General features: G+C 40.8%; 5 protein-coding genes and 1 pseudogene across 6 annotated transcripts in view; 2 read left to right on the plus strand and 4 right to left on the minus strand.

Annotated features, from left to right (window-relative positions):
- The window catches only part of LOC146635135 (sialoadhesin-like), a 21,585-nt gene extending 11,267 nt beyond the window's left edge, over positions 1-10,318 (minus strand). Inside the window, exons 1-5 of the mRNA XM_085350034.1 lie at positions 10,288-10,318; positions 9,470-9,505; positions 8,976-9,239; positions 8,651-8,896; positions 8,403-8,564 (exon numbers count right to left, since the gene is read on the minus strand). Coding sequence (XP_085206160.1) covers positions 8,403-8,564; positions 8,651-8,896; positions 8,976-9,239; positions 9,470-9,505; positions 10,288-10,318 — 739 coding nt within the window. The remainder of the gene's footprint in view (positions 1-8,402; positions 8,565-8,650; positions 8,897-8,975; positions 9,240-9,469; positions 9,506-10,287) is intronic.
- Positions 10,319-39,429: 29,111 nt separating this feature from the next.
- On the minus strand, positions 39,430-41,712 carry LOC146635136 (cell surface A33 antigen-like). 2 transcript variants are annotated; one of them, XM_085346239.1, is made up of 3 exons: positions 41,635-41,712; positions 40,087-40,444; positions 39,430-39,848 (listed from the first exon to the last, which is right to left on the minus strand). In XM_085346239.1, the coding sequence occupies exons 1-3, from the start codon at positions 41,707-41,709 to the stop codon at positions 39,667-39,669; spliced, it is 615 nt and encodes a 204-aa protein (XP_085202365.1). In that variant the 5' UTR covers positions 41,710-41,712; the 3' UTR covers positions 39,430-39,666. The 2 variants fall into 2 exon arrangements, with proteins under 2 accessions (XP_085202365.1, XP_085202356.1); XM_085346230.1 differs by having other exon boundaries at positions 40,087-40,449; positions 41,640-41,709.
- Positions 41,713-52,569: 10,857 nt separating this feature from the next.
- Positions 52,570-54,133, minus strand: LOC146635137 (Fc receptor-like protein 5). The gene is made up of 5 exons (XM_085345845.1): positions 54,103-54,133; positions 53,664-53,699; positions 53,241-53,504; positions 52,916-53,161; positions 52,570-52,829 (listed from the first exon to the last, which is right to left on the minus strand). The coding sequence occupies exons 1-5, from the start codon at positions 54,131-54,133 to the stop codon at positions 52,570-52,572; spliced, it is 837 nt and encodes a 278-aa protein (XP_085201971.1).
- Positions 54,134-57,453: 3,320 nt separating this feature from the next.
- On the minus strand, positions 57,454-103,573 carry LOC146635138 (coxsackievirus and adenovirus receptor homolog). The gene is made up of 4 exons (XM_085350035.1): positions 103,516-103,573; positions 99,939-100,277; positions 57,807-58,142; positions 57,454-57,578 (listed from the first exon to the last, which is right to left on the minus strand). The coding sequence occupies exons 1-4, from the start codon at positions 103,571-103,573 to the stop codon at positions 57,454-57,456; spliced, it is 858 nt and encodes a 285-aa protein (XP_085206161.1).
- Positions 79,591-80,897, plus strand: LOC146635139 (uncharacterized; annotated as a pseudogene).
- Positions 103,574-117,248: 13,675 nt separating the features above from the next.
- LOC146635140 (butyrophilin subfamily 2 member A1-like) lies at positions 117,249-121,173 on the plus strand. The gene is made up of 3 exons (XM_085346414.1): positions 117,249-117,321; positions 120,224-120,562; positions 120,801-121,173. The coding sequence occupies exons 1-3, from the start codon at positions 117,249-117,251 to the stop codon at positions 120,965-120,967; spliced, it is 579 nt and encodes a 192-aa protein (XP_085202540.1). The 3' UTR covers positions 120,968-121,173.
- The last annotated feature ends 13,095 nt before the right edge of the window (positions 121,174-134,268 follow it).

The following is a 134,268-nucleotide window of genomic DNA, read 5'->3' on the forward strand; positions in this document are numbered from 1 at the left end:
CTATTCTTTTTTCTTCACTCAGTAAATATTTCCTTGATCCTCTACAGCATAGGTGTCAAACTCTGGCCCGCGTGCCAAATTTGGCCCGCAGCCTAATTACATTTGGCCCGCGAAGCCATACCAAAATACTATTAGAGATGGCCTACTGGTATTATACAGCTAATATATATATTGTTTAGTATTAAGCTTTGCTTGTTCCATATTCAGTTTTCCAGCAAAACTTATTTGAGTCCATAAGAAAAGATTCATTCTTATATCTGGAGGAAGATTTTTTTTTTCAATAAGTATTAATGTTAGCCCGCGACTTTGTTCCAGTTTTGAATTTTGGCCCACTGTGTATTTGAGTTTGACACCCCTGCCCTACAGGTTATTTAAAATGCTGCTGCTAGGTTGTTTACTGGGTTAAACTGACAGTAGATGTGATGGCCAAACCCGTGGCCACACTCTAAAGTCGGTAACTTTTGTATTTTCATTCTTCATTTTAGTTGCCAATAACTTTATTGATTGGTTTGGATACATTTGTTCTATTTGTAAGCGCGCACATTTAGGTTACTTATGTATTCATACTACTTCATTTCTTTGCTTTCTGACTAACCTTTGTCTTATTTCTTACCTGCCATCATCCCTGGGAGTTGCTGGACAAAAGATGGTAGCCAGGGTTTGAAACCATTAAATGAAAAGGAAGATTATTGGACCACACCACCACTTCCTGCTGAAGGGGAGAATGTGTGTTTTCTTTACTTTAAAAACAAAGTATTTGTATTTAATTAAATATTTGAGTTTAGGGTTTAATGGGGTTTTGATTTTCTTCTTTGGTGTTTAGTTTATTAACAAACTAGATTGTACTGCATCGTTTGTGATTTATGATTGTGTTTTGTTTGTTACCCCTCATGTGTCACAATGATCTGATCAGCCATTATATATACCCTTGTATGTCATTTCATGTTTAGGTCAGTTATGTTTGTTTGTAGCAGTCATTTGGTTTGTTAAGTTTGCAGTCTTTGCATGAGTTCAGTTTTGTTTCTTTGACCTCTTTTATGAGCTCAACATTTATTACGTTTGTAAATATAATTTTGGGGGGTTAAATAAATGGAAACTATATTTTTTCTAATAATTCCTGAGACTCCTCCTGTTTTTCAACTCGGTCCATCACAGTAGACATGATGCAAAGAAGAGCAACTTTACCTCTCATCTTTGATCTGGTTTTCTTGTCTTTGATGATGATTTCTCCATAATAGACGTCTTCTGTTCTCACTGATGAGCAAACTGCAGCTGGAAAATCAAAGAACGTCACTGACATGAATGGAATTTTAAATGTTTTAAATTCCATGTTTTTTAATAATAAATGGGAAATAGTACAACTGCAGAGGTGTTAGCTTTTGTTAACCAGAGACAACAAACACAAAGGCCTTTGAACCAATAGAAAACAGTGTTGGGAAGGTTACTTTTAAAAGGTATTCCATTACAGATTACAGATTACATGCCCCAAAATTTATTCTGTAACATATTCCATTACGGTACTGAAAACGCCTCATCGTAGTTAGGTGTGGCCAGGTCTGTGGCTCTTGACAAATCTTGTTTTAGTGAAATGAACGTCGGCTCTGTGTCCGGCGTCCAGGGCAATTCAGCCTTAAGATTTCGAACGCCCGCCTGCTTTATCAGGTCCCTTAAAGGGGCCGTTTTGCCGGCATAGTTCAGGATGAACTGCCTGCTGTAACCTGTCAAGCCAAGAAAAGAAAGCAACTCCTTTACAGTTCTTGGTTTTGGATGTGTCAGAATTTGGTCTCTGTGTGTGTTCATTAATCCCACTGATTTGTGTGCGATCACTCGGCCCAGAAATGTTACCTCTGGTCGGACCAACTGCAGGCCCCTGCTGACGGGGCTGCAATGAGAAGATCATCAACATACTGTATCAGTGTACAACCATCAGGCAGTTGACATGGTGACAGTGCCTCTTTCAGCACCTGACTGAAAATGCCTGGTGAGAGTGCAAAGCCTTGTGGCAAGCGTGTGTACCTGAATTTCCGGCCTCTGTATGTGAATGAGAAAATGTCTCTGAGTGACTCATGCAGTGGGAGACAAAAGAATGCATTTGCTTGGTCAATACAGGTGAACCACTTTTGGTCCCATGTAATGACAGCAACATATCCTGAGTACTTTGGATTACTTAATATTGTAGCATGCAGAGGAATCTTAACAAAGAAGCTCACAGAGAGAGATTGAGCTTGTTATTCAACCCCAAGCTAGTAGGGGGAGTTCTTTATTAAAACACTTGCCGGGGCTACAATGTGCCTCAAGGTTCAACAACAGCACAACAGAAGTCACTCATGGTACAGCACTCTCTCTACAAAACAACAACTGTCAGTGAATCTGCATCACACAGCGTAAACAATGTGAATTTACTATTGCTGTGTGATTTGTTACTATTATTGAAGGTCCGCGGCTCCGAACCGTAGTAAAGGGACCTCTGACTAACATGTTGGGTTCGTGTTGGGCTCAGATCCGAAAACTAGCTCTACTTTGTTGTGTGGGTCACCTTTGCTTGCGAGAGACAGAGAGAGGCGTTGAAAGGCTTCTCCAACGGAACTTATTGTTTCGGAGGAAAATACGAACACGGTGTACAGTCGAGTCTTAATAGCTTACTTACAACTGGGCTCGTCAGGCACGCTTCTTGGCTGCAGTGGTTATTATTATATTTACATGCTTCCAGCTCCCGTTTCTGCTCGATGACAGATCGTACTTTTCCACTCCACTTTTTCTCCCTCTTCACGCTCACAGACCCATAACGGGTATGGTAGTCCATTCTCCCTGCAACACGGACTACACTGCCCATGAGGCTACATTCTTTAGAGCTATACCTGTAGCATTCTGCCTTTTAGCTTAGCACAAGAACAACAACAAAAAGGCGCTCGCCCAGGAAACACAGTTGCAGAGACCTGTAACCATGGCAACTGTAACGCTGCTGCCTGGAACAACAGAACGCAGCTGTCAAACAAAACCGAAACAGGCCTTATCTGCCACAATATGAAACAGGAAAGTACCGCAGTGTAATCCATTTATTTCAAAAAAGTAACAGTATTCTAAATACCACATTTTTAAACGGTAACTGGAACAGAATAAAGTTACTCATATTTTGTATTTTAACCCTTTAACCTAACCATTTAAAGCCGGTCGGAGCGGGCACGCTCTGTTTTGCATAACTATTTTTAAATCCTGGTAGCACTGCAACCACATAAGTTAGCGCAATTTTTTTTTTTTGCATATGAAACCGGAGGAGTTGTACTTACATCTTATGCCATCAGCTTGTCCTAGGTCACAGTTTCCTTCCACATATAACTTTGCAAAAACTGCATAAAAAGCACTTGCAGCAACAAAAACATAATATTTCGGAAACACGCTTTTCTGATCTGATCAGCTGTTCATAACACTTCCTACATCCATCAGCGTGAACTATCGCATGTCTGCCATGACTCGCCCGAAACCGGAAGTGACGTCATTTTGCGGAAATGTCGTTTTTTTTTTTTTTTTTACCATCAGGGCCTTAAGAGCCTATACTGGTGTTTTTAAAAGTGATGTTTAACTTTATGACTCTCTGTATCGTTTCTGGGATGCTTAGGACTCAAATTGCACTGCTGGAAATAGTTTATTTTGATGCATATGCCGTTTTTTTTGCAAATTTGCATTACAATATTTATTTTAGTTTTTCCTGCATTATATAAAAATTGGTGTATCTCAAAAATAAAACTCTGAAGACACTCAAAATGAATTTCCTGTGGTGGGAAACTATTTTGTGCAACTTTTTTGTTTTTACGGTTTTGAGGGATAAGCCTCATAAAAAATTTTCTAAGTAGAAATATATGTTGAAAAAACAAAAACGATTTTCAATTTTTATGTAGTTTATTGCACATTTTTGCAATTTATGTACCGTAATTGTCGGGCTATAAGCCGCTACTTTTTGCACAAGCTTTGAACCCTGCGGCTTTTAGTCAGGTGCGGCTTTTCTATGGATTGTCCATGATTTTTGTCATATCGTAAGACGATTTGTTTTATTTGTTCCGCTATTGTACGGCACTACGTTGCCTGGCGGAAGGGCATGTGATCGGACACACATCGGGGTTCAAGAGTAGTATGTTGGTCACATGTCCATCCACCAGGCAACATAGTGCCGTACAAGTAGCGCGAAAAACAAACTTCAAAGTAGCGCTACACGTTCAGCGGGAGGCGTGGATGACAAGCGGCCATAAACTTGCGAAAAGCAAGTTATGCTCAACTCCACCGGTGGATTCTGACAGCGTGGAAAAGTGTGAAAACATCCATGATCACCAACGGATTTCAAAGGGCTGGACTGCTGCATGATGGAGAGGAGGACACCGCCACGGCCCTTCTGAGGGTGTTCGACTCTGACACTGACAACGAGGATTTCTTTGGTTTTGAAAGTGACAACGAAGGAAAGGAGCTGAGAGTGGATGACGAAGCCATCCTGAGCCTGTTCATATCCGACACTGGGGAAGATGGTGGTGAATGACTGACTTTTCTTCTTGTTAAAGCCGTGTCACTGCACCTGAGCCTAAAAGGTAGTCCGAATCTATTTTTCTGGTGTGCTGTAGGTTATTGTTATGTACTACATTTGTTACTCATTTATGAAGCACAGTACATGTTTCGTACTTGTAATTACCGCTACTTGTACATATACCTAAAAAGTTATGCAAATATGTACCCATAACTTGTTTTTCAAAATATTAATAAAAGTGATGTCTCCAAACAGCCATCTCTTTCCTGACAATTCGCTTTGTGCATATTCTCTTACATATGATAAGTCAACATTGAAACACCTGCGGCTTTTGGTCAGGTGCGGCTAATGTATGTACAAAACAGGATTTTCCCCTGATTTTAGCTTGTGCGGCTAATATACAGGTGCGCTTTGTAGTCCGGGAAATACGGTAATTTCTATGCACTTAATGCATACATATTATTAAAATTTGGGCTATAATGGTTGTATTGATGTATAGTATGTATATGTATGTATTAAAGTTTTAAGACCTACCATAGAACCAAGAATGCCAGAGCTTACTTTATATTTTTACATGCTGTGGAGCCATTTTTGGGAGCATTTCAAGTTGCTATACATCAATACAACTGTTGTAGCCCAACTGTTAATAATTGTTTTATTTTTTATTTTTTTAATAAAACAATTTAAAAAATTTAAATTATTTATTTTTTTATCTTTAGCTAGATTTGTGCATATAGATTGCCAAGAAAAGGTGTAAACCACAACAATATAAAGCCACTTGCCTATTTGAATTGTATTAGGACTTCAGTTTAAAGTATTAAGGGTGTGGCCTTTTTGACTTACCATATTTTCCGCACAATAAGAGGCAGTTAAAATCTTTTAATTTTCAGAAAAATCTTATTTATGTGTGAATTCTGGTTGTGTTCTGGTAGTCAGGCGCCTTGCCGTATAATCAGGGTCCAAAACTCCTTACGCTTCAGGTCCCAAAGTCAAATGAACACTGCTGAATCACTGAGATTAAAAACTGTCTAGATTCTTTCATCTTTAATAAAATGATCAGCATTGGTGCTTTACCAGGTTTAACAACTAAGTTTAACATCCAGGCACCCATGAAAACAAAATTTATTAAATTTAATGGAATTAGAAGTTAGTAGGAAGTTAGCTCACTAGTTTCCACCTAAACATGATATACCATGTTGATATATATATATATGATATATATATGTTGTGACTGAGAGATTTGTGAAAAAATTCAAACGTACAGCTCTGCTACCACCTCCACCATAAATGAACACAGAAAACTAAACAGCAGTGACTTTTGTAGGGTTACTGAAGTTGGACTAGCTGGTATATAATGATGTGCTATGTGATTGCTAACGACACAGCTATGTTAGCATAACATAACCATGGTGAAGCTGGAGGATAAACGCTAACTTTTTTCCACTTGATAAAATCTAACATGAAGGTTCCCGATTGTTAGGGACAAATGCAATCGCATGGCAGGATGCTGTAAACGGATCAAACTTCAGTCAGGTGAACAACTGGGATAATCCATCCACAATACAAGGTTAGTCATTAATATACTGCAACAACATGGGAATAGAGCAGCTGCCAGAGAAATCAACACTAATGAATCAATGGTACAGAAGTGGAGGAAGCAAGAATGAGTTGAATAAAGTTTGATTTATCTGACTGCTTCGTTTCGCTTAATGTGCCTTATAATCCCGTGCACCTTATGGTCCGAAAAATACGTACTGCACACTGCAGTTTAATGTTGCAAAGCACCTCTTTTTAACTTCAGTGGATATTATACATGGTTATGCTCAGTATATGTCAGCCCATTTCTACTGGAAATGCCTTTTGGTTAAACTTTCAGCAAGGAATTTGCATTTGCACTGTTACATTTTTATAAAGCTTTAATGTACATAAAAACCAGCTTCTTGTTTAAGTGAAAATAAATGGAAGGTTGTCTTTTTGCGCTAGTAATGTTGTGGAGTTGTATTTTGTCTTGCATCAATTATATCGTCAGTTATATCGTTATCGCAAATTTTCAAATATATATCGTGATAAATATTTTTGGCCATATCGCCCTGCTCTAATCAGTGTGTGTTTTGGTTCTACTGGTGTTACTGGTTCTGCTGGTGAGACGATGTGTGTGACGATGTGAGACACTAACACTTTTCCACTTGTAAAAGTTAACGTTAAGGTTCCTGATAGTTGGAGACAAATTCAGTCGCATGGCAGGATGCTGTAAACGGACCAAACTTCAGTCAGGAGAACAACTGGGATAATCCATCCACAATACGAGGTTAGTCATTAATATACTGCAATAATATGGGAATAGAGCAGAGAGAATTCAGCATTAATGAATCAATGTTAAGGAAGTGGAGGAAGCAAGAAGAATGAGGAGGAAGCAAGAAGAATGAGCTGAGTTAAGTTTGACTTATCTGACTGTTTTGTTTCTCTTAATTTGCTTTATAATCTGTACGCCTTATGTATGAAAACAGACCCTTTCATCGACAATGTACCTTATGGTCCAGAAAATACGGTACAGAGTCATAGGTAGGGATGGGTATTGATAGGATTTTCACGATTCCGAGTCCATTTTCAATTCTGTTTAACGATTCGATTCTTTATCGATTCTTTTTTTTTTTTTTTTTAAAAAAGGAGAACACTAAGGTCGATTAGCTTAGAACTTTGTTTTATATCTTCTATTTGAACAAGATAGAAATTTAGGAGTAGCCTGGCCTTACAAACCCAACAGTGAGATCTTAAGAGATCCTTAAGAGATCCACAGCCTACGGCTCTTCAATGGGGTGTCACAGGGTCCCCGGGAAAAAAAATTGTAAATGTAAAATAATGATATGCACTGTTAGTTGATCTACTACGATGACCTGGATGACTGAGAACCTTCATAGACACTGTTAGTTGATTATTTACCTGCCACATTAACGGGAGAGGACGTGCAAACCTTACCGCTGCTGCTGGGTTGAGATTCACGAGTCTGGAGCAGAATTAAAACATGACATTCATTTAAGGTTATCGCGTGTTTTGTGAGCAAATGCTTTTGCAAATTTGTAGTGTTTCCTCCCTTAAATGAAGTATCTACTTTGCAAGTAGTGTAAGTTGCCCTATTGTCATCCGTTCTCGTAAAGTATAACCAAACTTTTTAGCGTTTGAGCCACCATGTTTCCTGTCAGGTAAATGACGCTCCGCAACGTGGTGACATCATTTGGGGCGACTGGATTCGATAAGGGAATCGTTTGCAAAAATGGCAAACAATTCCAAGGAATTGAAACAGTGGGAACTGGTTCTCAACAAGAACCGGTTTTCGATACCCATCCCTAGTCATAGGCAGCTGTAGCTGCTAGCTGTCTGCTAGGCTTTACCTCAGCTAATTGGAGTCCCTGAACTGGACCTCTCTGCTGTGTTGTGTACTGTTTGACTGTTTTGGAGCTCCACCAGTTTTAATTAATTATACTTACATGGCAAAATTACATTCAGGCATCTTCTCATTCTTTTTTTTTCTAAATAATTTTTCTGCAAACACTCAAGAATCTTGTGAAACCCAATATTACCTCTGTTCATCTGCTGTTGATGATGTGATATTTTCACATCTCTCTGCATGTTGTCATCTTCTGCAGGTTCATCGTGAGCTGTTGAATTGATTGCAAATTTAACAGTGAAATATTTTACTGTCAAGAGTCTAAATGGAACTTCAATCTAACAAAAATGAAAAAAGTGATGTAATGTGTAAAATGTGAGCTAGTTGTGTAACAATATAACTGCACAAACATCTCATGTAAAATTATGCACAGAAAATAAAATACATAGAAAAAATCTGCAGCTTATCAAAACCCAAACATCTCAAATGCAGTCATTTGAGTTTCACCTTCAAGTTTCCTGTGGACACATCGTCTCACCAGCAGAACCAGTAACACCAGTAGAACCAAAACACAGACTGATCCAACAGACGACAACACAGAGAGAATAGGAGCAGAGGTGGATGTAGGTGGAGGTGTGGATGTAGGTGGAGATGTGGTGGTGTGTTTGTCTAAAACAAAGCAAACACAGTCATTAAGTTGTCGTCACATTGTGAATGTTGAAAGCTGCAGAAACACAGACAGGTGAGTGTGTCACCTGTGACAGTGATCCAGCTGGATGGAGACTCTCCATGACCGCTGATGTCACACTTGTAGAGGCCTTCATCAGACCTGGAAACATGCTGGATGGTCATGTGACCTGTAGGCTGCTTCCTGATGAGGGAGCCATCTTTATAGAAAGCAGCTGGGAGGTTGGAGGGAGTGGTCTTTGTTTTACAGAGCAGAGTGACGTCATCTCCCTCCATCACAGGGAGGACAGGACTCTGCAGGATCACTGATCCACCTCAACACAGAGACAAACTACAGCATTTCATCCATTTACACACAGCTTCATCAACACTAACTCCACACACTCAGCTTACCAGTGACTGTCAGGTTAACCATGTTACTGATGGGACCCTCTCTGGACTCACACCAGTAAACTCCACTGTCATGAAGCATCATCATGCCGATGTTACAGGAAGAACCAGCACCTTCTCCCCAGATATCTCCACACTGAGTCCTCTGTCCTTTGCTTGTGTTTCTCCTCAGAGTCCATCCAGCAGAGCTGTCGTCCTCCTCACAGCTCAGAGACACAAAGTCTCCTTTAAAGAACTGAGAGCTGCTGGGACTCACAGTCAGACGAGCTGTGAGGGTTACAATGAAAAACTGATGATCACGTCTTTGAGATCTTTACTGAAAGTAAAAGTTTTAATCCAAATGTGTAAAACATGTCAGAGTTTATCAGGTTGAAAATGAGAATTTTGGTGAAAAGGTGAAGTTTTCCATGTGAGCTCCATTGTGAAAAATGAACCCAATCAGGTCATATCAGTGAGCATTTCTCAGGTTTAAACTGTGACAGAAGAAGGTTACTGACCTTGGTTTGTTGTGCAGCTCAGCAGTGAGATCAGAACTAAAGAGAAATGACACTCAGGTTGATTTGAGGTGAACATAAAGAACAACTCCACACAAACAGCTGACAAACACACAAAGTCATCTCTCTCTGATGTATCTGCTCAGTGTGTAATCATAAATATAGCTTGTGGAAGATATGTTAACCATTTATCATCACTCTTTCATACTTCTGCATATTTTCAGTTAGATGCCAGCAACATGTTTCAATAAAGTTTGTATAAAAGCTTGAAAAATGTGTAAACCTAAAAAGCTGACATTGATCGATTCCAGCTGTCACAGGGTGTACAGGTCATCAGTCCAGTGAAGAATATCATTCAAACCCATTTTAGCCATTTTAGAATCACCAGTTAAACAAACATGTCTTTTTAATGTTGAGGAAATCTACACAGTATTGTGGTTCCTGTGTCGTTGACAAGGTATTTTGAGTTTTGTGTTTGTCATAGCTCACACTCTAGTGTTATATTTTTTTTATTTAAATTTGCACTGACTACACTGTGATTATATGGAAAATATCTACTGCATTCAAATACCACAGTAAATTCATTTGTTCAGCTGTGTTGATATAATGAGTGAATGATTTGATCTTTTCACTGCCTGCTGTGTTTCCTCGACTCCTGAGCAAAGATAAAGAGTCAGTTCAGACCTGCAGTTGGTCCTCGTGGTGTTTTGAACTTGAATTCAGCCTGATTTGTTTTTCATGTCTTCTCCTCCATCATCATTTATCAGGAGAGCAGACAGTCAAAGTACAAGAATTCAAACAAACACAGAGATTCTACTTACAGAGCAGACACAGCACAGATGTTTCCTTCATCGTCCTTCTCACTCATTTGAGCTTTTTTTCATTTCTGTCACTGACACCAAGTAAAGCCCGCCCTCTTCCTCTGAGCACCAGCTTTTCTATTGGTTCAAACACAGAGGTTGGGGGCTGGCTTTTTTTTTCTTTTTTTAAAGATTAGAAAGACACACGCCAAAAAACATAAAAAACCTCTAACTCTGTCATTTAAAACTGTGACACACATGTGCAAGTACTTAAGGATGAACACATTCAAAAGAAGTGTACATAAGCACTGCTTTAACTTTATCTGAGTTTGACCAAAGTGATTACATTTCATGTCAATGCCCACAGACATTCTCGACATTAGTTCAATGCAAAATTGAGTCTCCTCTGTTCTCAGTAAGCTGTAGTTTTGTTCATGAACAAATTCTATTTCAACGTAGTTGATGTGTAGTGGACATGGTTTATATGTGGCCACTAGAGGGAGATGTTGGAATTTAGTGGTTGAACGGCTACTCTGAGGCACCCCTGAGCAAGGCACCGTCCCCACACACTGCTCCCCGGGTGCTGCACTGGTGGCTGCCCACTGCTTCACTGGGTGAATGGGTTAAATAAAGAAGAGTAATTTCCCTACGGGGCCTAACACATACACATTCAAAAAATTATTACATGGATGAGCCCATTCTCACTCTCAAGGTGTAACATCTTGACGATTTGTCACGTCCCGCGGCGTGAGGAACGCGAAAGGGGACCGTTCACATTCTTATGGTACGTGCAGGGTTATGGGTGAAATCTAGTAGAATTACGGTCCCACGGTAAAATCATAACCTTATCCCTAACCTTGACCAGCACTTTAATGATGTTGAATAGTGTTTTCCAAAGCTATTTAAGGAAAATGAACGATGTGTAGATTGAGCCCAAACGGTTCTCATTTTTTCTAATTTTTCCGATCTCATCATTTAGGAACGTGTTGGGTTCCCCGAAGCAAAATATGTTGATGATTTGGCAGCTAGCCTCAAATATTACGCCTCAGGAGTGAAAATGTGTTGCATGAATACAAGCAGATCATCAGTGATGATAGTGCAGGAACATCACACTGAGCATTAGGATCTCCTAATAAATTTATGTTCACTTAAATCTGTTTTTAGGATGATAATGATAAAAGTACTAAAGAAATATAACTATCAAATGGACCAGAATAATGAATGACATGATGGTTCAATTGTGAATTTAAATCTGTTCTGGCATTATTTTTTTTGGCATTTCTGCTCTGCCAGACAGGACTAGGGAAAAAAGAACATAACAAAAAAAAAAAAAACATCCTGCCACATGGTTTATATATGGCCAGTAGGGAAAAAAAGATGTCTGATGCTAATGTAGACACAAACAGGCGCATGTGCATTCCCTAATAAACTTCTAAATCTTAATTATGTGTTCCGGATGGTGGCCCAGCACAGTCCAGCCACAACCTCCTCACAGTGCTGGAAAAGACAACCTTTGGAGCTTGACAAATGGTGATTGTCTTGGATGGCAGACAGAGCAACACATCGGTTAAAGTATTTCTTCATCCCATCTTATGGACCTCCCAGCCAGAAACTTCTACTGACAAACTAGGCTAATCTGAAAGGCCACAAGGGATTAGACAGGGACGGCTACCTGCAATGCCATGGGGGCAAGTCGACGACGATAGACAGCGTATCCTTTTCTGCATGGAGACGCACGACCTGGCCGTGACCAACACATTCTTTAAGAAGCAGCCATCGCACCAGCAGCGGCCATGTGACTCCATTTGATTATTGGATATTCTGGCGGTGAGACCTATATGGGGTGACGGACACCAAAGTAATTCTCTATGAATCCGTGGCTCCCCAGCACCGCCAAATCATCATGGACATGAACATTGCCAAGCCAAAGTTGCCCAGGCCAAAACAATTCAAATGGTGGAAGGTGAAGCAGCACACGGAGGATCTGACAGTTGCACTCATTTCACTTGCAGCAAACACAGACCAACCCCCCGAGAAGATGTGGACTGAAGCAGCGGTCGAGTGAATCCATGAAATTGGGCGGACACACTTGGCTCGACAAAATCGGGAAGAAAATACATGGACTGGTAAATAGACTGATTCTTTTATAGCGCTTTTCTACTCTCTTGGAGTACTCAAAGCGCTCTATACCACATGCCACATTCACCCAATAACACCCATTCTCACAAGCACTTTATCTATACTTAGTGCTATCTAACTACATTCACACGCATTCATACTCCAACGGACGTGTGGGACTCATGTAATGGGTGGGCACAGATGGAAGTATTGTAATTGCCCCCCCTCCATAATTTCATGCATTCTTATCATTGTTATGTTATGCGTTCAGTTCTGTATTACTATTTCTGACACATACTTTGATAACTGGCAATACAGCTAGGATACTCTGATCAATGATGATTCCCACGGGTGGGGCTCACGCAGGCACTGAATCGGGCAGCTTTGGGGTCCTGTGTGTTCTACTGCACAGATAGCCTGCAGAGCGCAGCTACGCTGAACTGAAGTGCTTGTGTTTTGTATTTGCAGGTGAGCACAAGTTATGTGTTGATAAACGGAATGATGTTGACGTATGAGAAATGTATTAGAGTAAGGTACTGTCATTAATGGAACACAACGCTAATGTCGAAGTTTGTGATTTGAACATTGGTAGGAAAAGACTGAGTAAAGGAGTACTTTGTTAACACGTGTTCAGTAGTTATGTGTAAAATGGTCCTGTGTGTTCTACTGCACAGATAACCTGCAGAGCGCAGCTACGCTGAACTGAAGTGCTTGTGTTTTGTATTTGCTGATGTAGAGCTTGAACGAGTAAGGAGTTGTAAAGGAGGGTATGAGTACATCCTAGTCGTGATGGATCATTTCACCCGGTTTGCACAGGCATATGCATGCACCAACAAGTCAGCAAGAACAGCGGCAGAAAAGATCTTTGGAGATTTTGTGCTCAAATTTGGATTCCCTGCCCAGTTACACCATGATCAGGGAAGGGAGTTCGAGAACCAGCTGTTTGCCACCCTGGAAAAGTACTGTGGAATCCAGGGGTCACGCACAACACCTTACCATGCAGCGGGGAACGGCCAGGTGGAGAGATTTAATCGGACACTCCTTTCCATGTTGAGGAGCCTGACAGAGGAAGCCAAGGCGGACTGGAAAAACTCCTTGAGCAAAGTGGTGCATGCGTATAACTGCACACGCAGTGAAGCAACAGGATATGCCCCATATTATCTTCTCTATGGCAGAAAAACTCGCCTACCAGTGGACATCATGTTTGGCCTGGCTCCAGGCGACCAGAGTACTTCTCACAGTGATTACGTCCGTAAGTGGAGAAATAGGATGCAAGAGGCCAACAGATTGGCATCAGAAACAGCCCAGAAAGAGAGGAACAGAGTGAAAAGGCAGTACGATCGGAAGGCTCATGGAGTGGAACTGCATCCGGGATGTCGGGTGCTAGTACGGAACTTCAGAGACCGGGGTGGGCCCGGAAAGCTAAGGTCGTACTGGGAGGAGCGAGTACATGTTGTGTTAGAAAGAAAGCACAAAGATAGCCCTGTCTATGCTGTACAGCCAGAGAGAGGACCAGGGAAAGTGAGAGTTCTACACAGGAACCTCCTACTGCCCTGTGACTTTCTCCCCGTCCAGGAGGAGAAGCTGGAGAAGAACAAGAAGGGGAAGGAGGATGCCAAACAACAAAGAAAAGGAAAGACCCAAGAAAAGCAGCAGGAGAGTGACCACGACAGCGGTTCAGAGGATGAGAGTGATTGGGGAATTATCACCACACAAGCTGCGGAACCACCCACCCAGATCAGGAGTCAGCTGAGGGCAGAGGAGTTCCAGCTAACGGAGAACTGTCAAGTGGTGGTGTCAGCAGCGAGTGCCTAGACGAGGGTGGAAAAGGTGGACTGGAGTCAAGTGCAGAGGAGGAGGAGGCAGGGCGAAGTGAGCTGTCTGGGGAGGAGAACAGGAGAAGTCAAGAACAGGTGTCGTCATCTGATGAAGAAGACGAGGGAGAGCCCAACTCACAGCCAGTTCCCACAAGAAAGTATCCTTTCCGATGCAGAAATCCACCCAAGACACTCACGTATGACACCTTAGGTCAGCCATCAGTCATAAAAAGACACAAGTGATGTCCACAGCTAAGAGGAAAAGCTAAGTTCACTGTCACATGTTGAGTTTACTGTGGTGACAGGTTAAACAGAAGGGGAAATGTTCACAGTAGCAAATGTTAAAAAGAACAAATTTGACAGAACAACAACTGCATGTATTAGTCAATAGTTCACATGAGTTAAACAAGGGATACCAGAACCAGACTAGCTACACATAGAGAGATACTGGCTTGTATGTGAGATATACAGCAGTAAATGTGTGTCTGTGGAAAGGGTTACAGGGTAGAGTGATAGGTCTGCACCTTTAGCCTGATACAGAGCACGCCTGAGTGGCGGAGAGACTTTACAGACATTGCCTGGCCACTAGTGTCTGTTGCTGGTACATGACATGAAGGGGGAGATGTATGTCATGCCAAAGACTGCGACGGGACAGAACGTATCTTGAGAGGACTGAAGTGAAGTGCTTGTGTTTTGTATTTGCAGGTGAGCACAAGTTATGTGTTGATAAACGGAATGATGTTGACGTACAGGGCTCTAGACTAACTTTTTGACATGGGCGCACCGGTACGCCTAACTTTAAAAATTTAGGCGTACCGGCACAAAAGTTAGGCGCACTCAAATTTTTCAACCGCATCGCTTAACACCGCAGTTTTACATGTGCACTTTCTTTGGGGGGGGAAGTCCATACAGACAATATTAATTTCTAAATTATTAACTAACAAACTTGTGCTTAAAGTTCTTTGTCAATATTGTAGAAAATGTTAAAAACTTAATCATCATCTTGGCCTCCTCTGACGACCTGTTTGCTGCTGTCTGCTGCTGAAAGGCCGTGGGGAGAGGGGACACTTGGGCAGTGCATTTACTGCAGCATATAATGTGTTTTCTGGATACACTGTGCTTTTTCAGCATTCAAATATTGATGGCACCGTGTCAGAGCACTGGCTATGAATTTCAGACAGATCAGGCCTTAACTTAACAAAAAAGTTATCAATAGTTCTTTTCATCTTTTCTTATTACCCACAGCTACAGTACATCCACTTCTCTCAGGCCTAGGCTGCTCACTAGGGCTGAGTATCATCACTGATTTCTATAATCCATTCAATTCCAGTTCTCAAAGTCCTGATTTGATTCAATTTAGCCTCAGACAGTCAGAAATATTATAATTCTGATCATTTATCAGTACTGACACATGTGAGACTTCATCAGAATTGTGAAAATCACAGCAGATGCCTTTGTGTGAAAGTAACACAGTAAACACAGCGCGGACCCGAAGAATCGCTAAGCTCCGACAGCGTGTCCGTGTTCAGGCCGTCGGGTGAGAAAGCCGAGAAAGACGAAGCTGATTCTGATGTGTTGGGTCCGCTCCGTGTTTAGGTCTTTGTGTGGAATCCGTTAATGAATTGATATCGCTTTATTCAAGCTACTCACCTCTCTCTTCCACCTGCACTTTCAACTGGACCACGGCCAATCAGAGAGGTCCCGCCCCTGACTATCTCTGATTGGTTTAGTCCACGATAGGGGCATAATGTGTGTCTGTTGTTGACCACACGGAGAGTTACAGAGATTTTTTTTTTGTTACCGGAACAGTTGGTCGCACCTGTGCGACCAAATATTTATTTTTAGTCGCACCACTGAAAAATTTGGTTGCATTTGCGACCAAATTGGTCGCACTCTAGAGCCCTGACGTATGAGAAATGTATTAGAGTAAGGTACTGTCATTAATGGAACACAACGCTAATGTCGAAGTTTGTGATTTACATGATGTACCTGAACTGGTGTTAAACGGAATGTCACATCGCAAATGATGTAATGAGGGGATCAAGAGGGTAGTCTCCATGCGCAACAATACTAGTTGGAGGAGCATGCGAGTGTGCAGAATATTGTAATATGAACATTGGTAGGAAAAGACTGAGTAAAGGAGTACTTTGTTAACACGTGTTCAGTAGTTATGTGTAAAATGGTCCTGTGTGTTCTACTGCACAGATAGCCTGCAGAGCGCAGCTACGCTGAACTGAAGTGCTTGTGTTTTGTATTTGCAGTTGCAAATGAGCAAGTAAAGAGAACGATTCTGAACTCATGCACGCCTGGAAGTGTCATTTGTCCAAGTGTGCAACAGACGCATTAGAGAGCAACTTGGGGTTAGTATCTTCCCCAAGGATACTTGACATGCAGACTGGAGGAGCAAAGGATCGAACAACCAACCTTCCAATCAGTAGGTGACCTGCTCTACCTCCTGAGCTACAGCCACCCTGTACATTGACAAGCAATAAAAGTGAAAATAAAAGTGAAGAAGCCTTTAAGACTTGGTGGCAGTTGTGAACTCACAAAGACTTTGCTCGATACCACTCGCTGAAATCGGCAGCAAAGAGAGTGCTGGCCTCTGCAAAAATCAGAATAAAATCAGGGTTGCACATGATGTGAGCCTATAAAAAAAACTTGCAAACCCAAATACAAGCGTGGAAAGATCCTCTCTCCAAAAATGGTGAACAAGAAGATTTAGTACCGCCAATGACCTGGTGATGCCACTGACCAAAGTCACTCAATTCAAATACCTCAAGTCCCTCGTCACCTTGTACTGCGAAACCCTACCAGACGCCAGAGCCCATGTCAACGTAGAGTGGATGAAGTGGCTTGAGGTCACTGGAGTCCTGTGCAACAAGAGAATTCAAATCTACCCTCTAAAAGTCGATCATGTGTCTAGTGGCATTCTATGGGTCAGAGTGCTGGCCAGTGATGACCAAGCACGAGCAAGTTCTTCACACCATGGAGATGAAAACGCTGAGGTCCCACATGACTCGACCGAGTAATGAATGAAGATGTCAGGAAACAATTGGGAGTGGTGCAGGTCATGGACAAGATGCAAGAGTCTAGTCTCTGATGGTACATTGAACAGCTCAACAATTAGACCTGGGTGGCAATGCACCACAAGGAAGACCAAAAAAAAGCACTGGATGGACCAAATCAAAGGCAATATGAAGGCTGTGAAAGTCATACCGGAAGGCGCTCTGGATTGGAAAAAGAGGAGAAAAGCGTGCAAAACAGCGGACCCTGCATCGAACAGGACATGAACCACTAAGACAGAGGGATGTGTTCAGGATGGTAATGATCAGACTTGTAAGACTGTGAGTGTTTGAGAGAAGAATAATAAAATATAAACTGAAGAAGAACACATTTATACAGATTACAGAGAACATAGTCAGGAGGAAAAACTACTCTCTGTTTAAAGTATCTACTCTGCTGATCAACACATAATATGCAATGTTAATGTTAAGTCATTGTCACGGCTGGGGCAGCAGTGAACTATTTACAGTGAACAATAACCAAGGTTAGGGCAGAACTGAACATAAACCTAAACTGGGAAAAACTAAGAAACAAACCTGGAAACATAAGGACGGCAGGAGATACACAGAAATGACAGATGAAGAAGGGAGAGACAAAGAGAGACCTTGAGTAACAGTAATGCAGGTGTAATGCAGACGATGTGACAAGGAGCACAGACTGATACCCACTATATACACACACACACACACACACACACACACACACACACACACACACACACAAGGTAATCAGGAAATGGCACATAGGAGGGGACACAGCTGGAACTAATGGGCATAACGAGACACAGACCTACAAAGTAAAACAGGAAACTCACAGACTGTTTTACAACACAAAACTCGGGGACACGAACAGAGCACAGTGGGAAGGCACAGCTAAGGATAAAAAGACTTAAGAACCAAACCAAAAGAATTAGCACAAAATAAAAGCTGACACCAAAATGAAACACAAAATGCTAGGTCAATGGCCCAGGACCATGACAGTCATATTAACTAAACATTGAACCATTGAACTGAAATTCTTTAAATATGTGATCTATTCAAATGTTAGGCAGGTGCTTATACAGGGAGTGCAGAATTATAAGGCAAGTTGTATTTTTGAGGAATAATTTTATTATTGAACAACAACCATGTTCTCAATGAACCCAAAAAACTCATTAATATCAAAGCTGAATGTTTTTGGAAGTAGTTTTTAGTTTGTTTTTAGTTTTAGCTATTTTAGGGGGATATCTGTGTGTGCAGGTGACTATTACTGTGCATAATTATTAGGCAACTTAACAAAAAACAAATATATATATACATATATATATATATATTAGGGGTGCAACGATACACAAAATTCACGGTTCGGTTCGGTTCGATACTTTGGTGTCACGGTTCGATATTTTTTCGATACAAAAAAAAATGTTCATGCCTTTTTAATTTGTCATTTATTAAAATTATAAATATATATTTTAACACAAAAGTACAGTTTTTAAATTTAACCCTAACCCTTGTGCGTGTTGTTATTTAGCTCGTCATATTGCAGCCACAGAAATTCTTTTGTCCATGAAACCATAAAGCTGCACTTTCTTTTTGCCTTATAGTCTGATTTGTCATAACTTCTCCGTTTTGTGGTAAGCTTTTCTTTGGCTGTCACTTCTTCACCCTGACCTGTCTTATTTGGCTCAGCAGAACTGAAATATATATCTGTCTGTGAAGGTTCTCAGTCATCCAGGTCATCGTAGTGAAATATATATCCTGCCGCACTCACATAAGCTCAGCGATTCTCTGCGCGATCAACCTCTCACATGTTTAAGCTGCGGGAGATTTCACTTGTCATGTTTGCATAGTAAGCTAACAATTAATAAGACGATGTCAGAGGAATTGGTGCACAAATTATCATCACTCACAGATCAGTACTGTCGCTCTCTATACACAGTTCGCGCGATTGCAAAGTGAAAGCAAAAAAACAAGCGCAAATTCAAACACGATTTCAATATGTCACATATTGACAGTGGCTCACCCAATGACATAATTACCCAGCTACATTTCTGAAAGAATGCAAAAGCATTGACATATATTTTTCCTTCCTACAATAGCCCGACAGGCAGGGCAGAGATAGCCCCGGGACGTCGGGCTAGCGATATTGTGAGCCCTGTATCTGATTGAGGAATCACTCATCTTTGGAAAAGAGAGTTTATTACAGAGAAATGTCTCTTTCCAAAATAAAAGCTATACTATCCGCTTCTTCTGGGCTATATTCTCAGCAGCATATTAAACATATCAGGTCTCCATAAGGAGAATCCTGTGCTAACAGCTGTCTAAATGACTCGGGTAAAGTTTGTAGCATGCATGCTTGTTGTTTTTGTCTTTGCACTAGGATGATGTCGGAGTAAATGTGCAGTCATATTCGTTGTGTTCCCACTAGTGCTTTCAGGTTAATCTCGTTGAAATAACCTTAACGCCACAACACGGCAAATCTCCGTTAACGAGCTACCCTATACAGAGGGGCTAGACGGCCAACACGTTAACGAGCTAACGGCGCTAACACACTAGCTCCCACCCATGTAATTGAGCATTGCATGGCACATCCAACATACTGTTTTACTTTAGTCCATGACTCGCTTACCTTCAGGGTCATATGTCACATGAAAACCAAAATAATTCCAAACGCCAGATCTGAATGAGGGTGGGGGAGGTCCACTTCTGTCTCGCTAGCTTGCCCTGCGCTCTTCCTTCTGACGATGCTGTCTGTGTTGAGCGCTCAGTGAATCTGCGTTCGACTACTCCGCCTAGGCTGCACTCTCGAGCCTAGGCGGAGTAGTCAAATGCAGATTCACTGAGCGCTCAACACAGACAGCATCGTCAGAAAGAAAGTTGATAAAATAAATTACAAATTTTGTATTGTTCTTTTTTTTTTCTCCCCTTTGGTTTTCTTTCTTTCTCTCCCCCTCTTTCTTTCATTCTTTCCCCCTGTCCTATCCCACAGTCATGTCTGTCCCGTTTGCAACTGAAAATAAAATAAATTCATAATTATAATAAAGGTCAATCAAATGGACCAATATGATGATCCACTTAAAATAAATCCTCTTGGCATCTTTCTTGGCCTCAAGACAACAATTCTGATGGCTATAGATCCAAACGGGACACAAAAAAAAAAAAAAAAAAAAAAAAATTGAATTGTTCGATACATATGCGTACCGAACCGAAAGCACTGTATCGAACGGTTCAATATCGATACGAATATCGTTGCACCCCCAATATATATATATATATATATATATATATATATATATATATATATATATATGTATTAGGGGTGCAACGATACACAAAATTCACGGTTCGGTTCGATACTTTGGTGTCACGGTTCGATATTTTTTCGATACAAAAAAAATGTTCATGCCTTTTTAATTTGTCATTTATTAAAATTATAAATATATATTTTAACTCAAAAGTACAGTTTTTAAATTTAACCCTAACCCTTGTGCGTGTTTTTTATTTTGACAGCGAATGCGCACCTGCGGACCACTTATGTGCAGCCCTGGTTATTTAGCTCGTCATATTGCAGCTGATAGGTTTGTAGCTTGTACCTATCCGCTGGAACGTTGAAGACAATATAGTTACACTGCAAAGCAAGACACAAGCAGGCTGGTTTTACTCATGCATGAGGGAAAGCTGGCTGGAGCCGAGTGTCGTTCCACCACTTGACCTCCGTCAGACTCTCAGCCAGGCTCCCCATAGCACTCCTTTTATTGTGGTTACATGAATATGCATAGGGTCATTAACATATGACATCTTACATAGGTATACATGTGAACAAAGAATACTGTGTGTGTGTGGTGTCCAGATGTGACCCTGTGAAGACTCTCCAAAGCTGGTGCCAGGAGTCTAGCGGTCCATCTGAACAAAAGGCTCTTATACTTAAACAGATATACGTGTGTTTGCTATACCATAAATCAATAAGAAAAGATACGACCTCTCCTAGGAGGTGTGATCTACGCCGGAACACTCTGTAGAGGGAGTGAACGCACTCCCCCTTCATGCTACACAGAGCTGTTACAGACCTCCTAGGATGAGACATTCTTTCAATCTACAAATGGTTATACACTTCTAAGCATATGTGGGTAAATGTTTCTAAGCATAAATGACAATCAACAATACAAATCTAACAGCAGCCACAGAAATTATTTTGTCCATGAAACCATAAAGCTGCACTTTCTTTTTGCCTTATAGTCTGATTTGTCATAACTTTTCCGTTTTGCGGTAAGCTTTTCTTTGGCTGTCACTTCCTCACCCTGACCTGTCTTATTTGGCTCAGCAGAACTGAAATATATGTCCTGCTGCTTTTAAACACACACACATAACTGTTAGGTGTGGCTGTGTGCAGGCAGGAATAGGACCCAAGGTGCAGACTCCGGAGACAGACGTGAACTCAAAAAAAGGCTTTAATTTAATACTCCAAATATAACATAACTGAAAAAACTCAAAACAAACTTAAACTAGAGAAATGGCAGAACACACAGCTAAGAAAACGGTAGATCGCGACACAGACACCAAGAAACACAGGGCTTAAATACACAGAGGGAGCAATCAGGGAATGGGTAACAGGAGGGAAACACAGCTGGGGCAAATCAGGCCTAACGAGACAAGGGGAAGCAAAACCAGACACATTAACATCAGACATGGACTTTCAAAGTAAAACAGGAAACATAACACAGACTCACGGGCAGGCACTATAACAAAGGGAACAGAGACGTGGGAACAGGGCAGACACAAACACTGACTGAACACGGGGATATAGGAACTTAAGATACACATAGACGCGAACTAGACAAGGGGATGCAGGTGATAGGGGAGACAGAGCAACTAAAGAAGACAGAGACATAAGCCATAAGACAGAACTCAAAGAAACCAAAAACTAGGAAGTATAAATAATATAATAAACTCAAAAACCCTGGGTCGACGACCCAGGCATCCTAACAGTACCCCCCCCCCCTTAAGGGCTGGCTTCCAGACAGCCCAACCCAAAACATCAAAACCAAAAAAAACAAAAACAACCCAACCAGGGTGGGCGGCGGGGGAAACAGGATGGAGGGCTCGAAACAAAACAAGGAGCCAGAAACAATAAAACAAAAAAAAAAAAGTGCAAACACTGGAGCCCGGAAAGCAACAGAACAAAACACAGAAACAAAGTCCAAAACAACAGCACCAAGGCCCAGGCAAAGTCCAAAAGCAAACAAACAAAAGAGCTCACGAAAGGCGCAGAGGCCCAGGCAATAGTCTCAAAAAAATTCAGGGGGGCCGGCCCGGAGGCTGACGGCACAACAGTCCAAACCCGGGTAGGTCAGGGGGGCGGCCCAGAGGCTGATGGTCCAAGAGCCCAAAAAACAGTTCAGGAGGCCGGCCAGGCAGAAGGCACCGGTGGCGACGGAGCAGATCAGGAGGCCGGCCGGGCGGGAGGCAGCGACGGCGACCGAGCAGGTCAGGAGGCCGGCCGGGCGGGAGGCACTGGTGGCGGAGTAGTTCAGGGGGCCGTCCATGACGGCAACGACGTCCAGTCATCGGCCGGACAGAACGTGCAGGACGAGCAGGCCGGACAGGACGTGCAGGACGAGCAGGGTGAGCAGGCCGGACAGGACGTGCAGGCCGTGCAGGACGAGCAGGCCGGACAGGACGTGCAGGCCGTGCAGGCCGTGCAGGACGAGCAGGCCGGACAGGACGTGCAGGACGAGCAGGGTGAGCAGGACATGCAGGACAAGCAGGGTGAGCAGGCCGGACAGGACGTGCAGGCCGTGCAGGACGTGCAGACTCGGAGGCCGGACCAGGCGGAGCTGCAGACTCGGAGGCCGGACCAGGCGGAGCTGCAGACTCGGAGGCCGGACCAGGCGGAGCTGCAGAGGCTGGGGCTGGACCAGGTGGAGCTGCAGAGTCAGGACCAGGCGGAACTGCAGAGTCAGGACCAGGCGGAACTGCAGAGGCTGAGGCCGAAGCCGGACCAGGCGGAACACAGGCTGAGGCCAAAGCTGGACCAGGCGGAGGCGAAGCAGGAACAGAGGCCGAGGCTGAAGCCGGACCAGGCGAAGCAGAAGCCGAAGCTGGACCAGACGGAGCACAGGCTGAGGCCAAAGCTGGACCAGGCGGAGGCGAAGCAGGAACAGAGGCCGAGGCTGAAGCCGGACCAGGCGAAGCAGAAGCCGAAGCTGGACCAGGCGGAGGCGAAGCAGGAACAGAGGCTGAGGCTGAAGCCGGACCAGGCGAAGCAGAAGCCGAAGCTGGACCAGGCGTAGCAGAAGCCGAGGCAGAAGCTGGACCAGGCGTAGCCGAGGCAGAGGCTAATGGCGGCTGGATGGGCTCCTCGGGCCCTCCAGCTGACGTGGCAGAAGGCTGAACTGGCTCCTCGGGCCCTCCAGCGGAGACAGGTGGCTGAAGCGGATCCTCGGACCCCCCAGCGGAGACAGGTGGCTGAAGCGGATCCTCGGACCCCCCAGCGGAGACAGGTGGCTGAAGCGGTTCCACGGACCCCCCAGCGGAGACAGGTGGCTGAAGCGGTTCCTCGGACCCTCCAGCGGAGACAGGTGGCTGAAGCGGTTCCTCGGACCCTCCAGCGGAGACAGGTGGCTGAAGCGGTTCCTCGGGCCCTCCAGCAGGAAGAGATGGCTGAAGCGGTTCCTCGGACCCTCCAGCGGAGACAGGTGGCTGAAGCGGTTCCACGGACCCTCCAGCGGAGACAGGTGGCTGAAGCGGTTCCTCGGGCCCTCCAGCAGGAAGAGATGGCTGAAGCGGTTCCTCGGACCCTCCAGTGGAGACAGGTGGCTGAAGCGGTTCCTCGGATCCTCCAGCGGAGACAGGTGACTGAAGCGGTTCCTCGGACCCTCCAGCGGAGACAGGTGACTGAAGCGGTTCCTCGGACCCTCCAGCGGAGACAGGTGACTGAAGCGGTTCCACGGACCCTCCAGCGGAGACAGGTGACTGAAGCGGTTCCTCGGACCCTCCAGCGGAGACAGGTGGCTGAAGCGGTTCCTCGGGCCCTCCAGCAGGAAGAGATGGCTGAAGCGGTTCCTCGGACCCTCCAGCGGAGACAGGTGGCTGAAGCGGTTCCACGGGCCCTCCAGCAGGAAGAGATGGCTGAAGCGGTTCCTCGGACCCTCCAGCGGAGACAGGTGGCTGAAGCGGTTCCACGGACCCTCCAGCGGAGACAGGTGGCTGAAGCGGTTCCTCGGACCCTCCAGCGGAGACAGGTGGCTGAAGCGGTTCCTCGGGCCCTCCAGCAGGAAGAGATGGCTGAAGCGGTTCCTCGGACCCTCCAGCGGAGACAGGTGGCTGAAGCGGTTCCACGGACCCTCCAGCAGAGACAGGAAGCTGAACGGATGACCGAGGAGAGGAGCGATGGTGGCGTTGCTTCCTTTTAGACGAGGGACCAGGAACCTGTGGAGAAACGGAGACCTCCTCCTCATCCTCCGACCACATCGCTGCCAGAAAAAACGCAGGCGACCGAGACCCCGGCTGGTGCAGGGAGGGAGAGGAAGTCCGCGGCAATGTTGAGACAGGTGGAAAGAGTGTGTCGTCCTGGGGCAGCGGTGGGGAAGATGTAGTGAGTGAGAGAGCAAGCTCACCAGCCTTGACTTGCTCTCTCCAGGCAGTAATGGTGCTGTCCAGCTTAGTGTCCTTAGCGAACTGAGAAAGCTGAGGGTTATGGCGAATGATGGCATCTACTGCACTCAACCCGACTGCCATAGTCCGTAAATCCTGTGACTGGGCAATGCGGTCAAGCAGACTCACCATCCGCATCATCTCGCCATTGAACTCCAAGGAAAAAGAGTCTGCAGGGTCCATGTTCTGGTCGCGATCTTCTGTTAGGTGTGGCTGTGTGCAGACAGGAATAGGACCCAAGGTGCAGACTCCGGAGACAGAACTTAAACAAAAACAGCTTTAATGCTGAACGCAAACATGACATAACTGGAAAAACTCAAAATAAACTTACACCGGTGGACAGGCAAAACACACAGCAAAATAAACGGTAGATCGCGACACAGACACCAAAAAACACAGGGCTTAAATACACAGAGGGAGCAATCAGGGAATGGGTAACAGGAGGGAAACACAGCTGGGGCAAATCAGGCCTAACGAGACAAGGGGAAGCAAAACCAGACACATTAACATCAGACATGGACTTTCAAAGTAAAACAGGAAACATAACACAGACTCACGGGCAGGCACTATAACAAAGGGAACAGAGACGTGGGAACAGGGCAGACACAAACACTGACTGAACACGGGGATATAGGAACTTAAGATACACATAGACGCAAACTAAACAAGGGGATGCAGGTGATAGGGGAGACAGAGCAACTAAAGAAGACAGAGACATAAGCCATAAGACAGAACTCAAAGAAACCAAAAACTAGGAAGTATAAATAATATAATAAACTCAAAAACCCTGGGTCGACGACCCAGGCATCCTAACACATAACAGTCAGCGATTCTCTGCGCGATCAACCTCTCACATGTTTAAGCTTGCTGCGGGAGATTTCACTTGTCATGTTTGCGTAGTAAGCTAACGATTAATAAGACAATGTCAGAGGAATTGGTGCACAAATTATCATCACTCACCAATCAGTACTGTCGCTCTCTATACACAGTTCACGCGATTGCAAAGTGAAAGCAAAAAAACAAGCGCAAATTCAAACGCGATTTCAATATGTCACATATTGACAGTGGCTCACCGAGGCCAATGACATAATTACCCAGCTACATTTCCGAAAGAATGCAAAAGCATTGACATATATTTTTCCTTCCTTCCGGACAGGCAGGGCAGAGATAGATTTTGGTAGCCCGACTGGAAAAATCTCTAGCCCCAGGACGTCGGGTTAGCGATTTTGCAAGCCCTGTATCTGATTGAGGAATCACTCATCTTTGGAAATGAGTTTATTACAGAGAAATGGCTCTTTCCAAAATAAAAGCTATACTATCCGCTTCTTCTGGGCTATATTCTCAGCAGCATATTAAACATACTCCATAAGGAGAATCATGTGCTAACGGCTGTCTAAATGACTGGGTAAAGTTTGTAGCATGACTGCTTGTTGTTTTTGTCTTTGCACTAGGCTGATGTCGGCGTAAATGTGCAGTCATATTCGTTGTGTTCCCACTAGTGCTTTCAGGTTAACCTCGTTAAAATGACCTTAACGCCACAACACGGCAAATCTCCGTTAACGAGCTACCCCTGATAGCCCCGTGCATGGGGCTAGACGGCCAACACGTTAACGAGCTAACTGCGCTAACACACTAGCTCCCACCCATGTAATTGAGCATTCTGTGGCACATCCAACATACTGTTTTACTTTAGTCCATGACGCGCTTACCTTCAGGGTCATACGTCACATGAAAACCAAGATAATTCCAAACGCCTGATCTGAATGAGGGTGGGGGAGGTTCAATTTGCCATGTTGCAAGGAGAGCTTAACTTCTGTCTCGCTAGCTTGCCCTGCGCTCTTCCTTCTGACTATGCTGTCTGTGTGGAGCGCTCAGTGGATCTGCGCTCAACAGTGCAGCCTAGGCGGAGTAGTCGAACGCAGATTCACTGAGCACACAGACAGCATCGTCAGAAGGAAAGTTGATAAAATAAATTACAAATGTTTTATTGTTCGATACATATGCGTACCGAACCGAAAGCACTGTATCGAACGGTTCAATATTGATACGAATATCGTTGCACCCCTAATATATATATATATAAAAACACCCAGCACGCCCCTACGGGCAGTTTATCCTTTAAGCTCGGGTCCTCTACCAGAGGCCTGGGAGCTTGAGGGTCCTGCGCAGTATCTTAGCTGTTCCCAGGACTGCGCTCTTCGGGACAGAGATCTCCGATGTTATTCCTGGGATCTGCTGGAGCCACTCGCCTAGCTTGGGAGTCACTGCACCTAGTGCTCCGATTACCACGGGGACCACCATCACCTTCACCCTCCACATCCTCTCGAGCTCTTCTCTGAGCCCTTGGTATTTCTCCAGCTTCTCGTGTTCCTTCTTCCTGATATTGCTGTCATTCGGAACCGCTACGTCGATCACTACGGCCGTCTTCTTCTGTTTGTCTACCACCACTATGTCCGGTTGGTTAGCCACCACCATTTTGTCCGTCTGTATCTGGAAGTCCCACAGGATCTTAGCTCGGTCATTCTCCACCACCCTTGGGGGCATCTCCCATTTTGACCTCGGGACTTCCAGGTTATACTCGGCACAGATGTTCCTGTACACTATGCCGGCCACTTGGTTATGGCGTTCCATGTATGCCTTGCCTGCTAGCATCTTGCACCCTGCTGTTATGTGCTGGATTGTCTCTGGGGCATCTTTACAAAGCCTGCACCTGGGGTCATGCCTGGTGTGATAGACCCCAGCCTCTATGGATCTATGGATCTTGTACTCAGAGCTTGTTCTTGTGCTACCATGATTAGTGCCTCTGTGCTGTCTTTCAGTCCAGCTTTGTCCAGCCACTATATATATATATATATATATATATATATATATATATATATATATATATATATATATATATATATATATATATATATATATTCTAAGGATATATTCTAAATATATATTCTAAAACATTGGATATGTATCGGATTCAGTACCACATACGAAAGTGACCCAGATTGGATTTGAAAATATCGTATTTGTGCCATTCACACTGTCATACCATGATCGGATATGGGTCGCATAGGGTCAAAAAAATCGGATTTGATGCGCTTTCGCCTGCAGTGTGAACGTAGCCTTATGCTTATTTTGACAGCAATCCCCCCGGTGTTGTATTCGGTCTCATCATTGTTGTTGATGAGACCCACCACTGTTGTGTCATCTGCAAACTTGATGATATTATTTGAGCTGTACTGTGCAGTACAGTCATGTTTTAACAGGGTGAACAGCAGCGGACTAAGCACACAGTCCTGCGGCAATCCTGTACTCAGTCTGAGGACTTTGGAAGTGATATTTCCTATGATGACAAACTGGGGCCTGTCAGTTAGGAAGTCCAAGATCCAATTGCAGAGAGTGGTGTTTATTACTAGTAGGCAGTGTTGGTCAAGTTACTTGAAAAAAGTAATCAGTAACTAATTACTGTTGATAATTAACCCAGCCCCAGATACGCGGAAGAAGATGGATGGATATTTATATCTGACCTGACATGGGCTGCCCACATTCAGGTCCAGACCAAAAAGGCTAGGCAGCGCCTGTATCACCTACGACAACTGAGGAAGTTCAGGGTCTCTCCAAAGATCCTCAGGATTTTCTATACAGGCGCTGTGGAGAGCATCCTCACACAGAACATGACATCGTGGTTCGGGAACAGCTGTGTGAAGGACCAAAAAGCTCTCCAGAGAGTGAACCGTACAGCAGAACGCTGCTGCAGGATTGCTCTCCCTCCGCTTCAGGACACCTACACCAGGAGATGCCGGACTAGAGCAGCACAGATACTGAAGGACCCGTCCCATCCTGGCAACAAACTGTTACAACTTCTGCAATCTGGTAGAAGGTTCCGCATCATCCGGGCAAGGACAGAGAGACTCAAGAGGAGCTTCTATCCCCAAGCCATCCGTGCCCTAAACACACACACACGCCCTCTCACATCATCTATAATTGACTGAGACAGGACTCTCTTCCAGACACTCTAAACCAAGGCACAATGTACATTTCAAATTCCTTTAATTTTAAATTTTAATTTAAATTTAAATTTTAAATATGTTCATATTGTCTATCCTGTAAAATAGTCAGATGTCTATTCATATTAATGTACAGAATTCACCTGCTTGCTGCTACTACTGCACATTCACCCAGTGTATATACTATATATGTATATATATATATATATAATGTTCTTCCTCTACACCCCCCCCCCCAGATTTTTGCACATGTTGAGGAGCGTGTCAGGCTACATTTCACTGTGTGTTATACTTGTATAACTATGCATGTGACAAATAAAGAACCTTGAACCTTGAACCTTATGTGTACTTCTTTAAGTTCAACATGGCAGTGTTGAACTTAAAGAAGTAGAGAGAGAGAGAGAGAAAGCTGTGCATGAAGTGTGATTTTATCCTGGTGAAAGCAAAACAGCAAAAGTCAGAGGAAATTCATGACGATGTTTATGTGAAGCGTAGTTTGGATCTCCTTTTGCTGCTGGTTCGGTCAATATTGTTTGAAGAGAAATAAAACCTGCAGCTTCAGAATCAGCGCAAAAAAGGCGTAAACACGAAGCACGGACCCGCCGACGGATCAGAATCAGTGAACTGTCGGCTTTCAGCCCCGACCGTGTCCGTGCTGTCTGGTGAGAAAGGTGACATCTCACTGATTACGTCTTTGTGCAGAATCGGTGTACCTCCTCTCATTTACTGTTTTAGATGTTTGGTGGTGGTTGAAATGTAGTAATATTTATATTAAAAATCGATTCAGGATTTTAATGAATCGATATCACGTTATCCAAGCTAGAATCGATTTTAATCGATAATCAAAACCCGCTCCTAGTACCTGTGTAATCATGCTTATGTACATCTGGATAATGACACAAACTAGTGTTTGGTGCTTCACTTTTTAATAAACTAAAAGACAGAAATCAGATTATAGGATCTGTAGTGTTGTTTATTTATACTATGGTGTTTATCATTTGTGATATTTATTACTGTGTGTATACTTTATTAGGAGAGACAAAATTAAAAAAAAAACATCTCTTCCTTGCTGGTTCCATCGAAGAAGAAATGCTCAAGTAACTATGTAGCACGTACGTAATCCAATTCCACAACACAGTGTGATGGGGAATCAGCTGTTTTTCTGCCCATTTTATTTCGAATCTGGCGCAAACCGGTGAACCAGTCCCTGAATCAGTCACGTGGTACGGACTGCCCGCGAGGCAGGTGACACAGTATCTTCGTACATTCCTCCAGACACACAAAACTGTTTACTGACCTTTTAACCTCTCTTAGCTGAGCGGTGAGGCAGCCAGGGGGAAGTTTCTCTCTACCCCAGGTCACGTGACACGTTTCAGCCCAGTACAATATGGCCACTTCTAGTTTTAAAAGAGAATATGACATAAAACTTTTAAATGCCAATTTCCATCCCAGTGTAAAAATTGTTCCATCATCTGTGCTGGAGGCCACGGAAGCCCAAGGAGCACATCATCACTAAAAATCAGGGATTTGTTTTTTTCAACAAGTCCACTCATTGGTTAAATCGTATGGAACATTGGCATTCCATAAAATAAAACAGCCACTGGTAAATAATCTGAACAGGCAAAAACCATTATGTGTACCTGGAGTGCTTCTTGGTCCCTGTGAACCACCATCCCTGTTCTCTGTTGAAATCACAAGTTCAGAAGAGTAATATCACTTACATTTTTCAGAGCAGATTCAAAACATCTTTCCACTAAAAATCATCTTGTTTCTTGTTACAGCAACAGTCACAAAGTTTTATCTCTCAGTCTGATGCAGTTAAAGCAGGGGTCGAACTCAATTGCACACTTTAGGTCATGGGCCAAACAGGATAAACATTTATTGTACACACTAAATTTTAACTTTTAATATTTTGCTTTTCATAAAACTGCTTTCCCCCCCAGTGGAAATACATAAAAATTTTGCTTTTAAGGAAACACTAAAATGACATGAAATCAAAATAATGATATTTTGTTGCTATTGTGCCATTTTATGAAAAACAAACTAAAAATATTTTGCTCTTCATAAAAATATAAAAAATTGGTGTTTTTCAGCAAGGGTTAAAATAACAACAAATCATAAAATTCAGGGTTTGTTTTTTGTTTTGTTTTTTTTGCTCTTATGCAATTTTGTCAGAGGTAGATGCTTGGCACCATTTTTTGGCAACAAGTTTGTTTAAGTTTGGTGTGAGGTCTTGTGTTGTGGAGATTATCAGGATGGACCACAGGTGTTCATCAGTGCGACAACTTCTGTGTGCTGTTTTGTTAACCTTCATCACTGAAAACAGCTTCTCACACAGATATGTGCTTCAGGAATAGAACAAATAAACTGTGCAGGCCCGTCAGTGTCGTACTTTGCCTTGAGTGTCCCAATACACTGCAGCTCAATCAGCTCCATCTGAATCTGCACAGGTGCAGTTTCCAAATCAACTGTAAATGGGTTGCAAAGCAGCTTGAAATGTACTTTTTGTGTTTGAAAGTCACCAAAACTTTGTGCAAACTCAGTGCGCAATGCACTCAGTTTATCAGCAAAGTGGGCATTTGGGAACACAGTTGCGCTGGCTTGGTTCAACATTACTTGGCAACAGGGAAAGCGAGTTGCAAGTTGCACGGGTGCATTTGTGACTCCAATAAGAGCAGCTTCACTTGAAATGCCTTCACCACATCATACATTTCAGTGATCATACGGTCACGAGCTGAAGGTTTAAGACGTTGAGATGAGTTATGTCAGCCAGAAACGGCAACTGACATTTTCACTTTTCATCCGCAAAACTGTTGAGTCATTTCCTTTTTTTTTTTTTTTTTTTTTTTTTTTTGGTGCCGTTTGGATCTATAGCCATCAGAATTGTTGTCTTGAGGCCAAGAAAGATGCCAAATGGATTTATTTTACCAAGTGGATCATCATGGCCTTGCCATATTGGTCCATTTGATTGACCTTTATTATAATTATGAATTTATTTTATTTTCAGTTGCAAACGGGACAGACATAACTGTGGGATAGAACAGGGGGAAAGAATGAAAGAAAGAGGGGGAGAGAAAGAAAGAAAACCAAAGGGGGGAAGAGACGGTGAGAAGGGGGGGAAGAGAGAAAAAAAAACAAACAACAAAAAAAACTCCTGGGTCACCTGTATGGAGAAAAAAAAACAGAGGAGACAGCAAACAACAAAGAGCAACATAATAATAGAAAAAAAAAAGCACCATCACAATAAACTAGCTAGTCATAGATATCAATAGTTACTAAATAATAAACGATATTGTGCAGCACGCAGGATAGACAACGCACAGTGTGCTTTGAGGCAGCAGCCAAGAAAGCTGTAGTCCGCGTCTGTGAATACCCGTGTGAACACCTGTGTGCATACCTGTGTGGATCAGCATGCTTGCATTCCAAAGGTTTCTCCATGTAATGATCTGCTAGGGAGTGTGGGGAGCCACAGCCCTGTCCTTTATGGTATCAAGCAGGTATGGAGGAGATCAAAACTCCAGACATCCAGAGGCCCCCAGAACACAAGAGACCAAGGAAGACCCACAGAGGGGCAGCTGCGCCACTGTCCCAGTAAGAGCTAAGGAGAGTCCCAGATGAGGGCTCATTCAGCAGCCGCGGAGCAGAAGCCAGGGGAGTTGCAGTGACGCGCCCGTGAGCTCCGCCGGCAGCCAGCTGTGCCTGAGTGACCGAGCCCCAGGCCGAGAGGCCGGGGGCACCCCACCTCCGAAATGGCCCGAGCGAGCCCCAATAAGCGGCCGCCAAGGAGTGAGCCGGTGTGTACCCGGTGTGTAAATTTTAATCAATTTAAAAGTTTTTAAGCATACCTGAGACCAGACGTTTTGGTCTAAACTGACTGATAAATCTGCTTCCCACTTTGCAATAGGAAGGGATATTGATTCATCTAATTTAGAAAGTGTTCTGTATATTTTAGATAATAATTTGGGGGATTTAAGAGTAAGGAAATGTGCCGCACTTGGTGGTGTTTGTAATTCAACTTGACTGAGGTTAAATTTCTTTTTTATTATGGATTTAATTTGTTGATATTCTAAAAAAATTTTCTTGTTGATCCCATATTGTGCAACTAGTCTGTCAAATGGGATAAATTCTGTTCCCTCTAATATATGTTCTAAGTATTCAATTCCTTTACAACTCCATTCTGGGAAGTTAATCATATTATTGTTTTGTAATATGTCAGGGTTATTCCAGATAGGAGTACGTTTGCATGGGATTAATGAAGACTCCGTTATTTTTAGAAACTCCCACCATGCTGTCAGAGAGAAGCTGATGTTGATACTTTTAAAGCATTCATGTCTTTTGATGTTTGAGCTAATAAATGGTAGGTCTGAAATCTCTAGATCCTTGCATAGTGCCTGTTCAACATCTAGCCACGGCTCATCTAGGAAGGTATGTTTTGACCATTCTGAGATGAACTGAAGCCTGTTGGCTAAGAAGTATTGGTGAAAATTAGGCAGATCTAATCCTCCTCTATCCTTGGTTCTTTGTAGCGTTTTTAAGCTGATACGCGGGCGTTTATCTTTCCAAAGGAATTTGGAAATATATGAATCCAGAGATCTGAACCAATCTTGTGATGGTTTGTTAGGGATCATCAAAAATAAGTAATTTATTTTTGGCAAGATCATCATTTTTATAGTGGCGACCCTTCCCATGAGTGATATGGGTAAAGAAGTGGGATGTGATTTAATTTAGTTAAGTCTGAAAGCTTAGGAGAAACATTAATACCTAAATATTTAATATTTCCGGATTGCAGTGGGGCAGAGGAAGAATTATGGAAGGAGCAGTTAATGGGGAGAACTGTAGATTTTGGCCAGTTAATTGAATAATCTGAAACTCTTGAAAACCAGTTTATTAGAGTAATTACCTCAGAGAGGTTGGTTTGTGTGTTTTGCAGAAAAAGCAACACATCATCCGCATAGAGACTGATTTTATGTTCTATGTTCTTACATTTTATGCCCTTAATTGTTGTAGCCTGTCTAAATGCTGCTGCTAGAGGTTCGATAAAAATTGCAAAAAGTGAAGGGGAGAGTGGGCATCCCTGCCTGGTGCCCCTCTGGAGACAGAAGCTGGAGGATGTCTGGTCATTTGTTCTGATACGAGCTGTTGGGGAATTGTATAATATTCTTATCCAGTTTATAAAAGAGTTTCCGAAACCAAATTTGTGTAAAGTTGCGAATAAAAATTTCCAGTTAACTCTGTCAAATGCTTTTTCTGCATCTAGAGATAATATTATGGTTTCAACGTTTTATTGTATGAGTAGTCTATTAAATTAAGTAATCTACGAGTGTTTGTTGAGGAGTGCCGACCTTTTATGAAACCAGTTTGGTCAGGATGAATTAAGAGGGGGGTTATTTTCTCTAATCTCTTTGAGAGAGCTTTGCAGATTATTTTAAGGTCTACATTTAAAAGAGAAATTGGACGATAGCTTGAGGGAAATAAAGGGTCTTTGCCTGGTTGTTGGCAGAGTTGGCAGAGTTCATATTTGGTGGTAGTCTGCCATTTTCCTCGATTTCCTGCAACATGCCGTGGAATACTGGTGCCAGAATTGTCCAGAATTCTTTGTAGAATTCTGCAGGGAAGCCGTCTGGACCTGGAGCATTATTATTGGGCATACTTATCAGGGCTTCCTGGAATTCACTTGGCGTCAGTGGCGAATCCAGTTCCATTGCTTGACTGTCTAGTAATTTTGGGAGAGTTACGTTGTCAAGAAACCGATCAATTTCATTTTTAGATGGGTTTATTTGTGGTGAGTATAAAGTTTCATAGAAATCCCTAAAAATGTTGTTTATTCTTCCAGGGTCATATATTGTGTTCCCCGATAAATCTTTAGCAGCACATATAGTTGTTTTTTCTTTATTTATTTTTAGCTGGTTAGCTAGAAATCGACCGGATTTGTTACTGTGTTCAAAATTCTGCAAGCGAAGTCTTTGTATAAGGAATTGTGTTTTTTTTATTAATAGTTTCATTTAATTCTAGTTTTGTCTTGCATATTTTGTTCAATGTTTCCTGATCTTGGTTGCACGCGTAGGCTTCTTCTAGTGGTTTTTTCTAATTCCTGAATATTTTTGTTTTCTTCTTTCTTTTTGTGTGATGAGAAAGAAATTATTTTACCTCTCATCACAGCTTTCCCTGCTTCCCATAGAACAGAAGCAGATATTCCGGGAGTGTCATTAAAGTCTAAGTATGAAGTCCATTCCTTTTTAAAATATTTAATAAAAACTGTTGAGTCATTTCCTTTACTGTCCGTGAACTGACAGATTTCCTTGCTCTGCTCAAAAACTCTATTGAGAACTTTTCCCTGACTCAGCCAATGGACCTCTGTATGATAAGGAATGTCTATAAACTCTGAATCTATTTCCCAAACCAAGAGAGTATGCAATAAAGTTTTTGCTTCGTTCATTCAACTGTGTTCTTAAATCAGTGGCCATCGCACCAAACCGATCAGCAATCGTATTTCTCCTCAGGCTCACATTTGCCAAAATCTGCGTTTTGTCTGGACACAAGACGTCGCACAGCTTCATCATGCAGCTCTTCAGAGTGCCAGGCTGATTTGGCTCCTCTGCTACAGTAAAACTTGCTTTAACAAGAGCTTCACTTTGTGGTTTTACTCTGGTGAAAAACGTCTGCTGAAATGTCAGATTCTTCTTTAGCCCTTCTACTTTCTGTAGTTTCTGCATTTATGTTTTTCAGCTAATCCTGACGTTTTGTCTCGTACTCTTAAATTAAATTCCTTCATTACAGCCACATTATCTCCACTAATAAGACACACGGGTTTACCAGCCATGTCCGTAAACATATATTCAGCCTCTCACTGGCGCTGAAAGGCTCTGTTTTCAGAATCAACTTTTCTCTCCACCATTGTGAGCGGCTAGCTTCATAATAGGGCTTTGGAGTTAACGTCACACCGCAATGCATTGTGGGAGCGCGGCACCATTTTCGGGGTCTACGAATTAAATCAAACACACTGTGTTGGAACGACGATTACAAGATGCTTAAAAGCTGCTCAATAGAGAATGGACTGTATAGAGACCGATTGCGTCCAGAGACGAAGCGGCGGTACTTGCAGAAAATAGCGTGCATTGGAAATGTGGACCCGTATGAAATACGGCCATGGAGTAGAAACCCTGAAGACCAACCGCTACTGATGTAGCCTGATATATTTCATACCTTGTCTGTGGAATCAGCGCGTACAAGTCGTCATTCAAACAAAGGTAAGTCAGCTTGAGTACTGCGTGTGAAATGCGTTTGATTTCCCTGCAAACATTCACATTAGTGCAGCATAAATTCATTCATGAGTGGAAATTACAGTGAGAACGTGTGGAGGCTGTTAGAGGGATAACAGTGAGTTCAGTGCATTGATGAGACATTGTCCTGAAGGATTTAGTTATTCTCTATGGTTAAAGAAATTGCAATGATTTATTAATGTTTATTATAAATAATTCTAATTATACATCTTGCTTCCATGTTTGTATCCTGTGTCACTAAAAATACATTTTATTTTAGTTTTATACTTTGATCAATGACCTGCAGAATCTCCTTATCATATTAAGTGATTCATAATTGTCACTTTATGCTTTCTCCATCTCTAAAGTGATGACATCCTTGCATTACATACTTTAGGTTCATTTTCTGCTGGCAGGTTTCTGACAGAACAGGCAGATTTACACTATAACATGCAGCGCTCTATAGATGGACACATAAAGAAATGAAAAATTACATGTATGTGCTAACTTTCTAAACACTTTGTTACATTTATGATAAAGTAGATAAAACACATTTGTGTCGGCCTTGGCTCATAGTTCTTGTCTTTAAATGAACTTTGTCTGTGTGTGTTTCAGGTGCTGCACTCTAAGACTGAATGAACCAGCATTGCAGCCATGGGTCACTGTGAGCATCGCAGGGAAGGTTGAAGCCGCCCACTGCAGCTGCATGGCCGGAGTCGCAGAGACCTGCAGCCACGTCGCTGCTCTTCTGTCTAAAGTAGACGCAGCAGTGTTGATCCGTGGCACAAGGACTGTTACAGATGAACCTGCATACTGGGTTTTGCTGGGTAATATGACCAAGATACACCCAGAGGTTGGCCATAAGATAGACTTCTCCTCTTCAGCTGCCCAAAAAAGGCTCTTGATCAAAACATAAACAGACCATCTGTAGTGACAGGGAAAAGGAGCCGTCCTCAAAAAAGGAAAATCACACCTGCTACTTTGGAGGAGTTGACACTGCTATAATGCCATGATGTTTTATCTAGGGGTCTAGATTTATGCCTGTAGTGCACTGCTGTGTAAATAATTTGCATTTACTGAATATGTACTGACTGAGTCCCACTGTTCAAATGTTGAATAAAGAAACAAACTAATTTTTGCCTCTTTTTTTTTTATTAAAACCACTTTATAGAACATCACATCAGTTACAGTGTATAATCCATGTCATTTATAGTTTACAAATGACAAAATGTTTACATAAAATCATGTGTTTACATGATATCACCCACTACTAACATTACTTTATTTACTGTATCTTTTGAAAAAATACCGCTATTTATACAGCAAAAGACTTAAGAACATTTAACAGGAGCAGGTTTCATTCTTCCCTGGTTTTATTATCACACTGTTCACCAAACGCAGCAAACCTTCACCATCTTATCCAGAAGGGTCACCTCTTCACCCTCACATGGAAGAAGTAATCTGATTGGTATGGTGGTATGTTTGAAGCAGGTCCCTTGTGTAGTGCTGGAACTCAGTCATGATGTTTCATCCATTTCATAGGCTGGTTTGCTGCAATAATGCCAAATAATTAGCATCTCTATAAATAGAAGGTAGTTCTGCAAAATCACTCAGTAGGATGTTTGTTCTAATTTGCTATGACCTCAGAGAGCATCAAAAATAAAACTAATAGGCTATAAAGAGTGATATGAACATATTTAGAACTTACCGGAATGAAAATGTCTGGAGCACCAACAGATATTTGGAGATGGAAGAGAACTGCACGTCAGCTCGTCTCACAGCTGCTCTCCAGACTAGACGCCTTCGTTTGGTAACATCGATACACGAGCTGCCTCATGTCGCTTCCAGGTTGGGAAAGAATGAAAAGATAAACCATTTTCAAGCTTATTCCCGTGCCGGTCGTGCGATCGAATATTGCAGCCGACCACACAGCAAGAACGAACCATGGCTATGCTTTCGCTCCTTTTTCACTTAGACCCCCAAAATGGCGGATCGGGCCAAAATCCTTTCCACGCCCACCCCCGTGACATCACGCTCCAAAGCCCTATAACAGCCTAGCATTGGGCAAAGAAGCTGCAGCGCTGCATTATGGGATCTGTAGTTTGTGTGTCATTAGCGTGTCATATCACCATGCATAACAACCATAATAAATCTATATAAATTGATCTTGTGGGCCGAATATAAATGTACGTTGGGCCAGATGTGGCCCGCGGGCCTTGAGTTAGACACATATGAGTTAAAGAGTGTGTAGATTATTTTACTATGTATCAGAATCTAGCTGAGACAGAAATCTGCATCAGCTGCTCCAGAAATAAAAAAGAACGGTTACAGCCACAAAAAACACATGAACAGACTGAATCAACACAACAATAGAGTCCTAGTTTTTTTTTTATTAGCAAAAACGGATTCAAAAAGAGTAAAATAAAACATTACAAATGTAACAAGTTCTTGAAATATTTAAACTGAAATAACACCCAGAAAACAAACAACCAAAAGAGTCGTTCATGGAATGAAAAGTTCAATAAAGCTTCACAGATCAGAGGAAACATCTGCCTAATATATAAACATTCATAGATTTGGTTTCATGACACTGTCAAAATTACTGTTACTGTCTGTGATCTCCACATGAGGATGAGTCTGTGTGGGTCAAACCTCTCAGAATGAGTTTGATCTCACAGATAACTGAACCTGAAGATGAAACAAACACACTCACTCGTTCTGTTTCTGCAACATTCTGAGCTCATGAATACTGATGAGAACCAAACTATGAAAAAGTAATTTGCGTTTCCACAGAAATGTAAATATGCACAGCTAAGCTCACAAACATAAATCTGACAGTCACTTTTCTCTACAAACTAATTTAGCTGCCTCAGACCAAACGTACAATCAAATGATGAAAACCTGTGTGTGTTTGAAACATTTAACATTATCAAAACTGAACATGACTACTAATTATACTAATTTACAATTGTCCAATACATCAGAAGCCAAACATCCTCAGTGCTGGAAATATATACATAACAATGTGTGTTGTTAACAATGCTAACAGTAACAGTCTCGGCTTTAGTAATTCTTTCAACAGTATGCAGCATCTACGGTAAACGTGTAAACGTGTTTACTACTGCAGCCTTCAGCCTGTTGATTAAAATGTCTTTGATCCTTCTTGGATCCTTTTGGGTTTAATTTCTCCAGATGCTTGAGAATATTTTTTTTTTCTTAAATTGGATTTTCAAATTACAGTTAAAATAACCTGCAATTTAAATAATTGCAGTTTCTCATTTTCAGTTGATAAATGTGCTGCACCTTGTTCTCCACCTTTTTTCCTTCTTTTTGATTATCTGTTATTTTTTCTTACTTGAGGAAAAATTAGCTTTTTCTTTAACATTGTCTCTGCTGTGAAATCTCTTTGGAATGAAGCAGCTCTTCTGGTTTTCTACATGATGTGATTGTTTTAGTTTCTGAAAGCAGGCCTCTGCTTTTTGCCTTAGTGATACAGGCGACTCTTACATCTTCAAACCTGCTGCAGTTCAACAGGAGGCTGGTATGAATCCTGACTCTGTTGTTGTTTATGTTTTCTGTAGATCAAAAAGCCAACAACAGCAGCAACAACAACAACAACAACTAGCAGACCAACTATCAGTCCAACAGATTGTTCCTCCTTCCCTCCATCCTCTGTGTCTCCTCCTGTCTGACCTGCAGGTGAGAAACAGGTGTGAGGTGTCAGCTGTCAGGTAGGTGATGAGTGAAGAACAGAACAGAATCCATTTCCTCTTCAAACTGCTGTCAGACATTATCTACTGCACTCTGATCACATCACTCAGACCAGCTGCTTTCTACAAAGTCTCATCAACAACATCTTTAGAAACAAACATCAACAACCAGGAAGCAGCTTCACTTCTGATCACACACACACTCAACTCTACTCACTCACCTGGAGGAACAACTCTCAGGTTGATGATGCTGATGGGGTCACCATCCAGATTTGCTCTTTTCCTCACGTTTCCTCTCGTGAAGACACGACACTCGTATGTTCCAGTGTCATTAATCGTCACATTGTTCAGAATCAAAGACACGTCTCCATCCTTCATCTGTCTGTCCTGCAGATCCACCCGGTTCTTAAAAGATGGATGCTGGTTTTCTAGGTCGAACCGCTGATCCCGGTACAAAAGCACATAATCTGTCTCCATGCCAGATCTGCTCCACTCTACACTGATGATGCTGTTATTATTGTTTGGAGCTCGACATGGTAGAGTGATGTTCTTCTGTCCAGGCTGAGCTGTGATAATTTTCTGGTCTGACAGAAGAAACAAGACAGAGCAGAGAGGTGAAAGGTCGAAGTACAATCGTCGCTTAGCTATGCTGTAATAGAGGCTGCTGATGCTCCATGATGCATTAAGTATTCCTTCTTCAGTCACCTTTCTCACTCACTTTGTTTTACTACACCTCTCTGCATTTAATCTTTAATGATTAATTAATCTCTTAAGATCTCTTCCACAGCATGTCTTTGTACTATCTTCCTCCACTCACCTCCTACCGGTCGTAGCAGATGGCCGCACCTCCCTGAGCCTTTTCTCTGTATGTATTATTGTAGTAGGTCTACCTTACAATATAAAGCACCTTGAGGTGACAGTTGTTTTGATTTTTATATAAATAAAATGGAATTGAACTAAATTGGATACAGCAGCCATTCAGAGTGAGACACACTCACTGCTTGTAGTGTTATATAAAATAATTCAGATGAATGTAAGAAGCAGTGTAATATAAACATTTATACATGTGCTGATAATAAGTGAACATAATGTGTGAGAGAAAGCAGCCTCTCATTATGAGACACTGAGTCTCTGCATGCTGCCTTTCTGTAGCTACAGCTGTTTGTATACACTGAACACAAAGCTTTGTATCTGTATACAGGGCTGGATGTAATGAAGTGTTCTTAGGGTGGTGTGGAAATCACAGGTAAAATCAAAGCCATTTCTTTACACATATCGCAAGTGTAACATTGTGTAATGTGCCTTACAATGTAAACAATGATTCTGACATTTCTTTGTACAACCATTTAAAACTCTGGGGCAGATCTGCAGAGGTGGCATAGAGAGGCATGTGCCAGCCTAATATAATCTGTTGCCACACCTTAACAAACAACAATGTCCTATATAAAACTACTGTGGCACTAGAGGTGGCAAGAGATCATTTTAGGGTGGAGCATGCCACTCCATGCCACCTCTGTAGATCGGCCTCTGGCAGTATACCGACTCCTGAAACTACAACACATCACACTGACACACACACTACACTTCTTTGTCTCTGTGCTGGAAACTGCATCGCTGACCAAGCGGGTAAATCCACAGACACCAACAGACCTCGTGATGCCGTCACACACGCAGACGCTCAGAAACTAAATGTTTGGGAAGTAACATGTAAACCAGACTGATGTTTATTCCTCTTTATCTCAGAGGGAAACACCGTTTGGTTTATAAACCTCACCTGCAGAGACAAACACGAAGACACCGACAATCAGCAAAGTGGAGCAGAGCGACGCAGTTACAGGAAACATTTCCGTGTTTTTGTTTCTGCTGATCTGACTCTTAGTTTGTTCTAAAAGTCTGAGTCTGTTGGTATTTTCAGTTAATAACAAAACTAGAGTTTTAAAACTGACTACATGAGGTTAACTTTGAGGTTTAAATAAAGCTGAAACATTTGTTTTTCAGACACTCGTTCAAACGCCACACTTTTGATATCTTAAGGAAGTCGCATTAAAGTGACGTTTGGTACGCTGCGCTGTATGATGACCATGAATAAGTGCGTCATGACTAAGGCGGTGAAATGTAATGTAATGATTTCTTTGAGAGATATCAACGTGAAAATCAGGTTAATTCTCTTTTTCACAGACAAACACTGTTTGTTTTCTAACAGTTAAATTTCGCCTACATTCACAAACACAAAGACACCAACAAACAAACAAGCTTTACTGATACAGGCTTCTCTTACCCAGCATCACCACCTAAGAAGCTCTGAGACATTTCTAACCTGCTGCATTTCACTGGGAGGCTGGAATAAATCCTGACTCTGTCTCTTATGTTTACTGTAGATCAAAACACCAACAAGAAGCTTTCAGACCAACGTTCAGTCCAACAGATGATGCAGGTGAGAAACAGGTGTGAGGTGTCAGCTGTCAGGTAGGTGATGAGTGAAGAACAGAACAGAATCCATTTCCTGCAGCTGTTTGTACACACTGAACTAAAAGCTTTGTAGCTGTATACAGGGCCGGATGTAATGAAATGTTCTTAGGCTGGCAAAATCAAAGGTATTTCTTTAAAAATATGCAGCTGTTGCATTGTGTAATATGCCTTAAAATGTAAACAGTGTTTCTGACTTTTTTGCACAACCATTTAAAACTCAGGGACAGATCTACAGAGGTGGCATGGAGTGGCATGTTTATAAACCTCACCTGCAGAGACAAACACGAAGACCTGTGACATCAGCGCCCACAGCGTCACCTTAGCAACCACATTCCTCCACCTATCAGCTGTGAGTTCACATATTTGACAAACAAAAACAAAGTCACAGCTGACTCTGAGCCCTCACAGTCAGCTGATCCTTCTGTCAAATAACTTAATGAAACCCTGAAATACAACAAACATTTTCAGGTCCTTGAAGTACACACGGGTGGGGGCTGGAAACCCACTCCACCTGTCACAGTCTGAAGACAGAACGTGATTTCTGTTCAGTGTGTGAGGATCAGTATGATGTATAATAATGTGAGTAAACTTCAGCAGGTTCATGTCTGTGATGTAGAGAACAGGAACAAGCAGAGGTGCTCTGGATGTTTGATCTGTGCTCTGATAATTCAGCGTATCACCATGTGGGACAGGAGACTGTCCAGCACAAGTTACAGCCTGTCAGAGTGTCGCTCACGACAAACAACAGATGCATCTGTTACTGTTTCTGTCTGCTTTTATTCTAAGCCCACCTTTTATTTCCTGTCCTGTTCTTGTTTTGTGCTCATGTCTGACTGTGAAATGATTTCACTTCAGTGCAGCTAAAGCTCCTGTTAGAGTGAACATAGCTGTGGTTAGCTCCACCTGCCCGTCTGTTAGAATACAATAGAATCAAATACAATAAAAACATCCTGAATATTAACATCATTAGTTCAAACTAACAAAGTCTATGTATTATTATTATAATTGTTTTAATATAACACTGAGATGCAGCATAAACTGTTCATTTAAAAGAAAAATTGAAACTGATTATTGCAGTAACTAAATACATTTACTAAAGTGAAACTCATGATACAACCTGTTTAAAAACATATTTTACAAACCTTAAATATTCTTTTTAAATGCAACATATGTAAAACCAATAAATCAAGGTGATTAAATGATTAAATTATTGATCAGCTCCTCAGCACCACTGTGTTGATGGTAAATAGCTGTGTGTCAGTATCCTGGTCAGACTGGTTCAGCAGTAGCATCATGTGTCTGTGTGTGAATCATATCAGATTTCCTCTTTGGTGTTCAGCACATTCATCAGCTCTATTTGAACTTGGAGCTCCATTATTTTTCTTTCTGTTGTTTTGTACTCGTCTGGATGTAAAATCATTTTAGAGGTCAAAGCTGACACACCTGTGGTTATTTCTGCCTGTCCAACAGATCTAAACATTTCAAAGAGAAATGATTAAATATTAACTTCCTTTCTCTGTGCTGACAGTGAGTGAAGATCAGATAGGAAACATTTTATGGTCTTCCTCTTGTCAGTAAATTATTTTGGGTCATTTCTTTTTATTCAATCTGTGGAAATAAAATAGGGACACATTTTAGCTCAAGACTGTGGGGAGCAGGTGCTGCAGCACCTCCTGGTGGATGTTTAAATTCATGACCAGGGAGACGTATTAAAATAAATAAATAAATAAATGAATAAATAAATACCAAAGATATCTCAAAATGTAAGTTCTTTTGTAAACAGCAGAGTAATAATGTGTAATTCCACCTGTACTTTGCACCAGAGCACAAAGACTATATGCAGGTGAAGTCTATATTTTATGTCTATGTTTTATATGATTACTCTTTTATAAAGAAGTTAAAATGTGTGTTAATGTCTAGAAAGATTCTAAAAAATGGATTTTATTTCTCTGTGGACCTGGCATAAATAAAACCTTCCTACTCCTAACAGTTAAATCTTGCCTGCAGACACAAACACAAAAACACCCACAAACAGAGAAACTGATCAGAGTAAAGCAGACATTCCTCTGTTATCTAGTTGTGATAATCTGCTGTCTTCTAAATGTCTGAGACTGTTTGTATTTTCAGTGAAAACAGAAACAGAGTTTCAATCTAACTAAGATTAAATTCAGATTTAAATAAGTCACCGATTAAGATGAGAGATCTGTGTTTGAGCTACTTGGTTCACTTTCCCATAAATGTTGATGAAAAAAGAACTTTGTGTAACTACATATAAGTGCGTCATAATAAAATATTAGCTGTCGCAACCATAAAACCACAGCTGTTCTGGAGAGCTTTGTCCACCTTTAGTATCCAATCTGTTATTCCACTGAAGACCATAGTTTTTTTTTAGTTTTTTAGTTCTCTCCATTTTTTTAGCTGTCTCCATGATGACAGCAGGGCTAACTATGTATTTAACTAGCTTTGCTATGCAAAACAGCTGAAGTCTGTCTAGATAGATGCAATATTTGTTGCTAGAAGGCAGCGCTATTTAGAAGCTTCTGATGAGGCTGTGTTCTCAGTTCTCCTTTCCTGCCGTGTTTCTCACCACAGCGTCGTAGGTGGGGTAGCAACAGCTCATTTGATACAGACTCTGAAATTGACTGAAACCGCAGGTATACAGGCACGGTACAATGAGCAATCTGAATGGTGTTTTAACATGAAACTTGAAAGGCACATTCTCAATCATGCAATAGCCTCTATTGGTAAAGCCTCAATTTTGCAGCAAGACAATGATCCCAAACTCACTGTCAATGCAGTAAAAGCACACGTGGATACAAAAAATAAAAAATAAACAAAACACACACGCACAAAATGAAACTCTATCAATCATGGATTGGCTTCCTCAGAGCTGTGTTAGATCCTTTTGCCAGAGAAAAGAACAAAAGGCAGCCAAGATCCAAAGAAACTTGGGTCATATTAAATAAAAAATCATTTTTATGCAACCAGGACAGCGTAGATGGAAACACTCATGCAGAGGTTTCACCGAATTCAGAAATCAGTGGACGACATCACGGTAGCTATGTCCATCTTTTGTACTGTCTGTATTTACATAGACGTTTGCACTTGTTTCAGTAAATCCCTGGAGCTGGAAAAAAGCTCATCTTACTATAATATGACTCCCTTTTAATAGAGGGTCTAACATGGAACATTAAATATGTGCAACACTTTGGTCACCGTCTGTTACATTTAAATGTGTTTTATGAATAAAGACTTGACTATCATGCACAGTGACATCAGAAAAATACATACACTGTGAGGTGCATCACTATGATGCAATAAAAGCACTGGAATTAAGACTATATTACTAAAAACCCTTAGTTCTGTTGACACTAACTGATTTGTGTGTTATACACTGGGGTTGAACAATGTCTGGCTGCCATATTAAAATATTCTAATATTTTTGTTTTATTCATCTTTATATAAACACATACTATTATATAATACGAACCAATCAAAGTCTACAACACTGCAAACCTCAAGCTCAAAAACTTATAGTCTGTGTCAAAACCAATTATATTCACTCTCCACAGTAACACAAACTTAGTGCAAATGCTGATAAGGTCATCAAAGTACACTAAGGAAACATGCACCTTAAAGCTTTAATAATTTTGAATATGAAAAGGTGAACTATAGCAACATTTTAGAAACCACAGTCCTGTCTTCTCCAGCTTTACATACACATATTTGACAAACAAGTACATTTACAAAGTAACAGGAAGTGAACTTGTCTCAGTAAAACAGGTAGATGTGTAGAAACATCCTGTCTGTGTAGTGTATGTGAATTGAAATCAACTTATTCTAATGAGTAAAATTCAAATGTCACATGTACCTAAACATCATGTACAATGTCCTGTACAACACGGTTATTTACAAAAACAACAGGCTCTTTTCTTAATTCTTCACATGCAACAAACCCCAAGAGAGTGAGTGTTCAAAATATATCCACTGTCTTGAGTGAATGCATTTTTTCATTTGGAAACAAAAACAAACAAACAAACAAAAAAACCATTGATCATAAATCCAGCAGGTCTGATCACATACTCAGACAACATGAATGGAAAATGTAAATAAAACACTTACTCTGTTTAAAACCACCGCACTTGTTTCTGGTGTCGTCTGTGTCATGGACGTCATTCATTACTCTGCTCTGAGTACAAAGTGCTACATAAGAACCATTTACCGTTTACGATTTGTTCCCTCAGAACTTCACAAGTTTCAATGGCTAAAAAAAACTAAACAACAAAAAAAATGAAGTTCTATGAAAAGCTCAAACTACTACAACTGTCACAATCTAGAGACAAAATTTTTATCAAAGTTTTAATAAACTGAACCATTTGTGAGGAACAGAAACAAGTCCAGGGTAAACCAGTGCATTCTGGGAAACTTTAAAGGTTCATATGACCGTGTGGGAAATGTGGGAAATGTGGCTCAGAACAAGTTTCAGAATAAAGTAAAACAAAAAGGCCGATGGGATTTTCCAATTATTTATTATTACTATTTATTATTTAAATAATATCCTGATTATTTATCAAATCCTCAGCAGCTGTGTGTTGGTGGAAAACATGTGTGTGTGTCAGTGTGTCTGTATCCTGGTCAAACTGGTTCAGCAGTGAGTGTTTGTTTATTGTACAGATGTGTGTTTTGATTCACATGAGCTGTTGGTTTGTACAGCAGAATGAAAACACACAAAGCTTCTTTCCTTCTACGATTTTATTCTGTGTTCATGAAACATCTGACAGTGACGTGACCTCATGTGTCAGTAGAGCAAACAGAGCTGGTTAGCTGTTAACAAGATGCTTAGCTCAGCTGCCTGAAAGCGATAAAACCACACAGTTCAAAGCGTTTTGAAACAGAACGGTTGTTGTTGTGTAGATTAGTGCTGCATTCATTTGATTTCTAGTCAAGGAAATGATGAGCTGCTCCCCCTGGTGGATCACTGGGGAAATTGTTGAACTAAATAGCAATAAAAATCAAAATACAGAAAAAATCAAGACAGCACCAGTGTGTGCGGCTTGCTGTTCTTCTGTCAATTGTGTTATTGTTTGTTTTGTTTCTGACAGTTCTTGCCACCCAATCAACTCACAACTGGTGTATGAATGCCCCAAAACTTTTGCATCTTCAGTTTTTTGCCATAAGTTTTGAAAGCTCTAATCAGAAAGAGTTAAGAACAGAGTATCCACCGCCCCTGGCTGATGTTCTTACTTGCTACGTGGAGCGCTTCACCTGCCCCGACACACCGTCATTAACGCCGTAAACGTACTGGTCAGCTGGTGAAGTTTAAACCTTGCCTTAGTGTTTCTTCAGCGGCTGCTCCAGTTGGTTATTGTCTGTTCCATTGCATCCCAGGGCATCTCTTGGATCCTGTTGCCTCTTGTTTCCACCCAACCCCATCACAAGAACCTGACAAGAGGCAACAGGATCCAGGAGAAGCCCTGGGATGCAATGGAACAGACAATAACCAACTGGAGCAGCTGCCAAACTCATATTTGAGAAAGTTGAAATTTGGCCCTCACAGTCGTTTCCAGCCGAACAACTGCCACAACACTTATACCCTCTACAAAATGCTTGTGTAGATGAGTCAGTGAAACACATTGGTCTTATTGTGTCTTGTGATACAACACACATATATTCTTTATTGCACAAGACTGTAAATATCCATATTTCCACTCCCAGCTATTTCATTTAGCACAAATCTGACAAACTCTTTCATGTTTGTGTGTTTTTTCCTTTTAACCAGATGCAGATGTGTGCGCCATCTCTTCTAACTTTGTTATACTTATCACCACATTGTGTTTGTTTCTGAAGACATTCTGAATTATGATTTCACTAACTAATATACACGGGATATAGGCCCTTTGCACATTACTCATTTAGCCTGAAAAAATATTAAATATTCCAACAAAAAATACACAAAAAATGACATAAAACATATAAAAATGTGTTTTATCTATTTTTTTTTTACTCTGGTCTGAGGTGCTGGGGGCCCAGTTAGAGACCAGCAGCTGGACGTCAGTGGTTGGACTGGTGGACTACTTCAGTGACGAGTAGACGACGTCTGGCTCTGGTTTAAAGTCTGAACACAAACACACACAGTTCAAACAACAGGAAACATGATTACAAGCTTTGTAGTTCAGTCAAGACCTCCAACCTCCACCTCTCTGCATCACACACAGTCCCAGTTCAACTGGGTCAGAGCTCTGAGTTTGATCCAGGATGAGGTTTGATCAGCTTATCTTAGCATGATGGATGCAAACAGGATGAGCAGCGAGCTTGTCTCTATGCAAAGTCAAAGATAAAGAGCAGCTGTACCTGGGCCTGCTTGTTCTGATGGTTGTTTGTCCAGAACTGACGTCTTCACTTCTCACTGCTGAGTAGATCACAACTACAAAATAAATATCTGCAAAATGAAAACAAAAATCATTGAAGCTACAACAATACACCAGAGCAGCTACACACAGTAAAACATTTTTACTGTTTCTAATGTTTCATCACGAGAGTCCATGACAGTGCCGGCCATTGCAAGGGTCACATTTGTAACCAGATGAATTTGTCCACCCCAAACACTGTTTGTGTGACTTCCCAGAGTTTATCGTCCAATATAGTGAAGAAATTACAAGAACTTTCTTTCTGTTCTTCACACGGTTCACTAACCTGAGAAATGTGATGGGTCATGAACAGGAGGAGCTACATGGCACTGATGTTCTGGTTTATAAACCGCAGCATCTTCTTACAGTTTTTTTTTTCTCTCATCTTAACACCTCTGCTGTGAAACACTGAGTGACCACAAAGAACTGGAGGCTGTTTCTGAGAAAGATGCAGGTGGACGACCACAAAGCTGCCATCTTTTTCCACTGCAGACTGACACTCTTCACCACAGAGCAAAAAGCAAAGATGTTCTCACAACATGAACACTATTATTAGACAAACCAGTAAAAACTGTGGTGAGAACGTTTATGTGTGATGGATGAACTGTAATCAACAACAGGAAGTTGGTTTTACAGTTTGCCGAACTTTGAAACGGTAAAAAGTGTTTATTATATTAAACAACATCTTGTCAATTCAGTCGTTTTCTTTATATCGACCGACAACGAACAACTGACAGTCTCGGTCGTTGTGTCCTTGGGCAAGACACTTCACCCGTTGCCTACTGGTGGTGGTCAGAGGGCCCGGTGGCGCCAGTGTCCGGCAGCCTCGCCTTTCTCAATGCGCCCCAGAGCAGCTGTGGCTACAATGTAGCTTGCCATCACAAGTGTGTGAACGTGTGTGTGAATGGGTGGATGACTGAATGTAGTGTAAAGCGCTTTGGGGCCCATAGGGACAAAGTAAAACACAAAGTAAAGCGCTATACAAATACAGGCCATTTACCATATGCAAATATGGCAATAAATTGACGTGGGCCAAAAACCAGACAGCAGATACATGTCAGACTAATCAGAGCTGCTCTAAGGTCCTACTGCTCAATTACAACACTGATAATGTTCTGAGTGTCACAACATACCTGCCATCTGGACCTGAGGCTGAGTCATTAGTTAAAATCAAAGACTCGCTAAAGAAATTTGCTGATCTGTTACATTTATTTCTGCTTATCTGCAGGGGAAGCACCCTAAGAAGAGAAGCCCAGAACTCCACCTCCTTGGCCACCTCCTCCAGTTTGTCCAGGGAAACACCATCATTCCCAAAGACTGCTGAGGAATATTATCTCTAAAGCATGTCCTGGGTCTGCCCCTGGGCGTACTCCCAGTGGGACACCTCATCCAAGAGGCATCCTTGTCAGATATCCGAACCACCGCAACTGGATCCTTTTAATGTGGAGGAGCTCTCTCTCTGAGCCTCTCCGGGATGGCTGAACTTCTCACGCTATCTCTAAGGGAGAGGCGAGGCACTCCTCGGAGAAAACTCACCTGATTAAGCAAACAGAACCACATCATCTGCAAAAACCAGGGATTAGATTCTAAGGCTACGTTCACACTAAATGCGAAAGTGCATCAAATCTAACTTTTTTGACCCTATGCGACCCATATCCAGTCATGTTATGACAGTTTGAACAGCACAAATCCGATATTTTCAAATCCGACCTAGGTCACTTTTGTACCTACCAATTATCAGTGCCAGAAAAGACAAACTAGAAAGCATGGGGCAGAAACTGGAGACGGAGCGAGTCAATGGACAAAAACGGAGTTTTCTCTCTAGTTAATTTGTCAAAATTCTGTCAGTTATGACTCTGCAGAAATTGATATATTGCTGCAACAACACCTACTAACTCTGTAGCTGCCATTTTTACTTCCGTAAACAGAGCACGTTGTGTGTGATTAGTAGGATCTGCTAAATTGGTCCTGGGATCAGATAAAGAGCAATTCAAAAACTCCTTTGAGCAGAGGTCCATCGGGCCTGGCTGGGCATAGCCCAAAAAAGGGACATTAGTCAACCCTTTTGTATGCCCACCACCACCACCCGCACAAGGCACTTTAGAGGTCAGGAAACATTGTGTGCTTGGCAGTGGCCAGGAGCGGACAGATCCCTGGCTATGAACATTAGGGAGTTCATATTTGACACAATAAAATAAATGCAATATATCTCACATCTTTCTATTAAATATGTGTTCCTGTTTCAGCTGCCAATTAGCTCTTTTTGGGGCAGCGATAGCTCAGTAGGTAGAGTGGTCGCCCCATTATTGGAAAGTTGGTGGTTCGAGTCCACTGAACGGTTACCCTGAGGTACCCTTGAGCTAGGTGCCGTCCCTACACAGTGCTCCCCAGTGTGGCTGCCCACTGCTTCACTGAGTGAGTGGGTCAAACGCAGAGAGAGAGGGGATCAATAAAGTATACACTACTATTAGCAAATATATTTGTTGAAGATTTTCATTTAGATAAAATTGTAATGTCTCTCTGTTTACATGTTTTTTTTAATCATTTTTATTATTGGTTTGCAATACTTCTTTAGGAAAAGATTATTTATATACTTACTAAGAATATTAAAAACAGACCTTTGACCCACAGCCCACCATAAAGAAAAAAAATAAAAATACTACCTCGTCTTTCTTTGTCAGATTGTTCTTGATGAACTGATATCTCAATGATGACATAAGTGATGAGGTCGTCTTCTTCACTTTCTTCTTGATCTGCTGAAATGATCCAAATAATGTGAATTACATCTCTAAACAGAGATTCGAAACAGAATAAATCTCAGACATGTGGTATCTAACCAGATACGTACTGATATCATTACCTTGGCCTTACTCTTTATTACTCTTTATTTTATTTAGGACAGTGCATGTTAATGAACATACATGTAAAAAAAAAACTTACATGAATGTAAACATACCAGATTATAGCCAAGGGCTAATTTCCATCTGTTGTCCATAAAACATAAAAAGTAGACATAATAATTCATAAAAAATTCATAATTCATCCATATTAAAAACTCCATCACCAAACTCACACATACACACCATTCTATTCCCAAATAAAACATTAAAACTGTACAACTTCAGGAACACTTAGAAACCCTGTAGTTATTTTTGACCAGATTACATCAGTGCGCATATTAAAATTAATATGTGAGCTTTTTTCCCTGTTTGTCTCAAAGTGGTGCCGAAAAGCAAGATTCCAACGATGCACGAGTGTTTCTTTGTCAGTCACCTTTTTCACTCACTATGTGCTTTTATTCCTCTCTGCATTTAAATATTAGCCCTTATACATCTCTACCTCTCTTCCACAGCGTGCCTCTGTCTGTCTGCCTCCCCTCACCCCAACCAATCAGGGCAGATGGCTGCCCCTCCCTGAGCCTGTTTCTGCTGGAGGTTCCTTCCTGATAAAAGGCAGATTTTCCTTCCCACTTTCAACAAAGCAATTGCTCATAGGAGGTCATATGATTCTTGGGTTTTACTGTTTGGTTTGTTTGGTTTTTTAAATTAATAAATTAATAAATCCATTTGCCTCTGCTTATTCTTTTCAGGGTCGCGGGGGGCGCTGGAGCCTATCCCAGCTGTTTTAGGGTGAGAGGCAGGGTACACCCTGGATAGGTCGCCAGTCAGGCGCAGGGCCAACACACAGAGACAGAAAACCATTCTCACTCACGCATTCACAACTATTTAGATTCTTTAATTAACCTATCCTGACCTTTCTTATTTGTTTTGTTTAATGATCATAATGAATGTGAACTTTATTCTACTAAACAAACTCAGACATGAAAGATCAGGAAGTCTGAGTCTCACCTTCAGGTTTCCTGTGAACACATCGTCTCACCAGCAGAACCAGTAACACCAGTAGAACCACAACACAGACTGATCCAACAAATGAAAGCACAGAGAGAACAAGAGGAGAGAGTGATGGAGGAAGAGTGATGGAGGTGGAACCAGAAGGAGGTGTGGATGTAGGTGGAGGTGTGGATGTAGGTGGAGGTGTGGATGTAGGTGGAGGTGTGGATGTAGGTGGAGGTGTGGTGGTGTGTTCCCCTAAAATAAAGCAAACACAGTCATTAAGTTGTCGTCACATTGTGAATGTTGAAAGCTGCAGAAACACAGACAGGTGAGTGTGTCACCTGTGACAGTGATCCAGCTGGATGGAGACTCTCCATGACCGCTGATGTCACACTTGTAGAGGCCTTCATCAGACCTGGAAACATGCTGGATGGTCATGTGACCTGTAGGCTGCTTCCTGATGAGGGAGCCATCTTTATAGAAAGCAGCTGGGAGGTTGGAGGGAGTGGTCTTTGTTTTACAGAGCAGAGTGACGTCATCTCCCTCCATCACAGGGAGGACAGGACTCTGCAGGATCACTGATCCACCTCAACACAGAGACAAACTACAGCATTTCATCCATTTACACACAGCTTCATCAACACTAACTCCACACACTCAGCTTACCAGTGACTGTCAGGTTAACCATGTTACTGATGGGACCCTCTCTGGACTCACACCAGTAAACTCCACTGTCCTGAGTGAATAGTGTACTAATATTACATGAAGAACCAGTCCCTCTTCCCCACACATCTCCACACTGAGTCCTCTGTTGTTTGCTTGTGTTTCTCCTCAGAGTCCATCCAGCAGAGCTGTCGTCCTCCTCACAGCTCAGAGACACAAAGACTTCCTTAAAGAACTGAGAGCTGCTGGGACTCACAGTCAGACGAGCTGTGAGGGTTAAAATGAAAAACTGATGATCTGTTAAACTTTTGACCAAACAATTGGTGAATCATCATCAGGTTTACATCAAATTAAAACATGAACCCAATCAGGTCATATCAGTGAGCATTTCTCAGGTTTAAACTGTGACAGAAGAAGGTTACTGACCTTGGTTTGTTGTGCAGCTCAGCAGTGAGATCAGAACTAAAGAGAAATGACACTCAGGTTTGTTTGAGGTGAACATAAAGAACAACTCCACACAAACAGAACTACCAGTGTACCTCTGTGAGCTAAATAGCTTGTGTTGTTTTTAAACTATTATTCAATAGACTACAGCCCTGTTAAGTATATATACTAAATTCATGTGTCCACTGTGCAGCTGTGTTGATATAATGAGTGAATGATTTGATCTTTTCACTGCCTGCTGTGTTTCCTCGACTCCTGAGCAAAGATAAAGAGTCAGTTCAGACCTGCAGTTGGTCCTCGTGGTGTTTTGAACTTGAATTCAGCCTGATTTGTTTTTCATGTCTTCTCCTCCATCATCAGTTATCAGGAGAGCAGACAGTCAAAGTACAAGAATTCAAACAAACACAGAGATTCTACTTACAGAGCAGACACAGCACAGATGTTTCCTTCATCGTCCTTCTCACTCATTTGAGCTTTTTTTCATTTCTGTCACTGACACCAAGTAAAGCCCGCCCTCTTCCTCTGAGCACTTTTTCCCCTTTTTTACGTTGTTATGACCCAGGGTCATTATTTGCGGTACGGTGTTGTTATTGTTTGTATTTGTATTTAGTGTTGCTTGTTTCCAGGTGGAGGCCACCCATTGGTGGAGGAAGGAAAGAGGCCAGCTACAAAAGGGGTTGGACTGGGTCGGCGGGGAGACTTCCTGGTTCCCCGTGAGCTGTGTGACTGGGGACCGTCGTGGTGTGTGACTGCACGGGGCTGCAATATTAATGTTGAAAAAGGGTTGTACCTGGGCTTGGTAGCTGTAGGGGTGGGAAGCCGTTTTCTTTTATTCCCCTCTTTTCTCCTGTTTCGGGTAGGGAGACAGGTTAGAGAATTGTATTTTGTTTTGGGATCGTGGGAGGTAAGTTAGCTCTGTTTTTCTTTCTAGTGGGTTTTGTTTGTTGTTTTGGCATCGCCCACCCTGAAGCTCGCTACCTGTTCAGTAAATAAATTAACCAACTCTCGTCATTCTGCCGTGGTGTGTTTTTTTTTTTTGTCGTTATTATGTATCGGGTTTATCTTTTTGTTGTGTTGCACCCCGGCTTCGGGCCGGTGTGTAACAACGTGACTTATCTTTTACCCTTAAAAAGACACAACATGCAAGTGAGAAAGTTTTTTGTTGATAAAACACTTTGAATTAAAACATTAAACATCAAAAACTTTCTATACAAACAAAAAACAGTAAAAGAAGAGCGTACATAAAGGGCTAAATTTATGATGCTCTCAAAACATGTCTCTCTTCTCTGAAAAGCTGTCTGACAAACCCCTTTGAATCAAAGCAAAAAAAAAGACCTCTTAAACATGAACATACATCACCTTCAGTGAGAGAGGGGGATATGAGCTAAAACAGTAAACTCCAACCACACGCTACTAAAGTCAGTGTTATAAAGCAGAGGAGAATAAGAATAAATAAAGGGAAGAGAGAGAGCATCTTTGGGTTCCGTTATACACAAACATACTGAGATTAACTGAAGTGAATTATTTTTCTACTTATTATTATGTAACAGGCCCCTGAAAAGAGAGCTGCCAACAGTTATATTTGATCACAACAACAAAAAAACAAATGAGGTGGAATCACTGACAGGTAGTGTGAGATCAATAGGTAGGAGGTGCCCCCTTGTGGCACAATTTAGGATGGCACAAAAATAACAAGAAATGATTAAAAAAAAATGTGCCCACACATGTAATCAAGAAAAAGAAGAATTTATTTTTAAGACTAATCAGGAAACGGCCTACAGGTCACATGACTATCCTTACTCCTGTCCTGACTTTTATTATGTAATCAAAGCTTCATTTAGTGTTTTATTTTTTGGGTTTATATTTATTGTTGATTTAGTTTCTTAAAATGTTCTATAGAAGAAACCTTTAACTGGACTTGAGATATTGTAATGATACAACGGTTGTTTTGTTATAAAGTAATTTAAATGCATTTTACACTTGCACTTTTAAAAAGGATCAAACTAGGTTTTCTGCTTTAAGTACTTTCTGCCTTCTTTGTCTGTGACATAAAAATGGATGAGCGAGGAGGCTGCAGGAGGAGCTATAATCACTGAGGTGGACCCTTTATAAGTGTTTTACCTGCAGTGGTTGAAAACCATCGGGTATAGCCGGAGTGGTTCTTTGTCTGACGCCCGCCCACCCAATTTACAAACTCCTGACATGTTCCTGCTCTGTTGGACTCATTCGTTTACAGTGAAACATCCTTGTTACAGACTCAGATCTGACTGTGATCTCTCAGTCTGCTCCAGGACAGAGACAGTGTCAGGATTATTTGAGTCTTACTCTTGCTGATTTCTGCTCAGAGAAAATCTGCTTCAACAGCCAGAAGAAACAGATGACCAAAGACTTGATTAAGACCACAATACAGTACTATTTTTTATAGTAGAACTTTATTAGCAAACTTTTATGAAAAGCTTAAAATAAATAAAAAAAATGTGTAACCAGCTCTTCAAATATTTAAACTGAAGTAACAACCATCCAGAAGATTGTCCTCTACTGAAATGTAAATTTATAAAGAGCTTTGCAGTGGGGGGGGGGGGGGGGGGGAACACCTGAGCTCTCACTGAACTCATGAATACTGATCAGAAAGCAAACTGTGAACAGAGTAAATTGCTGACATCAATGGAAATAAAAGTTACCTTCAAACAAATTGAGTCAGAAACAGAATATGTTGCTGCTCATGCCTATTCGAGAGAAACATACACGGAATAGTTATATAACAGTTTTATATCATATAACAGAATGTTTTGTTTGGAAATACTCCCAAATATTTCAAATGTGATGATTTATTAACTTTTGTTTGAAAATATGAGCTAATGTGTGTTCCACACAAATGTAAAGAGTAGAACATGCTAACGTCACAAACACAAATCTGACATAATTTTTTCTCTACAAACTAATTTAGCTGCCTGAGACCAAACATACAATCAAATGATGAAGAACTGTGTGTGTTTGGAACCACACATCAACCAAAACTACTACTAATAATAATAATGTACAATATTACAATAGATCAGAAGCCATATTTGCTCAGTGTTAGCAGTAAATTGATAACAATAGATGTAAAGAACATGAAATGCTAACAGTAAAGTGTAGGCAATAACATTTTTTCAACACATTTTCATTATTCTCTATCTTTTCTCTTATTCCATAAACTTCTCACCCTGCAGATTAAAAATGTCCTTGATCCTTCTTGGATCACTTTAATTTCCTGGGACTCTCCCACAGATGGTTGAGAATATATAATTTTAAATAATTCTGGTTTCCAATTTTCAGTTGATAGATTTGCTGGTCCTGGTGCTTTTACCTTTTTTCTTCTGTTGAATGTCTGTTTTTTTTTTCCTTTTTACTTGAGGGACGGTTAGCTTTTTATTTAACCATTGCCTGTGAAATGAAGCAGCTCTTTTGCTTTTCTACTTGGAATCTATTGTTTTACTTTCTTCAGTAAGATTCACTTCTGCTTTTTTGCCATAATGATGCAAGCTGCCATTAAACAGCATTCTTATGTAAAACGCTCTGAGACATTTAAGTTCTACTGCACTTCAAGAAGGGCTGGTATGAATCCGGACACTGTTGTTGTTTATGTTTTCAGTTGATCAATAATCCAGAAACAATAAGCACAATGGGAACACTCAGACCAACTTTCAGTCCAACAGGTCCATCCTCTGTGTCTCTATGTCATCTCTGTGTCTACAAAGACATTTCAAACTTGCTGATGTTCATCAGGATGCTAGTTAAAATCTCGGTTCTGTCGTTCATGTTTTCTGTAGATCAGAAAACCAACAACAGCAGTAATAAGAAGAAGAAGCAGCACAGCAGAAACACTCAGACCGACGATCAGTCCAACAGATCCTCCTGCAGGTGAGAAACAGGTGTGAGGTGTCAGCTGTCAGGTAGGTGATGAGTGAAGAACAGAACAGAATCCATTTGCTCTTCAAACTGCTGTCAGACATTATCTACTGCACTCTGATCACATCACTCAGACCAGCTGCTTTCTACAAAGTCTCATCAACAACATCTTTAGAAACAAACATCAACAACCAGGAAGCAGCTTCACCTCTGATCACACACACACTCACTCACCTGGAGGATCAACATGAAGGTAGATGATGCTGATGACCTTCAACGGTTGTCTGACTCTCAGGACGACACGACACTCGTATGTTCCAGTGTCATCAATCGTCACATTCTTCAGAATCAAAGACATGTCTCCATCCTTCATCTGTCTGTCCTGCAGATCCACCCGGTTCTTAAATGATGGATGCTGATCGTCTGGTTCAAATCGGCCATCCCTGTAGAAAAGCACATATTCATCTCCCAGGTTGGCTCTGCTCCACTCTACAGCTAAGATGTTGTTGTTTGTAGCTCGACATGGCAGAGTGACGTTCTGTCCAGACTCAGCTGTGATGGTTTTCTTGTCTGAAAGAGGAAAAAAGTACACATACACATTATTTTTTGCTATCATTGCAGTACAATACATTACAAACATAATACTTTGAGGCTAATATACAAAAACATATTTCTCTTATTGTTGATGAAGGTCTGTCAAGCAAAACCAGAACACCTACAAAGAGCAATTCTTTATGTTCTCTCCCTCTTTTTCACTGTTTTATTTTATTATCTATTTCTATCTTTCACTCTCTCTTTGACAGAGATTTAGATTTAGACCGTAATATATTCCTGCTGAGACCAAAGCCAAGAGGATGAAATATACACATTTATACAGTGAAACATGTGCTAATAATAAGTGAACATAATGTGTGAGAGAAAGCAGCCTCTCATTATAAGACACTGTGAGTCTCTGCATGCTGCCTTTATGTAGCTACAGCTGTTTGTATACACTGAACTAAAAGCTTTGTAGCTGAATACAGGGCTGGAGGTAATGAAATGTTCTTAGGGAGGCAAAATCAATCAATCAATTTAAATTCAGCATTAATAGTAGGTTCAAAGTGTTGATGCTAGCTCATTTAAATTAAAAAAATGTCACATGGTAAATGGCCTGCATTTGTATAGCGCTTTACTAGTCCCTAAGGATCCCAAAGCACTTTACACTATATACATACAATCATCCACACACTGGTGATGGCAGCTACATTGTAGCCACAGCCACCCTGGGGCGCACTGACAGAGGTGAGGCTGCCGGACACTGGTGCCCTCTGACCACCACCAGTAGGCAACGGGTGAAGTGTCTTGCCCAAGGACACAACGACCGGGACTGTCGGAGCCGGGGCTCGAACCAGCAACCTTCTGATTACAAGACGAACGCCCAACTTTTGAGCCACGATCGCCCCAGTTGGTAAATGACAGCATCCAATCAGCATAATAAAACTACTATGGCACAAGGTGTGGCATGATAACCATTTTTGGTGGCACATGCCACCTGTGTAGATCCGTCCCTGGCTGTATACTGACTCCTGAAACTACAACACATCACACTGACACACACATTACACTTCTTTGTCTCTGTGCTGGAGACTGCACTGCTGACCAAGCAAGTCCAGCCCGACTCCACCTAATCACGTGACATCTTCCCACAGACGAACTGAATCACAATGAAACCAATAGTTTGGAAAGTATTGGTAACGTGTATTCCTCTTTATGTCAGAGTGAAACACCCTTTGCTTTATAAACCTCACCTGCAGAGACAAACACGAAGACACCGACAAACATCAAAGTCGAGCAGAGCGACGCAGTTACAGGAAACATTTCCGTGTTTTTGTTTCTGCTGATCTGACTCTTAGTTTGTTCGAAAAGTCTGAGTCTGTTGGTTTTTTCAGTGCATAATAGACCTTAAGATTAACACTTGACTGCACGAGGTTAAATTTAAGGTTTAAACAATGCTGAAAGTTTTGTCTTTCAGCCACTTGTTCAAATTCCACACTTCCGATGTGTCTTAGGGAAGTCGCGTTAAAGTGACGTTTGGTAGGTTGGACTGTAGGACGACCATAAAGTGCGTCATAAGAAAAGTGCTGAAATTTAATGTAATGATTTCTTTGAGACATAATAACTCTTTCACAGAGAAAAACACGGTTTGGTTTTTAACAGTTAAATCTCTCCTGCTGACACAAACACAAAAACAGTAAATCGGACATCTGTCTGTTATCTACCTGTGATGATCTACTTTGTTCTAAATCTCTGAGTCTGTTGGTTTTTTCAGTCAGCAACAGAATATGATGTTAACACTACGTGAGATTAACCCTTTCACGCATAGTGGTTATTACAGCTATTCAAAGGCTGTTTTCAAATCTAAATAATATAATTTAAATAATAAATCTAAAGCAGGTCTGAGTGTTTAACAGGTTCAGTCCTTGAATGATCTCCACAGAACAACACAAACATAACCTCTCTCATCATCAATCATCAGCTACATACTAAAGACCATCATCAGCCAAAGGACTTCAAAATGACGTCACTGTATAAAAATGTATATTGTACTATGGAGGAGGCAGCATTTAGCTAAAGTTCTGAAGAACTTTGTCCATCTTTGTTCAAAACACTCAAAAATATAATTATAAAACACTTACTGTTTTTCTGAAGAAATCCTCAAAGTCTTTTCTGATCATCATGATTGAAAAAAAAAAATCTAAATATTTAAAAAACATAAAGGCCAAAAAAAATAAAATAAATAAAAATTGACCTCTGTACTAAACATCCAGAGAACAAACTGAGCTGTGCTTCCTTGTCAGCTGTTTTTAAACAGACACACCTCAGATCGCAACCACCAGATAGCAACCACATTCCTCCACCTATCAGCTGTGAGTTCACATATTTTACAAACAAATATCACAAAAACAAAGTCACAGCTGACTCTGAGCCCTCACAGTCAGCTGATCTTTCTGTCAAATAACTTAATGAAACCCTGAAATACAACAAACATTTTCAGGTCCTTGAAGTACACACGGGTGGGGGCTGGAAACCCACTCCACCTGTCACAGTCTGAAGACAGAACGTGATTTCTGTTCAGTGTGTGAGGATCAGTATGATGTATAATAATGTGAGTAAACTTCAGCAGGTTCATGTCTGTGATGTAGAAACAGGAACAAGCAGAGGTGCTCTGGATGTTTGATCTGTGCTCTGATAATTCAGCGTATCACCATGTGGGACAGGAGACTGTCCAGCACAAGTTACAGCCTGTCAGAGTGTCGCTCACGACAAACAACAGATGCATCTGTTACTGTTTCTGTCTGCTTTTATTCTAAGCCCACCTTTTATTTCCTGTCCTGTTCTTGTTTTGTGCTCATGGAATTGATGGGAGATTGTGTGTCAGTATCCTGGTCAGACTGGTTCAGCAGTAGAATCGTGTGTCTGTCTGTGAATCATATCAGATTTCCTCTTTGGTGTTCAGCACATTCATCAGCTCTATTTGAACTCGGAGCTCCATTTTTTTTCTGTTGTTTTGTTCTCGTCTCTTTTGGATGTAAAGTCATTTCAGAGCTTCATAACATACCTGTGGTTAGCTGTGCCAGTCTAACAGACTGAAAGAGTTTAGAGAGTTTAAAGAGTTTAATCCTCTTTGGCATGAATTAAAGTTTTTTAGAGAAAAAAATATTTCACTGTACTTTCTTGGAGTTTGGAGCTCCTGCTTTATATTTGAATCAATAAATTTGCAATAAATAAATGTGCAATGCGGCTCCCAAAATGTCACATTTTTCTAATTCAGAACTTTTATGAAAGAAACAACTAATTGATTGAAAATTGTAATTTTTTTAAAACAAACATCACGTTGATTTTCATAGAAGTTTTTAATAAAATAAATTAAATATATTTATTTAATGGTAATTATTTATTTAATTACCATTAAATAAATGGTAAATTGACTGTTTTTATAGAGCACTTTTATATTGTACTTGAGCATCAAAGCGCTTAATGCAACATGCCTCATTCACACAAGCACCTTTTATACATGTTTTCCATCTAACATTCACACTCTGAGAAACACTTCAGGAGCAACTTGAGTTCAGTATCTTGCCCAAGGATACTTTGGGATCAGGTGGGCACAGGTTGTGTGCAATATCATGCACGATGCAAGGGTCTGTATGTGTGATCGTGTTTGTCTCTGTGTTTTTGTGTGTCTGAATGTGTGAAACTTTATGAATCAGAGGTGGACATCACATTTCTGTTGTTTGACATTTGGAGTACCATTACATCCTGGGACTTTACATCTCCCTTCATTCTGTCCTCCTATGACATGTTCTTGTGGTAATTTCCTGCAATTTGTATAGGCTTGTTTTAGTGCATGGTTTGATTGCTACATATCCCATCACTCAGTGCTCAGACATTACCAATAAGTTTGATGTGTCACATGGCCCTCTTCCTATTGAAAAAACAAAAGTTGTATCCAAGATGGCCGCCTTCTAAATGGCCACCATGGTCACCACCCATCTTGAGGAGTTTGCCCCCTCACATATACTAATGTGCCACAAACAGGACTTTAATATCACCAACCATTCCCATGTTATTACGGTGTATCCATATAAATGGCCCACCCTGTATATATTATGTATACATTTTATACCATTACTCTTTCATAATAAAGCATTTTTGTATGAATTTATGGTCCATGTTAAGGACTATAATCACATATGAAAAGAAAAACAATGTATTTGTATAAAATTAAAAGTGAATTACTTTAATAGTTAGAAATCTTCTAAATTATCTTTGTGGACATTAATGAGACAGCATGACCACGATGTCAGACTGAAACAACCTCCACACCTTTCTGATGGAAAAACTTTTGAAACAAAAAATGTATATTTGTGATTTATTGGAGAAACATGAACTTGTAAACCAGGCTGATTCTATTTAACAGAAACAAACACTGTTTGGTTTTTAACAGTTCACCTGCAGACACAAACCCAAACACACCGACAAACAGCAACACTGATCAGAGCAAAGCAGACATTTCTCTGTTATCTGGTTGTGATAATCTACTTTGTTTGGAGTTGGTATGTCTAATCTGAGAATCTGAGTTTCATAAATCTAACTAAGATTAAATTCAAGGTTCAAATGAAGTCACTGATTACGAGAAGTAACTTTGAGCTACTTGTTTGACTTTCCCATAAGTGTTGAAGAAAGAGGAAGTAATAACTACACATAAATGTGTCATAATAAAAGAGGTGAATGATGGAGGAGGCAGCATTTAGCTGGAGCCTCCATAAAACCACAGCTGTTCCTGAGAACTTTGTCCACCTTTGATTGTCTTTAAGTTGTGTTGGAGCCACAGAGAGCAAATCTTTTTTCTTTATGGAGAACCAGTGAGGTTGTTTGGACTTTCCTATGCAACATCAGTGCATGCAGCTGCTGCAGCACTTCCTGGAAATCACATGACTGTGTTCAGAGTACAGGACGGTCCATGAGTCGTTTGGTACCGGGTTGCATGAGTTGAGGCTTGCAACTCTATAAACACAATAAACATAGTTTTTTATCGTTAACTTGGTTTCCCTGGGTCTTTTCTTGTGTTGTAGTTTTGTGTCTTTTTTGAAAGAAATATTTACACATTACCATAGCGACCAGAAAACATTAAGGGGCAGAGAAGAGGATGTTACTCTCAGTGTTATTGGCGCATTTCAGGAGAATGCTGCTAATAAAGTTATACAATTACACAGTGAATTTGCGTTTAGTATTATATTTACAAAATACCAGTTTTTGTCTTGGTCGTATCATTTTATTTTGTTGTATTTATCTGCCATACTTTCAACAAAAAAGGTTGGGGACCACTGATGTAGATTACAGAAAAGGCTGAAGAACATCATTTTTTAACACTTACTGTTGTTCTGAAGGGTCTCTGAAACCCTCAAACACTCTTCTGATCATCAGGATGGAAAAATGATCCACTTAAAACAGCAAGCCCTTCACCTCTGTCACGCCATAGCTTGTTCCTGCCCACTCCAGCTATACAGATATTTGACAAACAAATAGGTTTTTTTGTTAATCCTTTACACAATACAAAAAACATAGGAGAAAATGAAAGTTCAAAATATATATTAAAATTGAAAAGTTAAAAAAACATTGATCATAACTCCAGCAGGTCTGATCGCTCAAACAACATGAAGAAATAGTTTATGAAGGCAAAATGTAAATAAAACACTTAGTCTGTTTAAAACCAACAAACTTGACTCTGGTGACGTCTGTCTCTGGCACATTGTTCCCTCATAACTTCATAACATATGAAATCTTCAAGGCTAAAACACACATGTCACTTTTACTAAATTAATACATTTTACAGCACCTACTGCAGCTGTCAATATCTAGAGACAAGATCTTTATCACAATATCATCTGTGAGGAATAGAAAGAAATGCAGATTAAAACAGTGAATTCTGGGGAAACTGGGAAGACTCATATGACCATGTGGGAAATGTGGCTGCTCAGCCAGTTTCAATTTAGAGTAAAAGAAAAAACAGCTGATGAGCATAGCTGGACTGGCCATCGGGCATCGGGCATACCGGCCATCTTGCCTTATGGGCCGATGGTGATTTTTCGTTTTTATGGGCCGATGGTTTTTTTTTCCCATAACGGTATAAACACTGAAAGGTGGTGGATTGGCCAGATGAAGGGAGATTTGTAAAAATAACTCAGTTGTTTGGTGGTGGCTATTGCGGAGCTTCCACAGATTCAGTAACATTAGCAAGTGGTGGAGGCCAGCAGATGCAACACGCTGGCAGGTGGATAACGGAAAGGCAGGAGCAGCAGAGACCCGAGGCGGTGAACTGAACTTCAGGTAAGAAGTTATGACTGCAGTCTATCTGGGTCAGATATAACCAAGTTTAGGTGGAGTTTATTTTCGTTATGCTGACTTTTTACAGTCAGTTACATTAACTTATTAACATTAACATTGAAAGGGGGGCACAAAGAAATACTTCTCTTTCTTATTCTCATTTAAAATGTCTCGCTTTTAACAAATAATTATCTGAATCTTACAAAAAACATTTTCATCTGATGTAAAATGTATAGAAATCCATTTTTGTATAGTATTTCTTTTAGGGTCCCATCATAATTTCTTCAGACGTAGCTAAGTACTGTTTATGATGCCAGCATTTTCCCACATTTTTTAGATTCTGTACCAGTACTGTGTGTAAAATGCCATCAAAAAGTCAATTAACTTCTATCGCTGCACCATCGAGAGCATCCTGACCAACTGTATAACAGTCTGGTACGGGAACTGCTCTGCCTCGGACCGGAAGGCGTTGCAGAGGGTCGTGAAAACTGCCCAGCGCATCGCCAGAGCACCACTTCCTGCCATAAAAGACATCTACAGGAAGCGGTGTCTGAAAAGGGCTGGGAAAATCATCAGAGACCCCAGTCACCCATCACATGGACTCTTCACCCTCCTGCCCTCTGGGAGGCGCTACAGGAGCCTCCGGACTAAGACCACCAGGTACCGGAACAGCTTCTTCCCCACAGCTGTCAGACTCCTGAACTCTGCCTCCTGACATCTGACCCACGTTAAACTCATGGACTGAACATACACACACCCACAATGGACAACTGTACCCTCAAACACACAATAATAACATGGACTGAACATACACACACCCACAATGGAACACTGTACCCTCAAACACACAATAATAACATGGAGTGAACCACCACTCACAACCACCAGCACTTTATATAGCCTCTGTAGGAATTATCCACATATCTCACTTATCTTAACTGCACTACTGTATAGCTCTGTGTAAATAATCATTCTGTACATTCGATAACATTTAATCCTACAACTGTTTACAACTTGCATAGTTCCCATTTCTGTATAGCTGTATATCTCAGATTTCTGTAAAGTTATTTATTTCATATTCTGTATAGTTTTTCATATTTATATCCTGTTCATAGCTTGTACTCACTACAGCTTGTACATACTTAGTTATAGAATATTCACAACATACTTCATACCGTGTACATTATAACATACCATAATAGACCCATTTCTGTAATATACTCATATATCTATATTATTGCTAATATATATTGTAATATATCTATAGCACTAAAGCACTTCTGGATGGATGCAAACTGCATTTCGTTGCCCTGTACCTGTGCATGTGCAATGACAATAAAGTTGAATTCTATTCTATTCTAATTAAGTTTTATTCTTTCTCACCTGTCTTTCTGTCTCCTTTCACTTTTTAAAGTTTGCCATGTTAGAAAAAATATTGTGCCCTGCCATGCTGTTTATTGATGTGGCAAATGAATGGTTTATGAAAATATATGTAAATCTGTCATCAGTAATCAGTAATGATCATGTCTCACCTCTAGTCTTCTCTGTCTTAATTTCAGGTTTTCACCATGTGTTGTAGATAGTTCAGGAGGTTAACTTGACCAAGCAGTCTACTTTCAGGTACTGTTTAGAATACCAGGACAGGGAGGATGGTGTAGGTTTAAGTTTATTAGATTGATACATATACACCAACAAGACAGTGTACATCACTGTGACAACAGCGTTTGTTTTCATTCAAAGGCTTTATGGTTTTTCCTATAATACCTGGTGGGCCGGTCTCTAGTCAAAATGCCCGGGCCGATTTTTTGTCCCAGTCCAGCCCTGATCTCAGCTGCAGTCAGTCCAGATAGATCACATAAAATCAAAAATAATCAAAAAAGCCTCAGACTGTTTAACTTCATCAGACTTGAAGATGAAACAGATTTGTGACTGTTCCTGTAACAAGAAACAAGAAGACGGGGAGTGAAGAGTTGTTTTTAATCTGCTCTTAATCAGCTCCTTTAGTCAGAGACTGAAACACCCTCACTGCAGATCATTCATCCCAACAGCAGTTAGACTCTATAACTCCTCAATCCCGATTTCACAAGTCACTGGACATCCACGGTCACCACTTCCTGCATAATGCACCTTCTATGTGTATGAACGTGTGCAGGTATATATGTATGTATATACATACATACATACGTGTGTGTGTGTGTGTGTGTGTGTGTGTGTGTGTGTGTGTGTGTGTGTGTGTGTGTGTGTGTGTGTGTGTGTGTAGATGTCTATACATAGGAATAGTAATGGTAGAATGTGAGTTTTCACTGTTGAAAGGTCTGAAGGACTCTGTAAAGTCAGCTTTGTGTCTGTGGAGAGCCTTTGAAAATGTCCTCACCTTCAAAATAAGTATTTGATATTCTGATTCATTGAGTCCTCAAGAGTGTTGATATAAAACAGGTGTGTGTGTGTGTTTGCGTGTGAGTCAGTATCCTGGTCAAACTGGTTCAGCAATGAGTGTTTGCTGATCATACAAATGGGCTCTGTTTTGTTTCATATCACATGATCATCATTGGTATGTGCAGCAAAAGTAAAAACACTCAAAGCTTCTTTCCTTCTCCATTTTTATTATTTTTATAAAAGTAGAGCTAAGATAGTTGCTTAGATGTTAACAAGGTGGTAATCTCAGGCTGTCTAATAGCGATAAAACCACATAAAAAATCTCGAAATGGAACATTATTATCTACGCAAACTTAGATTTTACTGACTTTAAAAATCTATATTTTGCAAACACTACTCATACAGAGTATGAGTAGTGTTTGCGCCCCCCGTGATCTTGAAAAGGATAAGCGGAAGTGAATGGATGGATGGAAAACTGCAGCTTCCTTGAATGTAAATGTTTAATATTCAAACACTGAAATGATGACAGAGACTGAGATATGACTTAAAGACATTAGGAAACATGAATAAAAAGCATAAGAGAAGAAATGTGGATAAAACTGTGACCAACAGGAACCATTAAATAGATTCCTTTCTTTGTGCTGACAGTGAGTGACAACCAGAGAAGAAGCCGTCTGTGGTCATCAAGCAGTCAGAAACCACTCTGGATATTAGTCACTGGAAATGAAACAGGAACAGTGCTGGATTCAGGGCTGTGGGAGGAAAGATGCTGAAATGCACCCCGTGGTGGATCGTAGAGACTCGAACTCAAAGACAAATGAAAAATAAATAAACATTAAACTTTTCCTTTATTTGTGTGATGTATATCTGATTCTAATATCTAACGTTAATGAACAGGGTTTGAATCAGATTTAAATAATTTCATTGTGAAAAACCATCAAACTCTGACGTTAAAGGAAACGTTAAGTGTTCTGTGGAGAGCAAAATATTCATGTTTCATTGTAACAACACTGCCACCATGAGGTTAAAGTGAACAATGACAGCTGTGCAGACATGCTCTACTCACTGGAACACAATGATTTAGATGTATGAGTTTTATAAATGGCTGCATTGTGTATAACTGTGGATGAAGATTCCTTTACTTTCACTTGTATTCAGGTTAATCATGAAATAGTCAGTGGAATAAACATGACTGTACTCATGATTGGGCAGTAATACTTCTAATATGAACCTAAGAACAATTTCAACAGCACAGTGAAAATATTTAAAATGTGTTTAATATTTCTGTTGGAAAGGTTGTCAACAGTGTGTGAGAGCACCCTTGTGGCGAGAGAGCGTAATTGCACTATTGAGCACGTGGGCCAGAGCACAGAGGTTGAGCTAACAAAGGCCACTTTGCACACTGGCTCAACAGTGGATGTCTAGGCATGGTGAGTTGTGTGCGTTGCTAAAGAAGTGTCTGTAGACATTGATCCCTGCTTGGAAAGGACAGTCTTGAGCCTTTTATGTCATTCAGGCATTTGGTTTATTTATTTATTTTTTTTAAAGAAAAATGTGTTGCACCTTTGTTATAATTTTGTATTCTGGTCTGAGGTGCTGGGGGGACCAGTTAGAGACCAACAGCTGGACGTCAGTGGTTGGACTGGTGGACTACTTCAGTGAACAGTAGACGACGTCTGGCTCTGGTTTAAAGTCTGAACACAAACACACACAGTTCAAACAACAGGAAACATAATTACAAGCTTTGTAGTTTAATCAAGCCCTCCAATCTCCACCTCTCTGCATCACACTGGACTGAGTTCTGAGCTTGAGTGACGATGTGGTTTGATCAGCTTAGCTTAGCATGATGGATGAAAACAGCATGAGCAGCTAGCTTGTCTCTGTGCAAAGATAAAGAGCAGCTGTACCTGTTCTGTCATCTTGTTGTAATGGTTGTTTATCCATAACCGATGTCTTCAGCTCTCACTGCTAAGTAGACCACAGCCGAATAAATGTCTAAAAAAAAAAAAAAAAAACTTCAACAAACTGCAACTACACCAGTGCAGGTAAACATGGCAAAACATTTTTACTGTTTCTAATGTTCCATCACGAAACTACATGATGTGCCAGCCATTGCAAAGGTCAGGTTTTAGTGAAACCAGATTAATTTGAATCTATTTGACTGTTTTTGTGACTTCTCAGTGGAGTTTTTAGATTTTAGATTTTGTCTGTGTTGGACAGAGTACATCTTTCTTTCTGTGAGAAAGAAATGATGGATCATGAACAGGAGGAGCTACATGCCACTGATGTTCTGCTTTAAAAACCACAGCATCTTTGTACAGTTTTTTTTTTCTCGTCTTAACACCTTTGCTGTGAAACACTGAGTGACCACAAAGAACTGTGGGGTGTTTCTGAGAAAGATGCAGGTGGACGACCACAAAGCTGCCATCTTTTTCCACTGCAGACTGACACTCTTCACCACAGAGCACAAAGCAAATACGTTCTCACAGCATGAACACTTTTATTAGACAAAACAGTAAAAACTGTGGCGAGAACATTCATGTGTTAGATGAACTGTAATCAACAACAGGAAGTTGCTGCTGATGGTTTTACATGAAGAACTTCAAAATAATAAACGATTGTGAACTTTTTAAAAAGACATCGTGTCCATTCATGTTTCTTTTATTTCTCATAGTGAAAATAAATTCATGAGCACCAAAAACCAGACAGCAGATACATGTCAGACTAATCAGAGCTTCTCTAAGCTCCTACTTTTCAATTACAACACTGATAATGTTCTTAGTTCACAACACACCTGACATCTGGACCCATGGCTGAGTCATTAGTTAAAATAAAATCAAAGCGTCCCTAAAGAAAAATGCTGATCTGTCACATTTGAACCAAATTTCTATTAAATTTTTGACACAATTAAATAAATATTTGTTTCAGCTGTTGACTGACTCTTTTTGGGGCATGGGAATCATAATGTTTTTTATTACAAATTTCCATTCAAGATTCAATTCTCCTTGAGATGTCTTTATTGCTTTACAAGTTTTTTAAATCTCCCTTTTTTTTTAAGTATTGCTGTTGAAAACATGCTTTACGAAAGTGCGGAGTCAAGGAGGCCATTTACGTGAAAAGGGAAAGACCATCTCTGAATCGAGGAGGGGGCCTAGGGGAAAATCTTTCACCATCTTACAATGCTGTGATGGCAGCCATTCCCCAACTCTCTGTGAATGGTGATAATGGCCATTAATCAATTATTATTGATCAGTGGCTGTGACAATTTGCATATTAATGATCAAGGAACTGACCTCCCAGCCCATTGTTCCTTCTGTGGGCTGGTTTCAGTCAATATGCAAATGTACTGTTTGTAAGATTGAAACCTGCAGTCAGCTGAGACTGAAGGAGTCACCTGGATGAGTGACGAAACGTTTCTCCCACTGAAAACATTTTGTCCAGATGAGCAGAATCAACTTTTGGGGATTGCTTGTCAAAATTCTTTCCATAAATATATTTACTAAGAATATTTAAAGAATATTAAAGAACTCTCATGCGATGGTGATGAACTTCATAAAGAACAAAATAATAATAACACTACCTCGTCTTTCTTTGACAGATTGTTGTTGATAAACTGATATCTTGATGATGAGATGAGTGATGAGGTCATCTTCTCCACTTTCTCCTCGATCTGCTGAAACAATGAAAAACAATTCAGTAATATAATTTAAATCTTTAAACAGGGTTTTGACCCCCAAAAATCTCATAATTGTGCTATCTAACCAGATACTTACTCTCGTTTTTGTTACTGTGAGATTATTTTATTATCTTGTGCCATGTTATACCCCTAATTAAAGATTGTGAAATTATTATGTAGTTTTAGTTTGCATTATTCTCCTGACTTAGAAAAAGGTGATAACTATTACATTTATTAAACTGATTTGTATTATTATTGTATTGATTTGTATTACATTAGACTGCTGATTTATTGTAAATGGATGATATTGTTTAATGATGCATTATACTGATGAGGTATAAGAAATCTTGTTTTCAGAGAATCATGGCCTTTTTTGACTGATTAGAAAAGAACAGAACACAGGAAGCCAAGGTCATAACTTAGGCTCACTGAGAGAGAGAAAGAATGTGGATGCTTAGGTATTATGACTTTGGAGGGGGGCTGAAGCTATAAGAATGTGAGAAACGCTCAGACACTTTGAGAGCAGGCGGACACCCTCCCGTGCTCTCCCCTCCGGATGGTTTATGCTCAAAAGTGTTGTATGGAATAATAAGAATTGTATGGAATAAAGAGATTTTTTGATTGAGCATTTATACACCGAGTGTTGTCCTTCCTTCAGCCCAAAGATCAAAAGAACTGAGAATTTAACATTACCTTGGCCTCCAGTGACACTGTGAGAAATCGTATAGTCATTTTTAACCAGGTTATGTCCATCAATATTAATTTAAATTTCTTCCATTTCCATTTCCTCTCACAGTGATGGTGACATGCACTGAGTGTTTCCTTCTCCTTCACCTTTTTTTTTTCCACTCGCTAAGTGTTTATATATTTCTCTACATTTAATTATTAGCCATTATTAGATTATTATTTGTCCTGTCTTCCTCCCCTCAAACCCTCACACGAGTCTCCCTGAGCCTTGTTTTACTGCTTTTTGACTGTCACTAAAGCTCTGGTTCATGGGGGGGGGGGGGGGGTTATATGATTTTTTGTCTTTATTCCTTTTTTTTTTTTTAACTATACAGCTTTTACCAAACATTAGAAAACACCTTGAGGCAACTGGTTTTGCAATTGAACTCAAATGAATTGAATAAATTTAAGAAACTAGTCAGTGTAAACATAATGCCTGTGGACTTCTGCTGAAATTTAAAAAATGAACAATAATAAAAATTAAATATGTAAACAAATTTGTTACTGTGATCGTAATAAACGTTAATAAACTTTATTCTACTAAATAAACTCATACATGAAATATCAGGAAGTCTGAGTCTCACCTTCAGGTCTTGTGTGAACACATCGTCTCACCAGCAGAACCAGTAACACCAGTAGAACCAAAATACAGATTGATCCAACACATGACAACACAGAGAGAACAGCAGGAGAGGTGGATGTAGGTGGAGGTGTGGTGGTGTGTTCCCCTAAAGTAAAGCAAACACAGTCATTAAGTTGTCGTCACATTGTGAATGTTGAAAGCTGCAGAAACACAGACAGGTGAGTGTGTCACCTGTGACAGTGATCCAGCTGGATGGAGACTCTCCATGACCGCTGATGTCACACTTGTAGAGGCCTTCATCAGACCTGGAAACATGCTGGATGGTCATGTGACCTGTAGGCTGCTTCCTGATGAGGGAGCCATCTTTATAGAAAGCAGCTGGGAGGTTGGAGGGAGTGGTCTTTGTTTTACAGAGCAGAGTGACGTCATCTCCCTCCATCACAGGGAGGACAGGACTCTGCAGGATCACTGATCCACCTCAACACAGAGACAAACTACAGCATTTCATCCATTTACACACAGCTTCATCAACACTAACTCCACACACTCAGCTTACCAGTGACTGTCAGGTTAACCATGTTACTGATGGGACCCTCTCTGGACTCACACCAGTAAACTCCACTGTCATGAAGCATCATAGTGATGTTACAGGAAGAACCAGCTGGTTTTCCCCATGTGCTTCCACACTGAGTCCTCTGTTGTTTGCTTGTGTTTCTCCTCAGAGTCCATCCAGCAGAGCTGTCGTCCTCCTCACAGCTCAGAGACACAAAGTCACCTTTAAATAATTGAGAGCTGCTGGGACTCACAGTTAGACGAGCTGTGAGGGTCAAAATTAAAAATTGATCATTTCTTGTGTAGACTTTCACCTGCCATTTGAGAGTATCCATATTCAAGTTGGATTAAGGGTTTACGAGTTTCAGCTACCTAACGTCTGCCACCGTCTTTATTGAGTGACCAAAAAATTAACTAGACAATGATTTATTTATTCATTTCATGGGTAGGTATTGCAATTCCATTATGTCATTATCAGTTAAGTTATTATCAGTTAAAATATGAGGCCTTGAGTTGATTTGAGTTGTTGTGCTTGCATTTAGAAGATTTTGCTGTGGGCCAACAACATGCAGTTAAAGCGGCTCTCAATGCAGGTGAATCAAGACACCCTTAAGCTGCAGAAGGAAAAAACATAAAAACATCTGAGAAATTGCCTTCGTGAACTAGGCAATGCGAAAAGACCTGGATATCCATGGAAGACAACAGTGGTGAATGGCCGCATAATTTCAGTACTGATGAGAAACAATCCTTAGTAGCCAACTGAGGGAACAATGCATTTTCTACCATTCTCTTTATGTCTACCATTACAACTAAACTGCATGAAAGTAAATCCACAGGGTTCACTGAAAGGTGCAAGCCACTCATGAGCCTCAAGTATAGGAAGACTAGATTCAACTTTAGTAAATTAAAAAAAAATCATCTAAAAAAAGTTGTAAAAACGTACTTTAGACTGATGAAACCAAGATCAACCTCTACCATAATGATCCAAAGCGTAGTGTGATGGCTTGGGAGTGCATGGGTGACAGTGGCACTGGGAAACTAGTGTTTATTGATGATGTGACACAGGATTAACATTTATGGACCTCCTCATCCTTTATTTCATCAGTTTTATATGTGAGATCCATTGTGAAGCATGAACCCAATCAGGTCATATCAGTGAGCATTTGTCAGGTTTAAACTGTGACAGAAGAAGGTTACTGACCTCGGTTTGTTGTGCAGCTCAGCAGTGAGATCAGAACTAAAGAGAAATGACACTCAGGTTGGTTTGAGGTGAACATAAAGAACAACTCAACACAAACAGCTGACAAACATAGAAATGACATTGACACAGTGTTTTGAATTTTATTTTTGGATTTATGAGGTAGCTCACATTCTAGTGTTTTATTATTTAGTCATGAGTTTGAGTGCTTCTGAGTTTTGTGTCTATGTTTGCAGATCTTAGTTCCTTGTTTGCTGATGTTAATCTGAGTCTGGTCTCTGTGCATCTCCTGTGTTAAGTCAGTCTCGTCTCTTGTGTTAGTGTTTATTTCTTTATGCTTGTGTCTTATTGTGTTCAGTTTTTTCTTCCTCTTGTCTAGTAACTTAGCTTCGGTTCACCTGTGCCTCATTTTCACCAGCTGTGGCCTTTCTCTCTAATTGCCTCATGTTTTTATTTAAGCCCTCAGTTTTCTTCAGTTCCTGACCACCTGCAATCTGTGTGCTCTCCTGCTTGTCTGTTAGGCAGTTCAAGCACTCTTAATTCTTATTCTCATGTATATATCTCATGTATATCTCATGCACATATCTTTCTACGTAGCACTTTTAATTCTTATTCCTACTTTTATTTTTTCATGTCTATTTAAGTGCTATTTATGACACTATGTTTGCACTGAAGCACCGCAGCAATTTCCTAATGTTGTAAACCTGCTCAACATTTGGCAATAAACCCCTTTCTGATTCTGATTCTGATGTTAGTTTTTTCTCTCCCCAGTCAGCCAAAATTCCAATGATTATGTTTTGTTTAAAGAAAACATTTTCACATGAGTCTTTCTGCCCACTTCTGGATTTGGCTCATTTGGCTCACACTTTGCCTGCATCACAAACACACTAACCACTGCACCTCTCTGCTACCTGTGCTGTTAAAACTAATTTAAATAACATTTTTATAGTGTTTTAATCAACATTTCTGGAGGAACTTACTGACATAAGTATTTACAGAGAGTGGACTCAGCTTTTACTGTGATCATTATGTACATGCTGAGTATATACTTTACAAATTATCTACTACTTAAACGTATTCAAACAGTTTGGCATCTCCATCTGCTATCCCAATTTTTATCTAAAAAGCAGCTCTTACTGTGGTCACTCATGTACACTGACTACTCCGAGTATATACAAATGTTCACTATAATAACCCAGTGAAGTCATGTGTCCACTGTGCAGCTGTGTTGATATAATGAGTGAATGATTTGATCTTTTCACTGCCTGCTGTGTTTCCTCGACTCCTGAGCAAAGATAAAGAGTCAGTTCAGACCTGCAGTTGGTCCTCGTGGTGTTTGAACTTGAATTCAGCCTGATTTGTTTTTCATGTCTTCTCCTCCATCATCAGTTATCAGGAGAGCAGACAGTCAAAGTACAAGAATTCAAACAAACACAGAGATTCTACTTACAGAGCAGACACAGCACAGATGTTTCCTTCATCGTCCTTCTCACTCATTTGAGCTTTTTGTCATTTCTCTCACTGACACCAAGTAAAGCCCGCCCTCTTCCTCTGAGCACCAGCTTTTCTATTGGTTCAAAGAAAGTCGTGAGGGGCTCACTTTTTTCTTTGTGATATGATGTTGCTTGAAAAAGTTATTTTGAAATCTAACTACAATCACACTATAATCCCTTTAAAAAAATTAACTATTGTTTTAATATGATCCAGTATTTTCTATAAACATCTTTATATAAAAATCTGAGGAATAAGATGTCCTCTGTTCTCAGTGATCTGTAGATTGGTTGATAATCAGATCCATTTCCATGTAGTGGACGTCCCCCTCAGTGAGAGAGGCTGAAACACAGGAATCAAACCAGGGTCGCTGCTGTTATGGAGCTGAACTGGAGCCATTCAGACACCGAGGCCCTCTGAAAATATTTTAATTACAGGTGTCCAAAGACACACTGGTTTACTTTTTTACAGACATACAGTGGGGCAAAAAAGTATTTAGTCAGCCACCGATTGTGCAAGTTCCCCCACTTAAAATGATGACAGAGGTCAGTAATTTGCACCAGAGGTACACTTCAACTGTGAGAGACAGAATGTGAAAAAAAAAAAAATCCATGAATTCACATGGTAGGATTTGTAAAGAATTTATTCGTAAATCAGGGTGGAAAATAAGTATTTGGTCACCTCAAACAAGGAAAATCTCTGGCTCTCACAGACCTGTAACGTCTTCTGTAAGAAGCTTTTCTGTCCCCCACTCGTTACCTGTATGAATGGCACCTGTTTGAACTCATCATCTGTATAAAAGACACCTGTCCACAGCCTCAAACCGTCAGACTCCAAACTCCGCCATGGCCAAGACCAAAGAGCTTTTGAAGGACACCAGGAAAAGTATTGTAGACCTGCAACAGACTGGGAAGAGTGAATCTACAATAGGCAAGCAGCTTGGTGTGAAAAAATCAACTGTGGGAGCAATCATCAGAAAATGGAAGACATACAAGACCACTGATAATCTCCCTCGATCTGGGGCTCCACGCAAGATCTCATCCCGTGGGGTCAAAATGATCATGAGAACGGTGAGCAAAGATCCCAGAACCACACGGGGGGACCTGGTGAATGACCTGCAGAGAGCTGGGACCAAAGTAACAAAGGTCACCATCAGTAACACACTACAACGGCAGGGAATCAAATCCCGCAGTGCCAGACGTGTTCCGCTGCTGAAGCCAGTGCATGTCCAGGCCCGTCTGAAGTTTGCCGGAGAGCACATGGATGATACAGCAGAGGATTGGGAGAATGTCATGTGGTCAGATGAAACCAAAGTAGAACTTTTTGGTATAAACTCAACTCGTCGTGTTTGGAGGAAGAAGAATACTGAGTTGCATCCCAAGAACACCATACCTACTCTGAAGCATGGGGGTGGAAACATCATGCTATGGGGCTGTTTCTCTGCCAAGGGGACAGGACGACTGATCCGTGTTAAGGACAGAATGAATGGGGCCATGTATCGTGAGATTTTGAGCCAAAACCTCCTTCCATCAGTGAGAACTTTGAAGATGAAACGAGGCTGGGTCTTCCAACATGACAATGATCCAAAACACACCGCCCGGGCAACAAAGGAGTGGCTCCGTAAGAAGCATTTGAAAGTCCTGGAGTGGCCTAGCCAGTCTCCAGACCTCAACCCCATAGAAAATCTGTGGCGGGAGTTGAAAGTCCGTGTTGCTCAACGACAGCCCCAAAACATCACTGCTCTCGAGAAGATCTGCATGGAGGAATGGGCCAAAATACCAGCTACTGTGTGTGCAAACCTGGTAAAGACCTATAGTAAACGTTTGACCTCTGTTATTGCCAACAAAGGTTATGTTACAAAGTATTGAGTTGTATTTTTGTTATTGACCAAATACTTATTTTCCACCCTGATTTACGAATAAATTCTTTACAAATCCTACCATGTGGATTCATGGATTTATTTTTCACATTCTGTCTCTCACAGTTGAAGTGTACCTCTGGTGCAAATTACTGACCTCTGTCATCATTTTAAGTGGGGGAACTTGTACAATCGGTGGCTGACTAAATACTTTTTTGCCCCACTGTATGTCTTCCCCCAACTGTTAGCAGCACTTCAAATGAGCCATAATGCGCAAAGGGGCACAATTTGTCATGGCTATATCGAGACTCTCTCTCCACTCCATTATATATTCCATATGTATAGGGGTAACTCTGTAAGACACCCCGTGAGGAAACAGTGCAACCGAACCCAGAGTCAATGTATCAACGAACTATTTACAAATGTACGTATATCCACGCCACCCCGGCCAGGGCCTTGCCAGACGCAAGGCCGAGTCGGAGGCATCAGTCCGCAAGACTGGCCTGAACCGGCCCTGCAAGACACAAATACTGCAACCGATCGGATGCTTTCGGTCAGCCTGCAATACGCCAGGCAGACCAGGGAACGACAGTTACCACCGATGGGCACCCAGCACCCGCTTCCCAAAGAGGGGCTGGCTGCCACTTTTACGTGGTAAAACCACGTAAAAGTGGTGGCTGAGGACCACGTGGTGACCACACAAAATGAGGAGAGGGAGGCATCTGTCCACAAGGCCCAAAAAGTGGCCACCCCACGTGTTGAGTGTGCTCACACACCCGAGGGGAGAGGGATTGCTGCCAAGGAGTAAGCCTGGCGGATGGCCTCTACAGCCCAACGGGACAACTAGGACTTGGACAGGGGCCTGCCCAGGATCCTGGGATGGAACGAGACAAACAGTTGGTCCGTGGTCCGAATTGGCTGAGTACGTACAACGTACAGCACCAGTGCTTGTACGGGGCACAGGGCCCAGAGACGCTGCGCCTCCTCCCAGTCCAAACCTTCTGTGGGAGCTGACCGCAGCTCAACTGACTGGGGAAGGTGGAAATCCGAGAGGACTTACGGCAAGAAGGTAGGGTTTGGCCAGAGGACCACCCTCTGGCAGCCACCTGCAGCATTCACCATGGACCGACAGCGGAGCTCACTAATTTTTCTGGCGATGAAGAAAGGCGGTCTTGAGCAGCAGCCACTTCAACTCTGCTTTTTCCAGAGGCTCGAAGGGAGGGCGCTGGAGGGCATGAAGGACCAGGTCCAGATCCCGGGGGGAATGGGGACCCTGGCATATGATCTGGGCACCCCTCAAGAACCACGAAATCAAAGCAGTGTTGGTGTCGCTGAGTGCTGAGCGACCAAGACAAATAGCCTTAATCGCAGCCACCAGCCCACGCAGGGTAACAGCGACTCTGCCTGCCTCTAGCTGGGACTCCAACTGCAGCATTCAGGCCCATGAGGCGGAGACACAGGCCCCAGTTCACCCAAGAGTGGAGGCTGAAGTGGTCCAGGCACACCCTGAAGACCCGCTACCGTTCTGCTGTGAGGGACACTAAGCCCCTGACGGAGTCCAGGTACATGCCTAGAAAGGTGGTACTCTGAGGTGGTTCCAACCAGCACTTCTTGGGATTCAGGCAGAGCCCCAGAGCCTGAACATGGGAGACCAGAAGGGCAACATGGCTGCGGCACTGTTCTATTGAGGAGGCGCAGACCAGCCTGTCGTCCAAGATCCTGAGGCCCCGCAGCCTCATAGGAGCGAGGGCGGTGTGCACACACCTGGTGAAGGTTCAGAGTGCCAGGGAGATGCCAAAGAGGCGGGCGCGGAACTCGAAGATCTGCTCTCGAACCCGAATCTGAGGACCATCAACATCTTGCACTTCAGGGGCCAGAGATAACAATTGAGGCCCCTGTTGTCCAGAATGGGACAAAGACCCCCGTCCTGCTTGGCGACCAGTAAGTAGTGGGAGAAAACCCCCACTTTGCGGTCCCCAACGTCCACCTCCTGTATGGCCCCCTTTGCCAGAAGCATCACCAGTTCCTCCCGCAGCACCAGGGCCTGCTTCGGGTTGCTCACAGGGTTAAAGGTCGGGACATTATGTTACTGTCAACTGCAGGCGATAACCCTGGGTCATAGTGGAAACCACCCAAGGGTCCGCCCCCAGGGCTGACCAGGCCACCCTGCACTGCTCTGTGGATAGGGCTGGGTGGCCTGGCACCAAGAGATGTCAGGAGGGAGGGGTGGCTGGAGGACTGAGAGACTCCACATCCTCCCTGCCTGCCCTGGGCGTGACTGCCGCGTCTATGAAACCTACTAAGCAGTGCCGTGAGTCTCTGTAGCCTGCTGCAGGAGCCAGGCCGCACCTTGGTCGAACATGGCTGAAGGGTCAACCAACAGTCTCATAAGGCAGTCCCGGTCGTCCGACATGGAGCCAGGACTGAGACAGCCACAGGTGGCGGCGTACTACCCAGAATCAGCCTAAAGTGCAGCCCATAGCAGTGGCCTGCTCTTTCATAAGCGAGGCTAGTTGAGAGGAGGCAGACAGAAGCTCCCCTACGCCGTCTAGGTCCCCCAAACTAGCCTGCAACTGGCGGGCCAAGTGTCGTACACGAAGCAAAAAAAATGGCTGTCAAATTGGAGAGGCAGGCCTGCGTTACCATTGCCCTGTGCAACTTAGTCAACAGGACATCCCTCATTGTTAGGGCATGCAGGCCGCCCCAGGAGGGAGCCCGAAATGGCAACCAGAGGGTTCAGGGGCAGATCCACCAGGGGAAGGTGCCACAGTCAATCTGTTCTTGGCCATGCAGAGCAGCAAACCACTTACAGGCAGGGGACCAGTGATGCAGGGCTGTAGGGGATCAAACTGCCTGCATACCAGGTCCTGAAAATCAGGAAGCAGTGGCACCTGCAAGAGGTGGCACTGAGGCTGTGTGGCATCATCAAACATAGAGGGTACTTAGACGGGTTATCCTTAAATCTAATGGGAGGTTGAGAGTGCCCATTGTACATGCATGGGGGGTGTGGCAGAGAAGTGTGTACATGTGGCAGCTCTCCTGTACAAAATTTACACTGCAGTGCGTCTACGAGGGAACATCACACATACAGATGTCCAGGCTTACTGGATAATGCCCTCAAATATGAAGAAAGTGCAAGGAGTCCCAGGCCATGCAATCAACTACACCACCAGTACAGCAAGGAAAAGGGCACTCGACCAGTCCATTAGTGAAGGACAAAGTGAGTGTTCTGTACCCAGAATCTGGACGCATACTGGTTGCAGTTTGCTAAAACAAAGAACACTGACTGAGTTAAAACCTCCCACTGATCTTATGCATGCACAATGGTCGGGGCTCTGTTCTGTTATTAAGGAATTCCGCCACTTATATGCAGACCCTGTCCAGCCTTGTGTCCTCCCCAAAACACTTACATGTCTCCATGAAAACAAGGGGACGCAACAAATATGACTTTTGGCACACAGCACAGGCAGGAAGAATCACTGTGCCAAACATACATTTGTTATGTTATGTCTGCCTCCAATGCCACTCCTGCGTTATCAACTGTGAAGAAAGTGTGCTACCCACAAAAACTGTCACATCAGCTCTCAGACACTGAACCACAACAAATCAAATGGGGAAAAGAAAATGAAGACAGAGCTACAGAATGGTATACCTCACAGAGTAAGCTGCAGCACAGAGAGCTTAAAGCGGAGAAGTGTGGTTTCATCATCGACCACTGATGCTCTCGTTAACTGTGAATGTTGTGGAAAAGGCAACAATCTCCTGCAGGCCTGTGAAGATGACAAGTTCTGTCTGAGGCTAACTGATGGAACAGTGGATTTGAAACAGACACGCATCTACTACAAGCAGGTCCAAACCAGATTTTTGTTACAAAGTCACACTTTTGTGACTTAGTTGTGTGGACAACCAAAGCTTTTGTAATTACATGTGTGATGCCAGATGTAAACATGTGGGGTAAAGGTTTAGCAGTGGCTCAATTTCCGTGGATGGTGCAATGACAATCAAAAAGAGAGAGAGAAAAAAAGCTTGCTAAGAAAACTGAGGCAGTATTCCAGTTACACCCGTTTAGACAGAACTCTAATGTTGCAGGTTTGTTTTAAGATTTTTGGTTCAGTGTCACGTTAGGGTGGACCCATCTTCCTGTACTCTGCACTTCATGTTTTATTTTACCCGTTTTTCTATCACTCACTGTGAATTAGTAGATCAGGTTTAAAATACTACCAATGTAATTCACAACATACATACTTTGGCGTATCTATTTTCTGATTTATTTCATTTTATAGCTGTCGTTAAAATGTTTTCTTTATCTCCTGTACAGGCCAACGCAATCTATTTGTCTTTTCAGGTTGTAGTATTACACAACATGTTCAGATCCAATAGAAATAAAATAAGTGTTTCATAATTTATTAAATTGTCTTTATTTATAACTTGCATTATTTTCTCATTTTATTATAGAAGCTTACAAGAAAGAGGCAAAATTGTATTCCGTTGTGCTTTATTAGCTGCTTCGGGGAAAAACAAAACAAACAATGCAAAAAAACAAAAACATTTCAAAACAAAGTGGAAAACAGTTCATCAATTGATATTTAATTGTGTGCCTACTTTTGTAAGTGGAATATGTCTCTGCCTTAGTGCGTAAATTTTGTGTTCTCTCTATAAAAACTTCAAAATAGTCAATAACTGTCACACGGTCACCAAACATCTCAACATACTGGTGTAGCACACTGGCCCGTATGTATTTTAGCCCAGTGCACCAATGGGCTGAGGTGAGCATACAGTAAATTTACAGTAATGTTAAACACAGTGGTTTTAGTTTAAGCTAAAATCAAAGAGATGTGCAACATGTTCAAGTGGAAGGTTTAGTCTTAAACGCATCAAAGTCAACAAGAGCATCTGAAAATGAGATTTTTCTGTGAGTATCTGGTAAGATGGGGCTAATTTGTTATAGCACGCCCATTAGTAAAGCAAGAGATGGCAGCCCTGTGTTACTACCCGGCTCAAAAGCCGAAACATAAAAAAAGGAGATGAATACCAGAGTGTTAGTGAGAAGAGGTTTTATCTTAAAATGAAATACCAGGTTGGCTAAAATGACTGGTGCCACCAAGGCAAAGACAAGTGAACTCCCAGGAAGCTTGCCTCAGGTAAGTTTTTATCCACACCTGACTAGGTGTGACCAATTAGCACCAGCTGAAAACATTGAGGAGATTAGGGGCTGCAGAGGGACGAAACTCCTGTGTAGGTCTTCACTTTAGAGTTGTCTTTCAGGAAGTCCTTGTCTAATTATTTTTTGGACAGTTCTTGTTTCAATTTTTGTTTTTCCTTTTGTTTTTCTCTGTGAATAAAACACAGAATTGTTAGCAAAGTAATATAATTTATTTTGTGTGTTGAAATCCAGTTTAAATTAATAAAATGTTTCCAAGATAAAACTTTCAAATGGATCAAATTTGACTGAAAAAAAAAAAATACGAGTGTGATACTGAGAATAAACTAGAGATGGAACGATACCATTTTTTTATGACTATACCGATATCATAAATTTGGACATCTGCCTATATAGTGTATTTTAAAATTAATAAAACTGTTTGGTTTTTTTTTTATATCTTGTTGCATTTTGTATTAGGTCATACTCAAATTTAAAAAGACCAAACACTTTAAAATGCAAAGAATACACAGCACCCAAAATATTGAACAGTTCAACAATGCTGATCTTTTTATTTAAACATTTAGCAGAACTTCAAATCTAAGTACTTAAACTAATATCCATCCATCCATTCGCTTCCGCTTATCCTTTTTCAGGGTCGCGGGGGGCGCTGGAGCCTATCCCAGCTGTCATAGGGCGAGAGGCGGGGTACACCCTGGACAGGTCGCCAGTCTGTCGCAGGGCTAACACACAGGGACAGACAACCATTCGCACTCACTTTCATTCGCACATTCACACATATTCACACCTAGTGACAATTTGGGTTATCCAATTAACCTATCCCCACTTAAACTAATATTCAAAAATAATTTAAAATGCAATTTTATGCAGATTTCAAAAGCTCTTTTGTTCTGAAAAAAGAAGTGCAATATCAGGACAAAATAATCTTTATATTCCACAACTTAAAATGGACCCTTTCATACTTGAAGCTACATGTAAAGAGACATCCAGAGTGGAAATAAGTGCAAATGAAAGCAAACATGGCTTCATGACACTCATCTGTTATCAAGATGAATGTCAGTAAGCTGTTTCTATCACATTTAACCTGATGCTGAATGTTATGTCATTTCCATACAAACCTTAACACAAGTATGAAAGTTTTGTTTGTTTTTTAAAGTAAAACTTGAGTCTATCTTTTTTATGGTCAGACTTAGCAGTGACAACGCACAGACGTCCGAGCTCCATATATCGGTTGTTAAGCTTAATGCAAGATCACTTTGCAAACATTCAAAAATGAACTGACTCACTTGCTTTACTTCTCTGCGATAGCTCAGAGATAGCTCATGCCGGTTTGGCTCCAGATGCTTTCAGTGTGAAGCAACTCTACAATGCCGACAGGCCTCATACACAACAGCCACTCTACTGTGTGACACATACTGCTCCTTCATGCTAAGGTCACAACCTGGGTTACGCCATGTTGCAAGTTTTGTGAAGTGCTTTTGTGACATTTAATGGATCGGGTTACATTTTTTATTTCTCCTCGATATCCAATAAAGTAATTTAGGTCAGGATCGATACCAATACTGTATCCGATCGGTCCATCCCTAGAACAAACAAGTCAAACCTGCTCAGTTCCTGTTTTATTTCTCTAAAGTGAAAGATGAAAACATTTTGTCTTTAAATTATATCTGTATAACTGTAATACTTGGACTTAACAGTAGATGGCTGCAGACTCTAAATGGATGTTTTGGCTATGTTAGGCTTCAGAGTAGTTTAGCCCAAGAGCTGGGACACATGAATCAGCCTGACTGATCATGCGTGTAAATTATCGGACACCAAACGCTTTCAGCTCTTTGCTGAGGTGGTAAGAACATGAGATCTTCTTAATGTTTTTTTGTTTTTAAAGTGTCTTCATTGTGTTGTAGTTTACACCAGGGGTAGAAAACTCCAAAGCTTTGCCCTGGGTCAACACACCTGAATCAAATGATTAGTTCAGGCATCTGGAGAACTTCAAGACATGTTGAGGAGGTGATTTAGCCATTTAAATCAGCTATGTTGGATCAGGGACACATCTAAAACCTGCAGGACACCGGCCCTCGAGGCCTGGAGTTCCCCCACCCCTGGTTTACACCATTCTCTAACTGTTAGAGAATGGTGTAACAAATACATCCCCAGTTCAATCTCAGAAGGAGACACAAATCCCTTTGCTCTTTGGTTTTTGGATGATATAAAAATGCCAGCCCTTTAGTCTCAAACATGCACATCCTGGAATGAAGCTGTTCTGTTTTCAGCCACTGAATGATTGTAAGAAGGACATATATCAGTTAGCTACAAACAAATAAGTCAAATTTTCCATTTGATATCTTTTCCAAGCGCACACATGAGAAAACACATGACAATATTACTGCTGAAGAGTAACTAAATGAGTGTGATAAGAATGAGAACAAACGCCATCAAACATGAATAAATTAAACATAAGAACAGTCAAGGACATGAATCATATTAGTAGAGGATAAAATTTGAAAACTCAAGTTAAAAATACATTGTGAGCATGCAGGTCTAATTCAGTGAGAACGACAGGAAGAGGGAACGGACCAGTTAGGGACCAGCAGCTGGACGTCAGTGGTTGGACTGGTGGACTACTTCACTGAAGAGTAGACGACGTCTGGCTCTGGTTTAAAGTCTGAACACAAACACAGTTCAAACAGCATTACAGTTTTCTCTCTGACAGAAAGGAGATATTCTGTGCTTAAGTCATGATGTGGTTAGAATAACTCTGTACAAAGGTACAGAGCAGCTGTACCTTTTATTCTCTGCCCAGCAGTGACATCTTGTGTTGTATCGAGTGCAGGTGGATCATTCTCTGCACAATAAAACAAAGAAATGAATAAAGGGACAAAAACATAACATAACATAACCATACTACTTTTGTTTAGAGATTAATAAGGAATTTTTATAAATAGCAACAATTTTCAAGCTTTGTCCTTTTAAAAACAAAACAAAAAAACATCCCCTCTGCTGTGAAACTGTGGTTACCACATGAAACTGGGGATGTTTGTGTGAAAAAAGAAAGAAAGCAGATGTCAGTTTCTTTCAGTTCTAACCAAAATTTCTCCACAGGGCACAAATGAAACCTGTTCTCAAATACAAAACAATTGTTAGACAAACCAGACAAGACTGTGGTGAGAAATGTCACGACCTCAGAGAACAGTCATCTGGAATCAATAACAGGAAGTTGCTGCTGAGGGTTTTTTAGACAGAATTTTACAGAAGTGGGAAGTTGTTGGTCTTTTAGTCCTTTGTGTATTAGAGAAACAACTGTGTAGGTATATTGTGTGTACCAAACCCAGACACATCTGGGATTAATCTGAGCTGCTTCTAAATTTACTGCTCAGTTATGACACTGGCAGAATTCACAACACATCTGACATCTGGCCTATGTGAGGCAGACCTGTGACTGCTGCAACGTGGGAGATATTGATTGGTACAGCTGCTGCGTTAGCTTTGCTCCAACTCACTGACAGGAAAGACAGAGACGGGAAGTACTTCACATTTAAAGGGAAGGACCAAAGGGTGATAACTGTTTTGCAAAAAGGAAATGCAAACAATGTTACTGTAAGAAAATACTTCCAGTTTAGTGAAGCACATAAAGGACTGGCATCCAAAAATAAGTTCAGTAAGTTTCAGTTCACAGTAAAATCCAAAGTATTATCCTTCTCACATTTTCTTGAAATCTCATTATTAGTTTGTTTGAGAGAACCAGAGCTTTTCGAAAGGGTAATTTTTTTTTCAATGACTAAAAAAAAAATTCCTATGGTAATGTAACATAAGTTGGCCACTCAGCAAACATCTTAACATTTCAGTCTTTGTCCCAGGACCAAATATATTGTTAAAATTTTAAATAAATGACCAGCAACCTTGTTAGTGTTAAAACTAGTTAGTGTTTTGTTTTTTTTTGTTTTTTTTAAAAAAAAAAGGAGTTTATGTTTAAATACGTTGGATGATCATTTTGTTTTTCTGTGTTGAGACTTGAGTAAATCCACTGGTATTAGTACCACCTACAAAATCTCTGGTATCAGGACTCCTTAAGTGGATTTTTAAAAACAAAACAAAAAACAACTCACCTGTTTAAACTGTATTAAAGCTTAAAGTTTGCATTCATAGGGGCGTGGCCTCTTTGACTTACAGGTGGATGGAGAAACTGTTATTAGCTGTATGCTAGGCTTCACCTCAGCTAATTGGGGTCCTTGAACTGGATCTCTACACAGTGTTTGTTCTGTTGGTGCCCTTGGGAGCATTTATAATGTCATTATATGACAAATAATACGTCTGATGTGCGGTATGATGTGTGGTTTGGAGATGGTGGTACTAACAAAAAGACAGATGGCCAAGCTGGAGGTGTTAGAATTTTTGAGTTTTGTTGAGAGAACTAACGTTGAAGCTTCAAAATGTCAGGCCCAAAAACCTGCGGGTGATGCCATAGTTAATCTGTCTACTGCATATAGTCTATTAAATTAACATGAACGCATAATAATGGAAAATAAAACAAAAAAAAAAGGTGACCCACATTAGCATGGTAAGGAGTAGCTGAAACTTTCCATTCCATGCAATAACGTGACTGGTCACTTATTTCCTGTTTAAGCTGCTGATAGGCTCTTTGGAAGAAAGCCCTCTGTGTTCACCTACATAGGTATTCACTTTCTGGCTGAACCTATAATTTATGTTTATTTATTTATTTTATTTTTATTTTTTGATTACGTAATTCTAAATGTCCACAATTGTATTAAGTGTTCTAATTTTATGAACCACAACCCAGCCCCCAACCACAAATCTTAATAAAAGAAAATTTACCTCTTTTTGATTTGACTGGTTTTTGCTGACGATTTGATAAAATGACCTCAGTGTAGGTGACTTGGTTTTCTTGGACTTCTTCAGGATTTTCAGCTGAAAAAAACAACATTTAACCCGAAATTAGTTAGGGGTAAATGAAGGGAATAAGAAATAGAAAAAAGAACATGTGTTTTCATTACTGTGTAACAGCTAAAAGGAGTTACTTCCATTGGGAGTAAGAGTCAATATAAAAACATCTAATCACAATAGCTGTGTAGCTTATTCAGCAGAACTTTATTTATGTAAAATCCAGAAGTCTAGGTCTCACCTTCAGGTTTCCTATGAGCACGCCATCTCAGCAGCAGAACCAGTAACACCAGTAGAACCACAACACAGACTGATCCAACAGACAACAGCACAGTGAGAACAGATGTGGTGTGTTTGTCTAAAATAAAGCAAACACAGTCATTAAGTTGTCGTCACATTGTGAATGTTGAAAGCTGCAGAAACACAGACAGGTGAGTGTGTCACCTGTGACAGTGATCCAGCTGGATGGAGACTCTCCATGACCGCTGATGTCACACTTGTAGAGGCCTTCATCAGACCTGGAAACATGCTGGATGGTCATGTGACCTGTAGGCTGCTTCCTGATGAGGGAGCCATCTTTATAGAAAGCAGCTGGGAGGTTGGAGGGAGTGGTCTCTGTTTTACAGAGCAGAGTGACGTCATCTCCCTCCATCACAGGGAGGACAGGACTCTGCAGGATCACTGATCCACCTCAACACAGAGACAAACTACAGCATTTCATCCATTTACACACAGCTTCATCAACACTAACTCCACACACTCAGCTTACCAGTGACTGTCAGGTTAACCATGTTACTGATGGGACCCTCTCTGGACTCACACCAGTAAACTCCACTGTCCCATGGGAAAACAGTGATGTCACAGGAAGAACCAGACCATCTTCCCCACCCATCTCCACACTGAGTGATCTTATTATTGGTCCTCAGAGTCCATCCAGCAGAGCTGTCGTCCTCCTCACAGCTCAGAGACACAGAGTCTCTTTCAAAGAACTGAGAGCTGCTGGGACTCACAGTCAGACGAGCTGTGAGGGTTAAAATGAAAAACTGATGATCTGTTAGACTTTAGATTCTGAAACATGAACCCAATCAGGTCATATCAGTGAGCATTTCTCAGGTTTAAACTGTGACAGAAGAAGGTTACTGACCTTGGTTTGTTGTGCAGCTCAGCAGTGAGATCAGAACTGAAGAGAAATGACACTCAGGTTGATTTGAGGTGAACATAAAGAACAACTCCACACAAACAGCTGACAAACACACAAACTCATCTCTCTTTGATATATCTGCTCACTTTCTGTTCGATATCAGGAATAGGTTAAAATAAAGTTCAGACTGGCAAAAGAGTGTTAATATAGAGCTACATTGTATCCCAGCTGCCACTGTGGGAGAGTTAATGTGGACTGGTCAGCAGTTTCACATCCTGCTTGTATAGAATCACCATTTAACCTCAAACATTTTCCGCCACATTTTCTGAAGGAACTTCTTGATTACTGAAATAAAATTAAACAAAACTCTTGATTCTCCTCTCCACCAGTCTGAAGTTTTCATCTAGAAAGCTGCTCTTACAGTGATCATATTTTTATGTACACTGTGTATACTCAGAGTGTAGTCAAACTATCCACTGCATTTCAATAACACAGTAGTCATGTGTCCACCGTGCAGCTGTGTTGATATAATGAGTGAATGATTTGATCTTTTCACTGCCTGCTGTGTTTCCTCGACTCCTGAGCAAAGATAAAGAGTCAGTTCAGACCTGCAGTTGGTCCTCGTGGTGTTTGAACTTGAATTCAGCCTGATTTGTTTTCCATGTCTTCTCCTCCATCATCAGTTATCAGGAGAGCAGACAGTCAAAGTACAAGAATTCAAACAAACACGAGATTCTACTTACAGAGCAGACACAGCACAGATGTTTCCTTCATCGTCCTTCTCACTCATTTGAGCTTTTTTTCATTTCTGTCACTGACACCAAGTAAAGCCCGCCCTCTTCCTCTGAGCACCAGCTTTCTATTGGTTCAGAGTGGTGGGGACCTGAAGTTTTACTTAGTATAAAGAAAAAAATTACTCTGCAGTATCATTCACGTCTTAAGACTGGAACACTATGATTCACATTTTACATTAACACCATCCTCACACATGTTTATATTTGGCCACTAGAGCAATGTTCCCTCTAAGCTGCGCACGTGCGCAATTGCGCACTGCTGGCACGGTCTCTGCGCACAGTTGCGCACAAAAAAAAAATCTAACCTGAATTGAAATTAAAATTAAAACTTTAACAGTTCTGTTTTGCAGTGTTAGTCAGTAAGTGACTGGCTGCTCCTGTATGGGATTAGAACGATGCCACCTTATCCCATAGTGCAGCCAATAATGCGATTCACATTCGTATATACGCATCTAATCGACGTCGTTGACAGGCTATGACAGCGTCCTTATGTGCCGACACCGGTGTTTTAGCTAGCAAAGCAGCGTTGCTGATGTGGAGCGAAGCCAACGTGTACATTGGAGATGTGAGCAGGACAGACGGAACAATTGACGGAAAAAGTGTGAACTTTATACCAGTTTTGATTTTGTGTTGATAGGCCACGTAAAACCAGAGTTGTTATACAAAATATCTGCAACGTTTGGTTTTCTTCCTGAATACTGTCGTTGTTTATATTTACTGCGGGAAGAAACGTTCTATAAGAAAAAAGTCTCGAAAGCGCTCTGCAAAAACAAAACCAAAAACACCCCCACCCTTTCCTATTGGTCAAAAAAAGCACCATGTCGACCAATCAAAAAAGGATATGGCAAGTTGTAAAGAAACGGGGGGAAGTTTTAGGAGTGACGGCGGTGTTTTGAGATGTGAGAGATTTGCGACGTGTAGTTAGTGTGTAGTGTAGTCAATAGTTTTGTTGTGTGTCAGAACAATGAGGCGACTGCTGAATGTTACAGCTGTTAAAGGAGTGATACATCTCCTGTTGTCAGGCCTGCAGGTATCAGGCTGTTGTTCTCCTTTATCTCATAATGGACAGAAATATTTTTTGGAGCGGCACAAATAATTTGTGTGGCATCAAATTTGATGCAGAACAGCTGATTGTTCTGTAAATAGTTTGAAATGTTTATTTAAAAAATTGCATTTAAAAAAAATAGCTGCAAAAAACTTTGTTTGCCAAACTGAGTTACTTTTTTGGAGAAGTAACTATATAATTAATTGCCCAACATTGGTCATTATATGCTGTACTCTCTCCGAGACCACAGACTCATAATACAAGTCAGAGCTTTGTAAGAAAAAAAAAAGTTGTGTTTTCAAAATTGGAGTTCAAGTTATTTTTACTTCCAATAGTGTTAACGTACTACACAGGTCATGAACAAGATTTTTTTACATTTTTATTGTAAGTGGGCTAAAGCAGTTAATTAAAAGTAGTCTAAATGCTGTAATTTGATTATCTTAATAAACCATGTAACTTGGATGGATTCAGTGCGGCGTGACCACAGTGCACACGTCTGATGTCGCTCAAAGTGGTCCAAGTTTGTATTTCTGTGAGGTGTTATAATATACTTAATACATGAATGATAATAATAAGACCTTTTATACTTTTTAGGAACTGTATAACAAACACTTTAAAGAGGAGAAAAAAAAACACAGTTTTACTTAAAAAAAAAACAACAACCAATTTTCAGGTTCAGTTCACATCTCGTGGAAAATTAATCAAATACAAACTATCTCACGTCATCTCAGTTTTCCAATATATAAAACACAGCAGCCTCTGATAGACCAGATCTTCCAGATCATCTGTCACTGAGGGATAGCTCAGTAGGTAAAGTGGTTGCCCCATGATCGGAAGGTTAGGGGTTAGAATCCCCTGAACGGCTACCTCGAGGTACCCTTGAGCAAGGTACCATCCCCACCCACTGCTCCCCGGGCACTGGTGGCTGCTTCACTGAGTGAATGGGTTAAATGCAGAGAAGAATTTCCCCACGGGGATTAATAAAAGTGTACATCATTATTATTATTATTATTATTTAAAAAAAAAGAAAAACTTGAATATGTCTTCATCAGCTATGTCGGCAGGTTCAATTTCAAGATGACCCAGTTTTACTCCTGTAAATACAGATATGTTCACTGTGATGGGTCCATCACCAGGGCCCTATTTCAGGAAGCCGGTTTAGAAAACTCAGAGTGAAAAACGATACGCAGGGTTGAGTAACCCCGAACTGTCCAACTCGGAATATTCGGTTTCAGAAAGGCTGATAACAAGTAGTTCAGTCAACGCGGAGTTGCTTTAACCCCAAGTTAAGCGCGCGCACGAGGATACATAAAGCCCTGATTAGTGGAGCACAGATTAAGCGAGTCACCATGGAGACGGAGGGAAAGAAGGCGCGGTCAATGTATTTTACAGCGCTTGAGGCCGAAATTCTGATGGCAGCATATGCCGATAACATGCAAATTTTGCGGAAAAAAAGTAACACAGCCTCAGCTGCAAAAGAAAGGGAGCATGCATGGCAAAACATAGCCGACAGAGTCAATGCGTGAGTGTTAATATAAACATTGATCTAGGGATTTCCACCCATTTAACACGTTATTTTATTATATTTTATTTTATTTTTTATTTTATACATTTCATTTTGTGATGTGATGTGAGCGCAGGTGCAACCCAACAGGCCCCAAACATTCCTGGCAGCAAGTAAAAATGAAATATAAAAATATAGTCCAAACAGGTAAGGTGTAATTGTATTATGAGCCATAGTGCTTGGTCTGTTTGTCCCATGTAAATCAATTGCAGTTAGAGGCTACATTAATTTCCTTTCTGTAAGCACTTATTGAAATTATCTGAGCACATTACAAGTATATATTTGCTTACTCTGTATGCTCAAATGTGACCCGTTATAGCCAACAGAAAAAAAGCGGAGGCCCGAAAAACAGGTGGGGGTCCTCCACCACCACCACCACTCACAGAGGCTGAGCAGTTGGCCCTCAGCCAAAACAGTGGGCGCCCTGTGGCCGAAGGCATCTCTGCGGGGACATCCTCTGAGTCAATAACCCCGCAAGACACAAGTGCCTACATAGGGGGTAAATTCAAAATAATACATGATGTGCATACATCCTGTCTTCACAGTCACCTTTGCAGTGCTGCTCATTCATTTGATAAACTCTTCACCATAATGGATTATTTTGTAGTGAAGTTATTTTCCTACTGATTTTGCCTTCCCTCAGTCTTGGTTGTCTTTGAGAGCATAATGACAATGAAGTGTAAGGTGATTGGTATGTTTGTTAATTGCCATTTGGTCCCTTGTAAGTTATGAGTGACCTGTATAAACCTCATATTCTATCAGTTGATGGTGATGGTGTACTGCATCTGGTGCAGCCTCCTGTTGAGCCAGACCAACATGCAGTTGTGAGTACTCTTAATACTCCACAGATTATATGAGTTTACAGTAGAACAGCAATGTTGTTAATTTCTTTACTACAGGAAAATAATGAAGAAACATTGACAGCTGTTACAGAGGAGGAAGCAACAGAGACACTTTATGAGGTTTACATCTTACAATGGAAAATATAACAATTGAATAAAATGTGGTACTATAATAAAACCATGGACTTTCTATGTCTCTAACAGAGTGATGATGGAAATGAAGAGGAAGAGGGTCCAGCCACTTCTCCAACAAACCTTTCCTCAGTAAGATGTTCAGCACTGATTTACAACCAACCTAAGTAGGCATGTACTATGAATGGCAATGCTATTTTCTGTGTTTCAATAGCTCCCTGTAAAGCAGCTGTACAAGACCTATTTGATCAAGAAAATAAAAAAATGCGACTTGGAAATGGAATACTTCAAGTAGCAAATCCAAAAGACCAAGATTGAGATTTTACTGCTGGAACATCAGTTAAGGGTGGGTGAAGTGGTCAGAGATGGACGAATTATTTCAGTGTTTAAACAACATAATAATATACGTATTGATACTTTGTGTACAGGAAACACAGGCAACCAATAAAGCCAGTTGAACAAAAAATCTCTTTATTCTTCTTTCAACATGTTGAGGTGATGGGTCAAAGGAAATGATTGTGACATATGGTGTCTCTGACTGCGCTTCCATCTTGTATGTCCGTGGGAGGGTCAGGATGTTCATGGTTTGGATCACTGCTGATGTTTGGTTCAGAAGGACAGTGTTCTCCTCTAATTGTGGCAATGTTGTGAAGAATCACACATGCCACAATAATGTCACATGCCCTTTCTGGGGTGACCCTGAGTCTTTGCAGGCACTGGAACCGGGCCTTAAGCATTCCGATAGTCATTTCAATTCTGGCTCTTGTCCTGCAATGAGCCAGATTATATCGCTGCTGTGGGCCCGGTTCAGGGTCAGAGTAAGGGGTAAGCAAATAGGGTAAACATGGATACCAAGCAAGTAGCCAGTGAACTCTCCTAAGACAGAAGGATACACTTCAGTTCAAATGTCCCTGAAGCAATTGGTCTTTATATATTTTAAAGTATTTTCAACTCACCATGTCCAAATTTTGTGCTCAGTGTACATTCACGGAATATTTGTGAGTCATGGACAGAGCCTGGCCACTTGGCTTCCACATTTGTGATAATGTTGGCAGCATCACATATGATCTTCACAGTGCAGAGAACACAAATTAGCATCCATTACTATAATGAAATAATTTGTTAGTTTGAAATGCTACAGGGAACTATGTACCTGCACATTAATGCTGTGGAAAGACTTCCTGTTCACATAGTCTCCTTCATTTACTGAAGGAGCAATGATTGGAATGTGAGTGCCATCTGTACAGCCAATCACGCCTGGGAACCCTGAAAATAAATGTACAATTTAAGTAGTAGTCCAAGTATCACCACATCATACATTAAGTTTTGGTCATCCTGATACCTGCAATTTTGTGGAATCCCTCTTTGATAAATCTTGTGGGTCTATGACCGGGGAACACCACAGACGAGTACAGGAGACGTTTCAGTGCAACTGTAACATTCCTGACTGCCCGACAGACGGTAGCCTTGGAAACGTGCTCAGCGTCACCAATATTATACAGAAAGCTCCCGTTTGCAAGAAACCGAAGTGCAATACAAATAATATGCAATGAACTGAGAGAATGTCCGCGATGTGTCACATGCGTAATATATGGCCTGAGGATGTTATCCAAATGAATTATAGATTGTGCTGAGAAACGGTAACGTTCACACAGGAAATCATCAGGAAATGATAAAATGTCCAAACTCGCTCTAATCACTCTCTCCCGGCGGAGAGCTCTGCGGAGAATTTGGGCTTCACGATCTACTGGCTCTTCAAAGAAGGGGCACGCCATGTCCGACACTTCCTACTGTCAGGTTTCCGACAAAGGGGCGGAGACAGTCAGGGTTAGTTGTAGTAAACCTGCTAGGGGGCAGGTTAGCTTCACGGCGTGTGTCGTCATAGTGACTCACTGAGGCTTCATCTGAACTCGCTTTGTGAAACCGAAAACCCAGAGTTTTCGTTAACTCAGGGTATACTTACTCAGAGTTTGCACTAAACCGGCTTCCTGAAACAGGGCCCAGGAAAGGATAATGTTTCTTTTTCTTTCACCTTTCTGATTTCACTGAATCTTTTCCCAAGTGCAGTTTACATTACTATGATTGCATATTGCAAATGCTCACATTTTATGTGATTGCTTGCTCTGAGCTCTCTTGGGAAGGGACAAGAGAGAATGTATCTTTCTGTAGTCTCAAAAGTGATTTTGTGCTTGAGCACCAAAACATCCTGAGGACCGAAACAAACCAAACACAAGGAGCCAGAAACAAAAAAAAGTGCAAACAAGGGAGCCCGGAAAGCAACATAACAAAACACAGGCTCACGACAGGCGCAGGCAGCCAGGAGAAACAGTTCACACAAAGTTCAGGGGGCCGGCCCGGAGGCTGACAGCACGATAGTCCAAACCCGGGCAGTTCAGGGGGGCGGCCCGGAGGCTGACGGCCCAAGAGCCCAGAAAACAGTTCAGGGGGCCGGGCAGGCAGGAGACACCGGCGGCGACGGAGTAGGTCAGGAGGCCGTCCATGATGGCAACGACGTCCAGTCATCGGCCAGACAGGACGTGCAGGACGAGCAGGCCGGACAGGACGTGCAGGAACATTGAGACCTCAGGAGCAGACGAAGCTGAACACTCGGAGGCTGGACCAGGCGGAGCTGCAGAGGCTGGGGCTGGACCAGGCGGAGCTGCAGACTCGGAGGCCGGACCAGGCGGTGGAGCCGGTGGTGGCTGAACGGCCTTGCCAGAACCATCAGCAGACACTGGGACGTGCTGGCTGGGTCCTCCCGGACCCCCAGCTGAGGAGGCAAGAGGCTGAACGGGCCCCTCGGACCCTCCAGCGGAGACGGGTGGCTGAACGGGCCCCTCGGACCCTCCAGCGGAGACGGGTGGCTGAAGCGGTTCCCCGGACCCTCCAGCGGAGGCAGGAGGCTGAAGCGGTTCCTCGGACCCCCCAGCAGGAACAACAGGTGGCAGAACAGAAGAGTGAGGAGAGGAGCGATGGTGGCGTCGTTTCCTTCTGAATGAGGGAACTGAAACTGGCGGAGAAACGGAGACCTCTTCATCGTCCGACCACATCGCTGCCAGAAAAAACGCAGGCGAACGAGATCCCGGCTGGTGCGGGGAGGGAGAGGAAGTCCGCGGCAATGTTGAGACAGGTGGAAAGAGTGTGTTGTCCTGGGGCAGCGGTGGGGAAGATGTAGTGAGTGAGAGAGCAAGTTCACCAGCCTTGACTTGCTCTCTCCAGGCAGCAATGGTGCCGTCCAACTTAGTGTCCTTAGCAAACTGAGAAAGCTGAGGGTTATGGCGAATGATGGCATCTCAGCCCGACAGCCATACTCCGTAAATCCTGTGACTGGGCAATGCGGTCAAGCAGACTCACCATCTGCATCATCTCGCCGTTGAACTCCGAGGAAAAGGAATCTGCAGGGTCCATGTTCTGGTCGCGATCCTCTGTTAAGTGACGGCTATGTGCAAACAGGAATAGGACCCAAGATGCAGACTCCAGAGACAAACTTAAACCAAAACAGCTTTAATATTGAACTCAAATATAACATAACTGGAAAAAAGTCAAAATAAACTAACACCGGCAGACTGACAAAACACACAGCAAAATAAACGGTAGATCGCAACACGGACGCAGAGAAACACAGGGCTTAAATACACAGAGGGAGCAATCAGGGAATGAGTAACAGGAGGAAAACACAGCTGGGACAAATCAGAACTGACGAGACCAAAGAAGCCTAAACTGAACACATTGAGATAAGACAGAGACAGAGATAAAACAGGAAACACATAACACAGACTGAACAAAGACACAGACTCACATGCAGGCACTACAGAGGGAACAGAGACGTGGGACCAGGGCAGACACAAACACTGACTGGACACGGGGATATAGGAACTAAGGATACACAGAGACGCGAACTAGACAAGGGGATGCAGGTGATAGGGGAGACAGAGCAACTAAAGAAGACAGAGACATAAACCATAAGACAGAACTCAAAGAAGCCAAAGACTAGAAAGTATAAATAATATAATAAACTCAAAACCCCTGGGTCAACGACCCAGGCATCCTAACAGTTATGGTGATGCGATGGTCATCTTATATCTACCACGAAGTGCAGCTTTTCAAGCCACTCTGAGGTTTCCAGTTGGGATAGGGGAAGTTTTCACATGTTTCACACTCGCAGCAAATTGTTTTAGCCCCTCTCCCTTTGACAGCCACCAGACTTTGTCTTGCAGCAAGAGATTTGATGTGAGAATAGGTGCACTGATAATTTTATGAATTGTTTATGTTTTTATGTATTCTCCATCGGTGAATGGATGTTGTGTCTTACTATCTCATGGGCTACCAGAAAACTAGCAGCAATAATTGCATTTCTATTGAACAAGGTCTAAAAAAAGCATTTGGTCTGCTTAGCAGCTCCAGTCTCTCTTTTTGTGTTTGTCTCCAGCTTGGTGCTTTTCAGCAAACTTGGAAACGTCTCGCGACACTGCAATGAAAAAAATGTTATTAAACATCGGGCAAGTCAGCGTAATAAGTGGTGAAAGCAAATGAATCAGTCCAAACAGAGAATTACACACCAGTTTCCCCCTAGAGTTTTGTTCTTCGGATTAATCCACGGTTAGCTTGCTGGAGCTCTCTCATTACTGGCAGGGAAAACACGGGAGAGCGAGAGGTGTGGTAGACGGGGTGGATATTTTTGTTTTATTAATACATTTAATAAAACTGGGTATAGAATAAATAAATATAAAAATAGTTTGTTTAAAATTGTCTTAGTTATATATTTTTTTTACCCTGAAAGATTCCGGCAGCCACAGCTAGAAGAGGGCAGGTTACCGACCTCTGAGCTAAAACAACACTCTAAATAGATACCAACCCTGCCCTAATCACCAGAAACGGAGAAAAAAAAAAAAAGAAGAAAGCTTTAACAGTTCTTTATTAGCAAAATATGACTTCTTATAAAAACATACAATTACAGATAAAAAAAAAAGTTTATTCATATTTGAATGTAAAAAGCAAAAAATACAACTCGAATTCCAGAGAAGTAATTTAATAATTAATTAAGTAATTTAATTTGAACAAAATGAAAACTAAGACTTTCAAAAAGCATGAGCCAATATTTCATTCACAACAGAACATGAATAACACTCTGATTGTGTTGGACACTTTTGTTTATGTAAGATTGTTTTGTATTATATTGCATTGTGTTGTACATAAGATTGTTGTATTTCATCCATTGGGTATCCTTGTTGGTCTTCAGACAACAATTCTGATGGCTAAAGAACCAAATGGGACAGGCAAAAAAAAAAATGTTGTATTTCTATCTTTTTATCTCGAGGGCTGGGGGCTGTGGGAGCATTGCAATTTGAAATTCCTGTGTGTGCTCTGAGCATATGGTTTTTGCCAATAAAAGCTGACTTCGATAACATGAATGTTTAAACTGAGATTTTATACTTTCAGGCACTAAATGAGCTCATTTCAAATCAGATGCAGGTCTCCAGGTCTCAGAGTAGTTGAAACAGGGGCCTGTTTGTGTAGCATCTCCTCTTCTTTTCAAACCAGTGTGAAGATGTCTGAGCATTGAAGCTATGACTTTCTGGAGTTTTGGTTTGGAAATTCAGTCCAATTCTTGCCTGATATAGGTTTTCATCTGCCGAAGAGTTTGTGCATTTAATTAATTATGCGTCTGTAATGTTCTCTATAGGTGAAAGATTGGCAAATACAAACGGCCTTCCCTGAACTAGACATCATCTGAAGGGTAGTAGATGGTAAATGGTAAATGGCCTGTATTTATATAGCGCTTTTCTAGTCCCTAATGACCCCAAAGCGCTTTACATATCCAGTCATCCACCCATTCACGCACACATTCACACACTGGTGATGGCAGCTACATTGTAGCCACAGCCACCCTGGGGCGCACTGACAGAGGCGAGGCTGCCGAACACTGGCGCCACCGGGCCCTCTGACCACCGCCAGTAGGCAACGGGTGAAGTGTCTTGCCCAAGGACACAACGACCGAGACTGTCCAAGCCTGGGCTCGAACCGGCAACCTTCCGATTACAAGGCGAACATTTCTAATGTTAATTACGTTCTGTTGCTCTAAATCCTTTATAGCAATTTTAGCATTCATAGTTGTAAAACTTCTCAGTTTAAACATTTCTTATGTTAATTACGTTCTGTTGTGAATAAGTTATTGGCTCATATCAAGTGAAAGTCTTAGCTTTCATGTTGTTCAAATTTATGAAACGTCACAACTTTTCTGGAATTCAGGTTGTATAAAGAACAACAAATTGGAGGCTGAGAGGAACGGAAAACCTACAAGCTACTATACTATTAGGATAATGATTTTGTATCATACAGTGAATTCATTGATTGATTTATAAAGTTCCTTCTTATTGTAAACAAATCCTATGGAAACTGAAGATGAACAAACATTGTAGTTCACAGAGTCTCTGACAGACAGCACAGAGACTGACACAGTCTGAACAGGTCTGATGATAGTCAGAGAAATTTGACATCAAAGCAACTCTGGACGTGTTCGATGTTCATCATCAATTCATGGGTCAGAGTTCAGATGGAAAAAGTTCTGAGAGGTTTCAAAGCTGTTGTGGTTCAGCAGGAGGCTGGTACGGATCCTGTCGCTGTTATTCTCTAAAATGCAAAAGCAAAAGCAACAACAAAAAGCAGACCTAAAACTAGCACACTGCCTTTCAGTCCAACAGATCCTCCTCGCTGACCTGCAGGTGAGAAACAGGTGTGAGATGTTAGCTGTCAGGTAGATCAGTGTTTCCCAAACTTTTGGAGCCACGGCGCATATTTCAAATTAGAAAAATCACACGGCACACCACCAAACAAAAATGTCACGAAAAGCATGTTGATAATTCTTTCCCTGCATAGCAGAAGTGGCTTGATTTGTCCCCAGGATACCTTTTCTTTTGTTTAAATTGCTTTCTTCTGACCACATCTCGTGCTAGGGCCTTCATCTGTATTGGGATTTTTTCCAGGATCCAGGTAAGATTGACAAATTTTTCTTTTCAAATATTTATTGCTTTTATGCGCTGCATTGTCACACTCACAGCATGACAATTATGTAATTTCCTCTGTCTTCTGTTTTACTGGCAGTTGGCGACACATTTAATCAGAGCAGGTTGCATTGCCCTCTAGTGGAAGAGAATGTAATTGTTCTGCCAGTCACGCCATTTGCTTAGAGTACCAACCAGGTGGAACCAGATCATCTTCCACGACAAACCTGTGTGCCGCAGCACAGTGGTTGGGAAACACTGAGGTAGGTGATGAGTGAAGAACAGAACAGAATCCATTTCCTCTTCAAACTGCTGTCAGACATTATCTACTGCACTCTGATCACATCACTCAGACCAGCTGCTTTCTACAAAGTCTCATCAACAACATCTTTAGAAACAAACATCAACAAGCAGGAAGCAGCTTCACCTCTGATCACACACACACTCAACTCTACTCACTCACCTGGAGGAACGACACTCAGGGTGATGTTTGTGATGGACTGCAAGGAGCGTGTTTCTTCCAGGAAGACTTGACACTCGTATGTTCCAGTGTCATTAATCGTCACATTCTTCAGAATCAGAGACACGTTTCCATCCTTCATCTGTTTGTCCTGCAGATGCACCCGGTTCTTAAAAGATTGATGCTGGTTGTCTGGATCAATGTTTCCATCCCGAAATAAAAGAACATATTTTGGCTGCAGGTCAGGTCGGTGCCACTCTACAGTTAGGATCTTGCTGTTGTTTCGAGCTCGACATGGCAGAGTGACATTCTGTCCAGACTCAGCTGTGATGGTTTTCTGGTCTGTCAGAGGAAACAATACAAAGCAGAGAGGTTATAGGTCAAAGTACAAATGTTCACTGTGCGCTGGTTTATGTACAGGTGTTTATGTACAAACATAAACACCTGCTCACAGTGTAATTTGTGAAACAAAATAAATACAACAGTCAGAGAATGAAAAATTCAAGAACCAAATCTCTTCTGAAGCCTCTTAGTGTATTTCTGATTTACTCACTCTGTCAATATAATGTTTTATAGAAAAATTACAAACTATTTTAACATTCCTTTCTCTTAGCTCTGTGACTTTAATATTTAGCATGAAAAAAAAATCCCAAATTACACAAAATGCTGTCAAAACAAACAAACAACAAAAATAGTAGATCTCTAAGCTTTGATAGCAGACTTTTCTGATTTCGTGTGCAGCATCATACAGTGTGTTCTTGTGTTTGTCTACATCTACAAATCTCCACACAGGAAAGGAAGTGACCCTGACTCAGTTCTGCATAATCAGTTTCAAAGCCACTAAACTATGCACGTCATTTTTTCAAAGACCCCTTCACAGCAAAGCTTTCTGACTGCAGGAGACCCAAAGCCTAATTAACTTTCAACTGCAGCTTTGGCAAATGACATCGGTGAGACGCCTGACATCTTTCTGCTTAATTTAACCATGTTTGTTACTGTTTGGGATTTGCTTATGATGAGCCTACAGAAAAGTGTTCCCAGTCTCTGCAAATATGTTCCTATACAATGCTACCAAATCCCAAGTGCACAATGATTGACGTGGATGACACTGTGCAGTGGATGAATGCAGATTGTTTGACAAATCGGTCCAAACAGGGAGGGTGAAGCAGCAGATTTCACAGAGAAACATTTCATTGTTTTAAACACCGGTTTCACTTCAGCTATTTGTATGTTATAAGTTTACCTTTATCTGCAGCTCAGTGAAGGACCAACAACAGCACAAGCATGAGTGGCCCACAGGCAAACTGTACCGCATATATATCTATGTCTATCTAGATATCTCGTAACAATATATCTCTTCCAATTAATATTGTGCAAAAGATTGAATAACTGACATCAGTGTCTACTGTCGGTCTACTGTTTACTATCATAGTGTGTGCGTGGATGTATGCATACATGTAGCCTACATATACACATATATAGTTTAGAACTTTGATAGGTTATGTTTTATCCTAAACATAACCTATCAACCCTGATTATGTCATAGTCAGGGTTCACCAGCCTCTGAGTTTAAGATTAGGGCCAGCGATCCTGAATAAAACATATATATATATACACACACATGTATGACAGAGAGAGAGATGGCTAGGTACAGCCGTTGACCGATGGCCGTACAAGGAGTGAAACCTGCCCATTCGTTCATTTTTATTACTGGCAGCCACCAGCCCCTCCCCTACACTTGCTGTGCCTGTGCGCTCGCGGGGCTTTTAACATGGAAGAAGTGTCAAAAATAAAAATAAAAATAATCAAAATCAACAGTCAAATTAACGACATGTTATCGACATTAAAGTGAGATAAAGTGCAGCATAAATGTCACATGTTGCAGTGCAGCAGGCAGCCCTGCACAACACACTTCTTTATTTCTGTCACACCGGTGACATTAAGAGGGCGTTGTAAGTCTGTCTTTCACTCAGTGTTGCCAACTATATTTAGCAAGCTTTCAGACCCCTTAGCGACTTTTTTTTCTAAAAAACAGTCGCTAAAACAGACGTGAAAGCGCGTATCGCTTTTACTCTCAACAAGCAGCGGGTGCTGTCAGTTCTTCTTTTACTCTTATGCTGTTTTGTGGATCACAAGGTTTAAAACTACTTATAAACACACACACAAAGTAACTCCACCAGAGGGCCTATTTCGGGTCACTTTTGCCGGTCCAAGCCCGGGCAAAGGAGCAGGGTTGGAATTGTGACATTAAAAAAAACAATAATTGCTAAAAGAAATTTAATTTGTAGTTCTAAATAAACTCTAAATGCATTTAGGACGTTTTTTTACTCACTTTATGTCTCTTCCACGATGTTATTTCTCTCTCCAACAACACAATTAGGGTTACAATTAGATTAGCATGACCAATCATGCAAATTAGGCGTAGACATCATTTAGCGACTTCTAGCGACTTTTAGGACAACCAATAGCGATTTTCCTTACTGAGGAGTTGGCAACACTGCTTTCACTGGTTTGATTTTGACAGAGAGGAGGGCTGGGTAGCCGTAGTTTTTGTTGACCGCTGCACAACGAGTTTCCCCTTGTTGCATTAGAGCCTGTGATGTTTTAAGAGTTTGAAACGTGAGCCGATCACGTTGCTCTGTAAACTTTTCAAGCAATTTAATAAACAAGCAAGCAATTCCACCTCTCGCATTATTGCGTTAAGTTGACAGCGCGTCAGGCAAATAGGCAGGCTCAGTCCCCGCCCTCTAGCGATTGTGGAAGTCGCTACACTCCTCTTCTTTTCTCTTTTTTTAAACTTTGAAAACGGGTTGTGTGTGAGACTTTAAATCAACAAAATATAAAATATACATTTTAAATTGTTATTGATCCCTTTACCCCGAGTTCTAAAGTGTATATTAATTTTTTTACTCTTAAATATTTATTGTTCGTTTACTTGCACTGCTGTAACTGGGAGCCTCGTCGTCTCTCTATATACTGGACTGTATGTAGCGGAGATGACAATAAAGTTTACTTTGACTTCAGCAGCGAGCAGGCGCACAGAGGGCTCTCGCGATCACTTTGCATGTATAGAAAAACATCGGTGCAGATTATAAGTCTGTATCATGATGTCTGGTGTTTTCGTGTTTGTTGTTTTGTTTTTATTTTGTTTAATTTTGCGAGTTGGTTATAAGATGCTGCTCCAGCCAGCCAGAGAATCCCCCGCCGCCCCGCCCTCTCCTCTCTGCGCCGCAAGCAGCAGGTGCACCTCGCAAACGGAGAGCGCCCTTACTCCCAGCAAATGTGCGATAGAAAACCGATGGGTGCCTATGCCATCCCCAATATGCGCTGGCATGATGTCGGGACAGCATGAATACGAGCAATTTTTATTTATTTTTTTTCTTGCCCGTGATGCCGCCCCCCACCACGATGCCGCCCCGGGCAACCGCCCGTGTCGCCCGTATCTAAAACCGCTACTGGTTACACCTGCATTACATTAACGGACGTGAACTCCACGAATCAATAGAAAACCCACAGTGATTTCCTTTACTTTTCTCTACCTCAGTGGGAAATAGTTTGGTTCTAAATTTTTGAATCTCACCTGCAGAGACAAACACGAGGAGCCCCACAGACAGGAAACAGCAGAGAGATGTAGACATTTCCTTGTTAGTGCTGATGATCCGACACTTGTCCAAAGGCGCTGGTATTTACTGTAAATGACTGAGCCTCAGTATAAAGCCTGACTAATTAATTAGGTACTGAAAGTTATTTCCCGTGAAAACAAGCACTTCTCTCGCTTATGCGATTGGCGCTTTCAGATGCATTGTCTTTGAAAAGGAAGTAGGAAATCTGAACTATCGAATCACAACACTACATCAGCCTCTCGTGACTGATATCTACCTCCAATCAAACTTCCATCCATCAGCCTGCACTAGTGCAATGCGCAGTAGTGAACCTGTGGGACTGCCATTTTTGCTTGTACTGTTTGCGTCTGTGTCTGAGCCGTGCGCCGCCTCCTTCCGTGAACGTGTCGCCGCGGTAGGCATAATGTGCCTACACAATGCAGGCACAGCGCTGTACTGTTAATGACATCCGAATGAGTTTCCCGTTCTACGGAGCAAACTAAGCCTGTTTTATTGTTTCATTTTTTTCTGACCTTCTCACTTACTTCTGCTTGAACTTGGTGAACGTCTCATTTCCGAGGTAAAGGGAACTTGATGCTTTAGATGTAGTGATCCAGTGAGAAATTCAAGCCATTTATAGGAATATAAAAAGTTATTAAATGCAGTACTGTGCAACAATGTAAAGCATCCTTTCAGAAGAGTGAAGATTATCAGTAACATTTACTCAAGTAAAATTCACTGAAGTTCAACTTAAATATACTTTAATTCTGCTTAACATTCATAGTTAACATATGAAGAGATCAATGGATGCAAACTAAGAAAACTAAAAAAAAACTAAAAAAAAAAGTGAACGCTCATCAGGAACCACGGTGAAAGTATGACAGAAATAAACTGACAGCTAGAAAACTATTTTTCTTCCTTTCCTGTGCACAATTCCACAGAATGGCATTAAGTTTACTTCAGTTTACTTCATTTCTCTGCGCTGGCAGTGATAAACACAAGCAGAGAAAGTGTTTGTGTTCCAGTGATTCTTGAGATAAGGGACAAAACATGTCTGGCAGATAAAACCTAATTCTGTGGTTAAAAATATGCATACAAGTGTTAACCCAACTGCCTAAAAGACAAACCAAGGCAATGTTTATACAACAAAACTATGGCTTTGCATTTTTATAAATATATATTTATTTTAAATGGTACATTACCAGTACCTTAAAAGTCCATTGTCCAGAAGCAGGTGTGATAATATTAAAATATAAAAAAAAATTTAAAGTAATGTAAAATTAAACATCATGGCTCTCGTCACTAAGTATTTAAGTCAATACCTTATACAATATCAAAATATGACATCGAAAATTTATTTTTAAATATTTTTTAAGTGATTAAAATCGTGTTCAGAGTTTTTGTCAACACCGTCAGATTTTTTCAAAAGTACAAAAAATTCAAATCATTGTGACACTCTGAGGACCCCTTTACCACTTCCTGTTTGATGCACTTCCTGTTTGATACACATGCCATGAGGTCACTGCTGTGATAATTTGTTTGTTTTTATTTCATTTATTGCACACCTTTCTGATAAAACTCTGTGTCACAACCATAGTGCGTCAACACCAAAGTCGATCTAATCCAAGATTTAATTATTTTTTCTTGTAAAAAGAGCTTAATTTAGGTACACAGCAAATCCAGCATGTCCAAATTAACACTGTCGGATTTGATTTCAACACTATTAAAGTGTCTATATGGGTCCACACCAGAGAGTGTTAATTTAACTCTTTTTGGAGAGTTGGTACGTTAACTCTGATTTAGTGTTAAACACCAAATCTGTCTGGAGTTGATAATTTAACACTTGGTGTTAAGAGTTTATATATTAACTCTCAAAGAGTATTTTAGTTTAACTACGTAAGAGTTATCTTCTAATTCATTCTAAAAAGCGGGAATTTTACTGTTCTGAACTTCTAGAAATTTCTTTTGGAAATAAACATTTACTAAAAAGATGCAATGGTTTTTGAAAAACATTTATTCTGAACTGTGCACCACAATTTCAAAACATTTTCTGAAAGATGTAACAGTATACATGTTCTCACTTTCATTAGAATTGTGTTTATCAAAAGGTCTGACATGGTAAATGCAAATAACAGCGTTCTCATCACTTATTTCTTCAATACAATATGCATGTCCTTCATTCATCCCTTTGTGGAACTTCAACGCACTTCTGCTCTCCCCCATATTACTGGTGTCAAGCCAGCCTCCAATTCGAGACTTGCAGTCAAGCCAGCCTCCAGTTTGTTTTACGTTCCCTGTGTATTCAAAGTATTACGGGAATGGATGTGGAAACCGGATTTCAAAATAAAAGCCAACTTCGAGTGAATTAACAGATATGTTAAGAACATAATAACATATAATTTAGGCTTTTTTTTTTTTACAAACTCTAATGTTAGATCTATATGACACAGCCTTGTACCCTAATTGTGCCCTGTCACTATCAAGGCCATCTTATTTTGGATTTCAAAGTAAAAGCCCTGTGAATCTTCATTTTTGAACTACTCTTTCAATGACTTAATAATGCTCTTAAAAGCAAAAGTCGTATTTCCAAATACTATTTGAACTTTATATCAACACTTTCCAACCACAGTCTTTTTACAGTGATACCATATCAATATCAAGTCAGTCTGATTTTGCCTTTCATAGTAATGGCCCTTTGAAATTGTCCATAATTGACTTAATCTTCTAACGATTCAAAATGCTCTAAAATGAAAAATTCTTGTTTCCACAGGGTAATTCCACCTTAGATCAACAGTATACAGCCCCACAGTGATACCATATCAATATCAAGTCATTCTGATTATGCCTTCCAAAATAAAAGCCTTTTTAAATTGTCCATAATTGACCTAACTTTCAGTGATTTCAAAATGTTTTAAAATGGAAATTTCCTGTTTCCACAGGGTAATTCCACTCCAGATCAACAGTATACAACCTCACGATGTTACCATATCAATATCAAGACATTCTGATATTGCTTTAAAAAATAAAAGCATTTTCAAACTGCCCATATCTGAGTTGCTCCTGGAACAATTTCAAAATGCTCTAAAATGGCACATTCCTGTTTCCACAGGGTAATTCCACTTTAGATCAACAGTATACAGCCCCACAGTGATACCATATCAATATCAAGTCATTCTGATTTTGCTCTCAAAAATAAAAGCCTTTTCAAATTGTCCATAATTGACCTAACTTTCAGTGATTTCAAAATGCTCTAAAAAGGAAAATTCCTGTTTCCACAGGGTAATTCCACCTTAGATCAACAGTATACAGCCCCACAGTGATACCATATTAATATCAAGTCATTCTGATTATGCCTTCCAAAATAAAAGACTTTTCAACTTGCCAAGATACGACCTACTCTTTTAAAGATTTCAAAATGCTCTAAAAGTGAAAATTGCTGTTTCCACAGGATAATTTCACTTTAGGTCAACAGTATACAACCTCACGATGTTACCACATCAATATCAAGTCATTCTGATTTTGCTTTCAAAAATAAAAGCATTTTCAAAATGCCCATATCTGACTTGATCCTGGAACAATTTCAAAATGCTCTAAAATGGAAAATTCCTGTTTCCACAGGGTAATTCCACCTTAGATCAACAGTATACAGCCCCACAGTGATACCATATCAATATCAAGTCATTCTGATTATGCCTTCCAAAATAAAAGACTTTTTAAATTGTCCATAATTGACCTAACTTTCAGTGATTTCAAAATGCTCTAAAATGGAAATTTCCTATTTCCACAGGGTAATTCCACTTTAGATCAACAGTATACAGCCCCACAGTGATACCATATTAATATCAAGTCATTCTGATTTTGCCTTCCAAAGTAAAAGCCTTTTCAAATTGTCCACAATTGACCCAACTTTCAGTGATTTCAAAATGCTCTAAAATGGAAATTTCCTGTTTCCACAGGATAATTCCACTCCAGATCAACAGTATACAGCCCCACAGAGATACGATGTTAAGATCAAGTCACTCTGATTTTGCCTTCCAAAATAACAGTATTTTCAAATTGCCCGTAGACGACCTACTCGTTTAACGATTTCAAAATGCTCTTAAATTGAAAGATGCTGTTTCCACAGGATAATTCCACTTTAGATCAACAGTATCCAACCCGACAGTAAAACCATGTAAATTTCATGTTGGTCTGATTTCGCCTTTCAAATTAATGGCCCGTCGAATTTGTCCATATGTGATATACTCTTTCAATTATTTCAGAATGTTTTAAAAATGAAAATTGCTGTTTCAACACATATTGGGTTTTCATTTTGAAAAGCAAAATCAGACTCAATTGATTATGACAGAATTGAATCATAAAGATGATGTAAAAGGAAGCTGAAATTGCCACTAGGTTGTAATTGATAGTACGTTTATATTTTAAGTCTGTGGAAAGATGTCATTCTAAATAAAGAAATTACAAAACAGCTTGCAAACCAACCATGACATCTTTCCACTGACTTAAAATATAAACGTACTATCAATTACAACCTAGTGGCAATTTCAGCTTCCTTTTACATCATCTTTATGATTCAATTCTGTCATAATCAATTGAGTCTGATTTTGCTTTTCAAAATGAAAACCCAATATGTGTTGAAACAGCAATTTTCATTTTTAAAACATTCTGAAATAATTGAAAGAGTATATCACATATGGACAAATTCGACGGGCCATTAATTTGAAAGGCGAAATCAGACCAACATGAAATTTACATGGTTTTACTGTCGGGTTGGATACTGTTGATCTAAAGTGGAATTATCCTGTGGAAACAGCATCTTTCAATTTAAGAGCATTTTGAAATCGTTAAACGAGTAGGTCGTCTACGGGCAATTTGAAAATACTGTTATTTTGGAAGGCAAAATCAGAGTGACTTGATCTTAACATCGTATCTCTGTGGGGCTGTATACTGTTGATCTGGAGTGGAATTATCCTGTGGAAACAGGAAATTTCCATTTTAGAGCATTTTGAAATCACTGAAAGTTGGGTCAATTGTGGACAATTTGAAAAGGCTTTTACTTTGGAAGGCAAAATCAGAATGACTTGATATTAATATGGTATCACTGTGGGGCTGTATACTGTTGATCTAAAGTGGAATTACCCTGTGGAAACAGGAAATTTCCATTTTAGAGCATTTTGAAATCACTGAAAGTTAGGTCAATTATGGACAATTTGAAAAGGCTTTTACTTTTGAGAGCAAAATCAGAATGACTTGATATTGATATGGTATCACTGTGGGGCTGTATACTGTTGATCTAAGGTGGAATTACCCTGTGGAAACAGGAATTTTCCATTTTAGAGCATTTTGAAATTGTTCCAGGATCAAGTCAAATATGGGCATTTTGAAAATGCTTTTATTTTTGAAAGCAAAATCAGAATGACTTGATATTGATGTGGTAACATCGTGAGGTTGTATACTGTTGACCTAAAGTGAAATTATCCTGTGGAAACAGCAATTTTCACTTTTAGAGCATTTTGAAATCTTTAAAAGAGTAGGTCGTATCTTGGCAATTTGAAAAGTCTTTTATTTTGGAAGGCATAATCAGAATGACTTGATATTGATATGGTAACATCGTGAGGTTGTATACTGTTGACCTAAAGTGAAATTATCCTGTGGAAACAGCAAAATTCTTTTTAAGAACATTTTGAAATCGTTAAAAAAGTAGGTCGTATATATGCTCAATTTGAAAGGGCATTTATTTTGGAAGGCATAATCAGAATGACTTGATATTGATATGGTATCACTGTGGGGCTGTATACTGTTGATCTAAGGTGGAATTACCCTGTGGAAACAGGAATTTTCCTTTTTAGAGCATTTTGAAATCACTGAAAGTTAGGTCAATTATGGACAATTTGAAAAGGCTTTTATTTTTGAGAGCAAAATCAGAATGACTTGATATTGATATGGTATCACTGTGGGGCTGTATACTGTTGATCTAAAGTGGAATTACCCTGTGGAAACAGGAATGTGCCATTTTAGAGCATTTTGAAATTGTTCCAGGAGCAACTCAGATATGGGCAGTTTGAAAATGCTTTTATTTTTTAAAGCAATATCAGAATGTCTTGATATTGATATGGTAACATCGTGAGGTTGTATACTGTTGATCTGGAGTGGAATTACCCTGTGGAAACAGGAAATTTCCATTTTAAAACATTTTGAAATCACTGAAAGTTAGGTCAATTATGGACAATTTAAAAAGGCTTTTATTTTGGAAGGCATAATCAGAATGACTTGATATTGATATGGTATCACTGTGGGGCTGTATACTGTTGATCTAAGGTGGAATTACCCTGTGGAAACAAGAATTTTTCATTTTAGAGCATTTTGAATCATTAGAAGATTAAGTCAATTATGGACAATTTCAAAGGGCCATTACTATGAAAGGCAAAATCAGACTGACTTGATATTGATATGGTATCACTGTAAAAAGACTGTGGTTGGAAAGTGTTGATATAAAGTTCAAATAGTATTTGGAAATACGACTTTTGCTTTTAAGAGCATTATTAAGTCATTGAAAGAGTAGTTCAAAAATGAAGATTCACAGGGCTTTTACTTTGAAATCCAAAATAAGATGGCCTTGATAGTGACAGGGCACAATTAGGGTACAAGGCTGTGTCATATAGATCTAACATTAGAGTTTGTAAAAAAAAAAGCCTAAATTATATGTTATTATGTTCTTAACATATCTGTTAATTCACTCGAAGTTGGCTTTTATTTTGAAATCCGGTTTCCACATCCATTCCCGTAATACTTTGAATACACAGGGAACGTAAAACAAACTGGAGGCTGGCTTGACTGCAAGTCTCGAATTGGAGGCTGGCTTGACACAAGTCCCATATTCCATCTTCACAAGCATATCCTGTGCGGAGATCGAATAAAAATTAGTTGACACTAATTAATGGCACAAATAATCCAGTAAACAATTGCAGCACAGTAAAAATAATACTGTAATACTGAACTAAATGTAAAACCTCAACCTTTTTCATTTTTACCTAAACCGTGTGCACAAAACTCTGGAGGGATCTAAATGCTAACGTAGAATCCAATCAGGACGCCTGCTACTGCTGTTTGCTCGTTTGTTTTTTTTATGGGCGATCGTTTTCAGGCTTCAAGTAGCACCATTATACCAACATTTCACATTCTAGACATTGTTTTAGGTGTATTTGACCAAAAGTTTGACTGAAAATTCACATGCAAGCTTTTTTTCAAGGCTGTGGTATTTGCCCGCAAACAATACCTTTCAGCTAGCTAAAACAGAATATTATGCTATCACCGAGCAACATGGCTAATGCCTTTCACACAGCTTTGTCTCAACTCCAAAGAGCCACAGAAGTAAAAGCTAATAATAATAATTGAAACAATCTTTGAAAAAATGACTTACCAAGCATGGCAAACAACTCAAATATGTAGAGCAAAATGTTCTGAAACGGCTTCACTTCAGCTTCGATTGGAGCTGTGCTGGGGGCGGAGTCTGTGAATTTACTCTGTTGGTGTCATAGCCCCTGTAGGAGTTCAGAGTTAAGAGGTCAAGAGTTAATGTTTCCATTGTAACACCTCCAGATTTGACCTAGAAACACTCATTTTTAACACTCGATTTTAACTACTATCATTTTACACCTCAGAGTTACATTAAAAGAATGTGACTCTACTTAGAGTAAAATTAACTCTACTTTTGCAAGAAGCCTATTAACACCAAAAAATTTAACACTTTTCAATTTGCTGTGTAGATTGTTGAGGCCATAAGCAACTGATGAAAAACAAGATGGCTTCTGTCAGAAAAACATGTGTTATGAGAAAAAGTCGGGTATTTTGTCAACACCATCAAATGTCCACACCATCAGGATTTTTGTCTGATGGTGTTGACCCTTTTTCTAATGGTGTTGACAAATGTCACAAAAGTCTGCTGTTCACCATTTATATTAAGTAATTTTTTTTACTAATATTTCAGACATATTACTTCTTGTGTGTTTTACTGATATTTCTGCTTCACAGATGTGTCAAATATTATCAAATTTGCCTTATCTTGAATCTCATTGTTTATGTATACAGTATTAATCCTGTAGGAAAATGCTTAGTCCTCTGCATTTAACCCATTCACTCAGTGATGCAGTGGGCAGCTACCAACCCAGGATAGCCTCTGTTCATTGGATTTGAACGCGCAACCTTCCGATCATGTGACATCAACTGAGCTATCTCTGCCCCGAGAGTTGGTCTTTAAGTGATGATGCTTCCTGCTTCCGGGCCCAAACTACTCTGTGTTTATTAAGCCTGTTGTGCTGTTAAAATGTTTTAATGCTTTTTATCTTGTTCTATTACATCTGAACAAGCCCCTAAAAACAGCCAGTGATCACTGTCAGCCTAACCATCGGGAACCCTCACGTTAACTTTTATCAAGTGGAAAAAAGTTAGCATTCATCCTCCAGCTTCACTGTGTTTATGTTATGCTAACACAGCTGTGTCGCCAGCGATCACGTGGCACATCACTACATACCAGCTAGCCCAACTTCAGTAACCTGACAATAGTCACTGCTGTTTAGTTTTCTGTCTCCATTTATGTTGGAAGTGGTAGCAGAGCTGGTGTATCATGTTCAGGTGGAAACAAGCAATCTAACTTTAACTCTGTTAAATTTCATATATTCTGTTTTCATGGATGCCTGGATGTTACACCTGGTAGAGCCACACACTGATCATTTTATTAAAGATGAAGGAATTTAGACAGTTTGTAACTCTCAGTGATGCCGCAGAGTTCCTTTGACTTTGGGATCTGCAGCGGAGTTTGGACCTGGAAATGGCTAATGACATCAAACTTAATGGCCGGATAGCATTTCTATTGCTTAATGCATAATTGTGTTGTGAATATTCATCCTTAATCTGTGAAAAAGTATAAGGTTCAGAAAAGTTATAGTAATTACAAAATGGTACATTTCAGGCTAGAATGGCAAAGGGGAAGCTGCCCTTAGAGGAACGAAAGAGAAGGAACAGGGAGGATCAAAAAAGAAAGAGAGAAAAAATTAACAGCCAGCCTGAGCTGAAGAAAGAGTTTCTCATAAAGGAAAGATGGAGAAATAAAGAACACCAGTGATCTGAAAGGAAGAGAAAAAAGGCAGAAGAGAAGGTTTTGGAAGAAAACACAGAGACAAAAGGAGAGAAAGTCCAGCAGGGTCGAAACACACAACCACAGAGAACTTTAGGAATCAAGGAGTAGTAGGCTGGTGAACTATTAAGATGTAGAACTTGACATGTGCAAAAACAGAATTGTTATGATGTGTCTTGTGATATTACGAAGGTTGTTAAGGTTTAATTGTCATTTTGAAAGAAATAATATCTTGTTTTCTACTAGTGTCACCACCGTCAGCACCTTGTCAACTCCATAATATGGAGTTTTGGTTTATTTTTCCTCTTTTGGAGAACCATATAGTTTCCTCCCTCATGATCTTCCAATAAAAATACGTAATTTTCTCAATAAATGTGTAATTTGCATGCTGCTTGATATGACTGTTTCTTATACAGATTAAATACAAGCTTCTGAAAATATGTATGACTGTAACTGGCTGCGCGCACACAGCATATATGATTTAACCCTTTAGAGCCGATCGGAGCGGGAACGCTCTGTTATGCGTAACTATTTTTAAATCCCAGTAGCACTGCAACCACGTAAGCTAGCGCAAAAATTTTTTTTGCATATGAAACCGGAGGAGTTGTACTTACATCTGATGCCATCAGCTTGTCCTAGGTCACGGTTTCCTTCCACATAAAGCTTTGCAAAAACTGCATAAAAAGCGCTTGCAGGAACAAAAACATAATATTCCAGAAACAGCTTTACCGATCTGATCAGCTGTTCAAAACACTTCCTACGTTGGAATAGACGTCAGCGCGAACTTTTGCATTTCCGCCATTACCTGCCCGAAACCGGAAGTGACGTCATTTTCGCGGAAATGTAGTCTTTTTTGCGATCAGGGCCTCAGGGCCTATACTGCTCTTTTTAAAAGTTATCTTTGACTTTATGACTTTCTGTGTCGTTTCTGGGATGCTTAGGACTCATATTGCACTGCTGGAAATAGTTTATTTTGATGCATATGCTGCTTTTTTGCAAATTTGCAGTATAATATTTATTTTCGTTTTTCCTGCAGTGTATAAAAATTGGTGTATTTCAAAAATAAAACTATGAAGACACTCAAAATAAATTTCCTGTGGTAGGAAACTATTTTGTGCAACTTTTTTGTATTTACAGTTTTGAGGGATAAGACTCTTAAATTTCTCTAACTACAAATATATGTTAAAAAATCAAAAACGATTTTCAATTTTTTTGTAGTTTATTGCACTTTTTTGCAATTTATGTAATTACTATGCACTTAATGAATACATATTATTAAAATCTGGGCTATAATGGTTGTATTGATGTATAGCAACTTGAAATGCTCCCAAAAATGGCTCCACAGCATGTAAAAATATAATATAAGCTCTGGCGGACTTGGTTCTATGGTAGGTCTTAAAGGGTTAATACATAAAATAATTTTATGTATTAAAGAACATATGAGAAAGCGCTTCACTTTAAATGTTGGCCTCAGATGTGATGATGATTTCTCTTAAATTCTAACGTTAATTGTTAATTGTTATGAGAAAAGGTTGGTGTTAGTGTACATTAATACTAACATGGTAACATTGCTGTTTGCGTCTTGATACATTCTCAATCATCCAGGAAAGTAAATCTCCAAAAGTTGTCATGAGAATTTGCATAATTAAGATTAAGGAACTGACAGGGTACATCTGTCACCATCTTACAATGCTGTGATTGCAGCCATTCCCCAACTCTCTGTGAATGCTGCTCATGATCAGTGGTCTTTGGTCAGTGGTTAATTGATTAACTAACGATCAAGGAACTGACCTCCCAGCCCATTGTTCCTTCAGTGGGCTGGTTTCAGTCATTATGGAAATGTAGTGTTTATAAGATTGGGGAAAGGAAAGAGTGTGAGGATAAGGAAACCCCACCATGTTCCCAAAGGACATCCCAGATTTACCCCTCCTGTAACAGAAAAAGCCTGTAACAAAAGCCAAAGGTCTACTGGGGTCAGCAGGGGAGCTGGCCCCAGGGAGGGGTCACTTGCCCCTCCCTTCCTTCCCTCCCCATCTCCAGCTGCCTCCCTCTTCCCGCTCCACCACAATCACCCACACATGCAGGGCCTTGGGGGTAAAGGTGTCTCACCAGGGTGCAGGGGAGACACCCCCCCGTCCCCCTCTGTCCCCTTCTGGCTTCTTGTGCCTCAATTTTATCTCACAACTTAGACATTCCCATTACTCACACTCTCATAACACATACATATAGGTTTCCCCCTCCAGGGGCAAGGGTACCTAGACCCGGTTTGTAGAGTACGCTTGGGGAGTGTGATCGTGTGTACAGCGTCTCTTTATGTCTGTCTCCACGTTGGTTGAGTGTGGAGTAAGTGCATATGAGAGCATGAGGGTGGGAATGGATGTTTGTATCTGTGTGTGCCTGTTTGTCTGTGTCTATATGTCAGGTTGGGTATCAGACGCCACCTCTCTGGGGACATCTCAGGCCCTCCAAGGTTTGGAGGCCTATCTCCACCCACCACCACTTCCCCTGCCAGTGGCGGACTCCCTCAGACATCGGTGCGTTGGTGGTTCTTTGTGTCCGGGGATGGGCGTCCAGGTACACACCGGCTCACTCCTTGGTGGCTGCTTGTTGGGACCTGGAGCCTGGGGCTCGCTCGGGCCACTTCAGGGGTGGGGTGCCCTCGGCCTCTCGGCCTGGGGCTCGGTCACTCAGGCACGGCTGGCTGCCGGCAGAGCTCACGGACACAACCCCCCCTGGCTTCTGCTCCGCGGCTGCTGAGTGAGCCCTCATCTGGGACTCTCCTCAGCTCTTTCTGGGACAGTGGCGCAGCTGCCCCTCTGTTGGTCTTCCTTGGTCTCTTATGTTCTGGGGGCCTCTGGATGTCTGGAGTCTTGATCTCCTCCATACGTGCTTCATGCCCTGGAGGACGGGGCTGTGGCCCCCCCACACCCTCTAGCAGATCATTACATGAAGGAACCTTTTAAAAAAAACAAGCGCGTCCATGCTCACAGGTGTACACACGGGTGATCACACCCACAAACTACACCCTTTTTGGCTCCTACCTCAAAGCACACTGTGTTCTGTTGATCTTATGTGCTGCACAATAATGTTTAATATTTAGTATTTACTGTCATATTCCCATATATCATTGTGATGTTGTTTATTCTATTACTCTTGTTTTCTTCTGCTTGCTTTCTTTTTTCTTTCTCAGCAGGTGATCCAGGTGATTGATATGTGTATTTTTTTGTCTGCTTATTTAGTTGTTTTTTTGTTTTTTAGCCCTTTATCCCCGTCCCTCTTCTCCACTGTTTCCCCCCCTCTTCCTTTCTCCCTTTTCTTTTCCTCATTCAAGTCTGTCCCGTATTCAGTAAGTGAAAATAAAATAAACAATAAAAGGTGAATCAAATGGACCATTACGGCAAGTCTGGGATGGTCCATTTGGTAAAGTAAATCCGTTGGACATCTTTCCTCACCTTTAGACAATAATTCTGATGCCAAAAGAACCAAACAGGACAGGCAAAAAAAAAAGGAAAAATAAAGCCAAAGGCTTGAATGCCTTCTTGCTGAGTGATGGAAAGATTTGGAATGCCACTCATCTAGCACGCTGTCGCCCAGTGACTGAAAAGAACGCTGACACTGCTAGGCTGCACCACACTCTTACTGGCTCACCTACTGCCACGCGTCAAGTACAAGTCTCGCTGGCACAAAGACTATATTGTACCATAAAAGGTTGCTTGGAAAAAGAACATTAGAGAAACGTTATTACTTGTTCTAGCTTGGGTTTAAAAAGAACAGATTTTCTGCCACCAATGCACTAAGAAAAAATTGTCATGGAAAAACTGGAATAATAATTTTTCATGTTACGTAGGAGTGCAATATAGTTTCAGGCTTATTAAGCTTTGCTAGTTGTAGTAATCTGATGTTATAACTATTGCAGCATTTAAGTTCACAAGTGTATGTGTGACTTGCTAAACAGTGAATTACTTTATTTCTGTACTACGCTATTTGGTGAACTCTGTTCATAAAGAGAGAGGAGACGTTGTGTCCTGTAATGATCGTACCATATTGCACCACTAGAGGGTGGTGTCGTGAAATAAGAGTAAAGTGGAGTTGGTAAAGTTTTAGAGTTAGAGTATAGTTAGATGGATAACTTGTTGTGTCTCCCTGTTACCTCTACGGTGTAAAGTCTGTGCTGAATTCATTAAAGAGCACGGTTCCTTTATGCGGACTGGTTTATTACCGGCCGCTACTACAGAAGTGATTATTTTGGCCATAACTTGAACATAACTGAATGGAACTGTTATTTCTATTCTCGGATATTCAAAGATGTTCTTCTCGTAAAGTAAAGCAGCTTTTAATTCTACCCTGCTTGATTCCCAGGCTCGTCCTCGTAGCTTATAAATGTAACACTGATCTCAGATCTGTGCTCGTCATCAGCGTATATTTAAAGCCCAGGTAACCGAAACGGATCCATTGTGGTCAGTGTGTTTTTTGCTCTATTTCAAAACTTACAATTAATTTAGTTGTGACAAGGGGACAATATATTTTTTGTTATCCGCATAAAGTTCCGGTGTCCCGTCCCGCAGACCTACATCTGAAATGTCCGCTGCAACGTCTGTATCGCTCATCAGGAATGTGCTGTCAGTCTGCCTCCTCGTTTCAATCCGTGCAGGTGAGATTTGTCTTTAATTTCAAACCAAAAAGCCTTTCTTCTCTGTTGTAGGTGTGCAGAGGGGAACGGCTGAGGCAGTTTTTTGGCCACTCAACTCGGTTATGTTTGTTACGCTGGAAACGTGTTTGTGTGTAGTTTCTTCTTTTGACACTGAGACACAAGGAGTTAATTAGCCGAATAAATGTGCCGCTAAAATTTACGATTAATTTTTTTGTCCGATTTTTTGTCTTGATTTTATTAAGTCTTGCAGTTTAGCAAGTGCGTCACAAATTGTTGCGCTTCCGCGTTGTGACGTTTTAACTTCCCTTTGAACCTCCTATTTAACAATACCAGCAGACTAGGGGATTTAAAGATTTAAACTAGCTAATATCGAGTGATTTAAATTACATTAGCTAACTTTTTTGATGCTATTTACAGAACAAATAAAAATAAATACTTAATTTTTAATAAGATACTTTGTAAGTAACGGCAACGTTTATCACAACCGTTTGAACTTTTAGTATATTTCTGTTAAAGTGTTTTAAATCTGCATCACTGTGTCATGAAATTCATTCTGCATCTTCTTTCTGCTGCAGTCGTATTAGCCTATTAATGACAAGCTGAAGCAGCAACGCCTCTGTGCGGGCTCACTGTAACATCACTGGTGATAACAACATCTTAGAGTTGTTATCACCAGAATGCACAGAGAACAACTATCAGTTAGTTGCCGTATGTCTGGATTTATTTCACTTAAATCAACACTGACTGCTAAACACTGAAAGGGAAAACAAAATTGGGCTTAAAGTTTAATTAATGACAGAAACTCAAGAACCAATCAGTGATGAGAAAGTCAAGAGAGCAAACAGGGTAAGTATGGCGAGATGAGGGAGAGTGGGGAAAAGGGTAAACAGAATATCAATCTTTACACATGGTTGCCAGCCACGGAGCTCATGTGCATCATTGTTTTAGTTTGTTAAAAATTTCTATTCCTCTTTTCAAATTTGGCTTAGGTTGTTTTTTTTATAGTACTATATAAATATAAGTACAGCTCCAGACCCAAGTAACAGCAAGTCAAAATGAAAACAAAACAAAACATTACCTTTCTGTGTTCAGCAGTAGTCTTTATTCAATTTAAAAACTGTTATGGAGTTTATGTGACATTAAACATTTGGGTGGACAGAGTCTGAGAGAGGACAGAGAGGGAGAGAGCAAAAAGAAACAGATAAGAGTGGATATGTAGTCAAATTCTCCAAAATTATAAAGCTGTAGCTTTACAACATGCATATAATAATTATTATAAGATTATATTTTCAGCATATTCTAGTTGAGTGAGGAGTATGGAGAGAGAGAGGTTGTACAAGAACAGGAAGAATGAGGGAGCAGGTGGTGAAGTTAGCTGGAAAAACAAGTCATTTTTCACAAAGTAGTTTTTCACGTCTTTCATGAATGCTTTGTGTGCTTTCCAGTAACACACTGAAGAAAATGTAAGTGAACATCCTAAACAGAGCATGCTGACATGAATAGCAGCATTTAACAGGATTCATATCTCTCTAAACATGGACAGGATGGCTGCCACTACATCGATGTCACTACAAATCTGTTTTCCACTCGTGAAATTGGGGTTCATGATGCTCTGTGCTCAGTCTCTATAATAAAGGGAGGGTTTGAATGAATTCAAAAACTTAATAGAAGGTAATTCTATTGCAAGTTTGCTTTGCGTACAGGTCTGTGTAGTAGAAGGATGATTTTAATAGTGCTAATAATGCTACTTCAAGAGATTGATTTGGTGGCCTGCCTCTATGTGAATGAGACTGAATGTTGTACATGTTTCTCATCGTATCTCCTTTGCTACAAATAGTTCTTTAACTTCTTTAAAGACTGGACATGTGTGTGCATGACATAATGACTGGGGACCGAGCCCCCCTAAATGTTTGAAACTAGAATCACCCCTGGTAAAAATGGTTGCTGTGACTGAGTATTAGAGCCACATGAAAAAAAAATGTTTTGAAAAAAAGTTGAAACGTGAAGATTAAAGTTGTTGTTTCATGTCAAACTGCCACAGTAGCTATACCCTCTACAAAATGCCTTGTGTATAAGACTTTGTAAAAACATATATCCTCTTTATTCTACCAAACTGCATCAGTTGTTACTAAAACTGATTCTGAAGTAGGAGTTCATTAACTTATCCACACAAGGCAGGTTATGGGAGACTATGTTCATGTTTTGGACTTTATTTCCCCCCAAAATATATTTTTTCTCAATGTGGTGCGAATACTCCTTTGTAATAGTACTTTGCTTTATTGTAGAGCTCTTATTAATTAGTAATTGTTATTAGTAGTGAGACCCACCTTGTTTGTAGAGTGTGTGCTTGAATGTGTGTTGATCCCAGTGCCTTCAAAGGCACGATGTGATTATTTTCAGTGACATATTTTTACTTGAAGTTTTCCCGGCCTTAATTACAGCTGGAATATTAGTGGAAGACATGTATGAATGTGGAAGTTACAATGGCATGCTACCCTCTGAAATATTTGTAGTTTGTAAGGTATTTAATATCTATATTGCCTTGTTCTTCTGGTTACTTGCAGATAATAGCTGCTCTGCGGAGCTACTATGTGTTTGCTTCCAACATGAAGCTGCGGTTTAAAGTGTTATTACTGAAGTCAGAAATCACACACAAAAAATCCCCTTTTCTCAGCTCAGAAATGTTTAGTGTTTTATTTTAAGCTCCCAGTGAGCTTTCACTCCATTTTCCATCTAATAATTATTTGCTCATTAAGTAAACTGGATCCTTCTCATAAATATTTTTTACATTTTACACAAATGAAATTGCTATAGGGAGGATTTGGATGAAATTTTGAAAATATAAAACTTTCTATCTCTCTGATCCTCACATTGATTGGCTCTGTGTTGTTTCCTCTTTCAGACCAGAAAATCATCATAGCTGAGACTGGACAGGCTGTCACTCTACCATGTCGAGCTCCAAACAACAACATCATAGTTGTAGAGTGGAGCAGAGCTGACCTGAAGTCAGATTATGTCTTTTTGTACCGCGATGAGCAGTCTGATCCAGAAGAGCAGCATCCATCTTTTAAGAACCGGGTGGATCTGCAGGACAGACAGATGAAGGATGGAGACGTGTCTGTGATTCTGAAGGATGTGACGATTAATGATGCTGGAACATACGAGTGTCGTATAATCATGAGAGAAACATACTCATGGAAACCCAGCAGCATCATCTACCTGAGTGTTGTTGATCCTCCAGGTGAGTGAGTAGAGTTGAGTGTGTGTGTGATCAGAGGTGAAGCTGCTTCCTGGTTGTTGATGTTTGTTTGTAAAGATGTTGTTGATGAGACTTTGTAGAAAGCAGCTGGTCTGAGTGATGTGATCAGAGTGCAGTAGATAATGTCTGACAGCAGTTTGAAGAGGAAATGGATTCTGTTCTGTTCTTCACTCATCACCTACCTGACAGCTGACACCTCACACCTGTTTCTCACCTGCAGCTCAGACAGGAGGAGACACAGAGGACGGAGGGAAGGAGGGAGGAGGCAAGGAGAATGACTTTCGCCAATTTATATTTTGCTTGGTAGTTTTTCTTGTATATGTTGGGATTGTTGTTTATGTGATCTTCATGATACATAAACAAAAACAGAAACAGGATCCCCATTAATCTCGTGCTGAACGGCAGCATGCAGAAATACCAGGATGTGTTTTTCAAGCAGTACTCTCCTGCAGCTCTCCGTGTTCATGCTGAGCCTTCCGGGAAAGACAGATGACAGAAATGGACAGGCTCGAGAATTCTGGGCAGTCACCGTCATGATGTTGTTCATGTAAAACCGACAACATGACCAAAAGGCAGACACCAACAGGCAAAAAGGAGGAAAATGCACAAAATAAATCAGCCATGAGAAGGCCAGTAACAAGGTATGATACAGAGAGAAGCTAAACAAAGGTTATTAGGAGGGGTTGAGCTATTAAAAACAGAAAGAATGATCGCTTTAATTTTTCATTTGTAGTTTTAGGAGCTCCTGATGCTCAAAATTTACAACATTTTCACAGAACTGTAATAATATACTTACTGTAGTTGTACTAAACTGTGGATGTTAAAAATAAAAAAATCATTCATATTTGATATAGTTTTTATGTATTTTTTATGGCACAGTATTTCATTATCATACTTCATGTTCTAGTGCAGGGAGTTCTAGTAACTTTGTTCTCCACTGATACGGGTCAGAGGGAGCTGATTTGACTTCCTTGTGTCCAAGATATAACAGTGATATCCACTTAGGATCACACTGTTATATTTCAGAAACATTTTTTAAAATGAAAAAAAAATCATAAATATTATACTGTCATGTATTTACAGCCAAGAAAACTGGCACATCTAAGAAATGCAACAACCTCAACTCCTTGTTGCTGCTTCCAATCTGCAAAGCACTCTCACTCTGTTCTGTAAAAGACTTCCACAATTTGACTTTCAAACCCAAAGGCAACATCTATCCCCCCGTATGATTCTCAGCCTCTAAGTAGTTAAGTGTCTTTGTGAAGATACTTTGTGCTTGGACAGGAAAAGCTGGAAACATTACTGTGAATGTCCATAAACAGGGTGCACCTTTAAGACCGATTGTCTGAATTATCAACTCGGTCACCTATAACGTCTCTAAGTTTCTGGCTTCGATCCTCAACCCACTGGCGGGCAGCTCTGAACACGTTGGATTTTGTTGAAAAGGTGAGCGATGTCATTATGGAGGCAGATGAAACCATGGTCTCGTACGACGTTACATCTCTCTTCACTTGCATCCCAGTCAGGGAAGCGTTGGAGGTAGTCCGTAAGAGATTACAGGATGACACCAACCTCAGCAACAGGACCACTCTCAGCATCTACCGAGTGTGTTTGCTTCTGGAACTGTGTCGTCATTCCACCTACTTCACATACAAGGGTCAGTTCTACAGGCAGAAACATGGGTGTGCCATGGGCTCCCCAGTTTCACCCATTGTGGCCAATTTGTACATGGAAGAAGTGGAAAAGAGGGCTTTGCTATCCTATCTTGGACAGGGAGGAACGCTGGTTTGAGTCCATTGTTCCTTCAGTGGGCTGGTTTCAGTCATTATGCAAATGTACTGTTTATAAGATTGGGGAAACCTGCAGTCAGCTGAGACTGAAGAAGTCACTTGGATGAGTGACAAAACGTTTCTCCCACAAAATGCTACGTCCAGATGAACAGAATCAACTTTTGGAGATTGCTGTTTGCTCATCACACGAATACCATGTTTTCTCCAATAGTGACCGACTTTTTCACTTCATCTTTGAGTGTATAGAAAACTCTTTACCTACTTTACCAGTAAGTGAATTAAACATTTTCTAAAATGTCCTTGGGAAAAACATCCTTGATTGCCAGTCTACCCCGGTCACCAGTCTGAAAGCAAAAGACAACAGTTTTGCTATTTGTGAGTATCCTCCATCTTCCTCCAGAGGGTGCTAAACATCTGAAAGCTACGAGTATCACTATTTCAGACCTTTTTCCAAAAACTGTTCCACACCAGCTCCATAAGGGGCAATTCTAAAATAATCCAAGAGGTGGGGCTTTGTGCTGGATCACAAGACGTAAACCAGCCTAATGGATAATATGATGAAGACACTGACATTAAATGTGTTTTTATAACCCTATTCTCTGCGTTAAGCTGACAATCAATGGCTCCAAAATATCATGTTTTGTTTTTATATAATCTTTTCACACAAGACATACTTAGAAAATAAGCTTCAGGAGCTTTGACTGAGTCCCAGAAGGAGAAACAATAGATAAAATAATGCTTTGCAAAAACAAAAATAAAAACAATGGTGGTCTACTGACAGGTTTGCTCTCCTCTATGCCTAGCACCTATAATGAAGCACAGTTATAAAATACTTGTAATTATTTTCTGAAGTCTAAAGTTAAGTTGTTGAAAATTTGTTTATGCTGTTGTTGTTATTGTTGTTGTCTGAACAGCAGACAAACAAGACAATTTTGACTTCATAAGAAGCTGGTATTAGATGTATTTACTTCTTTTGCTGCTGGCGGTTTCTGTGTGACACAGGAAATAAAGACATGAAAACTCTTGACACACAGTCAGCACTGAAGCATCTCTGTGCAGTTTACATTCATGCAATGTTGCCGCTGTTGTGGTTTGATACTTATTCTTTGTTTTCTGCAGTAAAATAAGGTGAGTTTTGGTTAGCCACAACCAAAGCGGAAGAAGTCAAATTTTCCATCTGCGCCTTGGTGAAACCCACAGAACCACACGAGGAAAACAAAAGTTTAATAATTTGACTGAAACCAGATCACTACAATGGGAGGAAAAGCCAACAAGCTTAAATAGCATTTATACAATAGTAAAGTTACTGAGAACACGAAACATATTAATAGTTAAAACGTTAAATGTTCAATAACTAAATAAGTAATAAAATGACATAAAACATATACAAATATTTTTAATACATGGATCAGAATCAGAATACTTTATTGATCCCTGGGGGAAATTATTTGCCCTCCGGATTGATGTGCTGGAGGGACCAGTTAGAGACCAGCAGCTGGACGTCAGTGGTTGGACTAGTGGACTACTTCTGGGGCGACTTCTTTCTCAGTTTTAAAGTCTGAACACAAACACACACAGTTCAAACAACAGGAAACATGATTACAGGCTTTGTCATTCAGTCAAGACCTCCAATCTCAGCTATCTGTGTCACACATTTCAGATTTTACTGGGAACCACCTCAGACCGAAGTTAGAGAGCTTCTATACCGCCCACACTTTAGCTGCTTCTTGAAATTAACAAGAATCAAATCTGAAACCCACAGAGCTGAAACGTTTGCATCAACTAGACTCAGTGACATTAAAAGTCAAAGCTTTTGCTGCTCCCAGCTTCTCACAGAATATTTGTCAGACAGGCCGAGCAGTGACACGTATAAACAGGAACCATGAATCTTTTCATGAGCTTTATCAACCAGAATTATTTTGCTTTCCAGTTTTTTTCATCTTCTTGCCTTACAGCTGAGATAAGCTCCCACAGGACTAAACAGGTGCTAAGAAAATGGATGGAGTCACAGCCTTATGTGACTGTTAGGGCTTGCTACTAGTCGCTGCTTGTACTCCTGTTGATGGTGCAGCAGCAGCCCTGACAGCCAGTTAATCTGGTCAGCTAATTTGACCCATTGTGCTGCATTTATTTTTGGTTACTTCGTCTCTCTTAGCTTTTCAGCTCTAACTTTCCTTCACTTCTTCCACACTAAAATCTGTCTTCTGTATGAGCAGCAAAGGTAAGGGAGGGCCCGAAGATGTTCAGTGATGTGATTGGGCAATACAGTGTCAGTAATGAAAATTTACAAACAGACTGCTGTCAGTGCATGTAGAGATAATGTGCAATAGGCTTTCAATTGACCCATCGATCCAAAAGTGCATCTGCCCACCAGGAAAATGCCTGGTATGCCAGATTACCAGTCTAGCCCTGTTTCCATCTCTTTGCTGTGTTCACAGGGTAAGAGAGCAGTGAGGCAGCAGAAAGTAACAGTAAGCAGTGGTGCACAAGTTAGAGTTTCCAATTAACCCAACTCCACTAACTCCATGTTTGGACTGTGACCATGAGAACACACAGAAAGACCCAGCCCAGAAATATGTCTCAATCCAAAGTTAAGATAAACAGCAGCTGTACCTCCTTTCCTCTTTGCTGTGACGTCTATTTGTCCATAAATTATGTTGTTAGTTCTCACTGCTGAGTAGACTACAGCTATGTCAGTCTCTGTGGAAGAAAAATAGCTCAGGTAACACAGCTGTGGCAAAACTTTTTTTTTTTTTGCACATTTGATTATGCAGAGATTAGGTTTTAGTTTCTGCAACTTGCAGCAGGTTTTCACAGTTTTTCTCCCATTTCTTTACACCTCTGGTGAGAAACAAGAATTGATTGCATAAAATTGGTAGGTGTTTGTCTGAAGTCAAAGGTGCACAACCACAGAGATGGCCCCCTTTTCAGTGCAGTCTGACACACTTCACCACAGAGCACCAAGCAAACGTTTTCTCACAACATGAACATGACATTAGCCAAACCAGAACTCACTATGGTGAAAAGTCTTCAGCTTCAGACTAGAATCAACAGGAAGTAGCTGCTGTGGTTTGACATGCAGAACTTGTTTCATTGCATTAAAGGATATTTGTTATCTGCATTCTTCCTTCATTTCTTTAGACACCTCATATCAACAACATATTCCCCCTGTTAACTTCTGTTTGAGCGAAACTGTGCATTTTGAATGCTCAGTTGTGGCCAAAAGTAACTACACACCTGAAATCTCATTCATTTAAGTTTTGTTGGTTGTTACCAATCAAATGTGCCACAAAACCAGAAATGTCCCATACTTCAACTAAATAGTGCGATTCCTCATTTTATTTGTTTTAGGTGGGTTTGGAGTCGACACGATGTCTGTGGGGAAGGGTTCTGTGGTTGATGAGAGGAAACCTATTAACTTGTTTGGCAGTAAGTTAGCTGCAAAAATATGCAATCAAGCATTTGCAATAACTGGCAAAGAGTCCTTTACATTTTTTGGCCCACACATCTTCACACAATTGTTGTAATTCAGCCACACTGGAGAATTTTCAAGCATGAACCACCTTTTTAAATTCATGCCACAGCATCTAAATTGGATTTGGTCAGAACTTTGACTATACCACTTCAAAATCTTCATTTTGTTTTTCTTAAGCCATTTAGAGGTGGACTTGCAGGTGTGTTTTGGATCATTCTCCTGCTGCAGAACCAAAAGTTCAAAACAGCTTGAGGCAATGAACATATGACCAGGTATTCTCCTTCAAGATGTTTGGGTAGACAGCAGAATTCATGTTTCCATTTACCACAGCAATTATTCCAGTTCCTGAGACAGCAAAACAGCCGCAGACCATCACACTACCGCTACCATATTTTATTGGAGATTATGTATCGGAATTTCAGAAGTGGGACCATGCTTCCAAACACACTCCTTCCGGTTGTCATAGGTTACCCCAGTTCTGCAAGGTTATATATAATATAATATAATATAATATAATATAATATAATATAATATAATATAATATAATATATACTAGGGGTACAACGATACTCGTATCAATATTGAACCGTTCGATAAAGTGCTTTCGGTTCGGTACGCATATGTATCGAACAATACAAAATTTTTAATTCATTTTATCAACTTTTCTTCTGACGATGCTGTCTGTGTTGAGAGCTCAGTGGATCTGTGTTCGACTTATCCGCCTAGGCTGCACTGTCGAGCGCAGATTCACTGAGCGCAGCACAAGCTAGCAAGACAGAAGCTAAGCTTGTTGCAACATGACAAATTGAACCTCCCCCCCCATCCTCATTCATATCTGGCCTTTGGAACTATATTGGTTTTCATGTGAAGTATGACCCATTACTAGTTAACTTTTAAACAAATGCTTGGTTCTAGACCTTTTCTAGAGACTTTTTTGTCAGCCTGGTTACAGTAAACGGGTTTACCTAGGGTTGTTCTTGTTTTCTATTATTTCTATTATTTATTATATCATTTACTCTTTCTATAAAACTATGAATAATAAGATGTTCTAACTTTACACAGGGTTATATATAGTGTTACGGCCTCCGGCCTCAGGTGGCCCCGCCTTCCTCTAGGTAAATCAATGTGTTCCAGGACTCGTGTGTGATAGGGTACTGGGAGACCCGTGCCAACCCTCTCTTATGCAGAATGAAGTGTGCCAGACCACACGGACGATTGGCTGCCCCGGAATCCCATGATGCTCCAAGAGGCAATCAGTGGCTGATCGTACCCACCTGTGGCTACAAAAGGCTGGAGGTCCTTCACTCAGTGGCTGCTGCTTAGGACTGAACATGCAGTTTGCCCTTCATGCCTCCCTCGTCGATCTTTGTTGAACTTATTCATATTGCTGACCTTTGTCGAACCTTGGTGCATGCTTTAAACCTAGCCTGATTAGAGTTTTGAGCTGCTAGCTGGCTGTGAGTAGGATTTTGTGAAGCTGGCTTACCTTAGTTAAAACCCTAGCTTTTATTTTGTGTGCGGCCAGCCTGCCTTAGTTACCCTTTAACTTTTACTCGTGACTGTTCTTTCTTTATGTAATAATTGTCTGCCCAGTGGTCTGTTGCACAGCCCTGTCGGTTTTCTGTTTAAAGTTTGTAATTAGAACCTTTCGCTTTACTCAGTTTTGTGTTGGGGGGCTCGTGTATGTTACTCCCTCCCCCAACTTTTCCAGGCTTAATGATGATATTTTAATTAGTGAGACTATTTTCTCTCCAGCTTACAGCTTACAGTTTATTTGTTTTAAAGAGTTATACCAAGCAGTCAAGTACTTCTGATTTGAGACTTTTGAGAGGAGAAAATATATATATAGATATAAAATATCCAGAGTTGTATATAGTAAAGAAGTAAAATTAAGGATAAAACAAGATAATCAACTTCTGTGGAATTAGCGTTCAGGTGGCTGCTCTGCACTGTCTTGGCACAAGTCATTGAAAAACATAACAGTGTAAACATATCCTTATACTAAGTCAGCGCACTTTCAGAAAGAGATCGACTGTGATGAAATCTGTTCAGCTTTTCACTGCCTGCTGTGTTTCCTCGACTCCTGAGCAAAGATAAAGAGTCAGTTCAGACCTGCAGTTGGTCCTCGTGGTGTTTGAAGTTGAATTCAGCCTGATTTGTTTTTCATGTCTTCTCCTCCATCATCAGTTATCAGGAGAGCAGACAGTCAAAGTACAAGAATTCAAACAAACACAGAGATTCTACTTACAGAGCAGACACAGCACAGATGTTTCCTTCATCGTCCTTCTCACTCATTTGAGCTTTTTTTCATTTCTGTCACTGACACCAAGTAAAGCCCGCCCTCTTCCTCTGAGCACCAGCTTTCTATTGGTTCAAACACAGAGGTGGGGGACTCACTTTTTCTAATTACTAAAGAGACATCATCATCGAAGCGTTTTCATAAAATATGAGTTGCAACTTTTTGTCTGTTTTCCGAAAATAAAGCCCGCCCTCTTTCTTTGAGTAGGAGCTTTTCTATTGGTTTTTAATGTGGGTGCCTATCATGTGTAAAAGTATATTTTTAAAATATAACAATTAAAAAAAATGTCTAGTCCACCGTGAATGCAAATGAAAAGGTAAAATAAATAAATGTTCAAACTTATGTAATAAGATATTCATCATTTCACACAGAAAAAAATATAATTAAAAAAATTCAAACGTCCTCTGCTGTCAGTGATCTGTAGTTTGGTTGATGAACAAATCCATGTCCATGTAGTGGACGTCCCCCTCAGTGAGAGAGGCAGATATGAGCACAGGAATCAAACCAGGGACGCTGCTGTTATGGAGCTGAACTGGAACCATTCAGACACTGAGGCCCTCTGAACACATTTTAATTACAGCTGTGCAGAGACACACTGATGACTGACTGGAACACTATGATTCACATTTTACATTAACACCATCCTCACACATGGCTTATATGTGGCCACTAGAGGCCGATACTTTACTTTAAATAATAACATGAAAACACTCTGCTCACCAGTGATGCTTCCACTTTTTGATATAAAGAGCTTAAGTAGTGAGACTGTGTAGTTTCTAATACACTGGCTGGATTTTAATACACTTTTGATAAAAATCATCTTCCCTCAAATATGACTGCAGGATGGTGATGAAACAGACTGTGAGTCATTTGATTCCATCCTCCCCACAGCCCTTTTACCAAACTGTCAGACATAGGACTTCCAAACTCCACTTGCCTTTGTTCAGCCCCCTGCTTCACACCCAGCATGGATACAAGGAGATCAGCATTGAAGTTATCGGTAGGAAACCATCAGGCTGAAGAGTCCTATTGGGCTTGGTTAGCCTGTTGGACTTTGGAGGCAGGTGATAGGCACAAACAGGCCTTCCTCTATAGAACACCAGCAGCAGTTTGAGGACAAGGGGGACGAGCTGTCCATCATTGGTGGTAAGGTCACTAAGGCAGTAAAAAACTCATGCCACCAACTCAGGGGATGAGGCTTCCCCTGAGTTCCTGAAGGCTCTGGACTTTTTCAGGGCTGTCTTGGTTAACCTGCGTCTACAATGTTGTGTGGAGATCAGGTATAGTACCTCTGGACTGGGTGGTGGTTCCCATCTTCAGGGTGTGTTCCAGCTATAGGGGGTCACACTTGTCAGCCTCACTGGAAAAGTCTATGCCAAGGTGCTGGAAAGAAGAGTCCATCTATTAGTCAAACCTTGGACACAGGAGGAACAATCATTTTCTCCTCATTTTAACAACATATCACAAAAGTCAAAATTGGCTGTATGTAAGCAGCAATACATGAAAAAAGCATGGGACCGGGGGGGGAAAAGAATCAGCACCTGAGTCTGAGGCCATGGTTCTCAGCCAGAAAAGAGTGGCGTGCCCAGTCAGGGTCAAGGACGAGTTCCTGCCCCAAGTGGAGGAGTGTAAGTATCCCAGTAGGGCCGCTAGTCCTCCACATTGAAGTGTGCCAGTTGAGGTTGTTTGAGTGTCTGACAAGTTGCCTCCTGGGTATTTGGTCATGGCCCACTGGGAGGAGGCCCCGGGGCAGACACAGGACACACTAGAGAGGTAATATCTCTCAGCTAGTCTGGGAACACCTTTGTGTTCCGTAAGAGGGAGGTCTGAGCATTTCTGCTTAGGCTGCTGTCCCTGCAGCCCAGTCCTGGTAAGAAGAAGAAAATTGACAGATGGATGAATGGAATAATACAGTGAGCAAGAGGAGTACCTAACAAAGTGACTGTTTTATTTCATTGTAGATAAAGATTATCATCATTTAAAGGTGATTGTGATGTGTTCAGCGCTACTTCCTGGTTGAGGTTAACTAGCTAGTGTTAGCTGATACCTTAGAATGTCCCTCTCATCCAAATACAGTAAATTCTGGCTGTCAAAAAAAAAGAAAACAACATGGCCTCCAAGTTTCATCCCAGTGTTCAAAGCACTCCATTAACCAAATATTTGAGGCCATCACTCAGTGAAGATACCAGCAGAACATTAACAGCAAAGAGCAAAGATTTAATTCTGAGATGACCAAATTTAATACCCACCAGGAAAGACTCTGAACATACACATGAAGGTTAGGCCTGAGAGTGAAACAATCATGTGTGGTTAAACCCCTAACACCATGATCGGTTCTACATGTCAGAAAACAAAGCAGATATTAGAAAAAACAAAACAAAGTAAAACAAAAAAAACAAACAAACACAACAACACTGAAAAATAAATGACAGAATTAAGAAAACATTGTGTACTCGTGAATGTAAAACAATGTGTCAACCAATTAAAGCTCATCAATGGATACTGAACACTAATAGCCAAATCAGTGATTATCTATGCTTACATCATACCAGTGCTATGTTTGTGTTGCCACTTGTTTCATTCAGTATCTGTAAGTATAAGCTAACAGCTGGTCTCTAAAAACAGAGGACACTGAATTAATGAATACTTAACAGAAACAGGCAATAAACAGAGACAAAAACAGAAACATGACTTTTAAGACAGCAGAAAAGCTGATGTCATCAAACAGTTGGTAAACAATCTGAAATTAGTAACGGGACAGAAAACAGGGGGAGTGTCGGATTTGGGGGATTTTAGCGTGCTTGTAGTGAAGCAGTGACACTGAAGGTCTTCTGTAACACTCAGTTTGACCAGTAGGTGGCAGCACATTTACAATGCGTTCAATAGTAGTATTCGTATAGTATACTACTATTGAATTGAATAGTAGTATTAGTATTCAATTATGAATAAATAAAATATAACACTGCTGACATAAACAGCTTTACAATCCTCAAACAACCAGCTGTAAAACATCTGTCATAGACCAGGTTAACCCATGGCTGTGTCTGACAAACACACAAATACCAAATTTTGAGGTTATAATAATTTAAAAATGTAAAAAAAGATTATAGCGGTTAATTTTCTTATTTCTCTTACAATTAAATAATTAGTTAATGTGAATCCATTTTTTATTTCATCATAGCTACTGTTCGGTTTCTGGGTTAGTTCACTCTATAGACACTCAGCACTTCACTTGAACGTTTCCGTGCACTTTGTATACACTGAATGTTGCTTCTGTTGTGGTTTGATGCTTATTCTTTGTTTTCTGCAGTGAAATGGGGCGAGGATTGGTTAGCCACAACCAAACCGGAAGAAGTCAAATTTTCCATCTGCAACTTGGTGAAACCCACAGAACCACACGAGGAAAACAAATGTGAACAAAAGTTTATTAAGCTGACATAACCATGTCAGCAAAGGCCAGCAAACATAAATAATATATACAACAGAAAAGTTACTGAGAACATAAAACATGATTTGCATGAAAATACACACTTAAACTCAAGTTGAAATTTAAGAATTGATTTTTAAATCATATGTGTCTAAATTAACAAGAAAAAGATGTCAAACATATAAAAATATTTTGAACATGTGGATGTCCTCTGGTCTGAGGTGCTGTGGGACCAGTTAGAGACCAGCAGCTGGACGTCAGTGGTTGGACTGGTGGACTACTTCAGTAAAGAGTAGATGACGTCTGGCTCTGGTTTAAAGTCTGAACACAAACACACACAGTTCAAACATCATGAAATATGATTACAAGCTTTGCAGTTCAACCAAAACTTTAATCTGCACCTCTCTGCGTCACACAGTTCAGATTTTACTGAGAACCACCTCAGACACAAATCACAGAGCTTCTGTACCGCCCACGCTGTAGCTACTTTCTGAAATTCACACCAGTCAAATCTGCAACCCACAAAGCTGAAACGTTTGCATCAAATACATTCAGTGACGTTAAAAGTCAAATCTTTTGCTGCTTCCAGCTTCTCACAGAATATTTTTCAGACAAACAGCAATCCATAAAAACAGGAACCATGAAATATTGTCTCTGTTCACTACTGGATGTTGTTTTGATAGACTTGGGTACATATTTAGTTGTTGTCTTATCAGTGAATTGTGGCTTTGCTGCAAGATTTAGCCACATTTCATACCTAGAAAAGACAGCGTGTGATAGACTGGATACCTCTCCAGGGTATACCTCATGAGGATACAACCCATTTTGCTCCAGCTCCCCACGTGACTAATTTAGATAAGCAGCTAAGAAAATGGATAGATTGATGGGTCTAGCAAAATATTTCAAGAAAACATTGGACCAATTAGTTGTTGTGCTCTGCCGGCACAGAAACAGCATTCACCCTCTGTCTACGTGGGATGTTCACTGGGTGAGAGAGCAGTGAGGTTTCAGAGAGTAAAGGTGAGCAGTAGTGCACAGTGGTTGTGTAGCAGGGAAGTGAGGCGTGGGTGTGTAAATTCTGACCCAGTAAATTTTGAACTGAAAAAAAACACTAGGACCTAAAATTTAACCTCTGCTACTGTGAGCTACAGATGTTGAGAAAAAAACGCTTCTACTGGATCAAAAGCTGCAGATAGATTTAAAAGAACATGCACATGCATTTATTGTAGGCAGTTAGTGTTAAACTGTCATAATATGGAAATGCAGTAGTTAGTAAGCACATAGTGTATATGGCTTACTACAGCTAATGCTCTGAAGGAAGTATATTGATAGAGACACACTGCTATTGGCTTTAAGTTTGGCTGTAATTTATGGTATGATTGATGGGAAACTGTCTGTCTTTGACTCTACAGGACAGGATAATAGATATGCAATCTCCAAACTCTTCTCATTGCTTATTTCCAGAGCAGCTTTGCAAGACTCAAAGTTAAACGTAATGACCATCAATCATGTTCTGTTTGGAGTTCCATGTTTTTCTTGCTTCCGAGGGTAAAGATGGTCATGAGAAAGACAGTGGATCAGCCCAAAACCACACAGGAGTAGCTTGTTAATGATCTGAAGGCAGTTAGGACCACAGTCACCAAGAACAACACTGGTAACACATTACACCAGGATGTATTTAACTCTTTCACAATCCACATGGTTCCCCTGCTCAAAAAGGCCAATGTTCAGGCTGTCTTAAGTTTACCAGTGAACACGTAAATTTTTCAAAGAAGAAGAAACCAAAATCAACTTTCTGGCATTAACTCAAGTTGCTGTGTTTGGAGGAAGAGAAATGCCGAGTATGATCCAAAGAGGTGGTAGCATTACGATTTGGGCCTGTGTTTCTGCTAAGGATACAGAACAACGTCAATGGATGCGACCCTCTAGAGCACCATCTTGGAAGCGAAGAGAACCTAGGAAGAGAATCTCTATGCCTGACCGATCTTCAGCCAGAACACTGAAGATCGGTCAGGCATTGGTTTTCCAGCGTTTCAGTTACCCAAAACAAACAAGAAAGGCAAAAAAAGGAATTGCAAAAGGTCATGAAGTGGCCTAGAACAGTTCTATTAAAAATCTGAGGAGGGAGCTGATGTTTTGAGGTGAAGCCAAGAAAACTAAAGGATTTAGAGGGTTTCAGTAAAGATGAGTGGGTCAAAGTCCCTCCTGAGATGTGTGCAAACCTGGTGACTTATAACAAGTAATTGCCCTTCCCAACAAGGATTTCTCCACCAACTGCTAAATCACGTTGTGATTGGGATCTAATACTTATTTCCTTCAATGACATGCAAATCCATTTATAACTTTAATAATATTAATTTGTCTATTCTTTTATTATTTTTGGTTGATATTATGTCTCTCTCTGTTAAAATGAAAACATAAAAAACATAGACTTCATTTATTTGTAAGTGAGCAAACTTACAAATTTAGCAGAGAATCAAATAAATAATTCCCCCACTGTACATTCTGTTTTATACTTTAAATGTATAGTAAAAAACATTTTTCTTCCTCAAATGATGATAAAACTGTTTGATATCCTGAGCTTAATAAATGATTTAGTTAGCTTAGCTTATCTTAGCTTAGCTTAGCATGAACACCAGAACATAAAGAGTACCTCTTTTCCTTTTTGGTGTAACAGCTATTTGTCCATAATCGATG

The sequence above is a fragment of the Diplotaxodon limnothrissa genome, linkage group LG3, assembly GCF_057381915.1.
Source record: "Diplotaxodon limnothrissa isolate DT_005_m linkage group LG3, D_limnothrissa_male_GT1.1, whole genome shotgun sequence".
Classification (NCBI taxonomy): Eukaryota; Metazoa; Chordata; class Actinopteri; order Cichliformes; family Cichlidae; genus Diplotaxodon; species Diplotaxodon limnothrissa.

What these genes read in the sequence shown, in the direction of transcription:
- LOC146635136 (XM_085346239.1), bottom strand. Translation starts at nt 41,709, where the DNA reads ATGTTTCCTGTAACTGCGTCGCTCTGCTCCACTTTGCTGATTGTCGGT. An exon ending in TGTTTGTCTCTGCAGGTGAG is followed by an intron (nt 40,445 to 41,634) that starts GTTTATAAACCA and finishes CTGTCAGACCAG; the next exon opens with AAAATTATCACAGCTCAGCC. An exon ending in CCTGAGAGTTGTTCCTCCAG is followed by an intron (nt 39,849 to 40,086) that starts GTGAGTGAGTAG and finishes TCTCACCTGCAG; the next exon opens with GTCAGACAGGAGGAGACACA.
- LOC146635137 (XM_085345845.1), bottom strand. Translation starts at nt 54,133, where the DNA reads ATGAAGGAAACATCTGTGCTGTGTCTGCTCT. An exon ending in GGTTAACCTGACAGTCACTG is followed by an intron (nt 53,162 to 53,240) that starts GTAAGCTGAGTG and finishes CTCTGTGTTGAG; the next exon opens with GTGGATCAGTGATCCTGCAG. An exon ending in CAGCTGGATCACTGTCACAG is followed by an intron (nt 52,830 to 52,915) that starts GTGACACACTCA and finishes GCTTTATTTTAG; the next exon opens with GGGAACACACCACCACACCT.
- LOC146635138 (XM_085350035.1), bottom strand. Translation starts at nt 103,573, where the DNA reads ATGTCTACATCTCTCTGCTGTTTCCTGTCTGTGGGGCTCCTCGTGTTT. An exon ending in CCTGAGTGTCGTTCCTCCAG is followed by an intron (nt 58,143 to 99,938) that starts GTGAGTGAGTAG and finishes TTCCTCTTTCAG; the next exon opens with ACAAGAAAACCATCACAGCT. An exon ending in CCTTCATGTTGATCCTCCAG is followed by an intron (nt 57,579 to 57,806) that starts GTGAGTGAGTGT and finishes TCTCACCTGCAG; the next exon opens with GAGGATCTGTTGGACTGATC.
- LOC146635140 (XM_085346414.1), top strand. Translation starts at nt 117,249, where the DNA reads ATGTCCGCTGCAACGTCTGTATCGCTCATCAGGAATGTGCTGTCAGTC. An exon ending in CCTCGTTTCAATCCGTGCAG is followed by an intron (nt 117,322 to 120,223) that starts GTGAGATTTGTC and finishes TTCCTCTTTCAG; the next exon opens with ACCAGAAAATCATCATAGCT. An exon ending in GAGTGTTGTTGATCCTCCAG is followed by an intron (nt 120,563 to 120,800) that starts GTGAGTGAGTAG and finishes TCTCACCTGCAG; the next exon opens with CTCAGACAGGAGGAGACACA.